This window comes from Taurulus bubalis (genome assembly GCF_910589615.1).
Source record: "Taurulus bubalis genome assembly, chromosome: 8".
In the NCBI taxonomy this organism is placed as follows: domain Eukaryota; kingdom Metazoa; phylum Chordata; class Actinopteri; order Perciformes; family Cottidae; genus Taurulus; species Taurulus bubalis.
This window is the reverse complement of record NC_136596.1, coordinates 10,454,405-10,598,583: the sequence shown is the minus strand read 5'-3', so window position 1 is coordinate 10,598,583 and position 144,179 is coordinate 10,454,405. Positions and strand designations below refer to the sequence as shown.

General features: G+C 42.5%; 10 protein-coding genes and 2 pseudogenes across 12 annotated transcripts; 6 read left to right on the top strand and 6 right to left on the bottom strand.

Annotated features, from left to right (window-relative positions):
- Positions 1 to 10,798: 10,798 nt before the first annotated feature.
- On the bottom strand, positions 10,799 to 24,286 carry LOC306740240 (mitogen-activated protein kinase 4-like; annotated as a pseudogene). Its single transcript has 7 exons — positions 24,223 to 24,286; positions 23,411 to 23,524; positions 21,250 to 21,332; positions 20,863 to 20,941; positions 20,390 to 20,603; positions 20,049 to 20,214; positions 10,799 to 11,640 (listed from the first exon to the last, which is right to left on the bottom strand). The product of its transcript is annotated as a mitogen-activated protein kinase 4-like (transcript).
- A 15,816-nt stretch (positions 24,287 to 40,102) lies between these two features.
- LOC306740239 (mitogen-activated protein kinase 4-like) lies at positions 40,103 to 45,723 on the bottom strand (annotated as a pseudogene). Its single transcript has 5 exons — positions 45,682 to 45,723; positions 42,768 to 42,846; positions 42,292 to 42,505; positions 41,957 to 42,122; positions 40,103 to 41,091 (listed from the first exon to the last, which is right to left on the bottom strand). The product of its transcript is annotated as a mitogen-activated protein kinase 4-like (transcript).
- Positions 45,724 to 64,671: 18,948 nt separating this feature from the next.
- On the top strand, positions 64,672 to 67,069 carry LOC306740252 (glutamyl-tRNA(Gln) amidotransferase subunit C, mitochondrial-like; the record flags this gene model as incomplete). Its single annotated transcript, XM_079222351.1, has 5 exons — positions 64,672 to 64,869; positions 64,964 to 65,014; positions 66,017 to 66,186; positions 66,321 to 66,424; positions 66,837 to 67,069. The coding sequence occupies 5 exons, from the start codon at positions 64,672 to 64,674 to the stop codon at positions 66,905 to 66,907; spliced, it is 594 nt and encodes a 197-aa protein (XP_079078477.1). The 3' UTR covers positions 66,908 to 67,069.
- A 366-nt stretch (positions 67,070 to 67,435) lies between these two features.
- Positions 67,436 to 68,297, top strand: LOC306740260 (polyubiquitin-like). The gene is made up of 2 exons (XM_079222363.1): positions 67,436 to 67,475; positions 67,577 to 68,297. Exon 2 carries the CDS (start codon positions 67,589 to 67,591, stop codon positions 68,060 to 68,062), a length of 474 nt encoding a protein of 157 aa, XP_079078489.1. The 5' UTR covers positions 67,436 to 67,475; positions 67,577 to 67,588; the 3' UTR covers positions 68,063 to 68,297.
- Positions 68,298 to 89,619: 21,322 nt separating this feature from the next.
- LOC306740261 (polyubiquitin-like) lies at positions 89,620 to 90,287 on the top strand. Its single transcript, XM_079222364.1, has 2 exons — positions 89,620 to 89,670; positions 89,772 to 90,287. The coding sequence occupies exon 2, from the start codon at positions 89,784 to 89,786 to the stop codon at positions 90,252 to 90,254; it is 471 nt and encodes a 156-aa protein (XP_079078490.1). The 5' UTR covers positions 89,620 to 89,670; positions 89,772 to 89,783; the 3' UTR covers positions 90,255 to 90,287.
- A 37-nt stretch (positions 90,288 to 90,324) lies between these two features.
- On the bottom strand, positions 90,325 to 92,632 carry pxmp2 (peroxisomal membrane protein 2). Its single transcript, XM_079222359.1, has 5 exons — positions 92,493 to 92,632; positions 91,993 to 92,112; positions 91,370 to 91,532; positions 91,074 to 91,193; positions 90,325 to 90,969 (listed from the first exon to the last, which is right to left on the bottom strand). Exons 1-5 carry the CDS (start codon positions 92,600 to 92,602, stop codon positions 90,901 to 90,903), a joined length of 582 nt encoding a protein of 193 aa, XP_079078485.1. The 5' UTR covers positions 92,603 to 92,632; the 3' UTR covers positions 90,325 to 90,900.
- Positions 92,633 to 93,952: 1,320 nt separating this feature from the next.
- unga (uracil DNA glycosylase a) lies at positions 93,953 to 96,159 on the bottom strand (the record flags this gene model as incomplete). The annotated part of the gene is made up of 6 exons (XM_079222337.1): positions 93,953 to 94,371; positions 94,451 to 94,629; positions 94,732 to 94,820; positions 94,933 to 95,030; positions 95,684 to 95,779; positions 95,860 to 96,159. 6 exons carry the CDS (start codon positions 96,157 to 96,159, stop codon positions 94,231 to 94,233), a joined length of 903 nt encoding a protein of 300 aa, XP_079078463.1. The 3' UTR covers positions 93,953 to 94,230.
- A 1,221-nt stretch (positions 96,160 to 97,380) lies between these two features.
- Positions 97,381 to 98,921, top strand: alkbh2 (alkB homolog 2, alpha-ketoglutarate dependent dioxygenase; the record flags this gene model as incomplete). Its single annotated transcript, XM_079222336.1, has 3 exons — positions 97,381 to 97,636; positions 97,718 to 97,916; positions 97,997 to 98,921. The coding sequence occupies 3 exons, from the start codon at positions 97,381 to 97,383 to the stop codon at positions 98,304 to 98,306; spliced, it is 765 nt and encodes a 254-aa protein (XP_079078462.1). The 3' UTR covers positions 98,307 to 98,921.
- A 235-nt stretch (positions 98,922 to 99,156) lies between these two features.
- Positions 99,157 to 104,198, bottom strand: usp30 (ubiquitin specific peptidase 30; the record flags this gene model as incomplete). The annotated part of the gene is made up of 13 exons (XM_079222343.1): positions 99,157 to 100,454; positions 100,623 to 100,734; positions 100,822 to 101,044; positions 101,273 to 101,353; positions 101,581 to 101,667; positions 101,748 to 101,807; positions 101,922 to 102,016; positions 102,099 to 102,144; positions 102,440 to 102,538; positions 102,650 to 102,753; positions 102,838 to 103,011; positions 103,103 to 103,212; positions 104,128 to 104,198. 13 exons carry the CDS (start codon positions 104,196 to 104,198, stop codon positions 100,202 to 100,204), a joined length of 1,515 nt encoding a protein of 504 aa, XP_079078469.1. The 3' UTR covers positions 99,157 to 100,201.
- Positions 104,199 to 104,941: 743 nt separating this feature from the next.
- On the top strand, positions 104,942 to 111,963 carry svopa (SV2 related protein a; the record flags this gene model as incomplete). Its single annotated transcript, XM_079222350.1, has 16 exons — positions 104,942 to 104,979; positions 107,743 to 107,900; positions 108,192 to 108,277; positions 108,443 to 108,541; positions 109,068 to 109,139; positions 109,317 to 109,441; positions 109,533 to 109,596; positions 109,726 to 109,851; positions 109,956 to 110,084; positions 110,176 to 110,249; positions 110,427 to 110,503; positions 110,638 to 110,742; positions 111,189 to 111,300; positions 111,374 to 111,455; positions 111,584 to 111,673; positions 111,751 to 111,963. The coding sequence occupies exons 1-16, from the start codon at positions 104,945 to 104,947 to the stop codon at positions 111,961 to 111,963; spliced, it is 1,647 nt and encodes a 548-aa protein (XP_079078476.1). The 5' UTR covers positions 104,942 to 104,944.
- Positions 111,964 to 112,523: 560 nt separating this feature from the next.
- On the bottom strand, positions 112,524 to 117,343 carry LOC306740248 (D-amino-acid oxidase-like; the record flags this gene model as incomplete). The annotated part of the gene is made up of 10 exons (XM_079222347.1): positions 112,524 to 113,893; positions 113,974 to 114,072; positions 114,299 to 114,416; positions 114,666 to 114,748; positions 114,825 to 114,929; positions 115,117 to 115,171; positions 116,107 to 116,172; positions 116,550 to 116,626; positions 116,935 to 117,049; positions 117,150 to 117,343. 10 exons carry the CDS (start codon positions 117,341 to 117,343, stop codon positions 113,768 to 113,770), a joined length of 1,038 nt encoding a protein of 345 aa, XP_079078473.1. The 3' UTR covers positions 112,524 to 113,767.
- A 5,077-nt stretch (positions 117,344 to 122,420) lies between these two features.
- On the top strand, positions 122,421 to 140,151 carry ssh1a (slingshot protein phosphatase 1a; the record flags this gene model as incomplete). Its single annotated transcript, XM_079222341.1, has 15 exons — positions 122,421 to 122,501; positions 125,125 to 125,162; positions 130,949 to 131,049; positions 132,798 to 132,862; positions 133,525 to 133,646; positions 133,985 to 134,053; positions 134,226 to 134,291; positions 134,554 to 134,748; positions 134,867 to 134,960; positions 135,423 to 135,551; positions 135,714 to 135,760; positions 135,877 to 136,023; positions 136,424 to 136,624; positions 136,755 to 137,451; positions 137,579 to 140,151. 15 exons carry the CDS (start codon positions 122,421 to 122,423, stop codon positions 138,689 to 138,691), a joined length of 3,165 nt encoding a protein of 1,054 aa, XP_079078467.1. The 3' UTR covers positions 138,692 to 140,151.
- Between the last annotated feature and the right edge of the window lie 4,028 nt (positions 140,152 to 144,179).

Genomic DNA, 144,179 nt, shown 5'->3' with positions numbered 1-144,179 from the left:
TTACTTGGATATGCTCACTATAAATGGTTTTCAATTTAAACTAGAAATAACCACTCTAAGACCCATTATAACAGCAATTTACATTTTAATTCCAGTGCTTGAAATCACATAAATAGTCCCCTCTGGCATCTTATTTTTTCCCTCCTCCCTTTGATCATTGATCTGTTGAAGAGGTAATCCTCCCTGATTAAAATACTTGTAGAATATCAAAGGTTGAAATTTCAGAATTTTTGCTCCGGCCCTGGTTTTAAAGGACTTCTATTGTCCAGCCCAAACAGCTTTTGGCCTTCCTTAAAGTCAAGACCTGACCCAGAGGAAATGCAACTGAACCTGTAAGCAAGTTATGTGGGGAACAGCAACGTGACCGTTGTCACATGCAGTTTCTAATTTAGATTTTTGTAGTTTAGTGGCCGAATCATGCCACAGCTAATAGTGCTTGTAGCCACCATTATTTGTTTACGTCAATCTCTGTGTTGAATCACGATGCGCAACGAAGATAGTTTATAAATTATCACTGACCTTAAAGAGTTCCTAGCAAACCATGAATGTGATTTTTACATTCGCCTGAACTTGGAAAACAACAGTTTAAGAGGTCACACTGTGGTGTGATCATGCACCGACTTTCTTTGACCAGAATATCTGATGAAAGAAAGTACAAGCAGAGCCAGCTGAGTCTTGGCTTACAACGACATGTCCAGGAAACACTGCCTTCAAAGCCGCATCAAAGCTGTACCAAAGTGTAAGACCTTATGAACAGCGCCAACAATCAACACATTTGAATGCTCTGTTGATTTGATAATTTTTTTTTTGTCATATTAACGTCTACTTCTGCTTCCATCTCGTTTCTAGAACACATGGAGCCTGAGGGAATGAATTAGAAATAAAAGCATGTCTCAAACGAATATTAGGTACTAGTAAATGTTTTAATACTCATGAGGAAAACAGGGATACAAAGTATTGCATTACTGTTTCTGGAAGTACTCTTAATATAGAAATAATGTGTGCAAACAGTGTCTGCATTTAAAGAAGTGGAAAGACAGAAAGCCATTGCTCTTGTACTACTACAGTCTAACAAGCAACCAATCACACCAACACACACAGATTCATGTGCAAGCTTTCTATGGTCTATGAGGGGAAGTTTACCAGTAGAGTATACTGGTGTGAAGCAACAGCTTCAGTACTGGAGTACAAGTAGTTATGTTCCCTCAAGGTGACTGTGGGTGCAGCTTCACTCGCAGTTGTTTCAAGGACTTGTCCATCTATTTGTTTCTCTCATTATTAACATTGTTGAGTATCAACGCCCATTTGCAGCAGTTAGATTCAGGCAACACCTGACACTGCTGCGTACTAACATCCGGACAGAAAACCCGTTGGTCTTATCAGTTATGTCTCATGTCCATGTTCTCATTGCGCTTACTGCACAACTCAAAGGGATTAAATACATATTTACATCTTCAGTTTGGAGATGCTGGTAGGAGGGAATGTTACTGCTAACTGTGAGCACAACAACTCAATACGTATGTACGACAACAACAACAACAACTGTAAGCTAGCCTGATTAATATTAGCCTCCAGCACCTGCTAAAAGACGCTAGCTTACAACTAAAACGGACCGAGCCGTGTCGTTATCCGAGCACCGGTTCAGGTTCACCGTTTGTTAAACGGAGACAGTAACGTTACACCGGATGATAGCCTGATGATTTGCATGCTGTCATTCATCCGGACCTCCCCTAACCCACTCACGCTCATTGCCCGCTCAGAAACGGAAAGTTTCTTAAGTGTTTTAAGAGAACAGCGACTCGGCTTACCTGCTTCTTAAGTAATATGATACTGCAGTCACTCCCGTGGCATAGGTTTCTGTTAATAAAGCATATTTCTCCAGGGGGCTTGCTGAATAAATGCTGTCGTCTGACCGCTTGGTTTGTCCTTTAACGGCTGCCAGAGACGCAGCAGGGTGAGTGAGGAGGCGCATAACGCCGTGTCGAGGAACTTGGCCGCTCGTCCAATCACAGGCTGGGATTCTCTTTCTGGTTACCGTAAAGACGGAAACAAGAGCACGCCGTCGTAACTACTGTAAACGACAGTCATTTCATTTTTTAAGGACATGAGCGTTTTTAGGATTTATTCTTGATATAAATCATGTTTTGTCTTTTTGCATGTTTTTCTTTGCACCTGTCTGTCTGAAGTGTTTTATTCAGCGGTATTGTTTATATAGTTGAGATAGAATATGGGTTGAAATCCACACAGCCCGAGGATACAGAGAGATCTCTCGTGGCGATGGCACCCAACACAGCACTGTGTTGTTGTTGTTTTTACGATATCCGATATGCTCAGTTGATATATATATTTCTTTTATTTAGATATAAAAAATGTTGTTGTGCTATGGACTGAATTCTCTGCAGGCTTAATAAAGTTGCATATAATGTGTGCTCAATTAATTAGTGAATTATAATAAAGGATTGTTCAACTTCATTATCAAACTAGTGAATTATAGTATCAACTTTATCTCCAAATCTTATGAACCTCTCTTAATTGCATGCATTATGACAATTGTTTCTCCTTAACTGAGCAACCGGATATGAAAGAAAGGAAGGAAAAAAAAAAAAAAAAAAATTCTAGCTGGAGTACAGTTAACCTGCACTCCAACACGGCCTAACACAGCTGTAGTGCAGCCACCAGGACCACTGATCGCACTTGCATCCCGCGCACATGTCTGATTTTGCAGGACCTCCGATATACCGGACAGGTACCTGGGTTTCGAACCCGGAGCTCTCGTGGGTCAAGCGGACCATGTATCCATTTAACCACCGTGTTAGACAAATATATATACGTAGATGTTTATATTTATCTTAGTTTTAGTGGTTTTGTTAAAACCCCTTGTTGACGGTTGTCGCGAATTTGCATCAAACCTCTTCCGGTCTTAATGCAACCAAGGTGACGTGCGTATCCCTCTATCGCCTGTTGCTGCATTGTTTACACATACCAAGGATCGTATTGGATGAATTTTGCCGGCATTTTGTGGGCGGAGCGGAAACTACATCCGGTTGACGAAACCGGAAGTCAAGTCCTCAGACCTCATGGATTTTCGCGACAGAATCCGGTGTCATCCTCAAAATATATATATATATAAATGCAATGTCTGCCCTTTATTTTTTGGCAGAACAAAATGGACACAACCACTTTCTATGGGAAGCGAGCTGGTGGACTTCAAATCAGGCTTCCACTGAGTTTTGTTTTGTATTTACATATTCACATATTAAAAATGTAATACAAAGTGCAATGTTAAAAATTCAATGTTTCAAACTGCTTTTGATAAATAATCTACATACCTGACATTGGAAAATGTGTTCATTTACTATTATGCCCAATTATACCTAATGTGCTTAATGTCGCTAATTTGCATCATACCTAAATTTTCATCTATTCTATGTGCTATATTAAAATTTACAATCTCCACTTAATTTAGCATCTGTATGAAAGCAACAAACACAAATAATTGCAAATAAATTCAGTCAATAAGGGGTTAAAGGATTGTTCAACTTATATTTTATTGTGTACTATTTAAATTATAACTTTTACAAATGATAAATTAACATTCATTATCCTCCTATCTGTCAACAATTTGGACTTTTTCTCCCCTCACAACCTATATTAAGATATTTTGCCTTTTTGTTGTTTTGTTTGTGCAAAACAAACAAAAAGAAAAACAGTGCACCAGAGAAGAGTGACGCAAGATTATATCATTGTTTGCTATACAGGAGAAGGCATTGGAGGTCTGGTTTGAATTGGTCCTCACCTCAGATTTCACAATGCATTGGTGTAACTTTGCCGCAAATTGGCTACATGACAAGGGTCGGGGTTGGATTGCCAACCTGGCGAAGTGTGCAAACTGCTTAAGGTTTACAGACCTATTCTGCGTTTCAGTTGGTTTTGTGGTAATTTGGTTTATTACTTTTGTTTAGGAATATACCACTAAAGTACAATATCATGCATGATGTGTTGTGGATCATTTCAAACTCAAGCTTAAACAGTTTTTATAGAGGGATCAATCATGTGGGCATTCATGAGTCATTTTCATTGAGTTATTGCACTTTTATTGTATTTCTCTTTGTGCACTGTGCTGTTTTGTATGTGTATATGAATATTTACATTCATCAATTACAACATATCCTTGAATAAATAATTACAGCAATATGTCTTATCTGAATTGAGAAATACACCAGCAATAGAGAATGTGAAGTCAAATAATAGCTGGCGCCACATCTGGATGACATGGCCATCAGGGAACGTGCGAGTTCCTCTCTTTGTGTTGATGACACAGTCCAAAGCCCCGAGAATATCCAGTCCCAGTGTACAGTCCTCCAGGTTAGCAACCCACACCGGGCAGCGGATAGACTTTTCCCCCAGCCCCAGAGTCACTATTGCTTCCCCAACCATGGGAGTTTGCTCCCCGGTGACTAGGGTTGGGTACCGAGAACCGGTGCCAGTCTGGCACCGGTTCCAACACGTCCGGTACCTACCGGACCGAAAAGCAACGCAGATTTCGGTGCCTGAGCCGATTTAAATACTTTTTTTTTTTTACACTATTCTGTAAAGTTGCACGGTATATAGATACTAAAAAGGTAGCAAGGTGCCCGCACGCTAAAAACGATCATTAAAATAGCGCGGATCAGAGCACACTTGCTGCTCTGCTCTCTGTCCGCCTGCATGCAGAGCGGGGCTCGAGGGGGCGGGGCTTCCAGCGCTCACACACACACAGTGCGCGCACACAGAGATCGCTGGAGACACGAGCACGAGCTTTTGAACGTCCGTCCTCGGCTTGATGGAACAAATCTCTCCAGTTGATATTACTGATGACGTGTAGTCCAGTAAAGCAACAGTTTGTAGAATCCAACAGTTTCTGAGTTCTGTTGCACCAGTCCCATCAGGCCACGTTAAGTTAAAAGGTTTGAAGACGTAGTTTGAAGTGTGTTTTGTATGTACTTATTTATTTATATCTATAGTATACTTTAAACAGTTAATAATATTGTTCAATTTGAAGAAAAAAAATAAATAAATAAAAGCATCGGTTCAGGCACCGGTATCGTTTTAAAAGTATCGGTTTAGCACCGGTATCGTAAAAAACCCAAACGATACCCATCCCTACCGGTGACTGACTGCAGTTTCACTATAGTGGGAAAAATATCAGTTCCATTTGTCACCACATGGGGCCTCACCAGGGTTGCTGATGAACCTGTGTCTACCAGTGCAGAGCAGCATGTCCCTCCAAGGTGAGCGGTGCATACCAACAGTCTCCTATCCAGGATCGACCCAGCACCACAAGTCGCTCTAGTTGACCATCAAAATCCTCCGGTGGTCTGGTTGCCCCTATTTGGTCAGACGGCTGCGTAGCTTCGTTAATTAGAGGGGGCTGGGACAGCGTTCCCGGCTCGTTGCCCTTGTTCGCGGTGGAACGGGGGCAGTGTCGGACCAGGTGGCCAGGCTGGCCACACCCCCAGCAGACTCTTGGTCTTGGCTTGTCTTGCCTCTCATCTCTCAAAGTGGCAGCCCTCACCAGCTGGGTTCGCTCCCCCACCCAGGCAGGCTGCGCCAACTCCCTTTCCGTCTCACAAGCAGCGCTCCCCTTTGGTGCTTTTTCAACCACTTTACCCATGGCGCCAGCACACAGCATCTCTCTCTCCGTTGCTGACTCCAAAGCCTCCTGGAGAGACCCAGGGTGAGCAAGTAGTGTCTGGATGTGCAGGTCAGCTGGCAGCAGGGCCTGGAGGAAATGGTCTCTAGCTAGCTCGCTCTGAATGGACGGGGGCATGTGGGCGTAGGTGCGGTGAACAAGCCCCTCAATGTCATTAGCGAGCTCCCTTAGCGGCTCCTCTGGCCGTCGCTGTCTGCTGCATAGTTCAGAGCGGAGCAGGCTAGTGGCAGAGCATTGTCCAAATCGTCGCTTTAGAGCCCCAATTAGTGCATCATAATCACTCCTATCATCGGGACTCGGCAGCAGCAGGCTTGATAAAGCGTCACCCGTGAGGCACATCGCTAACTAGAGAGCTTTTACTTCAGTGGACCATCTACTGGCATGGGCTAATAGTTCAAATTGTGCATGAAAAGCTTCCCAGTTGGATTTACAGTCATATCTGGGGGTCTTGATTGTGGACGGAATAGTTTCTCTGCGTGTCTCAGTGTGCTCAGTCATGTACATTTCTGCGGCCGCAGTCATTCCTCTACGGCCGCCATTTCCCTCACCGGCGCGGCCCGAGTGGCCAAAGCCAGCCTCCACAGCCATCCTTGTGGTAATTTATTTTACCCGATATCGGTGCTCCGTCGTCTGCCAACTCGCGTGGCGATGTTGATGATGGCGAAAGTTTTACTTCTGACACCAAATGTAGCGACCCTGGATCAGGAAAGCTACGAGGCGTATAGGGTGTTTAGGGGAACATAGAACAGGCTACTGTTGGCCGTAGCCTACGCCAAAACAACAGCAAAACCCCGTGAAAGCCTCTCAACCAGCTTCACGTCTCCTCCGGGTCATAGACTCTGCTCCGAACGGCTCGTAACACAACACCACACAACACAACAACATCCTCGCTCTCCAATCACAGACACGCTTCACAGCTACCAGCTCATGAGACGTTCACTGACATCCTGAACATAACATTTATAACACAACATTTCCCTCAGTCCGTTACAATATAATGTGTGCTCAATGAATTAGTGAATTATAATAAAGGATTGTTCAACTTTATTGTTCAACTTTATTTTTGAACTAGTGAATTGTAATATCAACTTTATCTCACAATCTTATGACAGTCTTATGTGGCAGTCACATTTTGAGAATCATTTCTCCTCAACTGAGTAACCGGATATGAAAGAAAGGAGGAAGGAAAAAAAAAGGAAAAAAAACTAGCTGGAGTACAGTTAACCTGCACTCCAACACGGCCTAACACAGCTGTAGTGCAGCCACCAGGACCACTGATCGCACTTGCATCCCGCGCACATGTCTGATTTTGCAGGACCTCCGATATACCGGACAGGTACCTGGGTTTCGAACCCGGAGCTCTCGTGGGTCAAGCGGACCATGTATCCATTTAACCACCGTGTTAGACAAATATATATACGTAGATGTTCATATTTATCTTAGTTTTAGTGGTTTTGTTAAAACCCCTTGTTGACGGTTGTCGCGAATTTGCATCAAACCTCTTTCGGTCTTAATGCAGCCAAGGTGACGTGCGTATCCCTCTATCGCCTGTTGCTGCATTGTTTACACATACCAAGGATCGTATTGGATGAATTTTGCCGGCATTTTGTGGGCGGAGCGGAAACTACATCCGGTTGACGAAACCGGAAGTCAAGTCCTCAGACCTCATGGATTTTCGCGACAGAATCCGGTGTCATCCTCAAAATATATATATATATATATATATATATATATATATATATATATATATATATATATATATATATATATATATATATATATATATATGTATATATATATATATATATATATATGTATATATATATATATATATATATATATGTATATATATATATATATATATTATATATATATATATATTATATATATATATATATATATATATATTATATATATATATATACATATATATTATATATATATATTATATATACATATATATATTATATATATATATATACATACATATATATATATATACATACATATATATATATATATATATATATATATATATATATATATATATATATATATATATATATATATATATATATATATATATAAATGCCCTTTATTTTTTGGCAGAACAAAATGGACACAACCACTTTCTATGGGAAGCGAGCTGGTGGACTTCAAATCAGGCTTCCACTGAGTTTTGTTTTGTATTTACTGTATTCACATATTCAAATTGTAATACAAAGTGCAATGTTAAAAATGCAATGTTTCAAACTGCTTTTGATAAATAATCTACATACCTGACATTGGAAAATGTGTTAATTTACTATTATGCCCAATTATACCTAATGTGCCTAATGTCGCTAATTTGCATCATACCTAAATTTTCATCTATTCCATGTGCTATATTAAAATTTACAATCTCCACTTAATTTAGCATCTGTATGAAAGCAAAAAACACAAATAATTGTTTTATATAATTGCAAATAAATTCAGTCAATAAGGGGTTAAAGGATTGTTCAACTTTAATTATAACTTTTTATATTTTATTGTATACTATTTATATTTAAATTAGAACTTTTCCAAATGATAAATTAACATTCATTATCTTCCTATCTGTCAACCATTTGGACTTTTTCTTCCCTCACAACCTATATTAAAATGTTTTGCCTTTTTGTTGTTTTGTTTGTGCAAAACAAACAAAAAGAAAAACAGTGCACCAGAGAAGAGTGACGCAAGATTATATCATTGTTTGCTATACAGGAGAAGGCATTGGAGGTCTGGTTTGAATTGGTCCTCACCTCAGATTTCACAATGCATTGGTGTAACTTTGCCGCAAATTGGCTACATGACAAGGGTCGGGGTGGATTGCCAACCTGGAGAAGTGTGCAAACTGCTTAAGGTTTACAGACCTATTCTGCGTTTCAGTTGGTTTTGTGGTAATTTGGTTTATTACTTTTGTTTAGGAATATACCACTAAAGTACAATATCATGCATGATGTGGATCATTTCAAACTCAAGCTTAAACAGTTTTTATAGAGGGATCAATCATGTGGGCATTCATGAGTCATTTTCATTGGGTTATTGCACTTTTATTGTATTTCTCTTTGTGCACTGTGCTGTTTTGTATGTGTTTATGAATATTTACATTCATCAATTACAACATATCCTTGAATAAATAATTACAGCAATATGTCTTATTGGGCCTCGTGGGTACAAAATAGACAAGAGCCCACAGAAATATGAATCCATAAAGGTGACACATAACAAAAACAACAAAGTGTAAGCTATTTGGATAGTTGTGAAAGCCATGCAGAGGGGGGGAGGATCTGTTACATTCAGCAAGCTGGAAGCAGGTGAACTGAGGCACATTTTATACATTTCTTCGAATACTTCAAAAAAAATGAACTTAGGCTCAGTAACCACATGTGTTACAGTATGCTTGTTTTTTTTGTCAATGATGTTATTGCTGGCTTAGGTTACCTGGAGAGGAAACTGTATGAAGCAAAAAGGGATAATTAAACATGTGCAGGTCAAATCTAGACTCGTGTTTTATTAGTTTGACTGCAGCACAGCTTCTATCCATTTCTATAAAGAGATAAATGCTCTGGATCAGAACATGGACGGTTTTGCACTTCACTTGAACACTTTTATCAGTTAGTCCAGCAGTCCAGCATAAGTATGATTAGTACCTTAGAAACCTGGACATTACTGTATTTCTTTATTACTGCATCATTTAAATGCCGTTTCCATATCCTCACTAGCAGCTTTTTAGTTTGAGGAGTGAAGTGAATGTCAGATGCGCTTGACTGAGAAAGCCTGATGCACACGCCTACAGCCTACATCTGCTCATAACTCTGACTGTATCTTCTCCCTGGTTCCGTTACCTTGACGGGGAGACTTCGCATGTCAGAATAAATACCATTCTGAGGGTCTGCTGTCTTCCACGCTGGATAGAAAAGTAATTCAAAATACATGTTTTGGTTATTTGGTTAGCATTGAGGAGTTTTGAGTACAAATCACTTCCTATAAAGGTTTTGAAGCATCCACTTTCTCCAAAATATAGGCTACTGTTGTTAGCATTATAGCTTTCTGTGGCTAACAATTAAGTGAGCAAAATTGTGACAGATATCTGACTCTCTACTACGGAGAGGATAGTATCTTTTCGCCAAATGTAAAGCAGATGATGACCTTGGTATCAGGATAGGAAACCATTTGAAGTAAACAAGAGCATAAACTGTTCTGATAGAGCATTCCACATTTAAACGAAATACAACCCACTCCAAATAAACAGAAATTGTATCCGAACATTCAGCAAAGAATACTTAAACACAATACCATTATCAATGTATACATATATACTATATCATTAAATATAACAACAGTTGTATACAAGTTTACAAGGCATGTAGCCGTGATGGAGCTCATAAGTCACTGCAGGACTGATATAAAATCCTCATGGTTCACCAGCTCGCATAATTGTACTGATTGTTTTCGGTTTATACATTGAGAGAAATTTGGAAAAAGCATTGTCCGTGTCATTATCATTATTCGGTAAACATCACCATTGGAAGACTGTCTGACATTTTGAAAGATTTGCTGACTGACTGACAGCAAGGGATCTTTAGAAACACAAATCTAACGCACACTTAAAACCAGCTAAGTGATCTCTCCCCATGTGTTACTGTTATGCAGTCTAACATAGCCTTTATAACTCTTGTTATAGTCAGATAGGCAGATGTTTGTGTCACAGAATGAGTAGCTATCGAGTCAAGGTCTGACCCACCTTTAAGGTGCCAAATGACCGCAAACCACTAATACCATAATCATCAATTAGAAAAGTATTTCTAAATATTCTCACGTCGAACAAATCCTAGATATTTGCAATGCTAAGCATGGTTAATTATGTTGAATCCAAATGCTTTCTGAGCTCGTATTGCAAAGCTACAGGATTGTTGGATTAGTCGCCGTGTGTAGCGTGTCATTGCAATAGTGACATAACGACTGCTAACACTGAGGTCTAATGCTGAAGCAGCATATTCAACCACGAAAACCCCTAAAGCACTATAGCATTTGGAAGTGCTACCCATCATGAGCGCCACACTGTGGTGGACTTGAAGTTGAACATCAAGAGTTGGGAGTCTGTGGTGGTGGAGTCCTGTGCTCTGGAAGCCTGGGCACCATTCGGTTAATATTCGGCTGTTTGCTTTCTTCTCTCCATCCTCCCTCCTTTCCTCTCTTCCCTTCTGCTTTCTCCTTATTCTGCCTGGACAGTTTCAGCGCTCGGGATATGAACACGTCCAGGTCGAACAGCCGCTCTTTTTGCTTGACAGGAAGTGACTCCACCAAGGAGTCGTCATTTACTGGCTGAGAAATGGAGGAAGTCGAGGAAAGGGGTTGAGACTTACAGGGACACATGACAGGCTGAAGTGGGCTCAGTCTGTCTTCGTCATATTCATCTGACGGTTGCCGCACAACTTCCGTGTAGTGGAAGACTGGAGTTGGGAGGTCAGTTGGGGAGAGAGGGAGAGGAGGTGAAGCAGGAGAGGGAACGCGGCTCCAAAGAAGGACTGGGACTGGGTGAGTGCAGGCGAGACTGGGTGCTCTCAACCCAGCGAGAGATCTCCTGGAATAAATTCCCCGTCTCTTCCTCTTCTATTTCCTCCTCCTTCATCTCTCCCAGGTCGTCCACGCTGCTACCAATGGACTCAGCAGGCACAGGGAGGCTGCCAGTGTTACGCTTCCACTGAGAAAGATCCACGATCAGCTTAGGCTCCGAGTAGTGTTGAGGCTTGCCCTCCCTCCAGGCAATTTTGTCTTAGATACGAAGGAGAGCCCACTTTGTAGTCACAGGAGTGGCCACAGTCTAGTTCCCCGTACGCCAAACCACAGGCGCGTTCCAGAGAGGAGTGAGAGTTTTCCAGGAAGCGTTCAGCTGAGCTGCTGTGGGAATACTTACGTGGGTCGACCTGTAGTGGGGATGGAGAAGGTGAAAAAAAAGGTGAGGAGGACATATGCATGTTGTGTGTTTAAGTGCTTTGACTCGTTCTAGTTTGTTACTAGTATAGAATAAGTATTCTTTATGTAACCCAGTGGTAAGGGTGTTGTCATCGCTGGGGCCACTAGAGGGCACTGTGTTTCTCAGGGAGCCAGCGAGACGTCAGGAACAAACAGGAAGTGAAATCATTTACTTCCGGTGTAGCGCTCGTGGCTTTCCAGGTCGGTGAATATGTTTAAGATTATATTTCTGTACAAAATGTTCACAATATGATGGTATGAATGTCCGGAAATGTATTTTAGTGTTGCTAAATGCGCCGATGGACTCAAATTGGTCCGATGTTTCCAGATTTGATCTACATGTGCTGTACGGGATGAATGCCTATAGCGCCACTGTGCACGTGAGCTAGGCCGAGATAGTATTTAGTGAGTATATTGTCATGTACGGCATCATTTCTGTTTGTTAATGGACCAACTGTTTCCTTGTGTTTGAGTTAACTGTGTGGTATTGTTTTTGTATTTTATTTGGTTTACAGAGGAGTTGCCACTGCAGTTATTTTTGTACGTTATTCTTGCACTTTATTTTATACACGTGATGTATGCACATTGAGTTAGTGGAAGTTGCCACGTATCAGGAACTCTAATACCAATTGAACATACCAAATGAATTTAATACTGCTCTATTCTTCCAAGAGCCGTCGAGAAATAAAGAACCCCAAATATAACTCTGTTTATGGTGTTATTCCAAATTTCACCTGCCTACACATTTTGGTACCAGGAGTGGGGTCTCTAATTTGGAGAGTTGATTAGGTTTATAAAGTGCATAAATAACTGTAGCGGTAACGACGGTCCCGGGTGCAACAGGACGTGGAGTCCTGCCTGGAGTTGCTGTGGAGAACCCGTGACCAGACGACTGAGACCCGGAGTTCACCGAGGACGTAGAAGGAGAAGGTCGCCCCCGGAGGAGAAGACGCATCCATCAGCCCCACCTCAGCCTGCAGGCTTTTAAGTGACTGGAGTGGAGCTAAGTTTGCACAGAGACAGTTCACCATGTCGGAGAGAGACGGGGAGGACGAGCAGGAAGTCGGCGAAGAGACTTCTGCTTTGTAACAATTACAAGCACAGTTTTACGAACTGAGCGAGAAACATGACGAGGCCATGGAAGCTATTGACACAATAAATAAGGGTTCGAATAGGTCATGTGTTTATGTACCGAGAGAGCGCCAGATCCAGCCCTTTAGTGGCGATGCAGCCAAAGATGGTCGTTCTGTTGATGAGTTTATTGAGGAGGTAGACCATATAGTCAAGGCCAGGGGTCAGAGTCCAGAAGACGGGGTGGATCTCATTCTATCTCTTCTAAGAGGCTCTGCATTAGAGGAGGTCAGACTATGCACGGAGGGAGTATCAAAAGAGCCCAAGGAGTTGTTCACTTTGCTACAGGAGGCTTACGCAGAGAAACGTAGCGTAGCGCAGCTGTTACACACCATTTTTGGTCGCCAACAAAGGGAGGGTGAAGATTTTCAGGAGTACTCTCATGCGCTTTCCCAAATTCTACGATTAGCCCTGAGACAGAGACCAGATGCTGTGCCCAATGCTAAAATAGCTGTTTTCGAGACCAATTCATTGAGGGTGTGCGAGATTCTTCTCTTAGAAGAGAGTTACGTAAAATGGTCAGAGAGAAGCCTGAAGTAGTTAATTGAATGTCTATTTTGCCGATGATCGGCCTCACCGGGCCGGTGGGCGTCCCGCCAATGGATAACGCTCTCGACTTGTTACTGAGTACTACTCAACCTCAGTCCGACGGGTCACTCAGGAAATCCACATGACTTTACAGATGCACAGAGACAGAATGATGATGTGATTCACGTCAATTTATTCACAAACAGCAAGTTTATGAACAAAGCGATTGGTTCCGGCTGGCAACAGAATAGAAGAGTACAGGTTCACCCTTAATTCCTACGCCCCAATTTTCGATGTTCTCACAAACACCTAGTTTATACTCAATTGCACGTCACCAAACCCTCCTTCCTTCTTGTGCCAGAACCAACGGCTTTCCTTCTGTCAACCTTAACCAATGCCTGATCACTTACTAACGGTTTTTCCCGGCAATGTGATCGGCGGCTCACTCCCCCCAGTTCGTGGAAACACGCTGTTATTGTGACTCTGCAACCCCTTATCCTGTTGTTTAACCATTGTACAATTTTCAGATGCTACGGACGTCACAGAGGCCTGCATTTTTCTCCCGCTAAGTCCCTAAAGGTTTCTAACGCACTAAGTCACCATGACCTGGCAGGCTCAGCTATTTGCCTCCTGCCAAAACTCTTTGGGTAAACAGACTCTCACCAGGCCTGTCTGGGGGTGGGGAGGGCCTGAGTTGCTAGTGTGACCCTCTGTTTCTCTGATATTTAACCCTTCTCTTACACACCAGTGGATATAGCTTGTGGATTAATGGATCTTCCTATAACTACTGTATAACCCTTGATTACATAAACAATTTCCTCCAACAAGCCCCAGTCATCTCTGTTAGAGGTACGTGAGGAGGCCATTGCCTGGTCCTTTGAAGACAAACCCTGTGACACCAAGATTACTAAGAGCAGGCAGGTAGTGTGTGACAGTATCAGGGGAGAGGGCCAGGGCTCTAGAAATTCGCAGGAGAAGAATACCACTCTAGAGGACATTGTTAAGGTTGTAGCCGAACAGAGCAGGGTTATAGGGGAGCTGACTATTGCCTTAAAAGAGGATCTCGCTACCAGGGAGAAATATAACATCAGGGAGAAATACAACAGGGTGGGAAACCCAGACTAAAGCCCCAGTTTACAGAGGATGGGAAGCCCATTTGCTTCAAATGTAAAGGGGAGGGACACATCGCCAGGGAGTGTACACGGCGCAGACCAGAAAACCATCCCACCACCAACTATGCTTCTATTCAGGAAAAGCAGCCACCTCGGACACCAAGAGCCAGGCAATCCGAGGTGAGACTAAAGGCTCTAAGACTTTTAGCCGTGAACAGTTTCTTGAGCGCGCGGTGGGTGAGTGTCGGGAAGTTACAGTCCAGATTAGTGGTGTCCCAGTGAAGTGCCTGTTGGATACAGGGAGTCAGGTCAGCACTATTTCAGAGTCTTTCTTCAGGCAGCACCTACTAGGGAAAGATGAGGACGTGTTCCCCGCAGCCAAGTGGCTCAGGTTAACTGCAGCAAACTCTTTGCCCATTCCTTACATGGGTTATGTTGAACTAGATATGGGGGCTATGGGGTTAAATATACCAGAGTGTGGTTTTCTAATTGTCAAAGATCCAGTCCCAGAAGAGTCAGTTACCGAGAACAAAAAGTTGAAACAACCACGGAAGAGTTTTCAGGATTTAGTGCCAGGTCTCATTGGAATGAACATAATTAAGAGATGCAAGCAGTTGGTTACGGCAGAGTATGACACTACCCTTAAAGGGAAGCTTGATTCAGACAGGAGGGAAGTATTTCAGCGCGTCCAGATGTGTGTGGTAACAGAGAAAATATCTGCAGCTAGGATAGCAGGCAGAGATACAGTACGCATACCAGCTGGTTCTGTTGCCACGGTATATGCAAAAGGAATGAAAACAGCATCTGATGATGGCACCTATATGGTGTTGGAGCCAGCAAAGACACCCTTACCAGGTGGTCTTGTGGTAGTGCCCATTTTGATAGAGGCTACTAGGTCGGTGTTCCCAGTACAGGTAGTGAATTTTTCACAGGAGGATGTATGGTTGCAACCCAGGACCAGGTTGGGCATGATGTCCCCCGCGGAGTGTGTTGAAAATGACCAGACAGAGGTGCGCTTCCAGCGTATCTCAGCGGAGCAGGAAGAGGTGACCGTTGATCAGGAAGAGAAACCAAGAACCAATAATGACTTTCAGTCGGTACTGGACCGGCTGCACATAGGTGGTACAGAGGAGGAGCAGGCAAAGCTAGTTGTGCTTCTATCTCAGTATGCAGATGTGTTTGCTTCCCAGGAGGAGGACCTAGGTTACACAGACCGGGTTAAACATGAGATCCATCTGGTAGATGACATACCCGTAACACAGCCCTACCGCCGTATACCCCCTACACAGTATAGCGAGGTCAGGGAGCACATCACTCAGCTTCTAAAGAAGGGTGTTATTCATGAAAGCACGAGCGCATATGCTTCACCGGTGGTCCTTGTCAGAAAATTGGACGGTAGTCTACGGCTATGCGTGGACTACAGGAAATTAAACTCAAAAACTCAACGAGACGCTTTTCCTCGCATTGATGAGTGTTTTGATGCCCTGCATGGTACAAAGTTCTTTTCAACCATTGACCTTGCTAGCGGGTATCATCAGGTTGCAGTACATGAGGATGACAGGCATAAAACGGCCTTTACAACACCCTTTGGCTTGTACGAGTACTCTCGGTTGCCGTTCGGAGTGTGTAATGGGCCAGCAACATTTCAGCGACTGATGCAGGTAACGATGAATGACTTGGTGTTGCAAATCATGATGGTGTATCTGGACGACATTTTGGTGTACTCACAGTCTTTTGAAGACCACCTAGTGAGGCTTGAGAAGGTCCTGCAGAGGCTGAAGGAGACAGGGCTCAAAGTCAAGGTAGAGAAGTGTAATTTTCTGCAGTCAGAGGTACGTTTCCTTGGTCACCAGATATCAGCCGAGGGCATTGGGACTGACCCAGATAAGATAGCTGCAGTGCAGGAGTGGAAAAGCCCCAACACTGTAAAGCATTTAAGATCATTCTTGGGTTTCTGTAGTTATTATAGGAAGTTCATAGAGGGGTTTTCTCAGCTGGCAGGCCCACTACATGATGTGGTTAACACGTGTCTCAGGAACAACAGTTCATCCAGGTCTAAACAGCTGTTTGGAAGTTTATGGACTACAGAGTGTCAGGAAGCTTTTGGGTTGTTGAAGAAGAAACTCACCACTGCTCCTTTGTTAGGCTATGCAGATTTTTCTCTTCCCTTCACTGTGGAGACAGATGCCAGTAGTTTGGGATTAGGTGCTATCCTGTATCAGCAGCAGGGTAAGAGGAAAAGAGTGATCGCGTATGCCAGTCGGAAGCTGCGTAATGCAGAGAGAAATGATCGTAACTACAGCAGTATGAAACTTGAACTGCTTGCCCTTAAGTGGGCGGTTTCAGAGAAATTTAGAGGTTACCTCCTAGGTGCTAAATTCACCGTCATCACTGATAGCAACCCCTTGTGCCACCTTAATACAGCTAGATTGGGTGCCATTGAACAGCGCTGGGTAGCTCAGTTAGCAGTGTTTGATTTTGAGGTCAAGTATGAGGTCAAGTTTGGGATTAGGTGCTATCCTGTATCAGCAGCAGGGTAAGAGGAAAAGAGTGATCGCGTATGCCAGTCGGAAGCTGCGTAATGCAGAGAGAAATGATCGTAACTACAGCAGTATGAAACTTGAACTGCTTGCCCTTAAGTGGGCGGTTTCAGAGAAATTTAGAGGTTACCTCCTAGGTGCTAAATTCACCGTCATCACTGATAGCAACCCCTTGTGCCACCTTAATACAGCTAGATTGGGTGCCATTGAACAGCGCTGGGTAGCTCAGTTAGCAGTGTTTGATTTTGAGGTCAAGTACCGGCCAGGTCGCTGTAACACCGCGGCAGATGCCCTCTCCAGGCAGCCGTTAACAGGGGAGCCCCAGCCGCACCCAGATGACCTAGATTTTAATGGATGTGTAGCCATCTGCAATGCAAGGAAGGGAACAGCTTTAGGGCCAAAAGTAGGAGCTGCAGCGATCAAGTGCTGTAAAGTGAGACAGGTACGTGCCTCGGAGGCTGTGCAGGGTACTGACGGGAGTGACTGGCAGGGTAACACTCCCACCTTGCCTGGGTACTCTGAGGAAGAGCTTCGCAAATTTCAAAACACAGACCCCATACTCGGTGCATTCAGGCAGTTTCGGGAAAAGAAACAAAAACCCACCTTTAAGGAGAGGACAAAGTTAGCCAAGCCGGTGGTCTCTTTATTTAGGCAGTGGGGGCGAATCAAGGAGATGGATGATTTACTCTATCGTGTGATTGATGATGTTCATGTGGGTGAATGTCACCAACTCCTGTTACCCACCTGTTTGAGGGAACCAGTCCTTGAGAGTGTGCATGATCAGATGGGGCATCAGGGGATAGAAAGAACACAAAATCTTCTGAAACAGGTGTTTCTGGGTGGGCATGTATGACGACGTCGAACAGTGGGTTAAAAAAATGTCAGAGATGTGTCCTTACCAAAATGCCCCAGCCCAAGATACATGCTTCTATGAAGGCATTTTTGGCCACACGACCACTGGAGGTGGTTGCTGTAGACTTTACCATCCTAGAGCCTGCTTCAGATGGCAGAGAGAGTGTTTTGGTTGCTACAGATGTGTTCACAAAGTTCACCCAAGCTTTCCCTACCCGGGATCAGAAAGCTAACACTACTGCAAAGATTCTCCTCCAGGAGTGGTTTATGAAGTATGGTGTGCCTGAGAGGCTTCATTCAGACCAGGGCCGAAACTTTGAGAGCGAAATAGTTGCAGAGTTATGCAAACTACATGGGGTAAAGAAAACCCGAACCACACCTCATCATCCCCAGGGAAATGCACAATGTGAGAGATTCAATAGGACACTTCATGATCTCTTGCGTACCCTTCCCCCTGAGAAGAAGCAACGTTGGCCTCAGCACTTAGCAGAGTTAGTCCATGCCTACAATGTGACGCCTCATGCTACTACTGGTTACTCACCGTACTACCTACTTTTCAGGGTGCATCCACACCTCCCTGTGGATGCTCTGCTAGGGCAGGAGCAAGTGCAAGACAAAAAACACGATTGGCTAATCGTGCATCAGGAGCGTCTTAATGAGGCTCATGCTAGAGCTAAGGAATATGCTGAGCAGAAAACAGCGGAAAGAGTGGAGTTTGGCAAACGCAAAGTTTACTGTCCACCAGTGGATGTGGGTCAGTTGGTGTACCTTCGCAACAGGCCTCAGGGCAGGAATAAGATCCAAGACGCGTGGGGGCCTGCTGTTCATAGGGTAGTAGAGGTACAAGGTACCACTCATACTGTAGAGCCTGTGGAGGGTGGTCCCATAAAAAGGGTCCATAGGACAAATCTTAGGCCGTGTGTGGGCCCTGTCCCGGCTCTCAGGAGAGAGAGAGCAAGTGCCCCTATTTTGACACCTGTTCATGCCCTTTCTGAGTCTGTCCCAGCCTATGAGGATCCTGGGTATGTGGTGCTGGAGGAAGTTCCTTGTCCGAACCTGTGCTCAGGGGTAGCGAGAGTTGATGTTCCTGGTGATGATGATCAAGGGGACACAGAGTCTGGAGGTGACATTGAACGAGTGAATGTGGAATCTTCTGAGAGTGAAACTGAGGCACAGACGCCTGTTCCTACTACCGGAAGCAGTGCTAGCAGGGATGCAGGGACGACTGTTCCTGTTCCAGCACCTCGAAGGACGCTGAGAGAAAATGCAGGGGTTCACTCAAACCCTCACCATGTCCCAAAATCGTCCTGTAATGCGATTTCACTCAGTCCTGAGATGTTGTCCCAGTTGCTGACCAGCATGGGTGCAGCATTCTTCAGGAAGCAGTGAAAGAAGTTAGAACTATGAGTTAAGTCCCCGTGGACGTGGACTTTTTAGCAGGGGAGTATGTAACCCAGTGGTAAGGGTGTTGTCATCGCTGGGGCCACTAGAGGGCACTGTGTTTCTCAGGGAGCCAGCGAGACGTCAGGAACAAACAGGAAGTGAAATCATTTACTTCCGGTGTAGCGCTCGTGGCTTTCCAGGTCGGTGAATATGTTTAAGATTATATTTCTGTACAAAATGTTCACAATATGATGGTATGGATGTCCGGAAATGTATTTTAGTGTCGCTAAATGCGCCGATGGACTCAAATTGGTCCAATGTTTCCAGATTTGTTCTACATGTGCTGTACGGGATGAATGCCTATAGCGCCACTGTGCACGTGAGCTAGGCCGAGATAGTATTTAGTGAGTATATTGTCATGTACTGCATCATTTCTGTTTGTTAATGGACCAACTGTTTCCTTGTGTTTGAGTTAACTTTGTGGTATTGTTTTTGTATTTTATTTGGTTTACAGAGGAGTTGCCACTGCAGTTATTTTTGTACGTTATTCATGCACTTTATTTTATACACGTGATGTATGCACTTTGAGTTAGTGGAAGTTGCCACGTATCAGGAACTCTAATACCAATTGAACATACCAAATTAATTTAATACTGCTCTATTCTTCCAAGAGCTGTCGGGAAATAAAGAACCCCAAATATAACTGTGTATGGTGTTATTCCAAATTTCACCTGCCTACGTTTATATTAAAAAAAGATAATGATTAGGTAAATCAATCGGTATGGGGGGAAATAACAAAGCTTATTATCCAACCTGTGCCTCCTCTAACAGTGCGGTGGAACTGGCCCGGGCGTCTCTCTGCACCTCCTCATCCTATGTCGTGTCTCCCAGGTCAGAAGTCATGTGGCCAGGGGGCATGCAGTGACACCTCCCGCCTGACTGCTGCCAGGACACATCTGTTGAGGAGCTGTTCTCGTACCTGCAGATGGGCAGAAATTAAGTATTAATAATAATAATAATAATAATAATAATAATCTTATAATAACTTGGATGTGCAGTTTATTCAATCGAATATGATTATTTACTGTATAATAGGTGTCTCATTGTGCTTTGCGAGACTTTTCTGTTCCAGCAAACAACAACAATCTACACACCTCTCCCAGTGGATGCTGGAGGCCTGACTGTTGCTGAGGCACTGCTCGGTGACGAGGCTGTCCTCCAGTTCGTCCTCGATGCGGAAGGGATGCGATGAGGTGGGTTCGTCCTCCGGACAGGAGTACTGCTGGAGGAACGGGTGGGATAGCGCCGCTTCAGCTGTCAGCCGATCCATGGGGTTAAAGGTCAAGATGCGCTCAAGGAAGACCACAGCTGAGAGGAGAAGGAAAAGGGGATCAGTGGGGGAGAAAGAGGAGGAGACAAAATGTGTGTCCATGAAGTAATAATGCACCATCTTCTCTCAGTGCTAAATTACATGTGTTAGACCTCCAAACCTCTCCAGCGTACCCTATCATCTCTTTATCGTTCACAGCTAAAAGAAGCTGCTGTCTTCTGTATCTTTTTCACTCTTATTGTTCTATTTCATACTGCTTGAAATTACTCTTTTTACCACTCAATTCCCTCTGCTCACCCTGAGCATCCACTTCAGGAAGCAATTCAGAAAAGGGCTTCTTGACTTTCCATCCATGACTGACATATGAAGGCATCACCTGGAAAAAGGATGACAGCGTGGGTTGAAATATGTGCAGAATTCTGCTGTCTTTTTTTCTTTTTTTGTACATTTCAAGACACTCCACTTTAGTTAACTTGAATATGCTCACTATAAAGCATATTCTAGTTGAAAGCAAAACACAGAAAGCCCCCTGATGGAAAAGACTTAGCGCACATTTAATCTTATCTGTCGACTGAATCTTTTTCAGTCTGACGCTGAAAAATATTACATGACAATGACACCCTGCTCCATATTTAAATGATCAGTTTGCAGACATAGGACAAGCAGCAGCCGCTGAGGCGTCACCTGTAGCAGGTCCTGCCTGTCCTCTTCTCTCAACACCGGCACTGTATCGAGAATCAGCTGCATCTGCTCCAGCTCGTGAGCTCCTGGGAGAGGGAACCGGCCAATCAGAAGCAAGTAGAGAGCAGACAGAGGATCAGTTACATAAGAAAGACGAAATTAGACCAATTAGAGTCTAACACAGGTATAACTAGAAAGTGTGAGCTGTCGAGTGAAAGACATGGATTAGGTATGAGGTTCAATCAGATAGGATGGAATACTCTGCAGTCCACTATTTGAATGGTTTTCAATTCAAACTAGAAATAACCACTCTAAAACCCATTATAACAGCAATTTACATTTTAATTCCAGTGCTTGAAATCACATAAATAGTCCCCCTCTGGCATCTTATTTTTTCCCTCATCCCTTTGATCATTGATCTGTTGAAGAGGTAATCCTCCCTGATTAAAATACTTGTAGAATATCAAAGGTTGAAATTTCAGAATTTTTGCTCTGGCTCTGGTTTTAAAGGACTTCTATTGTCCAGCCCAAACAGCTTTTGGCCTTCCTTGAAGTTAAGACCTGACCCAGAGGAAATGCAACTGAACCTGTAAGCAAGTTGTGTGGGGAACAGCAACGTGACCGTTGTCACATGCAGTTTCTAATTTAGATTTTTGTAGTTTAGTGGCCGAATCATGCCACAGCTAATAGTGCTTGTAGCCACCATTATTTGTTTACGTCAATCTCTGTGTTGAATCACGATGCGCAACGAAGATAGTTTATAAATTATCACTGACCTTAAAGAGTTCCTAGCAAACCATGGATGTGATTTTTACATTCGCCTGAACTTGGAAAACAACAGTTTAAGAGGTCACACTGTGGTGTGATCATGCACCGACTTTCTTTGACCAGAATATCTGATGAAAGAAAGTACAAGCAGAGCCAGCTGAGTCTTGGCTTACAACGACATGTCCAGGAAACACTGCCTAGAAAGCCGCATCAAAGCTGTACCAAAGTGTAAGACCTTATGAACAGCGCCAACAATCAACACATTTGAATGCTCTGTTGATTTGATATTTTTTGTTGTCATATTAACGTCTACTTCTGCTTCCATCTCGTTTCTAGAACACATGGAGCCTGAGGGAATGAATTAGAAATAAAAGCACGTCTCATACGAATATTAGGTACTAGTAAATGTTTTAATACTCATGAGGAAAACAGGATACAAAGTATTGCATTACTGTTTCTGGAAGTACTCTTAATTTAGAAATAATGTGTGCAAACAGTGTCTGCATTTAAAGAAGTGGAAAGACAGAAAGCCATTGCTCTTGTACTACTACAGTCTAACAAGCAACCAATCACACCAACACACACAGATTCATGTGCAAGCTTTCTATGGTCTATGAGGGGAAGTTTACCAGTAGAGTATACTGGTGTGAAGCAACAGCTTCAGTACTGGAGTACAAGTAGTTATGTTCCCTCAAGGTGACTGTGGGTGCAGCTTCACTCGCAGTTGTTTCAAGGACTTGTCCATCTATTTGTTTCTCTCATTATTAACATTGTTGAGTATCAACGCCCATTTGCAGCAGTTAGATTCAGGCAACACCTGACACTGCTGCGTACTAACATCCGGACAGAAAACCCGTTGGTCTTATCAGTTATGTCTCATGTCCATGTTCTCATTGCGCTTACTGCACAACTCAAAGGGATTAAATACATATTTACATCTTCAGTTTGGAGATGCTGGTAGGAGGGAATGTTACTGCTAACTGTGAGCACAACAACTCAATACGTATGTACGACAACAACAACAACTGTAAGCTAGCCTGATTAATATTAGCCTCCAGCACCTGCTAAAAGACGCTAGCTTACAACTAAAACGGACCGAGCCGTGTCGTTATCCGAGCACCGGTTCAGGTTCACCGTTTGTTAAACGGAGACAGTAACGTTACACCGGATGATAGCCTGATGATTTGCATGCTGTCATTCATCCGGACCTCCCCTAACCCACTCACGCTCATTGCCCGCTCAGAAACGGAAAGTTTCTTAAGTGTTTTAAGAGAACAGCGACTCGGCTTACCTGCTTCTTAAGTAATATGATACTGCAGTCACTCCCGTGGCATAGGTTTCTGTTAATAAAGCATATTTCTCCAGGGGGCTTGCTGAATAAATGCTGTCGTCTGACCGCTTGGTTTGTCCTTTAACGGCTGCCAGAGACGCAGCAGGGTGAGTGAGGAGGCGCATAACGCCGTGTCGAGGAACTTGGCCGCTCGTCCAATCACAGGCTGGGATTCTCTTTCTGGTTACCGTAAAGACGGAAACAAGAGCACGCTGTCGTAACTACTGTAAACGACAGTCATTTAATTTTTTAAGGACATGAGCGTTTTTAGGATTTATTCTTGATATAAATCATGTTTTGTCTTTTTGCATGTTTTTCTTTGCACCTGTCTGTCTGAAGTGTTTTATTCAGCGGTATTGTTTATATAGTTGAGATAGAATATGGGTTGAAATCCACACAGCCCGAGGATACAGAGAGATCTCTCGTGGCGATGGCACCCAACACAGCACTGTGTTGTTGTTGTTTTTACGATATCCGATATGCTCAGTTGATATATATTTCTTTTATTTAGATATAAAACATGTTGTTGTTCTATGGACTGAATTCTCTGCAGGCTTAATAAAGTTGCATATAATGTGTGCTCAATTAATTAGTGAATTATAATAAAGGATTGTTCAACTTCATTATCAAACTAGTGAATTATAGTATCAACTTTATCTCCAAATCTTATGAACCTCTCTTAATTGCATGCATTATGACAATTGTTTCTCCTTAACTGAGCAACCGGATATGAAAGAAAGGAAGGAAAAAAAAAAAAAAAAAATTCTAGCTGGAGTACAGTTAACCTGCACTCCAACACGGCCTAACACAGCTGTAGTGCAGCCACCAGGACCACTGATCGCACTTGCATCCCGCGCACATGTCTGATTTTGCAGGACCTCCGATATACCGGACAGGTACCTGGGTTTCGAACCCGGAGCTCTCGTGGGTCAAGCGGACCATGTATCCATTTAACCACCGTGTTAGACAAATATATATACGTAGATGTTTATATTTATCTTAGTTTTAGTGGTCTTGTTAAAACCCCTTGTTGACGGTTGTCGCGAATTTGCATCAAACCTCTTCCGGTCTTAATGCAGCCAAGGTGACGTGCGTATCCCTCTATCGCCTGTTGCTGCATTGTTTACACATACCAAGGATCGTATTGGATGAATTTTGCCGGCATTTTGTGGGCGGAGCGGAAACTACATCCGGTTGACGAAACCGGAAGTCAAGTCCTCATGGATTTTCGCGACAGAATCCGGTGTCATCCTCAAAATATATATATATATAAATGCAATGTCTGCCCTTTATTTTTTGGCAGAACAAAATGGACACAACCACTTTCTATGGGAAGCGAGCTGGTGGACTTCAAATCAGGCTTCCACTGAGTTTTGTTTTGTATTTACTGTATTCACATATTAAAAATGTAATACAAAGTGCAATGTTAAAAATTCAATGTTTCAAACTGCTTTTGATATATAATCTACATACCTGACATTGGAAAATGTGTTCATTTACTATTATGCCCAATTATACCTATTGTGCTTAATGTCGCTAATTTGCATCATACCTAAATTTTCATCTATTCTATGTGCTATATTAAAATTTACAATCTCCACTTAATTTAGCATCTGTATGAAAGCAACAGACACAAATAATTGCAAATAAATTCAGTCAATAAGGGGTTAAAGGATTGTTCAACTTTAATTATAACTTTTTATATTTTATTGTATACTATTTAAATTAGAACTTTTACAAATGATAAATTAACATTCATTATCCTCCTATCTGTCAACAATTTGGACTTTTTCTCCCCTCACAACCTATATTAAGATATTTTGCCTTTTGTTGTTTTGTTTGTGCAAAACAAACAAAAAGAAAAACAGTGCACCAGAGAAGAGTGACGCAAGATTATATCATTGTTTGCTATACAGGAGAAGGCATTGGAGGTCTGGTTTGAATTGGTCCTCACCTCAGATTTCACAATGCATTGGTGTATCTTTGCCGCAAATTGGCTACATGACAAGGGTCGGGGTGGATTGCCAACCTGGCGAAGTGTGCAAACTGCTTAAGGTTTACAGACCTATTCTGCGTTTCAGTTGGTTTTGTGGTAATTTGGTTTATTACTTTTGTTTAGAAATATACCACTAAAGTACAATATCATGCATGATGTGTTGTGGATCATTTCAAACTCAAGCTTAAACAGTTTTTATAGAGGGATCAATCATGTGGGCATTCATGAGTCATTTTCATTGAGTTATTGCACTTTTATTGTATTTCTCTTTGTGCACTGTGCTGTTTTGTATGTGTATATGAATATTTACATTCATCAATTACAACATATCCTTGAATAAATAATTACAGCAATATGTCTTATCTGAATTGAGAAATACACCAGCAATAGAGAATGTGAAGTCAAATAATAGTTTAAGTAATGTTTTATTAATTCTTCAGCAAAAACAGAAACTGCAAAAAGAGATATTATCAATCAATATATTGTATACCTTAGAGGTATACAATATTAATACAAATCAGTAGGGCTGCAACTAACGATTATTTTAATAATCGATTAATCGGTTGATTATTTTTTCGATTAATCGATGAATCGGATAAAAAAATGTTTTTATCAAAAAAGCGTTCATTTCCAACCCTTTATTCAAAAACAGAAGTAACATTGCAAAACATGTTCAGAAAGTGCACAAACAGGTTGCTCCTTGAACATCCCTGAGCTGTTAATTAAAACAACAAAATGGACTAACACTAAAAACATACACATCTATGCTTTACATCCGCCAAATGTGAGCCCTTTTTACTGTAATTGATCCCTCCAGAGGCTGCATTTAGCATACCCTGCTTTATCAATATGTATGAAATACTGGGACAGTAGGAAGCTGTACTGCTACGTATAGAGCGTCCTCTTCCTTAAACTCTTTCATTCTGGGTCTCTTATGACCACGACGTCACGTTGTTGGCTAAGCCCAACTACGTGATTTGCTTCATTCTACTTTGAGTAAAAAAAAAAAAAAACCTGCAGCCAGATCCGCCGGTGTGCCGGTTTAACGTTAACGAGTGACAGCGTGAACTGAACCAGACCGGAGAGTGACGGCATGTTTCATCACGTTACGTTTTTTTACAAGCAAGACTGAACTGTAACGGAACATAACAGAACTTTAACGACAATACACAACCCAAACACGTTAGCAAACGCGATAGCAAGCTGACTAGCTTCCATTAAAAACAAGTTTGAGGAACATGAAGACGCTGATTGGCCAAGACTCGACTTGTCAAAGATCTTCTATTTTTGAGAACATCACGACCTCAGCTTTTCTCGTGTCTCACTCCAATCTCAGAAACGCTGGCCGGCCAGTTGCTCTGCTCCGCGCCTTATTACCCGGCGTAATAATCGCGCGACACAACGAATCGATAATGAAATTCGTTGCCAACACTTTTGATAATCAATTTTTATCGATTTTATCGATTCGTTGTTGCAGCCCTACAAATCAGCATTGACAACATTGGAGTTTCATTTGTCACTGAGAAAAAAACTGTATTTCTGAATGTGCTAGTAACTCTAATGCGCTTCATGTCTATTGTGAATATAAAAGAATATACCTGGCTTTGCTATCGTAGCAAATATGGCTCATCCTATGTTGTGATGATCTGCTCACAACCGGTGTATGTTACCTACACGGATGGTGCAAATATTGTGGGTGTCAAGCGTTTGAGAGCAACTTCAAATGAACCAAACAGCTTGTAGTGACAAGAGAAAGAGGCGTCAGGAGGTTCCCCCATCATCATCTCCCCTGGCGTCCGAGCATGAGAAGGGCAGGAGAGCAGGAAGTGGAGTCCTGCACAGCAGACCTGTAAGCCATCAGTACAAGAGGCACGTGGTCGTCCCAGTCGCGTTGATGTTTAGCTGCCACTATGGCCAGCTGCTGTGCCAGCGTGCGGTTGAATCTCTCGACCAGCCCATCGCTCTGTGGATGGAGGGGTGTAGTGCGGGTCTTGTGGGATCCCAGTTTGTCACACATGGCGGCGAAGACACGGGACTCAAAGTTTCTGCCCTGATCTGTGTGGATGACTTCAGGGGCCCCAAATCTGCTGAACATTCCCCCCACCAGAGCATCCACAATCGTCTCCGCATCCTGGTTCAGCATGCAGTAAGCTTCGAGCCACTTAGTAAAATAGTCCATGGCAGTGAGGATGTAACGGTTGCCCCTCTCTGAGTGAGGAAACGGTCCAAGAACATCAATCCCCACCCTCTCCATGGGACACCCAGCCGGAAACTGCTGGAGCTGGGCATGAGATCTGTCTGCAGGGCCTTTCTTCGCTGTGAAGCTGTCGCAGCGGCGGCAGTAGTCCTCCGCATGCCACAACAGTAAATATTTACTTTTATTTATTATATTTCTATAAGTTATTTTTTTAATTGGTCTTTCTTTTTAATCTTCTTAAGCATTACTACCAATGGGCTTCTAATGGGGCTCAGTGTCTTCCTCCAACACTCTCAACAGTACAGCGTACAGTAGGTGTGGATGGAATCACAACCTTGAGTTGCCCTGGTGAAAGAAATTGCCCGTACATAATATAACATCGCCTTGCTATGAATCATCTGATACAGTCTAAGTGTATAGAGAGCTTGAATTATATGACCATATGTCCATGAGCTACGTTTTATGACAAACATCATTTACATCATCAATATTTAAATGGCTACCAGATTTGTGTTTTCCAAGTTTTGATAATTGAATGCCCCAATTACAAATGCCGTCCATTGTTTTATCGATTTAAGCCTTTTCAAACATGTTTATTATGGGGAGGCGCAACACTTATGATATACTATTACTTAAATTACAGCATTTAAAAGATCACAAAAGCAGGCAATATGTTTGGCTCTATAGTCGTAAATGTATTGATTTGAGGCATTATTACCTACAAACCTGGCAACCCCACAGTGCGTCAACAGGGTCGTGAAAAGTTCAACACTGCGACCACCAGAGCCTGTTCCTAACGACTGGAGAGACTGTGCAGGTAATCGGATCAAATCTACCAATATGTTTTGAATGCATATGTAAACTTTGTAAATTAGAATTGGAAAAATCTGCTCCTAACATGGACTGTGTTGTAATACCTGATATTGTTGTGCTATAGGTCTCAGACAAAATGTTTCTCCCGAGGGTTGTGGGTCATGCCACTCCAGAGACGGGGAATCATTTTATTCTTTGGGTGAGCTTTGTAAACTCTGTTTTCAATAGGTGCTGTATAAATCAAGTTAATATTATTACATTCATTTATGCAGAAACGGCAAAATCCAACTTAGACAGTTAACTTCTTTTAAGTTATTTGTCAGGCGAGCTAAAACTTTGTCATATGTTTTGGAATGTAGTTATGACAGATTTATTTTCCTTGTAGGTGTTTGACTTCAAAGCCAAACAAATCAGAATCTATGATTCCCTGATGCTTTACACCACGATTAGTGATCCTGACATGGACCTCCTCAGGTAAAAAAAAGAGTCATATAACATGCAGCATGTGACAATATGATCATAAAAAAAATATTGTCACTTTTTTCTTTTGTAGAAATGCCTTGAGACATTCGGGTGGCCTTCAAGGTTGGACTGTGACATGTCCTCCACAGTGGAAGCAGCAGGACTCTGTTAATTGTGGAGTTTTTGTGTGTTCTGTGAGTTGCCTGTTCTGTGAGCTACTTGTCTTCTTGTTCAGTGCATGTATGGTCTGTGGGGTTGATTAAAGTAAATTGTTTCCAACTAGGCTGCTGAAAATGAAGTGAAAACATTGAGGTCACTAGGGAGGCTCTCACTCTGAACCAATGCAGGACTCTTCGTCTGCACCATGCAACCAACATGCTAAAACATGTGAATACTGAGGTTAGACTAATCAATCCCTTAATATCTTAAAATATATAATGGTAATAAGTGAAATGATATGATTACACCAGAGGTCTTTGTTACACAGGACCTACCACCTACTGCAGAAGCAATTAGACTGCAGGAATCCAAAGCTAAAAAGACCAACCAATGTTTGTTCAAGCAAGCAACTGAGACAACCAGGTATGTACAACATGAGTGGCAACCCAACTCTACATTAATTATATAACACTTCACACACACATCACAGTTGAAAAGTTCTGTTTTAATCAAGTAACTTATGATTCAAGGGAAAATACTTTTTGAAATATTTACAATTGACAAGCCTGATAGTAAAAACTACATTACGTGTGTTTGAATTGTGGGTGAGCATGTGCAACGTCATTAAATCCATTACTGGCTAAGAGTGGTTTTGCATGTCAAGTTGACATCACTGTAATGACTGAATGTGGCAGTGGTTTATTTACAGATTATATTTTGTATTTCAGTGCTCCAGAGATGTCAACAATTGACACAGACAGCACAGAAGAGGTAAGAAATGTTAAAATCTCTGCAGACATAAATGCTGGTACGTAGTTTGATTTACGGTGACTTTATTTCTGCATTAAACAACATAGCAGAGTATATTTGATTATATCATATATATTATATTTGATAATCAAAAAGATAAAGTAAATTAGTGCTGAAAGAACTTTTTATGTATTTATATGCTCAAGGGCGACACCTGATGGCGGAAACCATGCAATACATTCACATACTGCCATTCAATGTGGAAGGCTCTCGATGGAACCATCCAGCGTTACTGTCTGTTGCTTATTTCTCGAAATAGAGATTTTACTTTTAGGTGTTAAATGACTCATGGTTACAAAATAACTATTTGTTGATGAGGTACTGTAAATGCTGTAATAGTTTGAAGGATAAGTTGGTTGCCACACCAATATACAATAAATACATTGAGCGCACTTTATTCTTTACTGCAGGGAACTGGTCTCATTAGAGACAGCCTGATTGCGGCTGACTGGTGTCGCAAGACAACATTTCTTGGCGGGCTGCAACTTCCCGCGGTCCTCTCCATGGATGAAGAGGAACACAAACAAACCCCGAAGGAGCTGCACGAATGGGAAGGAGATCAGAATGAGGAGTCTCCAGCAGAGCTTTTCACTTTTGTTTTCAGTGAAAAAAAGGATTATGACAGTTTCAACTCTGAAATGGTTGACAAGAGAAATTTAAAAGTGTTTGCCAGATTTGTCGTCGAACATTGACGTGTATATCTTCTAAAGCGTAGATGCTCTTAATTTTCCCTTTCTGTTACAAACTGTATTTATTTTCTTTTTATTTGTTCAAGAGGGACAATGTACAATGTACGTGTATTGGATGCCTTGTTAAAAATAATGATAAAGAACCTTGCAAATGAATGCAAAACGACTGACATCCTTAAACTGTGCACTGTGCATCTCACCAGAAGCCACAAATAGTGGCAGGCAGTTGCCAAAACATCTTCTGAATCTATTCTGCAGCGATGACAGCTGTGGCCACAAATACCTGCCACAGCGGCCTTCTAGACTTGAGCTAAACATTCAACCAGAAAACTATTGTTGTGCCTCAATGACTGTCTATGTACCACAATATAGCCTAATTAATAGACCTGTGTTTAAGATTTGACCAAGGTAGGTTGATTGACATTTTGATTACAATGGTATTCAACTAATTCTTAACTGAAACCTAACCTATATTGTCAATACTTGTATTCTTAAGAGCACTTCATGATTTATGTTCAGCAAAAAATGACAAAAATATTTTTCATTATCAAACAAAAAAGTGCAAACAAATAAAGTGCTTAAACAGTAGCCTTTTAAAGCAAAACAATAGATTAACACAAATAAAATAACAAAAAATTAGGTATTAGAAGGAGATCAAAAGCTGGGTAGAACGCGCGCCTGGAACGAACGCGTCTGGAACGAACGCGTCTGGAACGAACGCGTCTGGAATGAACGCGTCTGGAACGAACGTGCGTCTGGAACGAACGCGCCTGGAACGAACGCGCGTCTGCAACGAACTCGTGCTGGAAGGAACGCGCCTCGGTCCAAAATCAGACATTTTTTTTGTCGTGAGAAATTGGTTGTGTGGCGTGAGCACCGCTCTCTCTAACACAGGCAGATGCCTCAAAAACTAGTGGCAACTCGTAAGTGCCCCGCCACCTGAGACGTGCCATCAGAAATGCTGCCTCTAAAGTAGTGGCAGCTTCCGGAACAGTGGCATCTCCCTCTGGCACCGCGGCAGGTGCTGGAGGCACCGCGGCAGGTGCCTCCAGCACTGTGGCAACTGCGGCAGGTGCCTCCAGCACCGCGGCAGGTGCCTCCAGCACCGCGGCAGGTGCCTCCAGCACCGCGGCAGGTGCCTCCAGCACCGCGGCAGGTGCCTCCAGCACCGCGGCAGGTGCCTCCAGCACCGCGGCAGGTGCCTCCAGCACCGCGGCAGGTGCCTCCAGCACCGCGGCAGGTGCCTCCAGCACCGCGGCAGGTGCCTCCAGCACCGCGGCAGGAGCCTCCAGCACCGCGGCAGGTGCCTCCAGCACCGCGGCAGGTGCCTCCAGCACCGCGGCAGGTGCCTCCAGCACTGTGGCAACTGCGGCAGGTGCCTCCAGCACTGCGGCAGGTGCCTCCAGCACTGCGGCAGGTGCCTCCAGCACTGTGGCAACTGCGGCAGGTGCCTCCAGCACCGCGGCAGGTGCCTCCAGCTCTGCGGCAGGTGCCTCCAGCACTGTGGCAACTGAGCGGTGCCACAGGAAGTGCCTGTACAAGATGCCGGTGCCGCAATTTGAGCTTGCCCTCTCTCCAGTAGTTGCAGCCATCAGCGCTGCAAGGCCGGCGTGAAAGCGCGTCAGCATTTCCGTGGCATGCCCCCGGTCTGTGGACCACAGTGAAATCATGTAGCTCCTCAATCCAGCGTGCCAGCTGGCCTTCTGGCTCCTTAAAAGACATGAGCCACTTTAAGGCAGAGTGGTCGGTCCGGACTGTGAAGTGGAGGGCCCCAAGGTAATATCTGAAATGTCGGATGGCACAGACCATAGCAAGCAGCTCCCGTCTCGTGACACAGTAGCTGCGTTCAGCCTTGTTAAACTGTCTGCTGTGATACGCCACCACTCTCTCTCCTTCAGGAGTTACTTGGGCCAGCACAGCACCTGCGCCTGCATTACTGGCGTCCGTGTTGAGGATAAAAGGCAGGGTGGGGTCAGGCGGTGAGAGGACTGGGGCCTCCACGAGGGCTCTCTGCAGTGAAGTGAAAGCTGCATGGCACTCCTCTGTCCAATCAAACACCACCCCTTTTTGCAGCAGGCGGAACAGTGGTACAGCTATGCAGGAAAAACCCCTCACAAACTTTCTATAGGAGGAGGCCAGGCCCAGGAAGCTTTTCAGGTCCTGCACAGTGCTGGGGGTAGGCCAATCCTTCACCGTCTGCACTTTATCATCCATGGTGCCGACACCGCCACCCCCAAGCTTGTGCCCCAGAAATGTGACCTCCCGTTGCATGAAGGAGCATTTCTGTGGGTGCAGCTTTAGACCTGCTGCTGCCACTCTCTCCAGCACCCGCCTCAGGGCCTCGAGAGCCGCCTGGAAGGAGTCACCATGCACCAGTATGTCGTCCAGGTACACAACACACTCCTGCCGAGGGATACCCGCGAGTACCCTGTCCATTAGTCTCTCGAACGTGGCAGGAGCATTGCAGAGGCCAAACGGAAGGACTTTAAACTGCCACAAGCCCCCATTAGTGATGAAGGCAGTTTTGGCTCTAGCTTCAGGGCTGAGAGGGACCTGCCAATACCCGCTCCACAGGTCCAAAGAGGAGCACCAGGCTGACCCTACCACCGTGTCGAGGGCCTCGTCGATGCGTGGAAGGGGGCAGGAGTCCTTTTTTGTCACTTTGTTGAGGGCCCTGAAGTCCACACAGAAACGCCACGCCTCCTTCTGCTTTTTGGGGACCATGACGATCGCTGAGGCCCAGGGGCTGGTGGAAGGCTCGATGATTCCCGCTCGCTGCATCTCTTGCAGGGCTTTGTCCTGCCTGGCCAGTGGGTGGCGTCGAGGTCTCATCCTAATCGGCCGTGCATCTCCTGTTTCGATGTAATGCTGGATGAGATCTGTGCGGCCCACATTGTCCTCCGACATTGAAAAACAGTCCTTGAACTCAAGAAGCAGCTGCCACAACAGATCTTGTTCGCTAGGAGTCAGACCACCACAGATTGTCTGCCAGACCTCCCTCACTGCCAAGACTCTTTCACGGTCGTCACATGGAGAGGCGTTTGCTACCTGTGTGTGTGGACTTGCAGCTGGCTGGACAGAGGCTGGGGATGGGTGCAACTCAGCAGCTGGCAGGGTGGAGGGCAGTGTGGGTAGCTCATTTGAAGGGATGCAGCTAGGGGCAGCATAATTTGTTGTCTCAGCCGTCAGTGTGGCAACCGTGTGGGTCGCAACACAGCCAGACTGGGGTGGCTGGCGCCACATCTGGATGACATGGCCATCAGGGAACGTGAGAGTTCCTCTCTTTGTGTTGATGACACAGTCCAAAGCCCCGAGAATATCCAGTCCCAGTGTACAGTCCTCCAGGTTAGCAACCCACACCGGGCAGCGGATAGACTTTTCCCCCAGCCCCAGAGTCACTATTGCTTCCCCAACCATGGGAGTTTGCTCCCCGGTGACTAGGGTTGGGTACCGAGAACCGGTGCCAGTCTGGCACCGGTTCCAACACGTCCGGTACCTACCGGACCGAAAAGCAACGCAGATTTCGGTGCCTGAGCCGATTTAAATACTTTTTTTTTTTTACACTATTCTGTAAAGTTGCACGGTATATAGATACTAAAAAGGTAGCAAGGTGCCCGCACGCTAAAAACGATCATTAAAATAGCGCGGATCGGAGCACACTTGCTGCTCTGCTCTCTGTCCGCCTGCATGCAGAGCGGGGCTCGAGGGGGCGGGGCTTCCAGCGCTCACACACACACAGTGCGCGCACACAGAGATCGCTGGAGACACGAGCACGAGCTTTTGAACGTCCGTCCTCGGCTTGATGGAACAAATCTCTCCAGTTGACATTACTGATGACGTGTAGTCCAGTAAAGCAACAGTTTGTAGAATCCAACAGTTTCTGAGTTCTGTTGCACCAGTCCCATCAGGCCACGTTAAGTTAAAAGGTTTGAAGCTGTAGTTTGAAGTGTGTTTTGTATGTACTTATTTATTTATATCTATAGTATACTTTAAACAGTTAATAATATTGTTCAATTTGAAGAAAAAAAAAAAAAATAAAAATAAAAATATCAAAGTATCGGTTTAGCACCGGTATCGGAAAAAAAACAAACGATACCCATCCCTAACGGTGACTGACTACAGTTTCACTATAGTGGGAAAAATATCAGTTCCATTTGTCACCACATGGGGCCTCACCAGGGTTGCTGATGAACCTGTGTCTACCAGTGCAGAGCAGCATGTCCCTCCAAGGTGAGCGGTGCATACCAACAGTCTCCTATCCAGGATCGACCCAGCACCACAAGTCGCTCTAGTTGATCATCAAAATCCTCCGGTGGTCTGGTTGCCCCTATTTGGTCAGACGGCTGCGTAGCTTCGTTAATTAGAGGGGGCTGGGACAGCGTTCCCGGCTCGTTGCCCTTGTTCGCGGTGGAACGGGGGCAGTGTCGGACCAGGTGGCCAGGCTGGCCACACCCCCAGCAGACTCTTGGTCTTGGCTTGTCTTGCCTCTCATCTCTCAAAGTGGCAGCCCTCACCAGCTGGGTTCGCTCCCCCACCCAGGCAGGCTGCGCCAACTCCCTTTCCGTCTCACAAGCAGCGCTCCCCTTTGGTGCTTTTTCAACCACTTTACCCATGGCGCCAGCACACAGCATCTCTCTCTCCGTTGCTGACTCCAAAGCCTCCTGGAGAGACCCAGGGTGAGCAAGTAGTGTCTGGATGTGCAGGTCAGCTGGCAGCAGGGCCTGGAGGAAATGGTCTCTAGCTAGCTCGCTCTGAATGGACGGGGGCATGTGGGCGTAGGTGCGGTGAACAAGCCCCTCAATGTCATTAGCGAGCTCCCTTAGCGGCTCCTCTGGCCGTCGCTGTCTGCTGCATAGTTCAGAGCGGAGCAGGCTAGTGGCAGAGCATTGTCCAAATCGTCGCTTTAGAGCCCCAATTAGTGCATCATAATCACTCCTATCATCGGGACTCGGCAGCAGCAGGCTTGATAAAGCGTCACCCGTGAGGCACATCGCTAACTGGAGAGCTTTTACTTGGACCATCTACTGGCATGGGCTAATAGTTCAAATTGTGCATGAAAAGCTTCCCAGTTGGATTTACAGTCATATCTGGGGGTCTTGATTGTGGACGGAATAGTTTCTCTGCGTGTCTCAGTGTGCTCAGTCATGTACATTTCTGCGGCTGCAGTCATTCCTCTACGGCCGCCATTTCCCTCACCAGCGCGGCCCGAGTGGCCAAAGCCAGCCTCCACAGCCATCCTTGTGGTAATTTATTTTACCCGATATCGGTGCTCCGTCGTCTGCCAACTCGCGTGGCGATGTTGATGATGGCGAAAGTTTTACTTCTGACACCAAATGTAGCGACCCTGGATCAGGAAAGCTACGAGGCGTATAGGGTGTTTAGGGGAACATAGAACAGGCTACTGTTGGCCGTAGCCTACGCCAAAACAACAGCAAAACCCCGTGAAAGCCTCTCAACCAGCTTCACGTCTCCTCCGGGTCATAGACTCTGCTCCGAACGGCTCGTAACACAACACCACACAACACAACAACATCCTCGCTCTCCAATCACAGACACGCTTCACAGCTACCAGCTCATGAGACGTTCACTGACATCCTGAACATAACATTTATAACACAACATTTCCCTCAGTCCGTTACAATATAATGTGTGCTCAATGAATTAGTGAATTATAATAAAGGATTGTTCAACTTTATTGTTCAACTTTATTTTTGAACTAGTGAATTGTAATATCAACTTTATCTCACAATCTTATGACAGTCTTATGTGGCAGTCACATTTTGAGAATCATTTCTCCCCAACTGAGTAACCGGATATGAAAGAAAGGAGGAAGGAAAAAAAAAGAAAAAAAAACTAGCTGGAGTACAGTTAACCTGCACTCCAACACGGCCTAACACAGCTGTAGTGCAGCCACCAGGACCACTGATCGCACTTGCATCCCGCGCACATGTCTGATTTTGCAGGACCTCCGATATACCGGACAGGTACCTGGGTTTCGAACCCGGAGCTCTCGTGGGTCAAGCGGACCATGTATCCATTTAACCACCGTGTTAGACAAATATATATGCGTAGATGTTCATATTTATCTTAGTTTTAGTGGTTTTGTTAAAACCCCTTGTTGACGGTTGTCGCGAATTTGCATCAAACCTCTTCCGGTCTTAATGCAGCCAAGGTGACGTGCGTATCCCTCTATCGCCTGTTGCTGCATTGTTTACACATACCAAAGATCGTATTGGATGAATTTTGCCGGCATTTTGTGGGCGGAGCGGAAACTACATCCGGTTGACGAAACCGGAAGTCAAGTCCTCAGACCTCATGGATTTTCGCGACAGAATCCGGTGTCATCCTCAAAATATATATATATATATATATATATATATATATATATATATATATATATATATATATATATATATATATATATATATTATATTATTATTATTTGATATATATATATATATATATATATATATATATATATATATATAAATGCAATGTCTGCCCTTTATTTTTTGGCAGAACAAAATGGACACAACCACTTTCTATGGGAAGCGAGCTGGTGGACTTCAAATCAGGCTTCCACTGAGTTTTGTTTTGTATTTACTGTATTCACATATTAAAAATGTAATACAAAGTGCAATGTTAAAAATTCAATGTTTCAAACTGCTTTTGATAAATAATCTACATACCTGACATTGGAAAATGTGTTCATTTACTATTATGCCCAATTATACCTAATGTGCCTAATGTCGCTAATTTGCATCATACCTAAATTTTCATCTATTCTATGTGCTATATTAAAATTTACAATCTCCACTTAATTTAGCATCTGTATGAAAGCAAAAAAACACAAATAATTGTTTTATATAATTGCAAATAAATTCAGTCAATAAGGGGTTAAAGGATTGTTCAACTTTAATTATAACTTTTTATATTTTATTGTATACTATTTATATTTAAATTAGAACTTTTCCAAATGATAAATTAACATTCATTATCTTCCTATCTGTCAACCATTTGGACTTTTTCTCCCCTCACAACCTATATTAAGATGTTTTGCCTTTTTGTTGTTTTGTTTGTGCAAAACAAACAAAAAGAAAAACAGTGCACCAGAGAAGAGTGACGCAAGATTATATCATTGTTTGCTATACAGGAGAAGGCATTGGAGGTCTGGTTTGAATTGGTCCTCACCTCAGATTTCACAATGCATTGGTGTAACTTTGCCGCAAATTGGCTACATGACAAGGGTCGGGGTGGATTACCAACCTGGTGAAGTGTGCAAACTGCTTAAGGTTTACAGACCTATTCTGCGTTTCAGTTGGTTTTGTGGTAATTTGGTTTATTACTTTTGTTTAGGAATATACCACTAAAGTACAACATCATGCATGATGTGTTGTGGATCATTTCAAACTCAAGCTTAAACAGTTTTTATAGAGGGATCAATCATGTGGGCATTCATGAGTCATTTTCATTAGGTTATTGCACTTTTATTGTATTTCTCTTTGTGCACTGTGCTGTTTTGTATGTGTTTATGAATATTTACATTCATCAATTACAACATATCCTTGAATAAATAATTACAGCAATATGTTTTATCTGAATTGAGAAATACACCAGCAATAGAAAATGTCAAGTCAAATAATAGTTTAAGTAATGTTTTATTAATTCAGCAAAAACAGAAACTGCAAAAAGAGATATTATCAATCAATATTGAGCATCTAAAAACCTCAAAGCTTTTCTCAAGTAAAAAGCAGAGGGGCCTCGTGGGTACAAAATAGACAAGAGCCCACAGAAATATGAATCCATAAAGGTGACACATAACAAAAACAACAAAGTGTAAGCTATTTGGATAGTTGTGAAAGCCATGCAGAGGGGGGGGATCTGTTACATTCAGCAAGCTGGAAGCAGGTGAACTGAGGCACATTTTATACATTTCTTCGAATACTTCAAAAAAATGAACTTAGGCTCAGTAACCACATGTGTTACAGTATGCTTGTTTTTTTTGTCAATGATGTTATTGCTGGCTTAGGTTACCTGGAGAGGAAACTGTATGAAGCAAAAAGGGATAATTAAACATGTGCAGGTCAAATCTAGACTCGTGTTTTATTAGTTTGACTGCAGCGCAGCTTCTATCCATTTCTATAAAGAGATAAATGCTCTGGATCAGAACATGGACGGTTTTGCACTTCACTTGAACACTTTTATCAGTTAGTCCAGCAGTCCAGCTTAAGTATGATTAGTACCTTAGAAACCTGGACATTACTGTATTTCTTTATTACTGCATCATTTAAATGCCGTTTCCATATCCTCACTAGCAGCTTTTTAGTTTGAGGAGTGAAGTGAATGTCAGATGCGCTTGACTGAGAAAGCCTGATGCACACGCCTACAGCCTACATCTGCTCATAACTCTGACTGTATCTTCTCCCTGGTTCCGTTACCTTGACAGGGAGACTTAGCATGTCAGAATAAATACCATTCTGAGGGTCTGCTGTCTTCCACGCTGGATAGAAAAGTAATTCAAAATACATGTTTTGGTTATTTGGTTAGCATTGAGGAGTTTTGAGTACAAATCACTTCCTATAAAGGTTGTGAAGCATCCACTTTCTCCAAAATATAGGCTACTGTTGTTAGCATTATAGCTTTCTGTGGCTAACAATTAAGTGAGCAAAATTGTGACAGATATCTGACTGTCTACTACGGAGAGGATAGTATCTTTTCGCCAAATGTAAAGCAGATGATGACCTTGGTATCAGGATAGGAAACCATTTGAAGTAAACAAGAGCATAAACTATTCTGATAGAGCATTCCACATTTAAACGAAATACAACCCACTCCAAATAAACAGAAATTGTATCCGAACATTCAGCAAAGAATACTTAAACACAATACCATTATCAATGTATACATATATACTATATCAATAAATATAACAACAGTTGTATACAAGTTTACAAGGCATGTAGCGGTGATGGAGCTCATAAGTCACTTCAGGACTGATATAAAATCCTCATGGTTCACCAGCTCGCATAATTGTACTGATTGTTTTCGGTTTATACATTGAGAGAAATTTGGAAAAAGCATTGTCCGTGTCATTATCATTATTCGGTAAACATCACCATTGGAAGACTGTCTGACATTTTGAAAGATTTGCTGACTGACTGACAGCAAGGGATCTTTAGAAACACAAATCTAACGCACACTTAAAACCAGCTAAGTGATCTCTCCCCATGTGTTACTGTTATGCAGTCTAACATAGCCTTTATAACTCTTGTTATAGTCAGATAGGCAGATGTTTGTGTCACAGAATGAGTAGCTATCGAGTCAAGGTCTGACCCACCTTTGAGGTGCCAAATGACCGCAAACCACTAATACCATAATCATCAATTAGAAAAGTATTTCTAAATATTCTCACGTCGAACAAATCCTAGATATTTGCAATGCTAAGCATAGTTAATTATGTTAAATCCAAATGCTTTCTGACCTCGTATTGCAAAGCTACAGGATTGTTGGATTAGTCGCCGTGTGTAGCGTGTCATTGCAATAGTGACATAACGACTGCTAACACTGAGGTCTAATGCTGAAGCAGCATATTCAACCACGAAAACCCCTAAAGCACTATAGCATTTGGAAGTGCTACCCATCATGAGCGCCACACTGTGGTGGACTTGAAGTTGAACATCAAGAGTTGGGAGTCTGTGGTGGTGGAGTCCTGTGCTCTGGAAGCCTGGGCACCATTCGGTTAATATTCGGCTGTTTGCTTTCTTCTCTCCATCCTCCCTCCTTTCCTCTCTTCCCTTCTGCTTTCTCCTTATTCTGCCTGGACAGTTTCAGCGCTCGGGATATGAACACGTCCAGGTCGAACAGCCGCTCTTTTTGCTTGACAGGAAGTGACTCCACCAAGGAGTCGTCATTTACTGGCTGAGAAATGGAGGAAGTCGAGGAAAGGGGTTGAGACTCTGAGGAAGGAAAAAGTGGCGAGTTGGGGGGTGACGCTGTTTGAGGTGACGGAGGAGGAAGCGGAGAGGTGGGAGATGAGGGGAGAAGCGAGGGAAGGGAATTACAGGGACACATGACAGACTGAAGTGGGCTCAGTCTGTCTTCGTCATATTCATCTGACGGTTGCCGCACAACTTCCGTGTAGTGGAAGACTGGAGTTGGGAGGTCAGTTGGGGAGAGAGGGAGAGGAGGTGAAGCAGGAGAGGGAACGCGGCTCCAAAGAAGGACTGGGACTGGGTGAGTGCAGGCGAGACTGGGTGCTCTCAACCCAGCGAGAGATCTCCTGGAATAAATCCCCCGTCTCTTCCTCTTCTATTTCCTCCTCCTTCATCTCTCCCAGGTCGTCCACGCTGCTACCAATGGACTCAGCAGGCACAGGGAGGCTGCCAGTGTTACGCTTCCACTGAGAGAGATCCAGGATCAGCTTAGGCTCTGAGTAGTGTTGAGGCTTGCCTTCCCTCCAGGCAAATTTGTCCAGATACGAAGGAGAGCCCACTTTGTAGACACAGGAGTGGCCACAGTCCAGTTCCCCGTACGCCAAACCACAGGCGCGTTCCAGAGAGGAGTGAGAGTTTTCCAGGAAGCGTTCAGCTGAGCTGCTGTGGGAATACTTACGTGGGTCGACCTGTAGTGGGGATGGAGAAAGTGAAAAAAAGGGTGAGGAGGACATATGCATGTTGTGTGTTTAAGTGCTTTGACTCGTTCTAGTTTGTTACTAGTATAGAATAAGTATTCTTTATGTAACCCAGTGGTAAGGGTGTTGTCATCGCTGGGGCCACTAGAGGGCACTGTGTTTCTCAGGGAGCCAGCGAGACGTCAGGAACAAACAGGAAGTGAAATCATTTACTTCCGGTGTAGCGCTCGTGGCTTTCCAGGTCGGTGAATATGTTTAAGATTATATTTCTGTACAAAATGTTCACAATATGATGGTATGGATGTCCGGAAATGTATTTTAGTGTCGCTAAATGCGCCGATGGACTCAAATTGGTCCGATGTTTCCAGATTTGATCTACATGTGCTGTACGGGATGAATGCCTATAGCGCCACTGTGCACGTGAGCTAGGCCGAGATAGTATTTAGTGAGTATATTGTCATGTACTGCATCATTTCTGATTGTTAATGGACCAACTGTTTCCTTGTGTTTGAGTTAACTGTGTGGTATTGTTTTTGTATTTTATTTGGTTTACAGAGGAGTTGCCACTGCAGTTATTTTTGTACGTTATTCATGCACTTTATTTTATACACGTGATGTATGCACTTTGAGTTAGTGGAAGTTGCCACGTATCAGGAACTCTAATACCAATTGAACATACCAAATGAATGTAATACTGGTCTATTCTTCCAAGAGCCGTCGAGAAATAAAGAACCCCAAATATAACTCTGTGTATGGTGTTATTCCAAATTTCACCTGCCTACATTTATATTAAAAAAAGATAATGATTAGGTAAATCAATCGGTATGGGGGGAAATAACAAAGCTTATCATCCAACCTGCGCCTCCTCTAACAGTGCGGTGGAACTGGCCCGGGCGTCTCTCTGCACCTCCTCATGCTATGTCGTGTCTCCCAGGTCAGAAGTCACGTGGCCAGGGGGCATGCAGTGACACCTCCCGCCTGACTGCTGCCAGGACACATCTGTTGATGAGCTGTTCTCGTACCTGCAGACGGGCAGAAATTAAGTATTAATAATAATAATAATAATAATAATCTTATAATAACTTGGATGTGCAGTTTATTCAATCGAATATGATTATTTACTGTATAATAGGTGTCTCATTGTGCTTTGCGAGACTTTTCTGTTCCAGCAAACAACAACAATCTACACACCTCTCCCAGTGGATGCTGGAGGCCTGACTGTTGCTGAGGCACTGCTCGGTGACGAGGCTGTCCTCCAGTTCGTCCTCGATGCGGAAGGGATGCGATGAGGTGGGTTCGTCCTCCGGACAGGAGTACTGCCGGAGGAACGGGTGGGATAGCGCCGCTTCAGCTGTCAGCCGATCCATGGGGTTAAAAGTCAAGATGCGCTCAAGGAAGACCACAGCTGAGAGGAGAAGGAAAAGGGGATCAGTGGGGGAGAAAGAGGAGGAGGAGACAAAATGTGTGTCCATGAAGTAATAATGCACCATCTTCTCTCAGTGCTAAATTATATGTGTTAGACCTCCAAACCTCTCCAGCGTAGCCTATCATCTCTTTATCGTTCACAGCTAAAAGAAGCTGCTGTCTTCTGTATCTTTTTCACTCTTATTGTTCTATTTCATACTGCTTGAAATGACTCTTTTTACCACTCAAGTCCCTCTGCTCACCCTGAGCATCCACTTCAGGAAGCAATTCAGAAAAGGGCTTCTTGACTTTCCATCCATGACTGACATATGAAGGCATCACCTGGAAAAAGGATGACAGCGTGGGTTGAAATATGTGCAGAATTCTGCTGTCTTTTTTTCTTTTTTGTACATTTCAAGACACTCCACTTTAGTTTACTTGAATATGCTCACTATAAATGGTTTTCAATTTAAACTAGAAATAACCACTCTAAGACCCATTATAACAGCAATTTACATTTTAATTCCAGTGCTTGAAATCACATAAATAGTCCCCTCTGGCATCTTATTTTTTTCCCTCCTCCATTTGATCATTGATCTGTTGAAGAGGTAATCCTCCCTGATTAAAATACTTGTAGAATATCAAAGGTTGAAATTTCAGAATTTTTGCTTTGGCCCTGGTTTTAAAGGACTTCTATTGTCCAGCCCAAACAGCTTTTGGCCTTCCTTAAAGTCAAGACCTGACCCAGAGGAAATGCAACTGAACCTGTAAGCAAGTTATGTGGGGAACAGCAACGTGACCGTTGTCACATGCAGTTTCTAATTTAGATTTTTGTAGTTTAGTGGCCGAATCATGCCACAGCTAATAGTGCTTGTAACCACCATTATTTGTTTACGTCAATCTCTGTGTTGAATCACGATGCGCAACGAAGATAGTTTATAAATTATCACTGACCTTAAAGAGTTCCTAGCAAACCATGGATGTGATTTTTACATTCGCCTGAACTTGGAAAACAACAGTTTAAGAGGTCACACTGTGGTGTGATCATGCACCGACTTTCTTTGACCAGAATATCTGATGAAAGAAAGTACAAGCAGAGCCAGCTGAGTCTTGGCTTACAACGACATGTCCAGGAAACACTGCCTTGAAAGCCGCATCAAAGCTGTACCAAAGTGTAAGACCTTATGAACAGCGCCAACAATCAACACATTTGAATGCTCTGTTGATTTGATAATTTTTTTTTGTCATATTAACGTCTACTTCTGCTTCCATCTCGTTTCTAGAACACATGGAGCCTGAGGGAATGAATTAGAAATAAAAGCACGTCTCATACGAATATTAGGTACTAGTAAATGTTTTAATACTCATGAGGAAAACAGGATACAAAGTATTGCATTACTGTTTCTGGAAGTACTCTTAATATAGAAATAATGTGTGCAAACAGTGTCTGCATTTAAAGAAGTGGAAAGACAGAAAGCCATTGCTCTTGTACTACTACAGTCTAACAAGCAACCAATCACACCAACACACACAGATTCATGTGCAAGCTTTCTATGGTCTATGAGGGGAAGTTTACCAGTAGAGTATACTGGTGTGAAGCAACAGCTTCAGTACTGGAGTACAAGTAGTTATGTTCCCTCAAGGTGACTGTGGGTGCAGCTTCACTCGCAGTTGTTTCAAGGACTTGTCCATCTATTTGTTTCTCTCATTATTAACATTGTTGAGTATCAACGCCCATTTGCAGCAGTTAGATTCAGGCAACACCTGACACTGCTGCGTACTAACATCCGGACAGAAAACCCGTTGGTCTTATCAGTTATGTCTCATGTCCATGTTCTCATTGCGCTTACTGCACAACTCAAAGGGATTAAATACATATTTACATCTTCAGTTTGGAGATGCTGGTAGGAGGGAATGTTACTGCTAACTGTGAGCACAACAACTCAATACGTATGTACGACAACAACAACAACTGTAAGCTAGCCTGATTAATATTAGCCTCCAGTACCTGTTAAAAGACGCTACCTTACAACTAAAACGGACCGAGCCGTGTCGTTATCCGAGCACCGGTTCAGGTTCACCGTTTGTTAAACGCAGACAGTAACGTTACACCGGATGATAGCCTGATGATTTGCATGCTGTCATTCATCCGGACCTCCCCTAACCCACTCACGCTCATTGCCCGCTCAGAAACGGAAAGTTTCTTAAGTGTTTTAAGAGAACAGCGACTCGGCTTACCTGCTTCTTAAGTAATATGATACTGCAGTCACTCCCGTGGCATAGGTTTCTGTTAATAAAGCATATTTCTCCAGGGGGCTTGCTGAATAAATGCTGTCGTCTGACCGCTTGGTTTGTCCTTTAACGGCTGCCAGAGACGCAGCAGGGTGAGTGAGGAGGCGCATAACGCCGTGTCGAGGAACTTGGCCGCTCGTCCAATCACAGGCTGGGATTCTCTTTCTGGTTACCGTAAAGACGGAAACAAGAGCACGCCGTCGTAACTACTGTAAACGACAGTCATTTAATTTTTTAAGGACATGAGCGTTTTTAGGATTTATTCTTGATATAAATCATGTTTTGTCTTTTTGCATGTTTTTCTTTGCACCTGTCTGTCTGAAGTGTTTTATTCAGCGGTATTGTTTATATAGTTGAGATAGAATATGGGTTGAAATCCACACAGCCCGAGGATACAGAGAGATCTCTCGTGGCGATGGCACCCAACACAGCACTGTGTTGTTGTTGTTTTTACGATATCCGATATGCTCAGTTGATATATATATTTCTTTTATTTAGATATAAAAAATGTTGTTGTGCTATGGACTGAATTCTCTGCAGGCTTAATAAAGTTGCATATAATGTGTGCTCAATTAATTAGTGAATTATAATAAAGGATTGTTCAACTTCATTATCAAACTAGTGAATTATAGTATCAACTTTATCTCCAAATCTTATGAACCTCTCTTAATTGCATGCATTATGACAATTGTTTCTCCTTAACTGAGCAACCGATATGAAAGAAAGGAAGGAAAAAAAAAATAAAAAATTCTAGCTGGAGTACAGTTAACCTGCACTCCAACACGGCCTAACACAGCTGTAGTGCAGCCACCAGGACCACTGATCGCACTTGCATCCCGCGCACATGTCTGATTTTGCAGGACCTCCGATATACCGGACAGGTACCTGGGTTTCGAACCCGGAGCTCTCGTGGGTCAAGCGGACCATGTATCCATTTAACCACCGTGTTAGACAAATATATATACGTAGATGTTCATATTTATCTTAGTTTTAGTGGTTTTGTTAAAACCCCTTGTTGACGGTTGTCGCGAATTTGCATCAAACCTCTTCCGGTCTTAATGCAGCCAAGGTGACGTGCGTATCCCTCTATCGCCTGTTGCTGCATTGTTTACACATACCAAGGATCGTATTGGATGAATTTTGCCGGCATTTTGTGGGCGGAGCGGAAACTACATCCGGTTGACGAAACCGGAAGTCAAGTCCTCAGACCTCATGGATTTTCGCGACAGAATCCGGTGTCATCCTTTAAAATATATATATATATATATATATATATATATATATATATATATATATATATATATATATATATATATATATATATATATATATATAAATGCAATGTCTGCCCTTTATTTTTTGGCAGAACAAAATGGACACAACCACTTTCTATGGGAAGCGAGCTGGTGGACTTCAAATCAGGCTTCCACTGAGTTTTGTTTTGTATTTACTGTATTCACATATTAAAAATGTAATACAAAGTGCAATGTTAAAAATTCAATGTTTCAAACTGCGTTTGATAAATAATCTACATACCTGACATTGGAAAATGTGTTCATTTACTATTATGCCCAATTATACCTAATGTGCTTAATGTCGCTAATTTGCATCATACCTAAATTTTCATCTATTCTATGTGCTATATTAAAATTTACAATCTCCACTTAATTTAGCATCTGTATGAAAGCAACAAACACAAATAATTGCAAATAAATTCAGTCAATAAGGGGTTAAAGGATTGTTCAACTTTAATTATAACTTTTTATATTTTATTGTATACTATTTAAATTATAACTTTTACAAATGATAAATTAACATTCATTATCCTCCTATCTGTCAACAATTTGGACTTTTTCTCCCCTCACAAGCTATATTAAGATATTTTGCCTTTTTGTTCTTTTATTTGTGCAAAACAAACAAAAAGAAAAACAGTGCACCAAAGAAGAGTGACGCAAGATTATATCATTGTTTGCTATACAGGAGAAGGCATTGGAGGTCTGGTTTGAATTGGTCCTCACCTCAGATTTCACAATGCATTGGTGTAACTTTGCCGCAAATTGGCTACATGACAAGGGTCGGGGTGGATTGCCAACCTGGCGAAGTGTGCAAACTGCTTAAGGTTTACAGACCTATTCTGCGTTTCAGTTGGTTTTGTGGTAATTTGGTTTATTACTTTTGTTTAGAAATATACCACTAAAGTACAATATCATGCATGATGTGTTGTGGATCATTTCAAACTCAAGCTTAAACAGTTTTTATAGAGGGATCAATCATGTGGGCATTCATGAGTCATTTTCATTGAGTTATTGCACTTTTATTGTATTTCTCTTTGTGCACTGTGCTGTTTTGTATGTGTATATGAATATTTACATTTATCAATTACAACATATCCTTGAATAAATAATTACAGCAATATGTCTTATCTGAATTGAGAAATACACCAGCAATAGAGAATGTGAAGTCAAATAATAGTTTAAGTAATGTTTTATTAATTCTTCAGCAAAAACAGAAACTGCAAAAAGAGATATTATCAATCAATATATTGTATACCTTAGAGGTATACAATATTAATACAAATCAGTAGGGCTGCAACTAACGATTATTTTAATAATCGATTAATCGGTTGATTATTTTTTCAATTAATTGATGAATCGGATAAAAAAATGTTTTTATCAAAAAAGCGTTCATTTCCAACCCTTTATTCAAAAACAGAAGTAACATTGCAAAACATGTTCAGAAAGTGCACAAACAGGTTGCTCCTTGAACATCCCTGAGCTGTTAATTAAAACAACAAAATGGACTAACACTAAAAACATACACATCTATGCTTTACATCTGCCAAATGTGAGCCCTTTTTACTGTAATTGATCCCTCCAGAGGCTGCATTTAGCATACCCTGCTTTATCAATATGTATGAAATACTGGGACAGTAGGAAGCTGTACTGCTACGTATAGAGCGTCCTCTTCCTTAAACTCTTTCATTCTGGGTCTCTTATGACCACGACGTCACGTTGTTGGCTAAGCCCAACTACGTGATTTGCTTCATTCTACTTTGAGTAAAAAAAAAAAAAAACCTGCAGCCAGATCCGCCGGTGTGCCGGTTTAACGTTAACGAGTGACAGCGTGAACTGAACCAGACCGGAGAGTGACGGCATGTTTCATCACGTTACGTTTTTTTACAAGCAAGACTGAACTGTAACGGAACATAACAGAACTTTAACGACAATACACAACCCAAACACGTTAGCAAACGCGATAGCAAGCTGACTAGCTTCCATTAAAAACAAGTTTGAGGAACATGAAGACGCTGATTGGCCAAGACTCGACTTGTCAAAGATCTTCTATTTTTGAGAACATCACGACCTCAGCTTTTCTCGTGTCTCACTCCAATCTCAGAAACGCTGGCCGGCCAGTTGCTCTGCTCCGCGCCTTATTACCCGGCGTAATAATCGCGCGACACAACGAATCGATAATGAAATTCGTTGCCAACACTTTTGATAATCAATTTTTATCGATTTTATCGATTCGTTGTTGCAGCCCTACAAATCAGCATTGACAACATTGGAGTTTCATTTGTCACTGAGAAAAAAACTGTATTTCTGAATGTGCTAGTAACTCTAATGCGCTTCATGTCTATTGTGAATATAAAAGAATATACCTGGCTTTGCTATCGTAGCAAATATGGCTCATCCTATGTTGTGATGATCTGCTCACAACCGGTGTATGTTACCTACACGGATGGTGCAAATATTGTGGGTGTCAAGCGTTTGAGAGCAACTTCAAATGAACCAAACAGCTTGTAGTGACAAGAGAAAGAGGCGTCAGGAGGTTCCCCCATCATCATCTCCCCTGGCGTCCGAGCATGAGAAGGGCAGGAGAGCAGGAAGTGGAGTCCTGCACAGCAGACCTGTAAGCCATCAGTACAAGAGGCACGTGGTCGTCCCAGTCGCGTTGATGTTTAGCTGCCACTATGGCCAGCTGCTGTGCCAGCGTGCGGTTGAATCTCTCGACCAGCCCATCGCTCTGTGGATGGAGGGGTGTAGTGCGGGTCTTGTGGGATCCCAGTTTGTCACACATGGCGGCAAAGAAACGGGACTCAAAGTTTCTGCCCTGATCTGTGTGGATGACTTCAGGGGCCCCAAATCTGCTGAACATTCCCCCCACCAGAGCATCCACAATCGTCTCCGCATCCTGGTTCAGCATGCAGTAAGCTTCGAGCCACTTAGTAAAATAGTCCATGGCAGTGAGGATGTAACGGTTGCCCCTCTCTGAGTGAGGAAACGGTCCAAGAACATCAATCCCCACCCTCTCCATGGGACACCCAGCCGGAAACTGCTGGAGCTGGGCATGAGATCTGTCTGCAGGGCCTTTCTTCGCTGTGAAGCTGTCGCAGCGGCGGCAGTAGTCCTCCACATGCCGCCTATGTTGGCCCCAGTAGAACCCCTGGCGGAGGCGATGGAGGGTCTTCGTAACGCCGAAGTGACCAGATCCCGGAGCTCCATGCATTGCCCGGAGCACTGTCTCTCTCAGAGCCCTGGGCACCACCACTTGCAACTGTGTCTCTCCAGTCGCCGGCTCTTTCCACCCCCCTGCAGTACACCATCACGCAGTCGCAGGGCTTGAAAAATTGACCAGAGTCCCTTTGTGGCTCGAGAACACATGGTAACCTCTCCCCAAGGTGGTCGCTGTTGGGATCCCACCCAAGCGAGCACTGGCCTTATGTTGACATCCTCTTCCTGTTTGCACCCCCACTCTGCTGCGTCCACAGCTGTCAGTCCATGGCCTGCTGGCGTGCCCACCGGTCCCACGGCAGCACATTTCACATCAGGTTGCAGCCGCTCTTCTTCCTGCGCCTCTCTTTTCTCACAGTAGTTCAGTAAGAGCAAGCTCAAATCGTGGCACCGGCACCTCGTATAGGCACTTCCTGTGGCACCTCTAGTTGCCACTAGTTGTTGTGGCAGCTGCCACGTTTTTGTGGCAGCTGCCACAACAACTAGTGGCAACTAGAGGTGCCACTAGTTGTTGTGGCAGTTTTTGTGGCAGCTGCCACAACAACTAGTGGCAACTAGAGGTGCCACTAGTTGTTGTGGCAGTTTTTGTGGCAAGCTGCCACAACAACTGCCACAAAAACTAATTTAACTCATATTTCTCCAACCAAATCTAATATTTATTATGTAGGACTATTAATTTTTTGGTTAGACTTAAGTATTGTAATGTGAATAATGTCATACAGCCTTCATAATAATTGATATTCTTTTTTCAATTTTAATCAAGCCATTCATGTTTTAACTCCTTACTAAATCAGACCAAAAAAATTAATTGACTGCACTGTAATTGAGAAATAAGACTGGTATGCATTTACAAGTTATGTACAAAGTCTTTATCGGTCTTTAAATAATGCATTTATTAATTTAATCTCTCTTTTTAATTTAATCTCTCTGGATCAGAAGAAATAAACGTTTTAGGTAGGTTTTTATTGATTGGTTTAAACTCAACAGACAAAGACTTTCAAGCTTGTTTTTATTATTATGATTAATACAATCCATAATATCCTACTGTAACAGAACTAATAATAATTAGTAGTCGTAATATTAATGATATATGCACTGCCACCCTGTATATTATATGAAATCAAACATTATTAGTTCATGTTCCACATTTGAATATGCTTATTTGTCATTGTCTTTTATGACTGTATGTACTGATAATGACATTTGTTTACAACAACATTTTTTAAATATTTACTGTAACAACAGTAAATATTTACTTTTATTTATTACATTTCTATAAGTTATTTTTTTAATTGGTCTTTCTTTTTAATCTTCTTAAGCATTACTACCAATGGGCTTCTAATGGGGCTCAGTGTCTTCCTCCAACACTCTCAACAGTACAGCGTACAGTAGGTGTGGATGGAATCACAACCTTGAGTTGCCCTGGTGAAAGAAATTGCCCGTACATAATATAACATCGCCTTGCTATGAATCATCTGATACAGTCTAAGTGTATAGAGAGCTTGAATTATATGACCATATGTCCATGAGCTACGTTTTATGACAAACATCATTTACATCATCAATATTTAAATGGCTACCAGATTTGTGTTTTCCAAGTTTTGATAATTGAATGCCCCAATTACAAATGCCGTCCATTGTTTTATCGATTTAAGCCTTTTCAAACATGTTTATTATGGGGAGGCGCAACACTTATGATATACTATTACTTAAATTACAGCATTTAAAAGATCACAAAAGCAGGCAATATGTTTGGCTCTATAGTCGTAAATGTATTGATTTGAGGCATTATTACCTACAAACCTGGCAACCCCACAGTGCGTCAACAGGGTCGTGAAAAGTTCAACACTGCGACCACCAGAGCCTGTTCCTAACGACTGGAGAGACTGTGCAGGTAATCGGATCAAATTTACCAATATGTTTTGAATGCATATGTAAACTTTGTAAATTAGAATTGGAAAAATCTGCTCCTAACATGGACTGTGTTGTAATACCTGATATTGTTGTGCTATAGGTCTCAGACAAAATGTTTCTCCCGAGGGTTGTGGGTCATGCCACTCCAGAGACGGGGAATCATTTTATTCTTTGGGTGAGCTTTGTAAACTCTGTTTTCAATAGGTGCTGTATAAATCAAGTTAATATTATTAATATTATTACATTCATTTATGCAGAAACGGCAATATCCAACTTAGACAGTTAACTTCTTTTAAGTTATTTGTCAGGCGAGCTAAAACTTTGTCATATGTTTTGGAATGTAGTTATGACAGATTTATTTTCCTTGTAGGTGTTTGACTTCAAAGCCAAACAAATCAGAATCTATGATTCCCTGATGCTTTACACCACGATTAGTGATCCTGACATGGACCTCCTCAGGTAAAAAAAGAGTCATATAACATGCAGCATGTGACAATATGATCATAAAAAAAATATTGTCACTTTTTTCTTTTGTAGAAATGCCTTGAGACATTCGGGTGGCCTTCAAGGTTGGACTGTGACATGTCCTCCACAGTGGAAGCAGCAGGACTCTGTTAATTGTGGAGTTTTTGTGTGTTCTGTGAGTTGCCTGTTCTGTGAGCTACTTGTCTTCTTGTTCAGTGCATGTATGGTCTGTGGGGTTGATTAAAGTAAATTGTTTCCAACTAGGCTGCTGAAAATGAAGTGGAAAACATTGAGGTCACTAGGGAGGCTCTCACTCTGAACCAATGCAGGACTCTTCGTCTGCACCATGCAACCAACATGCTAAAACATGTGAATACTGAGGTTAGACTAATCAATCCCTTAATATCTTAAAATATATAATGGTAATAAGTGAAATGATATGATTACACCAGAGGTCTTTGTTACACAGGACCTACCACCTACTGCAGAAGCAATTAGACTGCAGGAATCCAAAGCTAAAAAGACCAGCCAATGTTTGTTCAAGCAAGCAACTGAGACAACCAGGTATGTACAACATGAGTGGCAACCCAACTCTACATTAATTATATAACACTTCACACACACATCACAGTTGAAAAGTTCTGTTTTAATCAAGTAACTTATGATTCAAGGGAAAATACTTTTTGAAATATTTACAATTGACGAGCCTGATAGTAAAAACTACATTACGTGTGTTTGAATTGTGGGTGAGCATGTGCAACGTCATTAAATCCATTACTGGCTAAGAGTGGTTTTGCATGTCAAGTTGACATCACTGTAATGACTGAATGTGGCAGTGGTTTATTTACAGATTATATTTTGTATTTCAGTGCTCCAGAGATGTCAACAATTGACACAGACAGCACAGAAGAGGTAAGAAATGTTAAAATCTCTGCAGACATAAATGCTGGTACGTAGTTTGATTTACGGTGACTTTATTTCTGCATTAAACAACATAGCAGAGTATATCCCAGTGTACAGTCCTACAGGTTAGCAACCCACACCGGGCAGCGGATAGACTTTTCCCCCAGCCCCAGAGTCACTATTGCTTCCCCAACCATGGGAGTTCGCTCCCCGGTGACGAGGGTTGGGTACCGAGAACCGGTGCCAATCTGGCACCGGTTCCAACACGTACCAACCGGACCGAAAAGCAACGCAGATTTTGGTGCCTGAGCCGATTTAAATACTTTTTTTTTTTACACTACTCTGTAAAGTTGCACGGTATATAGATACTAAAAAGGTAGCAAGGTGCCCGCACGCTAAAAACGATCATTAAAATAGCGCGGATCAGAGATATGATTATATCATATATATTATATTTGATAATCAAAAAGATAAAGTAAATTAGTGCTGAAAGAACTTTTTATGTATTTATGTGCTCAAGGGCGACACCTGATGGCGGAAACCATGCAATACATTCACATACTGCCATTCAATGTGGAAGGCTCTCGATGGAACCATCCAGCGTTACTGTCTGTTGCTTATTTCTCGAAATAGAGATTTTACTTTTAGGTGTTAAATGACTCATGGTTACAAAATAACTATTTGTTGATGAGGTACTGTAAATGCTGTAATAGTTTGAAGGATAAGTTGGTTGCCACACCAATATACAATAAATACATTGAGCGCACTTTATTCTTTACTGCAGGGAACTGGTCTCATTAGAGACAGCCTGATTGCGGCTGACTGGTGTCGCAAGACAACATTTCTTGGCGGGCTGCAACTTCCCGCGGTCCTCTCCATGGATGAAGAGGAACATAAACAAACCCCGAAGGAGCTGCACGAATGGGAAGGAGATCAGAATGAGGAGTCTCCAGCAGAGCTTTTCACTTTTGTTTTCAGTGAAAAAAAGGATTATGACAGTTTAAACTCTGAAATGGTTGACAAGAGAAATTTAAAAGTGTTTGCCAGATTTGTCGTCGAACATTGACGTGTATATCTTCTAAAGCGTAGATGCTCTTAATTTTCCCTTTCTGTTACAAACTGTATTTATTTTCTTTTTATTTGTTCAAGAGGGACAATGTACAATGTACGTGTATTGGATGCCTTGTTAAAAATAATGATAAAGAACCTTGCAAATGAATGCAAAACGACTGACATCCTTAAACTGTGCACTGTGCATCTCACCAGAAGCCACAAATAGTGGCAGGCAGTTGCCAAAACATCTTCTGAATCTATTCTGCAGCGATGACAGCTGTGGCCACAAATACCTGCCACAGCGGCCTTCTAGACTTGAGCTAAACATTCAACCAGAAAACTATTGTTGTGCCTCAATGACTGTCTATGTACCACAATATAGCCTAATTAATAGACCTGTGTTTAAGATTTGACCAAGGTAGGTTGATTGACATTTTGATTACAATGGTATTCAACTAATTCTTAACTGAAACCTAACCTATATTGTCAATACTTGTATTCTTAAGAGCACTTCATGATTTATGTTCAGCAAAAAATGACACAAAATGACAAAAATATTTTTCATTATCAAACAAAAAAGTGCAAACAAATAAAGTGCTTAAACAGTAGCCTTTTAAAGCAAAACAATAGATTAACACAAATAAAATAACAAAAAATTAGGTATTAGAAGGAGATCAAAAGCTGGGTAGAACGCGCGCCTGGAACGAACGCGTCTGGAACGAACGCGTCTGGAACGAACGCGTCTGGAATGAACGCGTCTGGAACGAACGTGCGTCTGGAACGAACGCGCCTGGAACGAACGCGCGTCTGCAACGAACTCGTGCTGGAAGGAACGCGCCTCGGTCCAAAATCAGACATTTTTTTTGCCGTGAGAAATTGGTTGTGTGGCGTGAGCACCGCTCTCTCTAACACAGGCAGATGCCTCAAAAACTAGTGGCAACTCGTAAGTGCCCCGCCACCTGAGACGTGCCATCAGAAATGCTGCCTCTAAAGTAGTGGCAGCTTCCGGAACAGTGGCATCTCCCTCTGGCACCGCGGCAGGTGCCTCCAGCACCGCGGCAGGTGCCTCCAGCACTGCGGCAACTGCGGCAGGTGCCTCCAGCACTGCGGCAGGTGCCTCCAGCACTGTGGCAACTGCGGCAGGTGCCTCCAGCACCGCGGCAGGTGCCTCCAGCTCTGCGGCAGGTGCCTCCAGCACTGTGGCAACTGAGCGGTGCCACAGGAAGTGCCTGTACAAGATGCCGGTGCCGCAATTTGAGCTTGCCCTCTCTCCAGTAGTTGCAGCCATCAGCGCTGCAAGGCCGGCGTGAAAGCGCGTCAGCATTTCCGTGGCATGCCGGTCTGTGGACCACAGTGAAATCATACGCCTGTAGCTCCTCAATCCAGCGTGCCAGCTGGCCTTCTGGCTCCTTAAAAGACATGAGCCACTTTAAGGCAGAGTGGTCGGTCCGGACTGTGAAGTGGAGGGCCCCAAGGTAATATCTGAAATGTCGGATGGCACAGACCATAGCAAGCAGCTCCCGTCTTGTGACACAGTAGCTGCGTTCAGCCTTGTTAAACTGTCTGCTGTGATACGCCACCACTCTCTCTCCTTCAGGAGTTACTTGGGCCAGCACAGCACCTGCGCCTGCATTACTGGCGTCCGTGTCGAGGATAAAAGGCAGGGTGGGGTCAGGCGGTGAGAGGACTGGGGCCTCCACGAGGGCTCTCTGCAGTGAAGTGAAAGCTGCATGGCACTCCTCTGTCCAATCAAACACCACCCCTTTTTGCAGCAGGCGGAACAGTGGTACAGCTATGCAGGAAAAACCCCTCACAAACTTTCTATAGTAGGAGGCCAGGCCCAGGAAGCTTTTCAGGTCCTGCACAGTGCTGGGGGTAGGCCAATCCTTCACCGTCTTTATCATCCATGGGGCCGACACCGCCACCCCCAAGCTTGTGCCCCAGAAATGTGACCTCCCGTTGCATGAAGGAGCATTTCTGTGGGTGCAGCTTTAGACCTGCTTCTGCCACTCTCTCCAGCACCCGCCTCAGGGCCTCGAGAGCCGCCTGGAAGGAGTCACCATGCACCAGTATGTCGTCCAGGTAAACAACACACTCCTGCCGAGGGATACCCGCGAGTACCCTGTCCATTAGTCTCTCGAACGTGGCAGGAGCATTGCAGAGGCCAAACGGAAGGACTTTAAACTGCCACAAGCCCCCATTAGTGATGAAGGCAGTTTTGGCCCTAGCTTCAGGGCTGAGAGGGACCTGCCAATACCCGCTCCACAGGTCCAAAGAGGAGCACCAGGCTGACCCTACCACCGTGTCGAGGGCCTCGTCGATGCGTGGAAGGGGGCAGGAGTCCTTTTTTGTCACTTTGTTGAGGGCCCTGAAGTCCACACAGAAACGCCACGCCTCCTTCTGCTTTTTGGGGACCATGACGATCGCCGAGGCCCAGGGGCTGGTGGAAGGCTCGATGATTCCCGCTCGCTGCATCTCTTGCAGGGCTTTGTCCTGCCTGGCCAGTGGGTGGCGTCGAGGTCTCATCCTAATCGGCCGTGCATCTCCTGTTTCGATGTAATGCTGGATGAGATCTGTGCGGCCCACATCGTCCTCCGACATTGAAAAACAGTTCTTGAACTCAAGAAGCAGCTGCCACAACAGATCTTGTTCGCTAGGAGTCAGACCACCACAGATTGTCTGCCAGACCTCCCTCACTGCCAAGACTCTTTCACGGTCGTCACATGGAGAGGCGTTTGTTACCTGTGTGTGTGGACTTGCAGCTGGCTGGACAGAGGCTGGGGATGGGTGCAACTCAGCAGCTGGCAGGGTGGAGGGCAGTGTGGGTAGCTCATTTGAAGGGATGCAGCTAGGGGCAGCATAATTTGTTGTCTCAGCCGTCAGTGTGGCAACCGTGTGGGTCGCAACACAGCCAGACTGGGGTGGCTGGCGCCACATCTGGATGACATGGCCATCAGGGAACGTGAGAGTTCCTCTCTTTGTGTTGATGACACAGTCCAAAGCCCCGAGAATATCCAGTCCCAGTGTACAGTCCTACAGGTTAGCAACCCACACCGGGCAGCGGATAGACTTTTCCCCCAGCCCCAGAGTCACTATTGCTTCCCCAACCATGGGAGTTTGCTCCCCGGTGACTAGGGTTGGGTACCGAGAACCGGTGCCAATCTGGCACCGGTTCCAACACGTACCTACCGGACCGAAAAACAACGCAGATTTTGGTGCCTGAGCCGATTTAAATACTTTTTTTTTTTTTACACTACTCTGTAAAGTTGCACGGTATATAGATACTAAAAAGGTAGCAAGGTGCCCGCACGCTAAAAACGATCATTAAAATAGCGCGGATCAGAGCACACTTGCTGCTCTGCTCTCTGTCCGCCTGCATGCAGAGCGGGGCTCGAGGGGGCGGGGCTTCCAGCGCTCACACACACACAGTGCGCGCACACAGAGATCGCTGGAGACACGAGCACGAGCTTTTGAACGTCCGTCCTCGGCTTGATGGAACAAATCTCTCCAGTTGATATTACTGATGACGTGTAGTCCAGTAAAGCAACAGTTTGTAGAATCCAACAGTTTCTGAGTTCTGTTGCACCAGTCCCATCAGGCCACGTTAAGTTAAAAGGTTTGAAGACGTAGTTTGAAGTGTGTTTTGTATGTACTTATTTATTTATATCTATAGTATACTTTAAACAGTTAATAATATTGTTCAATTTGAAGAAAAAAAATGAATAAATAAATAAATGAAAGTATCGGTTCAGGCACCGGTATCGTTTTAAAAGTATCGGTTTAGCACCGGTATCGGAAAAAACCCAAACGATACCCATCCCTACCGGTGACTGACTGCAGTTTCACTATAGTGGGAAAAATATCAGTTCCATTTGTCACCACATGGGGCCTCACCAGGGTTGCTGATGAACCTGTGTCTACCAGTGCAGAGCAGCATGTCCCTCCAAGGTGAGTGGTGCATACCAACAGTCTCCTATCCAGGATCGACCCAGCACCACAAGTCGCTCTAGTTGACCATCAAAATCCTCCGGTGGTCTGGTTGCCCCTATTTGGTCAGACGGCTGCGTAGCTTCGTTAATTAGAGGGGGCTGGGACAGCGTTCCCGGCTCGTTGCCCTTGTTCGCGGTGGAACGGGGGCAGTGTCGGACCAGGTGGCCAGGCTGGCCACACCCCCAGCAGACTCTTGGTCTTGGCTTGTCTTGCCTCTCATCTCTCAAAGTGGCAGCCCTCACCAGCTGGGTTCGCTCCCCCACCCAGGCAGGCTGCGCCAACTCCCTTTCCGTCTCACAAGCAGCGCTCCCCTTTGGTGCTTTTTCAACCACTTTACCCATGGCGCCAGCACACAGCATCTCTCTCTCCGTTGCTGACTCCAAAGCCTCCTGGAGAGACCCAGGGTGAGCAAGTAGTGTCTGGATGTGCAGGTCAGCTGGCAGCAGGGCCTGGAGGAAATGGTCTCTAGCTAGCTCGCTCTGAATGGACGGGGGCATGTGGGCGTAGGTGCGGTGAACCCTCAATGTCATTAGCGAGCTCCCTTAGCGGCTCCTCTGGCCGTCGCTGTCTGCTGCATAGTTCAGAGCGGAGCAGGCTAGTGGCAGAGCATTGTCCAAATCGTCGCTTTAGAGCCCCAATTAGTGCATCATAATCACTCCTATCATCGGGACTCGGCAGCAGCAGGCTTGATAAAGCGTCACCCGTGAGGCACATCGCTAACTAGAGAGCTTTTACTTCAGTGGACCATCTACTGGCATGGGCTAATAGTTCAAATTGTGCATGAAAAGCATCCCAGTTGGATTTACAGTCATATCTGGGGGTCTTGATTGTGGACGGAATAGTTTCTCTGCGTGTCTCAGTGTGCTCAGTCATGTACATTTCTGCGGCCGCAGTCATTCCTCTACGGCCGCCATTTCCCTCAGCGGCGCGGCCCGAGTGGCCAAAGCCAGCCTCCACAGCCATCCTTGTGGTAATTTATTTTACCCGCTATAGGTGCTCCGTAGTCTGCCAAGCCCCGGCTGCGCCGTCCCATTCTCGTTCGTCACTTTCTCCTTCCCGTTTAATCTTGAGACGACTCCCCGACGTCATGTTTCTCACCGTTGACGAGCGTTAGCCACTTAGCTTCTCTGCTGCTAACTCGCGTGGCGATGTTGATGATGGCGAAAGTTTTACTTCTGACACCAAATGTAGCGACCCTGGATCAGGAAAGCTACGAGGCGTATAGGGTATTTAGGGGAACATAGAACAGGCTACTGTTGGCCGTAGCCTACGCCAAAACAACAGCAAAACCCCGTGAAAGCCTCTCAACCAGCTTCTCGTCTGCTCCGGGTCATAGACTCTGCTCCGAACGGCTCGTAACACAACACCACACAACACAACAACATCCTCGCTCTCCAATCACAGACACGCTTCACAGCTACCAGCTCATGAGACGTTCACTGACATCCTGAACATAACATTTATAACACAACATTTCCCTCAGTCCGTTACAATATAATGTGTGCTCAATGAATTAGTGAATTATAATAAAGGATTGTTCAACTTTATTGTTCAACTTTATTTTTGAACTAGTGAATTGTAATATCAACTTTATCTCACAATCTTATGACAGTCTTATGTGGCAGTCACATTTTGAGAATCATTTCTCCCCAACTGAGTAACCTGATATGAAAGAAAGGAGGAAGGGAAAAAAAAGAAAAAAAACTAGCTGGAGTACAGTTAACCTGCACTCCAACACGGCCTAACACAGCTGTAGTGCAGCCACCAGGACCACTGATCGCACTTGCATCCCGCGCACATGTCTGATTTTGCAGGACCTCCGATATACCGGACAGGTACCTGGGTTTCGAACCCGGAGCTCTCGTGGGTCAAGCGGACCATGTATCCATTTAACCACCGTGTTAGACAAATATATATACGTAGATGTTCATATTTATCTTAGTTTTAGTGGTTTTGTTAAAACCCCTTGTTGACGGTTGTCGCGAATTTGCATCAAACCTCTTCCGGTCTTAATGCAGCCAAGGTGACGTGCGTATCCCTCTATCGCCTGTTGCTGCATTGTTTACACATACCAAGGATCGTATTGGATGAATTTTGCCGGCATTTTGTGGGCGGAGCGGAAACTACATCCGGTTGACGAAACCGGAAGTCAAGTCCTCAGACCTCATGGATTTTCGCGACAGAATCCGGTGTCATCCTTTAAAATATATATATATATATATATATATATATATATATATATATATATATATATATATATATATATATATATATATATATATATATATATATATATATATATATATAAATGCAATGTCTGCCCTTTATTTTTTGGCAGAACAAAATGGACACAACCACTTTCTATGGGAAGCGAGCTGGTGGACTTCAAATCAGGCTTCCACTGAGTTTTGTTTTGTATTTACTGTATTCACATATTAAAAATGTAATACAAAGTGCAATGTTAAAAATTCAATGTTTCAAACTGCTTTTGATAAATAATCTACATACCTGACATTGGAAAATGTGTTCATTTACTATTATGCCCAATTATACCTAATGTGCCTAATGTCGCTAATTTGCATCATACCTACATTTTCATCTATTCTATGTGCTATATTAAAATTTACAATCTCCACTTAATTTAGCATCTGTATGAAAGCAAAAAACACAAATAATTGTTTTATATAATTGCAAATAAATTCAGTCAATAAGGGGTTAAAGGATTGTTCAACTTTAATTATAACTTTTTATATTTTATTGTATACTATTTATATTTAAATTAGAACTTTTCCAAATGATAAATTAACATTCATTATCTTCCTATCTGTCAACCATTTGGACTTTTTCTCCCCTCACAACCTATATTAAGATGTTTTGCCTTTTTGTTGTTTTGTTTGTGCAAAACAAACAAAAAGAAAAACAGTGCACCAGAGAAGAGTGACGCAAGATTATATCATTGTTTGCTATACAGGAGAAGGCATTGGAGGTCTGGTTTGAATTGGTCCTCACCTCAGATTTCACAATGCATTGGTGTAACTTTGCCGCAAATTGGCTACATGACAAGGGTCGGGGTGGATTACCAACCTGGCGAAGTGTGCAAACTGCTTCAGGTTTACAGACCTATTCTGCGTTTCAGTTGGTTTTGTGGTAATTTGGTTTATTACTTTTGTTTAGGAATATACCACTAAAGTACAATATCATGCATGATGTGTTGTGGATCATTTCAAACTCAAGCTTAAACAGTTTTTATAGAGGGATCAATCATGTGGGCATTCATGAGTCATTTTCATTGGGTTATTGCACTTTTATTGTATTTCTCTTTGTGCACTGTGCTGTTTTGTATGTGTTTATGAATATTTACATTCATCAATTACAACATATCCTTGAATAAATAATTACAGCAATATGTCTTATCTGAATTGAGAAATACACCAGCAATAGAAAATGTCAAGTCAAATAATAGTTTAAGTAATGTTTTATTAATTCAGCAAAAACAGAAACTGCAAAAAGAGATATTATCAATCAATATTGAGCATCTAAAAACCTCAAAGCTTTTCTCAAGTAAAAAGCAGAGGGGCCTCGTGGGTACAAAATAGACAAGAGCCCACAGAAATATGAATCCATAAAGGTGACACATAACAAAAACAACAAAGTGTAAGCTATTTGGATAGTTGTGAAAGCCATGCAGAGGGGGGGGATCTGTTACATTCAGCAAGCTGGAAGCAGGTGAACTGAGGCACATTTTATACATTTCTTCGAATACTTAAAAAAAAATGAACTTAGGCTCAGTAACCACATGTGTTACAGTATGCTTGTTTTTTTTGTCAATGATGTTATTGCTGGCTTAGGTTACCTGGAGAGGAAACTGTATGAAGCAAAAAGGGATAATTAAACATGTGCAGGTCAAATCTAGACTCGTGTTTCATTAGTTTGACTGCAGCACAGCTTCTATCCATTTCTATAAAGAGATAAATGCTCTGGATCAGAACATGGACGGTTTTGCACTTCACTTGAACACTTTTATCAGTTAGTCCAGCAGTCCAGCTTAAGTATGATTAGTACCTTAGAAACCTGGACATTACTGTATTTCTTTATTACTGCATCATTTAAATGCCGTTTCCATATCCTCACTAGCAGCTTTTTAGTTTGAGGAGTGAAGTGAATGTCAGATGCGCTTGACTGAGAAAGCCTGATGCACACGCCTACAGCCTACATCTGCTCATAACTCTGACTGTATCTTCTCCCTGGTTCCGTTACCTTGACAGGGAGACTTCGCATGTCAGAATAAATACCATTCTGAGGGTCTGCTGTCTTCCACGCTGGATAGAAAAGTAATTCAAAATACATGTTTTGGTTATTTGGTTAGCATTGAGGAGTTTTGAGTACAAATCACTTCCTATAAAGGTTGTGAAGCATCCACTTTCTCCAAAATATAGGCTACTGTTGTTAGCATTATAGCTTTCTGTGGCTAACAATTAAGTGAGCAAAATTGTGACAGATATCTGACTGTCTACTACGGAGAGGATAGTATCTTTTCGCCAAATGTAAAGCAGATGATGACCTTGGTATCAGGATAGGAAACCATTTGAAGTAAACAAGAGCATAAACTATTCTGATAGAGCATTCCACATTTAAACGAAATACAACCCACTCCAAATAAACAGAAATTGTATCCGAACATTCAGCAAAGAATACTTAAACACAATACCATTATCAATGTATACATATATACTATATCAATAAATATAACAACAGTTGTATACAAGTTTACAAGGCATGTAGCGGTGATGGAGCTCATAAGTCACTTCAGGACTGATATAAAATCCTCATGGTTCACCAGCTCGCATAATTGTACTGATTGTTTTCGGTTTATACATTGAGAGAAATTTGGAAAAAGCATTGTCCGTGTCATTATCATTATTCGGTAAACATCACCATTGGAAGACTGTCTGACATTTTGAAAGATTTGCTGACTGACTGACAGCAAGGGATCTTTAGAAACACAAATCTAACGCACACTTAAAACCAGCTAAGTGATCTCTCCCCATGTGTTACTGTTATGCAGTCTAACATAGCCTTTATAACTCTTGTTTTAGTCAGATAGGCAGATGTTTGTGTCACAGAATGAGTAGCTATCGAGTCAAGGTCTGACCCACCTTTAAGGTGCCAAATGACCGCAAACCACTAATACCATAATCATCAATTAGAAAAGTATTTCTAAATATTCTCACGTCGAACAAATCCTAGATATTTGCAATGCTAAGCATGGTTAATTATGTTAAATCCAAATGCTTTCTGACCTCGTATTGCAAAGCTACAGGATTGTTGGATTAGTCGCCGTGTGTAGCGTGTCATTGCAATAGTGACATAACGACTGCTAACACTGAGGTCTAATGCTGAAGCAGCATATTCAACCACGAAAACCCCTAAAGCACTATAGCATTTGGAAGTGCTACCCATCATGAGCGCCACATTGTGGTGGACTTGAAGTTGAACATCAAGAGTTGGGAGTCTGTGGTGGTGGAGTCCTGTGCTCTGGAAGCCTGGGCACCATTCGGTTAATATTCGGCTGTTTGCTTTCTTCTCTCCATCCTCCCTCCTTTCCTCTCTTCCCTTCTGCTTTCTCCTTATTCTGCCTGGACAGTTTCAGCGCTCGGGATATGAACACGTCCAGGTCGAACAGCCGCTCTTTTTGCTTGACAGGAAGTGACTCCACCAAGGAGTCGTCATTTACTGGCTGAGAAATGGAGGAAGTCGAGGAAAGGGGTTGAGACTCTGAGGAAGGAAAAAGTGGCGAGTTGGGGGGTGACGCTGTTTGAGGTGACGGAGGAGGAAGCGGAGAGGTGGGAGATGAGGGGAGAAGCGAGGGAAGGGAATTACAGGGACACATGACAGGCTGAAGTGGGCTCAGTCTGTCTTCGTCATATTCATCTGACGGTTGCCGCACAACTTCCGTGTAGTGGAAGACTGGAGTTGGGAGGTCAGTTGGGGAGAGAGGGAGAGGAGGTGAAGCAGGAGAGGGAACACGGCTCCAAAGAAGGACTGGGACTGGGTGAGTGCAGGCGAGACTGGGTGCTCTCAACCCAGCGAGAGATCTCCTGGAATAAATTCCCCGTCTCTTCCTCTTCTATTTCCTCCTCCTTCATCTCTCAGGAACAAACAGGAAGTGAAATCATTTACTTCCGGTGAAGCGCTCGTGGCTTTCCAGGTCGGTGAATATGTTTAAGATTATATTTCTGTACAAAATGTTCACAATATGATGGCATGGATGTCCGTAAATGTATTTTAGTGTCGCTAAATGCGCCGATGGACTCAAATTGGTCCGATGTTTCCAGATTTGATCGACATGTGCTGTACGGGATGAATGCCTATAGCCCCACTGTGCACGTGAGCTAGGCCGAGATAGTATTTAGTGAGTATATTGTCATGTACTGCATCATTTCTGATTGTTAATGGACCAACTGTTTCCTTGTGTTTGAGTTAACTGTGTGGTATTGTTTTTGTATTTTATTTGGTTTACAGAGGAGTTGCCACTGCAGTTATTTTTGTACGTTATTCATGCACTTTATTTTATACACGTGATGTATGCACTTTGAGTTAGTGGAAGTTACCACGTATCAGGAACTCTAATACCAATTGAACATACCAAATTAATTTAATACTGCTCTATTCTTCCAAGAGCCGTCGAGAAATAAAGAACCCCAAATATAACTCTGTTTATGGTGTTATTCCAAATTTCACCTGCCTACACATTTTGGTACCAGGAGTGGGGTCTGTAATTTGGAGAGTTGTTTAGGTTTATAAAGTGCATAAATAACTGTAGCGGTAACGACGGTCCCGGGTGCGGAAAGAAGTGGGAGTTAAACCTCTCGGTTTACCCGGAGCTTTGTACCTCCCCTGTCCTCGCTACGGGAAGTCGTTAGCTATGTTCGTGCTCGTTTAGACCGATATACAGTCTATGATTTAGACCCCAGCATTGATCCGCCGGGTGAGTTATGCAATACATCCGAGCGTAGCTTGTTACCTAATTGTCGTGAAAATGTCCTTGTTTAGTCTCGCTGCTAAATGCACATGCCGTGCGGTGTCACTGAAAATCCCGCAGCCTTCATTTAGCCTGTTAACAAACGATGGATACTCAGTAACAAAGGTGGAGAACCTCCACACAAGAAGCAGCTGCCTGCAGAGCCACATCACAAATGTAACGCGTCTGTTGAGCTCTGAACCACATCACCCCAAGGTGAATTAAAGGTCAATGATTATTATTTGATTTGCAGTCGGTTTGTTCTGTAGCCAATGCAGAACATTGACTTGTCCTGTGTCTCCTCTCATAGGTACCCGAGGTTGCTACATGGGAACTAATACCAGAGGACCAGCTTCCCCCGGTAATATCCTCATGAATGTGAACACCATGCAGTTATTATTGTTTCTGTACGGCTTGGTGACCTTATCAGAATCAGAATCAGTTTTATTGGCTCTTACACGCTCTTACACACAATATCCAATAAACAAGATAAATATTAAAAAAAGACATTAAAGACAACAGTAGTCAAAAAAGTGCAAGTAGTGCAGATGGAAGAGTCTGGTTAATTGTTTATCAGAGTGACGGCTAGTGGAAAGAAGCTGTTCCTGTGTCTGGTGGTTTTGAGTACGGTGCTCTGTAGCGCCTCCCAGAGGGGAGGAGTGTGAACAGCTTGTGTCCAGGGTGTTCGAGGTCTGCAGTGATCTTTCCAGCCTGCTTCCTGACTCTGGAGATGTACAAGTCCAGGATGGAGGGCAGGCTGGAACCAATAGTTCTCTCTGCAGACCTGACGATCCGTTGTAGTCTGTCTCTTATAACACCTTGAAGTTCATAAACCAAGACTTTAAATATTGGTTGACATTTTGGTTCATACCGGCAAATAGAAAAGTCCTTCCTAATTCCTTTCAATGTAATTGTACGAAGGGCAAAATCCACATTCTTTGTTGTTTACCAAAATGTATTCAGAGGTTTATCTGTAGCTGAAGAGGCTTCAACAGTTTGACAAATAGAGTCTGGTACTGAATTCCCTCTTTGTGTGTCCGCAGACAGCATTTCACTGTTGAGCTGCGGCAGAGCATTAGTAAAACACAAAGGGACTTTCTTACTATAAACGCTGTAACTTTTTTCTTTTTCACTGTTTTGTTTTGAGGAACATCAAGACAAAGTCAAACAATTATGTCAACAAATCAAAATGATAGCGATGACCAAAGACCAGAGGTCAATTTATGGGGCATGAAGACAGTGTTTGCTGATTAGATGTTATAAATGGATGTAATAACTGTATTCAAAGTTTACTGACAGTTAAAGACTGCAACAGGGAAAAGACACTATCACGCTTCTAAGCAGCACACTATTGACTTTACAGCCTACTCGTCTCTCTGCTGATCTGGTGGACCAACTGGAGCGACTGGCCTTGGTGGATTTCCGCACCAAACAGGGACTGGCCTGTTTGGAGAAAGCTATACGATTTGCAGATCAGCTTCATGTTCTGGACACGTCAGGGGTTGAACCAATGGATTCAGTTCTGGAGGACATGTATGTGTCAGTTAGTGTAAAACACTGTATCTTACATGTTATAACCAAATAGCATAACAAATGAGCAACAACTGGAGCTCAACTCTTCTGAAGCCTTTTGTATTAATGTGATTATGTTTTGTCTGCACATTCAGGGCATTAAAACTGAGGGACGACGCCGTGATGGACGGGGACTGCGCTGAAGAACTGCTTCAGCTCTCCAAAAACACAGTCGAAGAATATTTTGTGGCACCACCAGGTAAGGGAAAAAACTGAATACATTCATATGTATGTGTGTGTGTGTGTGTGTGTGTGTGTATATATATATATATATATATATATATATATATATATATATATATATATATATGCCCCTCCCATAAATATGTATACTACCGTCCTCACTGTATATGTCACCTTTAGTTTATTTATATGTATACTGCTGTTTGCAGTTTTTAATAATCGACAACTCCAGTCCATGTTCATAATACTGTACCTATCTTAGTGTTTTCATATCTACACATAATATTTATTATATATATATATATATATACAGTATATTACTCTGCAGTGACCAAGTTGAATCTAATGTCACATTAAATGATGGTGTACCTTTTTCATCCAGTTTTATTTTGTAAATGTGTCTACACTACTGTTCTTTCTCATTGCAGGAAATATCCCTCTACCAAAGAGGGAGGAGAGGGCCACCATGCTGAGACACTCTGAATTAGGACATTTATAACTCATTTGTTCTCCTCTGTTGTGTAAAATAAATACATGCTGGACATGCATTTATATTTGTTATGCAATGACAGTACTTTGTTATATTTTGTGATTTACATTATGATCTGGAGACTGTGTCCTGTTTTCATTCTAGCGTTGGTTCACATTAATAAAAAATAAAATCAGCAATACTATATTCCTACTGCTGCCTCTCTGTTTTGTTTCCAGAGAAAATGTGATATCATGTGACATTTGTGGCTTAAAATAGACTATGACGTGTGTGTCAGGTAATCATCAGAAATGATTTGGCCTCACCTTAAACTAGACTGCCATGAAATGACCTCATGAACATACCACACGTCTTTGTTGTGATCAAAACGGGGAGTAGCGGAGTCATGTTTGGAGAATAGAAACCGAAAGTGTTTGGGGCAGGGAAGGGAAAACGAAACTTAAGAAAAGGGGAGGGTGTCGATCAGCTGAGGCAGACTGTATATAAACTGTGGTGAGACCAAACCTCTCACAGCTGATCCTAAGCATCGTCTGAAGACTTGAAGCTGTCTGGAACAATTTGCCAAAGTGATCATAAGGTGAGAATCTGTCATTGAACTCTGTACTGAAACCCACCGTGGTACTGCAGTGGAAATAGCGTTTTCTACTCGACTTATTTATGTATTGAATGATGTTTCAGGTCTCTTCCATCATGGATATAATCATCATTACGCTGGACGGGACTTCCCACCACCTGAGCGTGCAGCCCCAGGACACAGTGGGCTCTCTGAAGATGAAGATCCAGCAGCAGCTGGGAGTTCCCTCTGAGACGCAGAAGCTGGTTTTTACAAACGGCTCGAGCATTCATCTCAGTAACGACTCACAGACCATCAGCCACTACGGCCTGCAGCCCGGCGCCACGGTGTCCCTGCTGGTCACCCAGCCTGCGACCATGCAGGTGTTCCTCAGAACCGAAAAGGGGGAGACGAAAACCTACGACATCAAGCCCGACGAGACCGTGGGCCACTTCAAGAGCCGGGTCCAGAGCAGAGAGGGGGTCCCGGAGAGCCAGCAGAGGCTCATCCACCAGAGCCGAGAGATGACGGAGGCGCAACGTAAACTCTCGGATTACAACGTCAAAGCGATGAGCACCATCGACCTGAATCTGCGCCTGAGAGGAGGCTGAGGACACTTCTGATACTGTATTAGAGTTGATTTTCTTAACATTCCTTTATTTTATTCAATCACACGTTTCAAATGCCTTTTTTCTTAATTTATTTTGTATTTTCATCTGGAACAAGTATTACATTCCTAGGCTATTGTATTTAATAACATCCTAAACATGTGTTTAGTCTTAATTTGTTATTTGACAGTAAAAATGTGTTATACACACGACACGGGATTATGTTAACTGTACCCTGTTAAAAACAAATAAAAAACTTTACATAGTAAATTTGCCTGTCTCCTCACATTTCCTGTTGACCTACATTTCCTCTGGTAAGAGGTGGAGCTGTACCCTGTAGAGACCACAACAGAAGGTTCCAGAAGGAACCAGAAGAGCACAGTGAAGCATTGTTTTAATTTAAACATTAACATTATTCCAGTTTTTAAGAGACTTTCTCAATCATAGAATTCCATGTTTACCATTACATCTTACACAATTTTGTGTTACTTTTGAAAAAAAGTATGTATTATTCTCTGTCCAAACACACTCATGTATCCAACAGAGCATATTCTAATGGCTTAAAATGTAATTAATTAATTATACTGTATGTGATCATTATTGTCCAGTATATAAACAGTAGTACAGTAAACAGCCAGATGCTGTGAAGTGAAGTTTCCTCCAGATTAATTGTCGGTGAGGAAATCAAGGGAAGTTTCATTTCCTCACAGATGCAAGGTAGGCGTACCAAAAGAAGGTGACCGAGTTGGCAAACAGCACTCTGAACTGTCAGCAAAAACAGATACAGGAAGAGAGAGGGTTAATCATTAAGTAGCGTCACTATGTGACTCATCATTTGTTCAATGGCGGGATGCCAGGGAAATGCATAGCTGAACAGGCACAAAGTTGATATTGATGAACTGGAAGGGAGTCCACACTTTCCAATTCATCTTTAAAGCAGTCCAGTAACTTCCTCTCATCTTCTTTTCAAAGTCTCTCCACCCTTTAGCCCGAATACAGATTGGCAGGCACGTGCACAGACATTTTGGGGGGCAGGTGCTCAAACCAAAAAAAAGGGCACCCATCGCCAAAATTATTTATGACATTAAAAATAATAATAATAAATAAATAAATGAAAAACACAGTAGGATATTTTTAACTTATATTATTTGTGTTAACAAACTAACTCAGATTATCAAATTGAATAAATAAATGAATAACAGGGACCTTTTCTCCTTACCAGGCACACCAGTAGGTAAAGGAATGTTGAGAGCCTCTGCCTTCTCTGACGCACCTTGACATATGTCGGCAAATTTCTCCTCAGACCGCAATGCTTGTGTTGTGTGAATTAGACCATCAATTAGCTTGTAGGCTGTGGAGTGATCCAGGCTTTCTTCTTGCAGAGTGTTTGATGCAAGAGCAGTGACTTCAAATGCTGGGATGCTGATTTCCATGCAGAGGATGAATGCGAAGTTAATCGCATTTTTGTAAAAATGTTCTAGCTGTGAATTCTCGTGACATTTATAAACATAAATTCAACATACTTTCGAAATTGTCTAAACGGCATTTATACAACAACCAGGGTAGGAAATTTACATATTTTTTAGGGGGCAATTTTTGCCCCCACCGACTGAAATCCAGGGGTATTTCACTAAACATTGGGGGCACTTTTTGAAACTTGTGAATTAACATTGAACCTTTGTTCAAAATAATAAATATACTTATTTAGGCTTACAGTATATGAGCAATTGTCATCAAATGGCAACAATCTGACTATTAGGCAGTAGTCTACAGATTCAAAGTGTTTTAATTAGATTTTTTGAACAAAAGAGCAAACAGAAAACATAAATCAGACAATCATATTCAATTTTATTCTTATTTCTTTGTGGTAATTTATTGTTATTGCATTTTTTAAACGACTATTAAAATTATAACTTTTCTTTCTTTTTTAATAATTTTTTTGTTACCTTAATCACGTTGTACCTACTAGGGCTGGGAATCACCATAGGTCCCACGATTCTATTTTATACTGCGATATATTGAGTATTGCGATGTATTCCCTTTTTTCCAGCACAAATTGTCCCCAAAGGAAAACTTCGTCAACATATTGTATCTAAGAAGATTAAGTTTCATCTCACTTCAATCATTTTTATTGCAGCAAAATGTGATTGTCAAGCAGACAAACTGACCAATACTCAGTAAGGCCGAGCACCTCCTTGTGGCACCGGCACCCAGTGGCAAGCGTGCGGCAGGCGTCGGCCAGCCGCCGAGTCTGCGGCGTGTCTGCGACGACTCGCCGACGACTGCGACGTGTCTGCGGCATGTTTGCGGCGTGTCTGCGCAGGCGTGACGAGTTTGCGACGTGTCTGCGGCGTGTCGCCGTTCAACAGCGGCAAGCGAGCGTCACTCGCCGGGAAGCTGACAATCTATCTAATCTATCTATCTATCTATTACATAGATAGATAGATAGATAGATAGATAGATAGATAGATAGATAGATAGATAGATAATGTGAGTTTTTTTTATGTGTGTTAAATAAATAATAATCATTTCATAATATATCACACTTATATACCATAATATGTATAATTTACCCACCTTTTTTTAATAAAAATAAAAAAATATATATTTTACCATGTCATGTCATACTGTTATACAACCATTATGAGACTACTTTGAAGAGACGGCACTCTTGGTCTAAGCTAAACACTGGAATAATCTTTCCACCAGGTAAACCTGAACATGCACACCTCTCTTGGAGTGACAGCGCTCAGAGAAGTGCCAGTAGTTGTCAGACAACTGCAGCCATGGTTTACATGGACCGTGGCTATATCTGGATCCTGGTCCGGGCCAACACCTACTGCTATTAATATTGTTATAATTACTTGTTATTTATTACTATTAGCATTGGAAATACACGTACTGTTTCTATTATCATTATTATTCTACTATATCCACTGCTGCTGGTATTTTTGGTAGTTGTAACTTTTTCATCATGCCTACTAGTCATTATATTAATCATTTCTGTCATATTCACTGAATGAACAGAATTGTTCATTCTGTACACATGACATCTATTGTACCCTACATAAATAGTCTGCGTGCCAAATGTCATTTCCTACTTAATTGTGTTACATAAAAGTAGGTGTCCTGTTATGCAAGTCATCACTGAAGATCGTGTGATTATGACATAGTTAGTAGAACAACATATAAAAAAGTGTGTGGACGGGAAGCAAACAGGTTTTGACCGTGGTCGTGTCGATGGTTCGTGTCAAGGCTTCGTCTTGTCTTATCCTGTCATGTGGTATCCTGTGTTGTACTGTCACTAAGCATGCAAGATGAATTGGATACAAGTGGATTCAACATTGCTGATTTGAGACGCAGATCGAAAGAGACACCAGAGAACGGAACAGGGATTTGTTGAACACGTGTCCGAACAAGTTCTCCCCCGTTCGCCCCCAGTGGCTGTAAGATAGCATTGGAATTGTGTTAAAGTCACTACTATGTATTGATTGTTTTATAGCCTACGATGTATATGTTGCTACACAAATACTACTACACAAATACACAGCAGGCTACAATATTTTGTGTGTTTTTATTATCATCACACTATTACTATACAGCGATTGTAAGCTATTATATTGTGTACGGAATTCTATTCTTCTCTCCTCTTCACTCCAACCTCCTCCACACTTCTTCCGTTTTTCCCTTCACAATAAAAGCCCGTACACAATATGTTAACACGCTAAATGCGTGTTATCATATGTAGTGACCCGTTGCCTATCAAAAAAAGGCCACTACATTGCTGTTTGCTCAGTTTAGAGATGCGTACAATTAACGATGTGGAGACGTTCTCTGTCATAATCCATTTTACTAAACCGTAGACTAAAATAAATCATAATGTTTATTATCACAGGTTATCATGAGTTATCACACATTCAAAAACTGTTTGCTCTTGCCATTACAGCAATACCTGTCCTACTGATCCTCCTGATTATATTTACCTTTTGCCTAATTGACAACAGCCCTACGCCCCAAGTGGTGTAAGGTTAAACAAAATGAAATAATAACAAAATGGCTCTTACACCATAGAAAGGGGCTCTTTCAGCAAAAAATAAACTACATGAGGCAACAAAATACAAGAAAAGAACATGATGCAAAGTCATGAGCAACTCCAAAATATTCAATATAGAAATGAAACATAGTTTAAAACTTGACAGGACATTTATTGGAAATTCCTATTACATTTATCTCATCACATGCCCTCTCAATGAACAAAGTTTCTGACAACTGCAGGAATTTGCACTGATAATTGCCTACCACTGAAAAATATATTGTGTCTTTATAAATATGTTATAATCGCACAAGACAGAAAAGTGTCTCTCAATGTTTTATTGAATTATTTTTTTATTTCACAAGACACTTAGGTATTGACAATGCATTTAGTAGTAGTAGTAGTAGTAGTAGTAGTAGTAGTAGTATTAGAGTTTTAAATATTAAGTATTACATCTGTAATTATGACAGTCCGTCTGGTCCTTTTTGTCTTCTTTTTTTATCAATAAATGTTTCAGAAATCAAAATGCCCTTTGGCTAAATTATTACAGTAATCTACTACTGCATACCATTAGCAAGCTCAGCTTCTTAGCGTTCAGAATACATAGGAAGTACATTGATAGCCAAATTCATCAGTTATGGTCATTTCAAATCTGCATGTCACTTCCTGTTGCTGGGGGCAGGGTCCATACCAGAAGAGTTTTAACAGAGACATTTGTAAACCACCTTTGTGATAACCATTATCCCTCATTGGAATAATAAAGCTGTCGTAAATCCACCCTGTCACTACTGATAGCCTGTCACCAGTGTTGGGGTAGTTACTCAGAAAAAGTAACTAGTTACAAGTTACTAGTTACTACATTTGAAAAGTAACTTCACTACTAGTTACTTTACTTTCCATTTTTTTAAGCAAATGTCCAAATTAACCACAAAGATACATGGACAAACATCATGGCCCTTTCATCACTTTATTTTCAATGTTCAATAAAGCGCATCTCTTAGCCTTTCCACATAGTGTATTGTAATTGTAAACATGTAAAACAAAATGGCATATAAAACTCAGCCATTAACTTGAACGAACATTAACCCTGTTCACACTGTCTGACCAAAGAAATATGCCTCACTTTAAAATCCACAAACAACAGGATACAAGAGGCTGTGTATGGTGGGGACATTCAGGTCAAACAGCATAACACATTGAAAACAGGCTTTTGGAAACATGAGACCCCACTAAACCAAATGGGGGCCGACTCCTAAGAACAAAACCAGCTTGTTATAGGAATCATTGTAGTGGTTTAAGAAAAATAGAAAAATTAATGGCACTTTTTCCCATAAAATAGAAACAGAAATGCACTTAACCCAAAAAATAGAAACAGAAAATGGAATTAAATAAACAGAAAATCCACTTCATCATTGCCTAAATAAACAGAAAGTGCACTATATCCTATGAAGTTTATCATTTTTCTCTATTCCCTAACCCTTCAAAATAGCGATTGTATCGCATGAGTAAAAGTCACTGCAATCTTTTACCCGACAGCCTGTTTCTCCTTGGGGTCAGAACAATACTGCCCAGGCTGAAAAGCCTTTCCACAGTGTTGTAACTTGTTTTATTACATGATTTACTCTTATTGTGAAGAGCATGTAAACAGGAAGTGCTTTTACTTTGAAGGCATAAAGTACAGTGATACTTGCTTGTTGACGCTAACTAATGTTGATGTTACCTGTGGAAAATATATACATGTCTGGTGCAAGAGCGCGTTCTCAATCGCTTTAACAGTTGTAATGCTGCAGTTCACCAGTAAAGTGATTCCGTTCATACCAGACGTGTCTTGGTCCTCATTAGAAGCTCCACGTCATTACAGACAGGTGCACTTGATGTTATTGGAGTGTTGTATTGCTTCGCAATATCCTTAATCCTAGGGAACCTGGAGAGAACCTCCCAGTTGGATCCGGGCTCTCCGTCTCCGTCTCATCCATTCCCCGCTTCCCTCCTCCTACGCACCAGCAGCTACGTCACTCAAATCACTCAGATCGGAGTTCTGTGATAGGTTGTTCATGCAGGAAGTGTCGTGTGACTCGCGCGCCGCTAAAAGAGAACTTTTCGGACTGGTAAAAATGTCTTGAGTAACGCAGGAACGCGCGTTACTGAGGTCTAGTAAAGTAGTGTAGTTACCAATATTTTGAGTGTAATGCGTTACTTTGTAACTCGTTACCCCCAACACTGGTTACCAAACATGTTCGTGGAAACTTTGATATTGTAACGTCCGCAGTAACGACTCGCAGACGTTGGTTTCCTTAACTTGCAGGTGTATTGCTTGAGTGTTCACAGTATTGCAACGGGACTCTTCGCTAACAGTAACGTTAGCTCAAACGGAACAGGAGCGGCCACAGTCCAGTTCCCCGTACGCCAAACCACAGGAGAGGAGTGAGAGTTTTCCAGGAAGCGTTCAGCTGAGCTGCTGTGGGAATACTTACGTGGGTCGACCTGTAGTGGGGATGGAGAAGGTGAAAAAAAAAGGTGAGGAGGACATATGCATGTTGTGTGTTTAAGTGCTTTGACTCATTCTAGTTTGTTACTAGTATAGAATAAGTATTCTTTATATTAAAAAAAGATAATGATTAGGTAAATCAATCGGTATGGGGGGAAATAACAAAGCTTATTATCCAACCTGTGCCTCCTCTAACAGTGCGGTGGAACTGGCCCGGGCGTCTCTCTGCACCTCCTCATCCTATGTCGTGTCTCCCAGGTCAGAAGTCATGTGGCCAGGGGGCATGCAGTGACACCTCCCGCCTGACTGCTGCCAGGACACATCTGTTGAGGAGCTGTTCTCGTACCTGCAGACGGGCAGAAATTAAGTATTAATAATAATCTTATAATAACTTGGATGTGCAGTTTATTCAATCGAATATGATTATTTACTGTATAATAGGTGTCTCATTGTGCTTTGCGAGACTTTTCTGTTCCAGCAAACAACAACAATCTACACACCTCTCCCAGTGCATGCTGGAGGCCTGACTGTTGCTGAGGCACTGCTCGGTGACGAGGCTGTCCTCCAGTTCGTCCTCGATGCGGAAGGGATGCGATGAGGTGGGTTCGTCCTCCGGACAGGAGTACTGCCGGAGGAACGGGTGGGATAGCGCCGCTTCAGCTGTCAGCCGATCCATGGGGTTAAAGGTCAAGATGCGCTCAAGGAAGACCACAGCTGAGAGGAGAAGGAAAAGGGGATCAGTGGGGGAGAAAGAGGAGGAGGAGACAAAATGTGTGTCCATGAAGTAATAATGCACCATCTTCTCTCAGTGCTAAATTATATGTGTTAGACCTCCAAACCTATCCAGCGTACCCTATCATCTCTTTATCGTTCACAGCTAAAAGAAGCTGCTGTCTTCTGTATCTTTTTCACTCTTATTGTTCTATTTCATACTGCTTGAAATTACTCTTTTTACCACTCAATTCCCTCTGCTCACCCTGAGCATCCACTTCAGGAAGCAATTCAGAAAAGGGCTTCTTGACTTTCCATCCATGACTGACATATGAAGGCATCACCTGGAAAAAGGATGACAGCGTGGGTTGAAATATGTGCAGAATTCTGCTGTCTTTTTTTCTTTTTTTGTACATTTCAAAACACTCCACTTTAGTTTACTTGAATATACTCACTATAAATGGTTTTCAAATTAAACTAGAAATAACCACTCTAAGACCCATTATAACAGCAATTTACATTTTAATTCCAGTGCAATCTTATTTTTTCCCTCCTCCCTTTGATCATTGATCTGTTGAAGAGGATTAAAATACTTGTAGAATATCAAAGGTTGAAATTTCAGAATTTTTGCTCTGGCCCTGGTTTTAAAGGACTTCTATTGTCCAGCCCAAACAGCTTTTGGCCTTCCTTAAAGTCAAGACCTGACCCAGAGGAAATGCAACTGAACCTGAAAGCAAGTTATGTGGGGAACAGCAACGTGACCGTTGTCACATGCAGTTTCTAATTTAGATTTTTGTAGTTTAGTGGCCGAATCATGCCACAGCTAATAGTGCTTGTAGCCACCATTATTTGTTTACGTCAATCTCTGTGTTGAATCACGATGCGCAACGAAGATAGTTTATAAATTATCACTGACCTTAAAGAGTTCCTAGCAAACCATGGATGTGATTTTTACATTCGCCTGAACTTGGAAAACAACAGTTTAAGAGGTCACACTGTGGTGTGATCATGCACCGACTTTCTTTGACCAGAATATCTGATGAAAGAAAGTACAAGCAGAGCCAGCTGAGTCTTGGCTTACAACGACATGTCCAGGAAACACTGCCTAGAAAGCCGCATCAAAGCTGTACCAAAGTGTAAGACCTTATGAACAGCGCCAACAATCAACACATTTGAATGCTCTGTTGATTTGATTTTTTTTTTTTTGTCATATTAACGTCTACTTCTGCTTCCATCTCGTTTCTAGAACACATGGAGCCTGAGGGAATGAATTAGAAATAAAAGCACGTCTCATACGAATATTAGGTACTAGTAAATGTTTTAATACTCATGAGGAAAACAGGATATAAAGTATTGCATTACTGTTTCTGGAAGTACTCTTAATATAGAAATAATGTGTGCAAACAGTGTCTGCATTTAAAGAAGTGGAAAGACAGAAAGCCATTGCTCTTGTACTACTACAGTCTAACAAGCAACCAATCACACCAACACACACAGATTCATGTGCAAGCTTTCTATGGTCTATGAGGGGAAGTTTACCAGTAGAATATACTGGTGTGAAGCAACAGCTTCAGTACTGGAGTACAAGTAGTTATGTTCCCTCAAGGTGACTGTGGGTGCAGCTTCACTCGCAGTTGTTTCAAGGACTTGTCCATCTATTTGTTTCTCTCATTATTAACATTGTTGAGTATCAACGCCCATTTGCAGCAGTTAGATTCAGGCAACACCTGACACTGCTGCGTACTAACATCCGGACAGAAAACCCGTTGGTCTTATCAATTATGTCTCATGTCCATGTTCTCATTGCGCTTACTGCACAACTCAAAGGGATTAAATACATATTTACATCTTCAGTTTGGAGATGCTGGTAGGAGGGAATGTTACTGCTAACTGTAAACACAACAACTCAATACGTATGTACGACAACAACAACAACTGTAAGCTAGCCTGATTAATATTAGCCTCCAGCACCTGCTAAAAGACGCTAGCTTACAACTAAAACGGACCGAGCCGTGTCGTTATCCGAGCACCGGTTCAGGTTCACCGTTTGTTAAACGCAGACAGTAACGTTACACCGGATGATAGCCTGATGATTTGCATGCTGTCATTCATCCGGACCTCCCCTAACCCACTCACGCTCATTGCCCGCTCAGAAACGGAAAGTTTCTTAAGTGTTTTAAGAGAACAGCGACTCGGCTTACCTGCTTCCTAAGTAATATGATACTGCAGTCACTCCCGTGGCATAGGTTTCTGGTAATAAAGCATATTTCTCCAGGGGGCTTGCTGAATAAATGCTGTCGTCTGACCGCTTGGTTTGTCCTTTAACGGCTGCCAGAGACGCAGCAGGGTGAGTGAGGAGGCGCACAACGCCGTGTCGAGGAACTTGGCCGCTCGTCCAATCACAGGCTGGGATTCTCTTTCTGGTTACCGTAAAGACGGAAACAAGAGCACGCTGTCGTAACTACTGTAAACGACAGTCATTTCATTTTTTAAGGACATGAGCGTTTTTAGGATTTATTCTTGATATAAATCATGTTTTGTCTTTTTGCATGTTTTTCTTTGCACCTGTCTGTCTGAAGTGTTTTATTCAGCGGTATTGTTTATATAGTTGAGATAGAATATGGGTTGAAATCCACACAGCCCGAGGATACAGAGAGATCTCTCGTGGCGATGGCACCCAACACAGCACTGTGTTGTTGTTGTTTTTACGATATCCGATATGCTCAGTTGATATATATATTTCTTTTATTTAGATATAAAAAATGTTGTTGTTAAATGTAAATGTTATGGACTGAATTCTCTGCAGGCTTAATAAAGTTGCATATAATGTGTGCTCAATTAATTAGTGAATTATAATAAAGGATTGTTCAACTTCATTATCAAACTAGTGAATTATAGTATCAACTTTATCTCCAAATCTTATGAACCTCTCTTAATTGCATGCATTATGACAATTGTTTCTCCTTAACTGAGCAACCGGATATGAAAGAAAGGAAGGAAAAAAAAAAAAAAAAAAATTCTAGCTGGAGTACAGTTAACCTGCACTCCAACACGGCCTAACACAGCTGTAGTGCAGCCACCAGGACCACTGATCGCACTTGCATCCCGCGCACATGTCTGATTTTGCAGGACCTCCGATATACCGGACAGGTACCTGGGTTTCGAACCCGGAGCTCTCGTGGGTCAAGCGGACCATGTATCCATTTAACCACCGTGTTAGACAAATATATATACGTAGATGTTTATATTTATCTTAGTTTTAGTGGTTTTGTTAAAACCCCTTGTTGACGGTTGTCGCGAATTTGCATCAAACCTCTTCCGGTCTTAATGCAGCCAAGGTGACGTGCGTATCCCTCTATCGCCTGTTGCTGCATTGTTTACACATACCAAGGATCGTATTGGATGAATTTTGCCGGCATTTTGTGGGCGGAGCGGAAACTACATCCGGTTGACGAACCCGGAAGTCAAGTCCTCAGACCTCATGGATTTTCGCGACAGAATCCGGTGTCATCCTCAAAATATATATATATATAAATGCAATGTCTGCCCTTTATTTTTTGGCAGAACAAAATGGACACAACCACTTTCTATGGGAAGCGAGCTGGGGGACTTCAAATCAGGCTTCCACTGAGTTTTGTTTTGTATTTACTGTATTCACATATTAAAAATGTAATACAAAGTGCAATGTTAAAAATTCAATGTTTCAAACTGCTTTTGATAAATAATCTACATACCTGACATTGGAAAATGTGTTCATTTACTATTATGCCCAATTATACCTAATGTGCTTAATGTCGCTAATTTGCATCATACCTAAATTTTCATCTATTCTATGTGCTATATTAAAATTTACAATCTCCACTTAATTTAGCATCTGTATGAAAGCAACAAACACAAATAATTGCAAATAAATTCAGTCAATAAGGGGTTAAAGGATTGTTCAACTTATATTTTATTGTGTACTATTTAAATTATAACTTTTACAAATGATAAATTAACATTCATTATCCTCCTATCTGTCAACAATTTGGACTTTTTCTCCCCTCACAAGCTATATTAAGATATTTTGCCTTTTTGTTGTTTTGTTTGTGCAAAACAAACAAAAAGAAAAACAGTGCACCAGAGAAGAGTGACGCAAGATTATATCATTGTTTGCTATACAGGAGAAGGCATTGGAGGTCTGGTTTGAATTGGTCCTCACCTCAGATTTCACAATGCATTGGTGTAACTTTGCCGCAAATTGGCTACATGACAAGGGTCGGGGTGGATTGCCAACCTGGCGAAGTGTGCAAACTGCTTAAGGTTTACAGACCTATTCTGCGTTTCAGTTGGTTTTGTGGTAATTTGGTTTATTACTTTTGTTTAGAAATATACCACTAAAGTACAATATCATGCATGATGTGTTGTGGATCATTTCAAACTCAAGCTTAAACAGTTTTTATAGAGGGATCAATCATGTGGCCATTCATGAGTCATTTTCATTGAGTTATTGCACTTTTACTGTATTTCTCTTTGTGCACTGTGCTGTTTTGTATGTGTATATGAATATTTACATTCATCAATTACAACATATCCTTGAATAAATAATTACAGCAATATGTCTTATCTGAATTGAGAAATACACCAGCAATAGAGAATGTGAAGTCAAATAATAGTTTAAGTAATGTTTTATTAATTCTTCAGCAAAAACAGAAACTGCAAAAAGAGATATTATCAATCAATATATTGTATACCTTAAAGGTATACAATATTAATACAAATCAGTAGGGCTGCAACTAACGATTATTTTAATAATCGATTAATCGGTTGATTATTTTTTCGATTAATCGATGAATCGGATAAAAAAATGTTTTTATCAAAAAAGCGTTCATTTCCAACCCTTTATTCAAAAACAGAAGTAACATTGCAAAACATCTTCAGAAAGTGCACAAACAGGTTGCTCCTTGAACATCCCTGAGCTGTTAATTAAAACAACAAAATGGACTAACACTAAAAACATACACATCTATGCTTTACATCCACCAAAGGTGAGCCCTTTTTACTGTAATTGATCAGAACGACCTCAGCTTTTCTCGTGTCTCACTCCAATCTCAGAAACGCTGGCCGGCCAGTTGCTCTGCTCCGCGACTTATTACCCGGCGTAATAATCGCGCGACACAACGAATCGATAATGAAATTCGTTGCCAACACTTTTGATAATCAATTTTTATCGATTTTATCGATTCGTTGTTGCAGCCCTACAAATCAGCATTGACAACATTGGAGTTTCATTTGTCACTGAGGAAAAAACTGTATTTCTGAATGTGCTAGTAACTCTAATGCGCTTCATGTCTATTGTGAATATAAAAGAATATACCTGGCTTTGCTATCGTAGCAAATATGGCTCATCCTATGTTGTGATGATCTGCTCACAACCGGTGAATGTTACCTACACGGACGGTGCAAATATTGTGGGTGTCAAGCGTTTGAGAGCAACTTCAAATGAACCAAACAGCTTGTAGTGACAAGAGAAAGAGGCGTCAGGAGGTTCCCCCATCATCATCTCCCCTGGCGTCCGGATTTCTCTGCCGAGCATGAGAAGGGCAGGAGAGCAGGAAGTGGAGTCCTGCACAGCAGACCTGTAAGCCATCAGTACAAGAGGCATGTGGTCGTCCCAGTCGCGTTGATGTTTAGCTGCCACTATGGCCAGCTGCTGTGCCAGCGTGCGGTTGAATCTCTCGACCAGCCCATCGCTCTGTGGATGGAGGGGTGTAGTGCGGGTCTTGTGGGATCCCAGTTTGTCACACATGGCGGCGAAGAAACGGGACTCAAAGTTTCTGCCCTGATCTGTGTGGATGACTTCAGGGGCCCCAAATCTGCTGAACATTCCCCCCACCAGAGCATCCACAATCGTCTCCGCATCCTGGTTCAGCATGCAGTAAGCTTCGAGCCACTTAGTAAAATAGTCCATGGCAGTGAGGATGTAACGGTTGCCCCTCTCTGAGTGAGAAAACGGTCCAAGAACATCAATCCCCACCCTCTCCATGGGACACCCAGCCGGAAACTGCTGGAGCTGGGCATGAGATCTGTCTGCAGGGCCTTTCTTCGCTGTGAAGCTGTCGCAGCGGCGGCAGTAGTCCTCCACATGCCGCCTATGTTGGCCCCAGTAGAACCCCTGGCGGAGGCGATGGAGGGTCTTCGTAACGCCGAAGTGACCAGATCCCGGAGCTCCATGCATTGCCCGGAGCACTGTCTCTCTCAGAGCCCTGGGCACCACCACTTGCAACAGTGTCTCTCCAGTCGCCGGCTCTTTCCACCCCCCTGCAGTACACCATCACGCAGTCGCAGGGCTTGAAAAATTGACCAGAGTCCCTTTGTGGCTCGAGAACACATGGTAACCTCTCCCCAAGGTGGTCGCTGTTGGGATCCCACCCAAGCGAGCACTGGCCTTATGTTGACATCCTCTTCCTGTTTGCATCCCCACTCTGCTGCGTCCACAGCTGTCAGTCCATGGCCTGCTGGCGTGCCCACCGGTCCCACGGCAGCACATTTCACATCAGGTTGCAGCCGCTCTTCTTCCTGCGCCTCTCTTTTCTCACAGTAGTTGCAGCCATCAGCGCTGCAAGGCCGGCGTGAAAGCGCGTCAGCATTTCCGTGGCATGCCGGTCTGTGGACCACAGTGAAATCATACGCCTGTAGCTCCTCAATCCAGCGTGCCAGCTGGCCTTCTGGCTCCTTAAAAGACATGAGCCACTTTAAGGCAGAGTGGTCGGTCCGGACTGTGAAGTGGAGGGCCCCAAGGTAATATCTGAAATGTCGGATGGCACAGACCATAGCAAGCAGCTCCCGTCTCGTGACACAGTAGCTGCGTTCAGCCTTGTTAAACTGTCTGCTGTGATACGCCACCACTCTCTCTCCTTCAGGAGTTACTTGGGCCAGCACAGCACCTGCGCCTGCATTACTGGTGTCCGTGTCGAGGATAAAAGGCAGGGTGGGGTCAGGCGGTGAGAGGACTGGGGCCTCCACGAGGGCTCTCTGCAGTGAAGTGAAAGCTGCATGGCACTCCTCTGTCCAATCAAACACCACCCCTTTTTGCAGCAGGCGGAACAGTGGTACAGCTATGCAGGAAAAACCCCTCACAAACTTTCTATAGTAGGAGGCCAGGCCTAGGAAGCTTTTCAGGTCCTGCACAGTGCTGGGGGTAGGCCAATCCTTCACCGTCTGCACTTTATCATCCATGGTGCCGACACCGCCACCCCCAAGCTTGTGCCCCAGAAATGTGACCTCCCGTTGCATGAAGGAGCATTTCTGTGGGTGCAGCTTTAGACCTGCTTCTGCCACTCTCTCCAGCACCCGCCTCAGGGCCTCGAGAGCCGCCTGGAAGGAGTCACCATGCACCAGTATGTCGTCCAGGTACACAACACACTCCTGCCGAGGGATACCCGCGAGTACCCTGTCCATTAGTCTCTCGAACGTGGCAGGAGCATTGCAGAGGCCAAACGGAAGGACTTTAAACTGCCACAAGCCCCCATTAGTGATGAAGGCAGTTTTGGCCCTAGCTTCAGGGCTGAGAGGGACCTGCCAATACCCGCTCCGCAGGTCCAAAGAGGAGCACCAGGCTGACCCTACCACCGTGTCGAGGGCCTCGTCGATGCGTGGAAGGGGGCAGGAGTCCTTTTTTGTCACTTTGTTGAGGGCCCTGAAGTCCACACAGAAACGCCACGCCTCCTTCTGCTTTTTGGGGACCATGACGATCGCCGAGGCCCAGGGGCTGGTGGAAGGCTCGATGATTCCCGCTCGCTGCATCTCTTGCAGGGCTTTGTCCTGCCTGGCCAGTGGGTGGCGTCGAGGTCTCATCCTAATCGGCCGTGCATCTCCTGTTTCGATGTAATGCTGGATGAGATCTGTGCGGCCCACATTGTCCTCCGACATTGAAAAACAGTCCTTGAACTCAAGAAGCAGCTGCCACAACAGATCTTGTTCGCTAGGAGTCAGACCACCACAGATTGTCTGCCAGACCTCCCTCACTGCCAAGACTCTTTCACGGTCGTCACATGGAGAGGCGTTTGTTACCTGTGTGTGTGGACTTGCAGCTGGCTGGACAGAGGCTGGGGATGGGTGCAACTCAGCAGCTGGCAGGGTGGAGGGCAGTGTGGGTAGCTCATTTGAAGGGATGCAGCTAGGGGCAGCATAATTTGTTGTCTCAGCCGTCAGTGTGGCAACCGTGTGGGTCGCAACACAGCCAGACTGGGGTGGCTGGCGCCACATCTGGATGACATGGCCATCAGGGAACGTGAGAGTTCCTCTCTTTGTGTTGATGACACAGTCCAAAGCCCCGAGAATATCCAGTCCCAGTGTACAGTCCTACAGGTTAGCAACCCACACCGGGCAGCGGATAGACTTTTCCCCCAGCCCCAGAGTCACTATTGCTTCCCCAACCATGGGAGTTCGCTCCCCGGTGACTAGGGTTGGGTACCGAGAACCGGTGCCAGTCTGGCACCGGTTCCAACACGTACCTACCGGACCGAAAAGCAACGCAGATTTTGGTGCCTGAGCCGATTTAAATACTTTTTTTTTTTTTACACTAATCTGTAAAGTTGCACGGTATATAGATACTAAAAAGGTAGCAAGGTGCCCGCACGCTAAAAACGATCATTAAAATAGCGCGGATCAGAGCACACTTGCTGCTCTGCTCTCTGTCCGCCTGCATGCAGAGCGGGGCTCGAGGGGGCGGGGCTTCCAGCGCTCACACACACACAGTGCGCGCACACAGAGATCGCTGGAGACACGAGCACGAGCTTTTGAACGTCCGTCCTCGGCTTGATGGAACAAATCTCTCCAGTTGATATTACTGATGACGTGTAGTCCAGTAAAGCAACAGTTTGTAGAATCCAACAGTTTCTGAGTTCTGTTGCACCAGTCCCATCAGGCCACGTTAAGTTAAAAGGTTTGAAGACGTAGTTTGAAGTGTGTTTTGTATGTACTTATTTATTTATATCTATAGTATACTTTAAACAGTTAATAATATTGTTCAATTTGAAGAAAGAAAATAAATAAATAAATAAATAAAAGTATCGGTTCAGGCACCGGTATCGTTTTAAAAGTATCGGTTTAGCACCGGTATCGTAAAAAACCCAAACGATACCCATCCCTACCGGTGACTGACTGCAGTTTCACTATAGTGGGAAAAATATCAGTTCCATTTGTCACCACATGGGGCCTCACCAGGGTTGCTGATGAACCTGTGTCTACCAGTGCAGAGCAGCATGTCACTCCAATGGTGAGCGGTGCATACCAACAGTCTCCTATCCAGGATCGACCCAGCACCACAAGTCGCTCTAGTTGACCATCAAAATCCTCCGGTGGTCTGGTTGCCCCTATTTGGTCAGACGGCTGCGTAGCTTCGTTAATTAGAGGGGGCTGGGACAGCGTCCCCGGCTCGTTGCCCTTGTTCGCGGTGGAACGGGGGCAGTGTCGGACCAGGTGGCCAGGCTGGCCACACCCGCAGCAGACTCTTGGTCTTGGCTTGTCTTGCCTCTCATCTCTCAAAGTGGCAGCCCTCACCAGCTGGGTTCGCTCCCCCACCCAGGCAGGCTGCGCCAACTCCCTTTCCGTCTCACAAGCAGCGCTCCCCTTTGGTGCTTTTTCAACCACTTTACCCATGGCGCCAGCACACAGCATCTCTCTCTCCGTTGCTGACTCCAAAGCCTCCTGGAGAGACCCAGGGTGAGCAAGTAGTGTCTGGATGTGCAGGTCAGCTGGCAGCAGGGCCTGGAGGAAATGGTCTCTAGCTAGCTCGCTCTGAATGGACGGGGGCATGTGGGCGTAGGTGCGGTGAACCCTCAATGTCATTAGCGAGCTCCCTTAGCGGCTCCTCTGGCCGTCGCTGTCTGCTGCATAGTTCAGAGCGGAGCAGGCTAGTGGCAGAGCATTGTCCAAATCGTCGCTTTAGAGCCCCAATTAGTGCATCATAATCACTCCTATCATCGGGACTCGGCAGCAGCAGGCTTGATAAAGCGTCACCCGTGAGGCACATCGCTAACTAGAGAGCTTTTACTTCAGTGGACCATCTACTGGCATGGGCTAATAGTTCAAATTGTGCATGAAAAGCTTCCCAGTTGGATTTACAGTCATATCTGGGGGTCTTGATTGTGGACGGAATAGTTTCTCTGCGTGTCTCAGTGTGCTCAGTCATGTACATTTCTGCGGCCGCAGTCATTCCTCTACGGCCGCCATTTCCCTCACCGGCGCGGCCCGAGTGGCCAAAGCCAGCCTCCACAGCCATCCTTGTGGTAATTTATTTTACCCGCTATCGGTGCTCCGTCGTCTGCCAAGCCCCGGCTGCGCCGTCCCATTCTCGTTCATCACTTTCTCCTTCCCGTTTAATCTTGAGACGACTCCCCGACGTCATGTTTCTCACCGTTGGCGATGTTGATGATGGCGAAAGTTTTACTTCTGACACCAAATGTAGCGACCCTGGATCAGGAAAGCTACGAGGCGTAAAGGGTGTTTAGGGGAACATAGAACAGGCTACTGTTGGCCGTAGCCTACGCCAAAACAACAGCAAAACCCCGTGAAAGCCTCTCAACCAGCTTCACGTCTGCTCCGGGTCATAGACTCTGCTCCGAACGGCTCGTAACACAACACCACACAACACAACAACATCCTCGCTCTCCAATCACAGACACGCTTCACAGCTACCAGCTCATGAGACGTTCACTGACATCCTGAACATAACATTTATAACACAACATTTCCCTCAGTCCGTTACAATATAATGTGTGCTCAATGAATTAGTGAATTATAATAAAGGATTGTTCAACTTTATTGTTCAACTTTATTTTTGAACTAGTGAATTGTAATATCAACTTTATCTCACAATCTTATGACAGTCTTATGTGGCAGTCACATTTTGAGAATCATTTCTCCCCAACTGAGTAACCGGATATGAAAGAAAGGAGGAAGGAAAAAAAAAGAAAAAAAACTAGCTGGAGTACAGTTAACCTGCACTCCAACACGGCCTAACACAGCTGTAGTGCAGCCACCAGGACCACTGATCGCACTTGCATCCCGCGCACATGTCTGATTTTGCAGGACCTCCGATATACCGGACAGGTACCTGGGTTTCGAACCCGGAGCTCTCGTGGGTCAAGCGGACCATGTATCCATTTAACCACCGTGTTAGACAAATATATATACGTAGATGTTCATATTTATCTTAGTTTTAGTGGTTTTGTTAAAACCCCTTGTTGACGGTTGTCGCGAATTTGCATCAAACCTCTTCCGGTCTTAATGCAGCCAAGGTGACGTGCGTATCCCTCTATCGCCTGTTGCTGCATTGTTTACACATACCAAGGATCGTATTGGATGAATTTTGCCGGCATTTTGTGGGCGGAGCGGAAACTACATCCGGTTGACGAAACCGGAAGTCAAGTCCTCAGACCTCATGGATTTTCGCGACAGAATCCGGTGTCATCCTCAAAATATATATATATATATATATATATATATATATATATATATATATATATATATATATATATATATATATATATATATATATATATACTATATTATTATTATTTGATATATATATATATATATATATATAAATGCAATGTCTGCCCTTTATTTTTTGGCAGAACAAAATGGACACAACCACTTTCTATGGGAAGCGAGCTGGTGGACTTCAAATCAGGCTTCCACTGAGTTTTGTTTTGTATTTACTGTATTCACATATTAAAAATGTAATACAAAGTGCAATGTTAAAAATTCAATGTTTCAAACTGCTTTTGATAAATAATCTACATACCTGACATTGGAAAATGTGTTCATTTACTATTATGCCCAATTATACCTAATGTGCCTAATGTCGCTAATTTGCATCATACCTAAATTTTCATCTATTCTATGTGCTATATTAAAATTTACAATCTCCACTTAATTTAGCATCTGTATGAAAGCAAAAAACACAAATAATTGTTTTATATAATTGCAAATAAATTCAGTCAATAAGGGGTTAAAGGATTGTTCAACTTTAATTATAACTTTTTATATTTTATTGTATACTATTTATATTTAAATTAGAACTTTTCCAAATGATTAATTAACATTCATTATCTTCCTATCTGTCAACCATTTGGACTTTTTCTCCCCTCACAACCTATATTAAGATGTTTTGCCTTTTTGTTGTTTTGTTTGTGCAAAACAAACAAAAAGAAAAACAGTGCACCAGAGAAGAGTGACGCAAGATTATATCATTGTTTGCTATACAGGAGAAGGCATTGGAGGTCTGGTTTGAATTGGTCCTCACCTCAGATTTCACAATGCATTGGTGTAACTTTGCCGCAAATTGGCTACATGACAAGGGTCGGGGTGGATTACCAACCTGGCGAAGTGTGCAAACTGCTTAAGGTTTACAGACCTATTCTGCGTTTCAGTTGGTTTTGTGGTAATTTGGTTTATTACTTTTGTTCTCTAAAAACCTCAAAGCTTTTCTCAAGTAAAAAGCAGAGGGGCCTCGTGGGTACAAAATAGACAAGAGCCCACAGAAATATGAATCCATAAAGGTGACACATAACAAAAACAACAAAGTGTAAGCTATTTGGATAGTTGTGAAAGCCATGCAGAGGGGAGGATCTGTTACATTCAGCAAGCTGGAAGCAGGTGAACTGAGGCACATTTTATACATTTTTTTGAACACTTCAAAAAAATGAACTTAGGCTCAGTAACCACATGTGTTACAGTATGCTTGTTTTTTTTGTCAATGATGTTATTGCTGGCTTAGGTTACCTGGAGAGGAAACTGTATGAAGCAAAAAGGGATAATTAAAGCAGTCCAGTAACTTCCTCTCATCTTCTTTTCAAAGTCTCTCCATCCTTTAGCCTGAATACAGATTGGGATATATATGTCCCTTCCATAAATATGTATACTACCGTCCTCACTGTATATCTCACCTTTAGTGTATTTATATGTATGTATGTATGAATGAATATATACTTTATTAATCCCCAAGGGGAAATTTGTTGTCGGAGTAGCAATTTACAGACTAAAAACAACACATAAAAACAACAGGGATGAAAGATATATACAAAAATGAGAATAAAATAAAAATAAAAATAGCTAGGATGAAAGATATGTACAGCGCAGAGAGTATTAATTAGGAAACTAAATTAAACTTAAACAATAGAGAAGTGTCAAAATGCAAAGCATGTATGTGTAAGTATATGAAGTGTGTGAAGTGTAGATAAACATAAACGTATACAGTGATTAATCAATATACAGAGGATTTGGCAAGAGGTGACTTATTGTAAAGTCTTATTGCTGTGGGAATGTTTTCCTGTGTCCTTGTGACAGAAACCTGCTGTCTGCACTTTATAATTCGACAACTCCTATTCATGTTCATAACTGCTCATATTGTACATATCTTAGTGTTTTCGTATCACCACGATATTACTCTTTATAAATATATATATATATATATATATATATATATATATATATATATATATATATATATATATATATATATATACTCTGTGCATTACTCTGCAGTGACCAAGTTTAATCTAATCTCACATTAAATGATGGTGTACTTTTTCATCCTGTTTTATTTTGTAAATGTGAATATCCTTAACCACTGTTTATCTTTCTCACTGCAGGAAATATCCCTCTATCAAAGAGGGAGGAGAGGGCCACCATGCTGAAACACTCTGAATTATGACATTTATAACTAATTTGTCCTCCTCTGTTGTGTAAAATAAATACCACCTGGACATGCATTTATATTTGTTCTTTTTCAGTTTCATTTGACAGATGCAGTATTGATACATCTTGTTTTTGTTTCAGTATCATTGTATTAAAAGTGTGAGTGAGCAGTGTGTTGGCAGCCTGTCATATGAGGGGATTCACTGCAATGACAGTACTTTGTTTTATTTTGTGATTTACATTCTGATCTGGAGAGTGTGTCCTGTTTTCATTCTAGCATCGTTTCACTTTAATAAAAAACTAAAACAATACTATATTCCTGCTGTTGTCTCTCTGTTTTGTTTCCAGAGAAAAGGTGATATCATGTGACATTTGTGGATTTAAATAGACTATGACGTGCATGGACAGGTATCAGTAATGATTTGGCCGCACCTGGAACTAGCCATGAATTGACCTCATGAACATACCACACGTCTTTGTTGTGATCAAGACGATGCAGTCATGTTTGGAGAATAGAAAACGAAAGTGTTTGAGGCAGGGGAGGGAAAACGAATCTTAAGAAAAGGGGAGGGCGTCGTTAAGCTGAGGCAGACTGTATATAAACTGTGGCGAGACCAAACCTCTCACAGCTGATCCTGAGCATCGTCTGAAGACTTGAAGCTGTCCGGAACAATTTGCCAAAGTGATCACAAGGTGAGAATCTGTCATTGAACTCTGTAATGAAACCCACCGTGGTACTGCAGTGGAAATAGTGTTTTCTACTCGACTTATTTATGCATTGAATGATGTTTCAGGTATTTTTCATCATGGATATAATCATCATGACGGCGAACGGGATTCCCCACCAACTTAGCGTGCAGCCCCAGGACACAGTGGGCTCTCTGAAGATGAAGATCCAGCAGCAGCTGGGAGTTCCCTGTGAGACGCAGAAGCTGTGTTTAACAAACGGTTCGAGAACTCATCTCAGTAACGACTCACAGACCATCAGCCACTACGGCCTGCAGCCCGGCGCCACGGTGTCCCTGCTGGTCACCCAGCCTGCGACCATGCAGGTGTTCCTCACAAACGAAAAGGGGGAGACGAAAACCTACGACATCAAGCCCGACGAGACCGTGGGCCACTTCAAGAGCCGGGTCCAGAGCAGAGAGGGGGTCCCGGTGAGCCAGCAGTCGCTCATCCACGAAAGCAAAGTGATGGAGGACCATTGTAAACTCTCGTACTACAACGTCAGAGCGATGAGCACCATCAACCTGAGTCTCCGCCTGAGAGGAGGCTGAGGACACTTCTGGTGCATATTAGAGTAGATTTTCTTAGCATTATTCATTTTATTTAATCACATGTTTCAAATGCCTTTTTCTTAATTTATTTTGTATTTTCATCTGGAACAAGTATTACATTCCTCCATGTAGACTGTTGCATTCCATAACATCTTAAACATTTCTTTAGTCTTAATTTGTATACACACAACATGGGATTATGTTAACTGTACCCTGTTAAAAACAAATAAAAAAAAATTTACATAGTAAATTTGCCCGTCTCCTCACATTTCCTGTTGGCTTACAGGGGTGGAGCTGTACCCTACAGACCACAACAGAAGGAACCAGAAAGACACAGTGAAGCATTGTTTTAAACTGTACATTATTCCAGTTATTAAGAGACTTTTGCGATCATAGCATTTAATGTTTACCATTACATTTTACACAATTTTGTATTATTTTTGAAAAAATAAATGTATCAACTGTAATTACAAACACACTCATGTATCCAACAGAGCATGTTAGAATGGCTTAAAATTTAATTTATTAATTCTACTGTATGTGATCGTTATTGTCCAGCATATAAACAGTAGTACAGTAAACAGCCAGTTGCTGTGAAGTGAAGTTTCCTCCAGATTAATTGTCGGTCAGGAAATCGAGGGAAGTTTCATTTCCTCACAGATGCAAGGTAGGCGTACCAAAATAAGGCAACCATGTTGGCAAACAGCACTCTGAACTGTCAGCAAAAACAGATACAGGAAGAGAGAGGGTTAATCATTAAGTAGTGTCACTATGTGACTCATCATTTGTTCAATGACGGGATGCCAGGGAAATGCATACCTGAACAGGCACAAAGTTGATATTGATGAACTGGAAGGGAGTCCACACTTTCCAATTCATCTTTAAAGCAGTCCAGTAACTTCCTCTCATCTTCTTTTCAAAGTCTCTCCACCCTTTAGCCTGAATACAGATTGGAATGATTATATATTTACATTTATATGCTGCACAATTTCACAAATATTTTTTATTTTGTATGTCTCTTGCAATCACATTAACTTTATGACGTAGCATTATCACATTGCTGGAGTGCCCCTTCAATGAGATGACTTGGGCGGAGAGTTTCTATGATGACCTACCTCCAAGATGTTCATCACAAAGTAGAAAATGAGCAGAAAGCCGGGGGCAAAAACAAGCCGGTCCAGTAGCAGACGTTTCACTAGGCAGAGCGGGTCTGTGCTGGGCATCCACACTTCCATCAGCTGGTAAAAGTAATGGCTCAGCGGTCCTGTAATAACCAACCTGAAGTAGACAGCCGGGAATAATATTACTACAAAAATGTATCTATTTTACAATATCTGCCACTGTAGTCTAACAGGAACATGCCATTGCATTCATTTTCTTGTTGTACATATGTAATGGAAAAAGATACTGCACGTTATGATTGTTGCAGGTTTGAATATCATATCATATTATATATAATAATGTTGTGCTTATGCTGGTAAGAACCTTTTTGAGGCCCCTATTTCCTGAAGCTCCTTGAGCATCTCGTTAAGGAACGGTATATAACTCAGCCCAAAACCAATGTGCATTTTTACTTCAGACTTCCTGCGCAGAAATAAATACTCAGAAGCTTAAAGGTTGTTGTTGGATCTCATTATTTTAAACATCTGATCCGAAGCTTATGAACAGGACTTACAAATAATTCCACCACACATAAGCCACGACTAGCATTTCAACCCCCCAATTATGTTTGACTCACCCATAAATGGCGTAGCGTGCAGCTCCAGCTGGGTCAATCTGGCTGACCACTCCATTCTTGGCCTTTTTTTTGGCCTCCAAAATCTGAGACAGAAGATTTCCTAAAGCTGTGAGGATGCCACTGGAAACAACAAGGACACACAACACACACAACTATCAATATGCAACAGGTATATTCGTGATAAGGTGCTCCATACCAAAGCAATACGAGTCATTAAGTTGTTAGGGGAGGTTTTTCGGGCAGATGCTGATTGGCTAAAGCCAGAGCCTCGACACTAAGGGGCAGCCTCTGGTCAGTGCACATAAAGTGAACTTTGAAGTTAGAACGTATAACAAATGGCGACATTAGTTACCATGTAGAAAACAGTAAGTTAATAAACCTAATTTTGTTTTGGCAAGTCATTTCTGACCGTCAAACAGAAGAAACAACACAAATCAAGCACCAGGCTGCAGAACAACTACTGACCACCTTGCAGTCAGTGAATAAGCAAAGCTACAGACCTCGTTACAGACTTAGTTAGGATGGGGTATTTCTTCAGAAGAACCAGATATTGTTGCAGTAAACGGACATGAATGGACGCATTCCGGACCGGCAGGCTTTGCACATGCATTGTCAGTTACCTAACTGTACTAACATTACCACCACAAGACTAACTAACAGCTGACAGCGCGCAGCAGCGAAGTTGAAAAGAAGCTGCTTCTTCCTGCCTGCCACCAGCATCGCGTCACTGACGGAGCCACGCCTTCCGGTCGACGTCACAAAACAGCCGAAGAAGATTTTCGGTTGAAGAATATCATTTACTGCAAACCTGCAAGCGTGGTCACATGTGTGAAGGTATCCTTCTTACTATTGCAGTTGTTGTGGCCCCTCCTGCTTGCATCACACAGTGACTTCTAGCTAAATGACAACACTTGTTTCCGTGTTATATTGAAGGAGTTGCACTGATTAAATCAATAATCACTTAATTCACTGTCACTATCTTATGTGTGTGTGACTAGTGCTTTTATTGCGGAGCTGACCCGTTCTCGTCAAAAACATTTCATTGGAATTGACCGTGTTAACCTACTTATGTCAAATACAACGGAAACTTGACCTGCCACCCACATAGAGTGCAGACATCTTTATAAGTGAAACCTTGTGAAAGGCAATGAGAAAGAAACAATAATAACATCTTTTAGTACGTTTCTCTTTGGAATTCTTCATCCACAGTACATTTTGCACCAACTTCTTTGCTTTGAAACTCCTTGAGCCTTTAAACAAGGAACTGTTCATGCATGCTAATTATTGGATGCCTGGTGTAGCCTCCGGAAGTTCAACAACTTCTCTCGTTCTTTATATTTATTTACTAAATGATCACAAGCAAAGTAGAAAGCGCTGCAATTGCAAAAGCAGTGAGTGGTGCAGCCAACATGCAGGTTGGGCCATAAACAACTGCCCCACCAATGGAAGTGGGGCCTTTTATACACAGGTTATCGTCACAGGTTCGTCTCGGCTCGTCCTAACATCTGATTCGCTCTATGCTGTCAAGAGGAGGAGAATCCCGTGTTCTCATCTTTTCTCACAAGACTGGACCGAGCAACGACCCGTCTGCTTCCATAATGTCAATATACTGATAAACAGTTGTGGGTGTTGAAGTGTGCAGGCGTGTGACTGACTTCCCTTGAGAACTGGACATTTCATAGACACAACCAACTCCACTGCATAGCTGTGTTATACTGACCTCGCTAACCTGAACTTTAATAGACATGAAGAGTAATGGAGAATATCTGCAGAATATAAGGATTTATATGATCAGAACAAACTTTTTTTTTTTTAAACACATTTGTTAAATTCACAAAAGATGATAACAAAGTGGTCCTGACACTCTGCAGAAGAACATGGACAGCACCTACTACATCTGCAGAAATGAGCCTATTTTAGATTAGACTGCTCTGAGCATATATAGAGACAAATATTAAGCAACTTTTTTGAACCACTTTAATAATAGAACCAATATTTCAATAGAAAATATATAAAGAAATGAAAAAAACACAAATATTTACAATGTTAAACAAACAGTTTTAGAAAAGACAATCAAGAAAATTCAATGTATAGTGGAAAACATAGTAGTTGAAACTGCCAACATGAACTCTCTCATAAAGAAATCTGCACATACATGTTTGCTGAACTGTGAAAGCTTATGGGTGGGTTTTGGTTTGCAGGTGACCAACATACATGTAAGAAAACATGAAGGAAATCTTAAAGATCGTTCCAGTTTACGGGAGACTTTCCAGATTTCTTTAGCAGCTCGTTGGCCTTTGAGAAATGCTTGCATCCCAAAAATCCTCTATGACAAGACAAGGGAGAGGGATGCACAGTCTGCAGGATGTGGTGGCGTTTCTACAAACGGAGAGAACAGAAACTTAGATGCATGAAGGTTATAAAAAGGCGTTTGTTGAAAACAACAGCGTAGACCCACCCTGTCAATAGCAGCTCCCTTCTTCTGAGCGTATGCGCCCCAAAGCATGAAGACAAGGCCTTCCAGGTTGTCGCTGAGCCACTGCACCACCGCGTCAGTGAAGGTCTCCCAGCCTTTGTCTTTGTGGGAGTTGGCCTGCTGCGCTCGGACCGTCAACACAGCGTTGAGCAACAACACACCTGAAGGGCGAGGTGACAGATGGAGGCAGGTGAGGTAAAGACCAACAAGCTCTCTTGTTGGGCAACTTTACGTAAACGTTGAACAGATGCTTATTAAAATACCTTGTTTGGACCATCCGGTCAGATCTCCGTGGCTTGGTTGCTGAAAGCCTTCAATGTCCGACACCAGTTCTTTGTACATGTTCTTCAAACTAGATTAAAAAAGGATCAAGGGTGTGATAAATGTCAACAAAAGAGGGCACAATATCTATCGGATTTAAAGTTGGACAAGCTCACAGGCAGAGATACTGAAAAGGTTTTAACCTGGGCGGAGGACACACTGGTCTTTTGACGCTAAAGCACAATCCATGGGCTTGGTTAGGACCGTGATATGGATCCTGGCCAAGAATCACCACTTTGACCTGCAATTAGAGAGATTAGACAATCTAAAGTGCCAATTCTGTAGCATGAACCCTAAATTGGCACGGGATAGATAGATATGTGTGTGTTTTATTTATTTATTTATTTTCCATTTTTCAGTGAAGCCTTCAGCACCTGTTGGGTGTGTAGGCGGCTTGCTGCCTGTTTAGCACGTGGGAGGCTCTAAAATGTGTTTGTCAACGTATGTCACAATAGCTGAAGCAGAATTTAATACTTCCTGTGTGACAAGAGAGAGGATGTCTGGCAATGTTCAACAACTTAACCGAGACAAAAACAGAAATGATCTGTATTGGCCCCAATACTGTCATGCACAATTACACAAACTTAAGTGGCACCTAAGATATTTTTAAGATTACGTTTGATCCCAACATAAAATTAAGGACTTGTGTCCTCACTGCAAGGAGCCTTGGAGCATTCAGAGCAGAGGTTACTAGCTGCTTCAAAGTCAAGAAAAAAAATAAATTAAAATGCACTTCTTGATTTTATAACTTTATACAGCACTTTGCCAATTCTGTTTTGAATATTTCCACTTAGCTAAAGTGTGTTTGCCTGTTTCTTTCAATATTAAATGCTGTATGTTGTGAGTCAGAACAAGGCCACAGGTCACTGAACATGCCACCGCAGATACACTTACATCTCGGATGTCACACGCCTGAGTCCAGGTGAAGACGTCTTCAGCAGGTGGGTACACAGTGCAGCGTTTTCTCTCTTCAGAGACAAACGTCATCAACTGCGGAAGTGATATAGTTATGTAAAATGTTCACAACCACAGAGACAGCGTGTGCAGCGCGACGGCTTTCTCCCTCTCACTTGTTTAAAGTAGGGTTTTCCAAATTCTCCCGACATTCCTTCTCTCCAGCTTCCCCCAACCCCTGGAGGTGTTTGAGCAGAAGCCAGTTTCTCCAGCGCCGCTTCCTTGTTGCGAGCAATCCTGTCTCGCTGCTCCGGGGAAAGAGGAGCAGGCGTCGGCCTGCACAGCTGCGGCTCCACCGCCGAGGACTTCAGCTTCTTCTGCACAATTGAAGCATTTTCAACAACACACACAGCTGGTGAGAAGCGCGAGACTGGCGGAAGAAACCGTCGACAGTGACGTACAAACAAACATGCCATCTTTGACAACAACCGAGAACACAGCAGTGCTTGTGAACGCAGCTTGGAGGTGCTTTCGCGTGTCGCGGGAAACTACACACCCCACCGCGTCCTAAACAGTCCTACAAGTACACTGTAGGTGATGTTTAAATACCATTAACGTCATATTATACGGTCACAAGCTAGACACAAGTTTAATGTGAGCTGACAAACAGAGGAGACGCTCACCGGGTCCTTGGCGTCCTCCTCGGCTTTGTTTACATCCTTAGAAAGTCTCTTCTTAGACACAGGCAAAAAAAATGAGTTAATAGTTTTTTGTCCAATCATTTTGTTGATAAACTCCTTAGCGGCAAGCTGCTGTAAACTAATTTTATTAAAGTATTGAGGTATTAGCTAATGTGCGCACGCTGTGGTCCGCTCGCGAGGCACAAACTATCTAACTATTGAAGTGTTCGCGCCAAAAGAAATGACGAAACTGCTTTATCCTAAAGAGCTGTTCAAGACGGACTGTTGCAAAGGGAGGTTTTCTGCAGTAGTTTAAGTATCGAGCATACATTTAAGAGATATATACGGTTTATCAACTATGTTTCGATAGCTTGATACTGTGATACTGTATTGTTTAACAGGATCATGTCAACTTAGTCACTAAACAGAAATTAATCGTCGACTGCTTTGATAATAAATACATTTAGCATTTTGAAAGCAAAAAAACCCACAAATGATTTTCTTCTTTTCTTCAATGTTTCTAAATATGAGGATTTGCTACATTTTATTTGTTTTACATGATATTGCATATTATGTTGAACTGTTTTAATATCGAATACCTTGGTCTCAGGGGAACTGTGAAGGTCATTTTTGCTCGGATGACCAGACGTTCTCTTTTTCCCGGACTTTCACAAACTAGTTATTACGCCCTTACAAGTTTTGGAAATGGTATCTCCTTTGCGTTCCACCTTCTTGCGCGAGCTGTGACTGGGTAAAGCTCTCACTCGCTGCTCACCCCCCACCTTTTGTTGGAAATCAGACAGATTGTTGAAAATCAGACAGAGTCCAGCTATCTTAGAGAACCAGGGCTCCCAGATCCAACTTAGAAAATGAACTCAAAATGACAGATATGGTGCAAGATGTATTTGTCCACATTTGCAAATCATGGTTCATGTTCCACCTTTTTTGCATCATCCAGGTCTTTTAAAAATCCTAAAATTGAGGACCCTGGAGTCCCACAGACAACAGGTTACTGAAATGGAAAAGTTTCGGGAAAAACTCTTTGGCAATAACGAAGCCAGATGTCCACAGAAGAGGATCAAACTGGAGAGTGATGAGAGGATGATGAAGCAGGAGGAGGACGACGAGGAAGACGAGTTCTCTCATCCTGTTCCCTGGCAGAAAATAGAGTCAGAGTCAGAGGGACTCGACTGTGACTATGCTCTGCTGCTCTCCAAAGAGGAAGCAGACCACCTTTTTAAACAGTTGGAGGAGGAGGTGGTGTACTCAACAGGTACAGCATCAAACCTTCGTCTGTAAAGTTATGACCAGCCTTCGCAGAGTTGTTGATTGATCATGGATGTTTTTGTTCCAGGGGAAGAAGCAACAGTCCAGGTGTTTGGAAAGGTGCACAGTATACCGAGAAAGCAGGCCACTTATGGAGATGCAGGTCTAACCTACACTTATTCTGGAGTGACACGTTTAGCCCGCCCGTGGACTCCAACCTTGGAATATATTCGGGATGCCGTCACGAAAACAACTGGACAAACATTTAACTTTGTTCTGGTTAACAGGTGAGAAATCCCTGAATATAAGTTTTAGGATCACAGTTTGATATTTGTCTCCCTGCTGAAAGTGATCTTCTCTTCACCAGGTACAAAGATGGGCAGGATTACATGGGTGAGCATCGTGATGATGAGAAGGAGCTAGACCCTCTCTGTCCCATCGCCTCCGTCTCTCTGGGAGCGGCGAGAGACTTTATATTTCGGCACAGAGACGCTCGGGGAAAACATAGCCGGCGACAGATCAACCCGGTGAAGCTGGAGCTCGCTCATGGAAGCTTGCTCCTCATGAACTCCCCGACCAACACTTTCTGGTACCACAGCCTCCCTGTGCGTAAGAAGATTTCCCTGCCTCGTATCAACCTCACCTTCAGACGCATCCTACTGGCCAGAAAGAAATGACCAGGTGTGCATTATCACCCAGGCCTTTTGGGCCAGCGCTCCAGAAAGAAAGGGAGGACGAACCTGTAGCGGCCCTTTGGCACATGGATAAATATCACAAATTGAAAATGTTTTTGTTCGTGTAGCAGCTGAATATGGGCGACTAAATAACAGTACATGGTGAAATAAGTGAGGACATAGTATAGGGAACCAGTGGTTTAAATGACATGTTTACAATTACATAGGTCCAAACTTCTGACTGGCACAAATCCAAGACAATCTACCACTTCAGCTTTCATCAGGTTAAGTTTTGTGACCCAGCTGCAAAATGTCCCTGAAGAAAGAAACCATAAAGTCGAAAAATTCAACCTCTCTGAAAAAGTACAGACTCTTGTTGAGTGCAGACCATGAAGGCTCCATTTAGCATCTTGTGTTGCACTGAATGGTACTCTTTGTGTACTTGGGCAGAGCAATTGGGCACTCCACGCGGATGGAAAATCATTTATTTTTATTATGGTCAATGGCCTATAGACTGACATTGGTCAGACTCAACATGGGATGTGTTTAAAATAACTGCTGACCTATTGCCAGTTATCTGTAAATAGTAAATGAAAAATATAATTAGTGAGCTTCAGCCTCTGGCACTAAGGATCATTTTCCCCTTTAAATGATGTTTAGTATTCATTGTTATGAAAACAAAATGTACCTTTGTATCTAGAAACAATGTTTAGTTTGAAACCCTTCAGTAAAGGCTGCATGCTTCACCAGCGTACAGAGATTCAGTGTTTGGGTCAAGGACACGTCAGGAAGTCTGTGCTTTATCTTAAGCATATCTGCTGTCACCTCAAACGTACCAAATAATTACTCTTGCTCCATTTAATTTTTTAATACCTGAAAACAATCACCTTTACAGTTTTTACAAAAATACACACAATCTCACATGAATATACATTAGTGCAAATCGCAAACATTAATGAGTTTTGCAGGCCATTTCTCAATTTAGTTGGTTTGGTAGGAGCAACGGGAGCTACACAGAATTACAAATATTCAGAATAACTTGCCCGAAACCCTGCAGTCTTACTGCGGCTTTATTCACTGAGAGCTGATCATTGTTAATCTGTTGAACATCAACACCATTACAAATGGCTCTGAAGCATCATATCAGTTGTCGCACACATGGCTTTATGTGTTAATAAATCTCGAGCATTAAATACAACATGGCACTTGAACCTCAACTCTACAAATCACGGCAGTGAAATGATTATTGGCCTCTTGAAACATTCATTCCATACACTGCTGGAAATTTTTAGGCAAATTAGATTAGACAATAGAGAACCAGAGGCAGGGGGACATTTTTACCTATTTGACGTCATAATATAGAACAACTTCTAAGTAACCAAGAATCTACAAGAATTCGTAATCGGCTATAAAAGAACAGGATATAAGCATATTGCGTTGAAATTTAATACCAATCTACAGCATCATGAAAATGCCACAGAATTTAGTAAACTTGAACACACAAACAATGTATTGCAGGCTAGAGGACACAATATATCGTTAAGTATTCCTGCTTTGTTTCTTTTGTCCCACAGAAGCCAAATTGTTGCACTTGTCAAAGATATTTGACTAAACCTCTTGCAGGTCCATAATCTTTGGGATCGAGAGTCTTCTACTCTGGATCAGAGAAGTAGGCAAAGTGGATTTATTACGTAATACAATGACCTCCAACCAGTTGCAGTGACGCATAATGCAAAAAGATCTTTCCAGTAACTCTGGGATGGATTTCCTCTTTATTCTCATTGTCACAAAGTCAGAATCCACCTGTTGGTATCTGTGTTGTAAACTGGCACATTCAGCTGTGACAGTTTGACTGGAAAGGCAAAAGTCAGTCAGGCTGTGAGGTCGCGAGCTTCAGGTTAGTCCTCTGAGTGCAGAGCCAGGTTCACTCTTCGGACTCTCTCGTAGAAGAGCATGTAGGCGTTGGAAGACAGCACCTCATGCTGGCTGGCTTTCCGTACAGAGTCGTCTGACACCCAAAGCCACTGGGAGCTGATGGGCGAAGAGGTGCGAGGTGAGGAAGGGCTGCGGCGGTACGTGACGAAATGTCCTGAGTGCATGTCACCGTGATGAACCAGCACAGCTGTGAGCTGGAACAAGTACTCTGGAGAACTGGAAGGAAAGACGGGACGATTAGATGAAATGTAACAATGGTGCAGAATAAAAGAAAAAACAACACAACGTTTCAAAAACTCGAAACGGCTTTGATTATTGCCACCAAACTGAAAAGCTTGATTTACACGAGTTCCTTGTATTGTTGCACCTTTACATGAAGTTTACCTGTAGTCACATGTGAGGCCGAGCTGGGGGTTCACACCAGGAGAGTGAAGAAGTACAGACGAACATGTTCCGTTGGAAAAAGGTTTATTGTTGTTGTACCGATGCTCTGCTTCTGGAAAACCAAATTAAACAAATAAATGATGACAAAAACAAACTGAATGTGACCCAGGAATTATATTACGGAGTTTACAACACACACCAGTGCCATTAGCAGACGGCCTTTCCATGGAATCATCTGAATTTTCTGCCTTTGTGGGGATCGGAGCACATTTGAGTCGCTGACTTCTGTGTGTGGAAGCATTGTGTTTGTAGCGGTCCATCGATAGACGCTCTGTAAACAGCACGTGCTCCTGTCTTTTGATGGGGGTTCCTTCGCTGGACCACGTCAGTCTTTGTAAATGGATACAGAGGCACTGGGGGAGCTAGAAGAAGGAGGAATATATTAGACAGTGAAAGAACAAAACAGTACATAACATTTTATAACGTCATCATGAATTGAGGGGACGTTCTGATCTACCTAAGATCTACTGGTACGTTTCCTTCCCTAAATTAGACACAGACAAGCTTTAGCAGAGTACCTATTGTCTATCTATTGATTAACATCGTGGAAATTCATAATTAGTTCATAGGACATAATAGATGACACTTACCTTTCCAAGTTTTAGCTGTTTAATGAATGTTGTCCTCTGGCTTTCCAGAACTTGCCCGTTTACTGTGTTCCCTTGTTGAAGCTGAGGTGAAATTATCCCAAACAATAATGAAACAAAATCAGCCAAATATTGTCTTTGTAATAAAACATAATTGCCTTTCTGGTTTAAAATATACCAGTCATGTGAATGTAAGTAACTTGATGATAGTTTTGTCACAAGAGTTTCCTGTCTATTGGTTTCTGTGACTTACATATTTAATAAAAAATGATTACCAGAATGTGGCGATATGGATACTGCAGTGAACGTACCTTGGTGCAGTTTTCACACTCCACTTCTTTGATGGTTTCAGACGAGATGAAATGCTGAAGACACTGATCTAGAGAGATAGGTCTACCCTGAGGAAACATAAATGTAATATTCAGAAGTGATAGCATAATACTTTTGAACATTCACAGTTCTTGACCTTTTTGCTTACCCACTGAGGTAAAGGGATGGACAGGGAGAGGCTCTCAAATGAGTCGTACCGCACCGGACTCTAAACAAAAATCAAAGCAGAGGTATAAATCACCTCAAAAAAGTGCGAAGTAAAATGGCACAAGCTGGCCTTGCTAATTACTTTCCTGTCAAAAACAACAACAAACAAACTCACTTGTTGTTTACAGCGCTTGCACGACATATTGCTTGTTAAACGACCATGAAAAGGATGCTGAGACTTCCAAGGACTTGGTATCGGATGAAGAGGGACTGCAAAATAAAAAATGAATACAGATGAAACCCAATCCTCTGGTTTGATGATCTTGTCTCCATTATGTCTTTGTCGCCGTACCTCGACTTCTGCAGGTCATAGTTTTCTCAACTTGATCAGGAAGGCTCTGGTATAAAACAAACACATACAACATTAATGTGAGTACAGTAACAGATTTGTCATTTTTGACACTTCTACAACACTGGTTAAAGTTCCCATACTAAAATTTACTTGATTTTAAAGTTGGGTTAAGGCAGAGTTTGGGTTAAAAGGCAGAGGCAGAGTTTGGGTTAAAATGGTGCAAAAACGTCCCTCCAGATTGCACACAGTGCTGATCTGAACTGCAGAGCATACTGCATGTATTGTCATGCATACAATATTTGTGTGTTAGAAACAATGCAACTGGGGAGTTGATAACTTGCCTCGAGGGACTGCATGTCAAACAAGGGAGCGACTTTGGGTTGACGATCCCGCTCCTCCTCCAGAGAAGATGTAAGGACATGATAAAGTTCATGCGCATCCTGAGAGCGGATAAACCAACAGTAAGGCAACTCTTAAGACTTAACTTTAACACTGCAGCAAATATTATAGAAATAAACAAAAAATACCACTCAACAGTATTATTGACTAACCTGCTCTTCAAAGGAACTGATGTGCCACCGGTAGAGTCTGAGAACATCCAGGAGGCACCCGGCATCGAGTACATCTTCCTCCCCAGGCTGATCACTGGACAGAGCTACCAGTGCAGAAGAAGTCATCATCCTTGTCAAAAACTACACTGCACGTCCACTACGCTCTTGTGACTTATAGTTTTAAATACCATTTAGAAGCTGAAGCAGTGTCGTGGACAGCTGGTTGTCCCTGCATGACTGGATCATAGGGGAACCGGAGAACATCTCCAGCCACCTGATGAAGGACGGACATGCTGCCAAACCCTGAAGCAAAGAATTCAGGAAGCAGGTGTTGCCTAAATTCAACAGACCAGGAACCATACCTGAAAGAAAACCGGAGTCACTGTAAGTTACTGCTTTATAACCAGTGCCCAACATACATTCTGTGTATTACACTGTCATACTGATTCTTACCTCTCTTTTTCTTCTTTCTCTGTGTAATTGGGCCCCACAAAACGTAAACTCCAGCTGCAATCGCAGCAGCTACCCCACCAATGACGCCCCAGTTTTTTATCATCTTGTTTCTGAAAAGACAACCGTATGTTATTGAAGCACAGCGGATTACATTGGATGGAGAGGAGTAAAAAAGATACTCTGGGTAAAAACAACAGAAGACACAGCAAGACATGATGGTGGGAGGTAAATATACGCGTTCATACATCACTTATGTTGATTACAATACAATAATGATACCGATACGTATTTGTGTCTATTCACAGAGCCCTACACTTGTATCTGGGCACTATAATTGACAACAAATTGATTATTGGCAGTGTCTTGTTTTAAATTAGAATGTCCTGTCTTAATGTTTTTTAAATATGTTTTTACTATATTTGTTTTTGTTACTGCTGCACTGACTGATGAGTCGCCAACTTAATTTCGTTGTATGTTTTTACAATGACAATAAACTCCCTTACCTTAATAATGTGATCCACTAACCTCTGAGCTGTTTATCTTCAGCTCAAACAGAAAGTCTCTTCTAACTGAACCTCGTCTGCGAATGTCACAGTACTTCAGCTTGACATGTTATTTATTTAGCTAGTTACGTTATTTCGAGTTACGCCACTAAGCAGCCCAACTGTCCCGTTCACCAGATAACTCACTAACTCACTAACTCACGCCTCCTCATCAGAAGAGCTAGCTTTAGCGTCGAGGCTAACTTACCGACACACCGGCTCAGGCTGCCCTCGGCGTCCTATGTCGCCTCATTTGATAAATAAGACAGTTGTTCTCTTGAAATATAGATGACATTTTTCATTGCTCTGAATCTGCGTCCGCAGGTTTTGTAATCAAGACGTTAACCCGGACTCGGTCGGTCGTCCTGTCTGCGCATGTTACACTTCGGGGCCAACGTACGGCAGCGTCATGAACCGCTTTACCTCTGACCCCGTGTGCTATAAATAACATGACGTTGTCTTTTGCCAGCGGAGAAGTCTTACCTGATTATGGGTCCAGTGCCAAGGAACTCTTCAACAAGCTTATCCGAGCTTTCTGGTCTGCACCACAACATCCTGCTTTCATTGCGGAACCGTCGTCTTTGGTGGCATGTTGCAGGGGGGACGCGCTGGAGAGCGCACCGATGTGTTCACGGTTTACCTTCCGACCGACAAAATGTTTCTTGCGCACATTTCTCAAGGCATGTGAATCATTCGCAGCTACAGCCTTGTCAAGTAAATATGGGACAAAGTTAGCAAGAATTGTTACAAAATAATAGCAAGAATTGTTGCAAAAACATTTCCCCCAACAAATCATTGCAGCTATTAAACATGTTCAAAGATAATATTCTGATCATTCTAATACATAATACCAAACACACATATTTTGAGTCACAGTTTCTCGATCCTATCATAATCATACCTCATACATAATGTGGCTTTGGTTTATTATTTATTGTCTATAGCCAATTTGTATTTATTACATTATACATATCATCTTCCTTGTGATTATCCTCATCATCTGCGTCCCAGCTTTGTATAATGCTGCTTTGGGGTTTATTAAGTCCATGAGTGTTGATACGCCATGTGGAGGACCACAGTAATTATACATTCATGTAGTGTCAGATCCTCCAGAGCTCGTCCCATCCCTCTGTGTGTGTTTCGTGCTGTGACCACAGCTGTGACTCGCGCAGGGAGGTTTCTCATTGGCTGCCGGCGGACACCCGGAGCAGGTAGCTCTCCTCGGTGCTGAAATCGCTGCTCGTCGTGATAATGTAAACGGCGATGAGAACAAACAGAACACCCACCAGTAAACACCAACATGGACGATGATCTGTTCCAACTGAGACAGCTGCCGTGAGTAAACTTACAACCTGCACATTAACGCCGTTTTTTGTTTTTTATTCAGTCCATTTTCCACCGTGACAGCATGTTCGACCGCCGCGTCGTCCTCTGACAGCCTCGCATCGTGCAGCCTCTGTTTGGTTTGCTCTCTGGACCACAAATATATTGACATTCCTTAAAAGCATCAGTCAATCAATAACAACATATATCCGGGCAATACCTGGAAATGCTCACATTAAGGGAATGATACAAAATAATAATAAAAAAACACAGCTGGCGGTGCAGTTTGTTTAGAGTCAAAAGATATTGCATTTTAAGGAGACTATTTTGGTTTTATTTATTTATAGACTTGAAAGCAGGTTTGCTTATTTGCTTATAAGCTGATTCGGTTTCCCGTCTTAACTTGTAATTGTGTTTGCTGTCATGACTCAGTACCGAGCCTGATTTATTTCAACCTCTGCTGTAAATACATTAATCTAAAGGTTGGCCCATTCCAGTCTGGTCTGGCCGTCAAGAGGGACATTTCTCAAAGACATACAGTAGAACACTAATATAGCCCAGTCTTCTGACAAGAATTACATGAAAAGTAATAATACACACATTTTCTAAATTAAATAGGATGCTCATCAAATAGTAACAATTATGGATTTGGAATAAGCATTAGAAAACTGTTCCAGTTAATAAAATAAAAATTATTTTATTTTATTTTTTTACAATTTTGCTGGATATGTTTAGAAGACCGTCATTTCTGCATCTCACAGACTCGTCTGCATCACTAATACTTCCAATTGCAAGACTATGTTATGTAATTACAGTAATTAGGACATCACTCTCAGAGGTCACTCATAGTGTTTTCATCTTAATGAACCATTAATTATCTTCATGTGGGAGAAGATTATACTTTCCATCTGTAGACAACATTCATGTGTCTGGGTATTTGAATGAATGAATATAAATGAATATATACTTTATCCCCAAGGGGAACTTTTTTTGTCGTCTTCAGTAGCGCCTTACCACTTGAAATACAAACACACAAGATAAAAGATAAAACATATAAAGAAGCAACAGGGATGAGAGATATATACAAATTTAAATAAAGTAATATATATATATTTATATATATATATATATATATTTAAATATACACAATAAAATAGAATAGAATACAACTAACTGGAATGAAATATATTTATATTTACAGCTGAACAGTGTATTCATTAATTAAGTAAATAAGTCAATTAGATAAACAGATAGTGCAAAGTGCAAAATGCAAAGTATATATGGTACAGTGATGAACTAATCCACGGAGGAACTAGTAAGCGGTGACTTGTTCTAAAGCCGTATAGCTGTCGGCAGGAATGTTCTCCTGTAATGGTCCTTCTTGCAGCGGAGCGTGAGGAGTCTCTTGGAGAAAGTGCTCCTCTGGCCCTGCAGCAGGTGGTAGAGAGGGTGGTCCAGGTTGTCCAATATGGACAAAAGTTTCTTCAACGTCCTCCTCTCCACCACCTGCTCCAGAAACTCCTGCTTGCAGCCGATGATGGAGCCGGCCTTCTTAACTAGCTTGTTAAGTCTGTTGGTGTCACCGGCTCCAATGCTGCTCCCCCAGCAGACAATAGCGAAGTACAGGGCGCTGGCCACAACCGACTGGTAGAACATCTCCAGCATCTTGCTGCACACATTGAAGGATCGAAGCTTCCTCAGGAAAAAGAATTGACTCATCCCCTTCTTGTAGACAGCGTTGACGTTGGCCTTCTAGTTCAGTCGGCTGTCGATGGCAACACCCAGGTACCTGTACTCCTCCACTATGTCCACGTCCTCTCCCAGAACACTCAGAGGACTAGGAGCTGTTGTCTTTCTCCTGAAGTCGACCACCATCTCTCTGGTCTTGGCCACGTTCAGAAGCAGGTGATTCTCGCCGGCTCACTTCACAAAGTCACTCACCACTGCCCTGTACTCCTCCTCCCGTCGACTCTCACAGAGACACCGGTACCATCCAGGTGCGACTGAGCTCGTTGCAGCAGGTAGATGATGGCGTCGTCCACACCCACATGAGGCTGGTAAGCAAATTGTAGAGGGTCCAGCAACAATTTCACCTGCGGTCGGAGGTGAGCCAAGACCAGCCTCTCCAGCACCTTCATCCCATGGGAGGTGAGGGCTACCGGTCGGTAGTCGTTGAGGACGGATGGAATCGATTTCTTCGGGACAGGGACCAGGCACGATGTCTTCCACAGCACCGGGACCTCCTCCTGCCTCAGGCTGAGGTGGTAGAGGTGCTGCAGGACACCAGACAGCTGGGTGGCGCAGGTCTTTAGGACCCTGGGGCTGATGCCATCAGGTCCTTCAGCTTTGCCTTGGTGGAGTTTCTCCAGCTGTCTTCTCACCTGGTCAGTCGTCACAGAGAGAGGGGGGAGGAGCCTATTGTTGTTGAGGGCCCATTTGAAGAGCCACCAGGTGTTGAGGGCTCAGCGAAAGTGCAGCTCAACAGGGGGGGCAGATGGGGGGGAGGCTTTCTAAGCTGCCAAACAGTAAAGTGTAGGTTGCAGAGCTGTCACTTGTCTTTGCATGGTTCCCCCATTAGACAATATTCCCACCCATTCACAAAATCCCAGCCAGAAAACTATCACCTAGGCAACAGCCTCTGACTCTGATTTGTGTAGTCAGCTTTACCCTGGAACTCGTCCTTTGAAACTCCCTGCACCAAACGTAATGTGGATAAGTCGATCCTCTTGGGCTTTTAAAACACTTATTCTAATTGTTTTTTTGTTTGTTTTGTAGTATCGTCCGATTCCGTCGCACAGGTGAGAGCACGCGCTCCGAGGATGATGGTGAGAACAGAGAACAGGTTGTCAGGATGGCAGAGCAGACTGTACTGGAATCTGTGGCACTTACAGACGGAGCTCCAGTTCCTCGGGAGTTTGCCAACCCAACTGATGGTACAGTATAACAAAGCTTTATTTTACACACCCTGTCTTTCGTAATAAACTACTCACCTCTCAAAGTAGCAGGATTTCAGCCAAGCAATATCTTCTGGTATCTGTGTCCAACGTCAAGACTGAACTTCAATCTCAAAAGTAATATCTAGTATAATAAAATAGAATAGTTTCTTCAAAAAATGACAGAGGCATAGGACTGGCATCCTCACCCACACAACTTTAGTTCCTTGTAGTTGCTCTTCACTATTCAGAGAAGGTTTGCAAAGGTTGAATATTTACTCATTCCCTCAGACACATTCATGGTAGAAGATGCCGTGGAGGCCATCGGCTTTGGGACATTTCAGTGGAAACTCTCCATCCTCACTGGTCTGTCCTGGGTGAGAACTGCTCTTTGTTGAAAATACACGGTGTGTGTGTGTGTGTGTGTGTGTGTGTGTGTGTGTGTGTGTGTGTGTGTGTGTGTGTGTGTGTGTGTGTGTGTGTGTGTGTGTGTGTGTGTGCGTGCTATAGAATGTGTCTCTGAGTTGTTTTCTGTTTCTCAGATGGCTGATGCTATGGAGATGATGATCCTCAGCATCTTAGCCCCACAGCTTCACTGTGAATGGAGGCTGCCCGGCCTCCAGGTGGCACTGCTTACATCGGTAATGGCTCTCTAATGTCTGTAAAGTGCTCTTACTTGCAGTGCTAAATGGCTGTCATGTTAGTTATTGGTTAAGTGCTTAAGGGTTGTTTTAAGTGCTTGCACAGTGACCACCATGTGGGAAACATTAGGGTGTCTAATGCCATTACATATTGTGTGAGTTGCAATATTATGATTTGAATGCCCATCAAAAGCTTAATTACTTATGTGAGTACGATATAAAACAAAAAGCATACAGGGGACCTACAATATATTTGACTAAAGGCACTGAAAAGAGAGGCCTTGGATGGTGGACATTTTTAATTGAGATGTAATTAATATAATTATTTTAAGAAGATAATCATATAAAGCACAGATTCAGTGATTTCTAGTGGCTCACACTGAAACTAAAAGCTGCTCTCCTGTCTGCACTATAACAAATTGCATGACAGTATGTGCACAACATCAGCTATGTCTTGTGGAACTATAGTTTTGTGCACATTTAAACTGTTGCAATCCAATTAACAATATTTTTTCCATTGGTGCAGGCAGTGTTTATTGGGATGATGATCAGCTCTTCTCTTTGGGGAAACATAGCTGACAAATACGGCAGAAAGACAGTAAGTTCTAATCGAGCCTCTGTTGTACAAGGATGATGATTTCTATTTTGTTTCCCGTAAGACACATTTCATCTAATTTAGAGGCATTACAAGTTCAGCTTTTCTGAAAGAAGAGCCTTATCAGATCACTGTCTTTTGTCCTGCAGCTTGTTAAGTTATAATTGTATGCACACACAGGGTCTCAAGATGAGCGTGCTGTGGACGATGTTCTATGGCTTGATGAGTGCATTTGCACCGGTTTATGGTTGGATCCTCGTCCTCCGTGCACTGGTGGGCTTTGGCATTGGAGGAGCCCCACAGTCGTGAGTGTCGCTCATTCGTCTTTATAAAAGTGAAGCGTTCATAATTAATGATGTGAGTTTGGATTAACTGTGAGATATTCTTCTTTATAAGGGTGACACTGTATTCTGAGTTTCTGCCTATGAAGTCCAGAGCTACATGCATCTTGCTGATAGAGGTATGAACTATCCATCTATCTATAGTGTTAATGGTACGGACATGGCAAAACATGCAACCATAACTGCACAGCTCTGAAATGCTCTGTTTTTCTGGCAGAATTTTACGTAATTTTGACTTTGCCTTGTAGATATTTTGGGCACTGGGCACTGTGTTTGAAGTCCTCCTAGCCATCCTGGTGATGCCCACTCTAGGCTGGCGGTGGCTGCTTGGCCTTTCCACCATTCCTCTCTTCATCTTCTCTATGCTATGTTTTGTGAGTATGATGTTATCGGTCTTGAGACGTTCTGCAATATGTAAGGAGAACAAACAACAGCTTAAACAATTTACATCTCTCTTTTTATGGTGGGGCGGGAACAGTGGCTACCGGAGAGTGCTCGATACGACGTGCTGACAGGGAACCAGGAAAAAGCTCTAGCCACATTGAAGCGCATCGCTACAGAGAACGGAGCACCCATGCCACTGGGAAAACTTATTGCTGCCAGACAGGTGAAAGACAGTTTCTGCAGAATTACAATTATCTGAATCTTATTAATGTATGCCCCCTCTGATGTTTGGATTTGTCTGTTCTTTTAATTAGGAGGAACGCGGAAAGATTCAAGATTTATTTTCATCACACTTTCGCTGCACCACAGTTCTGCTGTGGTTTATTTGGTAAATAGAGTGAATGATAATGTCACCCACTAACATGCTGAGTCATGACCCACTGATTTCCTTTTTATTTTTTCTCTCCAAAACATTAATGTTCTCCAAGGGCACAGACATGTCAATCAGTGTTTTATTTGAAGTTTCTCACATCATTGTTTTGTTTTGTCCTGTTTCTCTCCTCAGGTTCGCTAATGCCTTCTCTTACTATGGGCTGGTGCTGCTAACTACACAGCTGTTTCAGGAGGAAGGCGCTTGTGGAAGTGAGTCACTGCTCCGACACCGACAGATGCCTTCACACAGTCAAGGACACGCACACACATTTGTATTTGCTACACTAATACGATATACTTTGTACGTACGATCCCACCTTTTGTTGTTTTATATCTCCCTCTAGTGTCCAAAGGTAACAAGAAGGAGCTGCAATGCAACTTGGAGTGTAAATATCTGAACTCTGACGACTACAAAGACCTGTTGTGGACCACCTTATCTGAATTCCCAGGTACACATAAGTTAATTCTCTGTGTCTTCTTTAAATTTAGTCTTTTTTAAATTATTTTTGGTGGCATGTTTTTCCACTGTTCCAAAATGACGTTATATTTATTATAACTTACAATTAAATCATCATCATAATAATGTTAATAGAGTGTTTCCACTGAGGACACTTTGGCAAGGAGTTAAAAATAACATTAATGATGGCCCCATTCCATTTAGGTGTGCCAGGCCCCTGCTGTCATGCCGGCTCACTGACTAAACTACTGGCTTAGCTAAAGAGAATGGAGCCATAATTAACATTATTAGTCACACCTCGGCTTTTCCTGCGATGACGTGTCAAAATGTCATGGTAATAATTTTACGCATAATATGCGAAATTACTGCACTGTCATTTAAAGAGCAAGTCAGCATTTTATATTTTACAAACCTTGAATTTTGCATCGTCACACATAGGACTGCTGGTGACACTGTGGGCTATTGATCGATTGGGAAGGAGGAGGACCATGGCGTTGTGTTTCTTCGTCTTCTCTATGTGCATCATTCCACTCTATGGCTGCGTTGGGAGGTGAGGTGGATACCGAGGAGAATGTTAAACATGACATTGTGATCCACCATTTATACTGGCTTCTCTGTTGCAGAACAACCATGACAGTGTTGATATTCGTCGCCAGAGCTTTCATCTCAGGAGGATTCCAAGCTGCTTATGTGTACACTCCAGAGGTAAGATATCTAATCGAGCTGCCAGCTGTTCAAAATGCAAACAGTGATGAGTAGAGCTCAGATCCAATCAATAGCTGGTTAAATGGAGCATCAGAGCAGCCTACTCAGTATTTTCTGAAAATCTGCAGGTGTACCCAACAGCGACCAGGGCTTTAGGTCTGGGAATGAGCAGTGGAATGGCCAGAGTCGGTGCCCTAATTACACCTTTTGTTGCACAGGTAACACCCCTCTGTCAGATTTGTCATTTGACCACATCACAGCACAAGAAAGTTACTCATTATTTTTCCTCCTGCAGGTGATGTTGGAGTCATCCGTTTACCTGGCTCTTTCCGTGTACTGCTGCTGCTGCCTCTTAGCTGCCATCGCCTCTTGTGCACTGCCAATTGAGACAACAGGCCGGGGCATGCAGGACTCCAGCCACCGCGAGTGGGGCCAGGAGATGATGGGCCGGTCCTCCTCCGAAAGCTCCGGGGGAATCCCTCCCTCCAGCTCTGTTTCCCAGGGCTGAGGACATGTAGGCAGGAGTGACCACAGTGAGGAAAAGACGCGAGGAGAGGCAAAAGAGAAACCTAATCCAGCTTTGGTGTCCATCTCCAGTCCCATCCTATCACTTCAGTTTAGGCACCACAGTGGCTTCAAAGAGCCAGGCAGCACACTATTATATATCATATTACGTCATCTTTAACCACCATTGCTGTCACAGTTTTGCCACTGAATAACTGCCCATGGGTCAACTGGAAAGACCAAATGACCTTTACAGGTGCAAGATTGAGAAAATAAATGGTGGACAACATGTGAAACATTCATGGACAAGTGAGAATTCAAATACTTGAAGCAAAGTATTTGAATCCTTCTTTTCGAATGCAAAAGAAGCAAAGAAGAATAAAAAGGGTTTAAGTGTTAGCTTCAGATCTTCTTTTCAAAGAGCCTTAAAATTACGTATCCAATTTGTGTATGAGAGACCTTCTCTTAACGCTTTGAAAAAGCTGTGTCTGTTAGCATAGTGGACATAGATACGAAGATAAGAAAGAACACCATCTTGTGCACACAAGTTGTATATATTGTATATTGCAGGTGTGAGAAACAGTTCCACAGTGTCAAATCAACAGATCACTAGATGAAATAAGGTCTGGGGTTACTTTATTGAAGATTCACACGTGTTCAGCCAGTGAAAGGACATACTGCACAGTGAGGCACTGAGTCAAAACCTGTGCTAAATATGTTCTTTTATTCTTGTGTCAGTATTATTTCACTTTTCAACATGGATGAGATTTTTTTTCTGCTAAAGAAACAAGGATCATTATGTAGCAGTTCTATTCACAACAACCTGACAAATCTGTTGAAGCTTTCATCAGAGCATAATAATCATACAGCCGACTATATTTCATAATTATAGCACAACTGGAACGAGTCCGCAGGTGCTGGGTTGCAATTGAAGACAAATTGATGTACATTAACATTGATGTATTAAGAAAATCAAAGCAGACTCCACCTAGTTAGCGAGTGTTAAATGATTTTTTTAAATTCCATTAACGTATTTGGTGTTACGTTCTCTACTCTACCGGACTTTGAGGCTGTGCACACACAGACCTACACGTGCATATACACACAACCTTTTAGCAGGATGTTACATTCTACCTTTCTGTAAATAATGCACCAATACCTGGTTTAGTTGTTGTCTTTGCTTATGTTTGTAACAAAGGGGATGTGGAGACTTTGCCCTGTCTGAGTGACACATAGAGCAAAGTTTTGTTAAAAAAAAGAGAGAGATTCACCAGTTCAGGTCCAGCAAACCAACTCTTTACCTGCCAGTGTTTGATATATAGTGCTGCATTAAGTGTCTGTGTGCACAGATTATTGTCAATGCACTGGATGTAAATGTGTATGATATTATCGTAAATAATCTTTTAAAAAGAGCAGTGGATTCACGTTGTTATTTGTTATAAACAGTGGGATTATGTAATTCATAATCATTATCAGGAAGTTTGTCTCTATTTTCTCCATTTACTGAGAACATTTTCAAAGATGTGTACACTTATTTTAATTACCAAAACCTCAAATACAAGTATTTAAGTAAGATTTTGTTACATGTGATAATTAATAATGGACGGGAGTCGTGTCTTCTCTTTAAAGTTATATACATGTTACAAACATTGCATAGTTTTTAAGTGATGTAAATAACCCAAAGGTATGCGATTCTGAATATATATTTGCTCTGAACGTTAGTTACAAACAAGAGCCGTTTGTGAGGTATAGGATACAAGGCACTGACATTGACTTTTTTTTTTTTAAGTGCACCAATCACTTCAAATTTACAAGCGAGCTTTTGGACCTTTGCCTTTTTGTTCCACGATCTGACCGAAGAGCCTCGCCGCCTCCTCGGCGCAGCCTCGGTGAATGGTGAGTCCAAAACCTCCATGGCCGTAGTTGTGTATCACCTGAATGAGAGCCATGATATTTTAGAAGTTGAAAGACCGCAAATCCCTTTGTAAAGTGCAGCTGGGCTGTTAATGTTTACCTCTATTGTAGTTGCACCAGACTGTATGGTCTCCCTCTCCAGTCGGACTTTGCTGCGAACAGGTCTGAGGCCGGACCAGTCCTCTACTATCCTGGCATGCTGACAACAACAAGACAAACATCTTTCTCAAGCTTGACATCTTGCTGGATAATCAAATTGTTGTTGTCATCAACATGTTTGAGGACTGAATTACACAATACTTATTCTAAAAACATAAAATTCCAATAGTTTACCACTCCAGAAGACTGGTTGTAAATCATGTAGTACAGTTGACCCAAACCGTTTTTATATGGGCTCTTAAACAAACACTTTGATATCATATCACCTTGAGACTAGGCTCGAGCTGGCAAGCGCTTTCCCAGATTTTTTTATGGTCAGTGGAGTTGTTCTGTTCACTCCAGTTTCCTAACTGGAAAATCCCTCCGACTGTCACGAGGCGACTCCTGCAGACACAGAAAACAACTTTGTCTTTCTGACAAAAAACACTGTAATCTCATTACACATCTTATGACAGAAAACTACACTGTGGACAACACAGTATAGCCACTGCAACTTTTGCTGGTAAGATGCATTATGTGTATGAAACTGTAAATCCACAACACTCCTGTCCCTCACTACCAACATTACAGTAGAAGTTTGCTCCTAAATTATATGTATCTAAATTTATGAGTGTTTTGTGTCACTAGAGCTACCCTGGAATGATGTATGGTGAATTGTAGACCCCTGCTGAAAAATTGTGGGTAAGAATCCAATGCTTCAGCCATGGAGCATCAACCTGAAAAACAAAGAATAACCAGCTACAGCCACTGTTCCCGTGGTGCCTTTATAGCTAGTTATATAGTCACTCTCACCTTTACGATCTGACCACGGCCTGGCTTGAGCTCAGGGTCCGGCTGGAGCTCTCCTGATCTCATCCCAGTGCAGTTTATAGTCACGTCTGCCCCTGTTTCTGCCAGCTAAATACAGGGAAGTATGATAAGAGATAACAAATACGACAAGTGATAACATCTGTTTGGAGGTAAGACGGAAAATACAACAACCTGACTATTATGATGTCAGATAAAAGGAATCCCAAAATAAAAAATAAAACACAACAATAAAGAATAAACTACGCAACTATAATATTGAAATGCTTTCACTAACCTCTTTGAAGGAAGCTATTTTCCTGTGATGAAATTTCACACCCCTTTTTTGCAACCTGGGAATAACACAAAAACAGACATTTATTATCAGCACTTGACAACGACTCCTGAAAAATACACTTTTTGATTTTTGTTAAACTGAACAAGTTATCCTAAACAACATACGAGAACATCTGGTGGTTATCCCATTTACATATACAAAGCATATAGGGAACTGTGTGTTGAGGAGAGTTTGTCAGATGGAAAAATCTAAATCTACTTTTGTTCCCCAGCCTGCACAATACATGGTGGTAGTTATCTCTCAGTGACCACTGGATGTACTTTTTTTCTTTGCACTGTGGGATCATTTTAGTTTACTATTGTTAATGCATGCTTATTATTGGATGCCTGGTGTAGCCCCGGAAGAACTCAGTTCAACAACTTCTCTCGTTCTCTATATTTATTTACTAAATGATCACAAGCAAAGTAGAAAGCGCTGCAATTGCAAAAGCAGTGAGTGGTGCAGCCAACACGCAGGTTGGGCCAAGAACAACTGTCCCACCAACGGAAGTGGGGCCTTTCATACACAGGTTATCGTCACAGGTTCGCCTCGCCTCGTCCTAACATCTGATTTGCTCTATCCTGTCAAGAGGAGGAGAATCCCGTGTTCTCCTCTTTTCTCACAAGACTGGAACGTGCAACGACCAGTCTGCTTCCCTAATATCAATACACTGATAAACAGTTGTGGGTGTTGAAGTGTGGAGGCGTGTGACTAACTTCCCTTGAGAACTGGACATTTCATAGACACAACCAACTCCAGCTGCATAGCTGTGTTATACTGACCTCGCTAACCTGTACTTTAATAGACATGAAGAGTAATGGAGAATATCTGCAGAATATAAGGATTTATATTTTCACTATGTAGGATATACATATCAGAAACACACTCAATAGTTAACCATTTTAGATGGACAGAGACTACATTATAAGTTCAACTCAGGACTTGACTCACCAATCCATCAGCCAAGGTAAGTATGCTTTACCTTCCAACATGAGAGCAGTGTTGAACCACCCATAACTGGACATATTAGAAGAGACAGTTAGATCATCCATCCATAAAAATGTTCATCTTTTATTGAGAACCATGCAATATTGTGCTTAGTATGATAAAAATAAAGACACTTTCTAAACCTCACTGATGTGCTTGGACTGAGTTTTAATATATGAAAACAATTTGCATAAACAGTTTCTTTCCTTCTTTCTAAGCATTTATTACCTGGAATTTTACAGATGTAGACAAAATGTTATGAATTCTGTTTTTTCTTTTGGTTTTGTGTATGTGTTATTAAAATATGTCTTGCTGTTGTCTATAACATATGTTATGTTTGGCAGTTTTTGCAGCTCTGCTTTATGTTCAGTGTTTTGCTTTCATGGCAGTTTCAGCAGGAAACCTACTTGTATCCAGGGAACATCTGCAGCTCTCGTTCTGTGAGTTGCCTGAAGCCCAGGACAATATCTTTAAATGAGGGTTCCTGCAAACAAAAACAAGTCAAGATTGTATCATTTATGTCCTAAACATGTCTTGACTGTGTTAGTTTGCTGTCACAATAGAGAATCACAATCTTTCCTGTCTTTGTGTGACTGAACAAAGTCAGGCTGAACACTAATGGACTGTGTTTATGGTAGATATTGCATTGGTATATGATACATTCATGATCGAGCGATATGAGGTTACATTTTAACTAATTGTACCTTACCTTTCCTCTTAGTAAGGCTTCTGAAACAAGGTCAGATCTTATCTTTGAGGCCAGATTGACTCCAAGAACAATACACTACTCACAGGGGCTGGTTCAGTGCAAAGGTTGTAGCCAGACTGAAGAAATACACCCATTTGTATGGACTCTGGTGAACGAAGGCAGCTTAGCAAGTAGTCAAATGTCTCTTTATTCCATTTTCTAAAAGTGAGGACAAAATACAGCACACAAATGTTGGCCTTTTTTAAAAATTTTTAGACATAGTGGAGAATCAAAAGAGAGATAAGGAGAATACACTTACGTCTCCTGGATGTTGCCCTTATCGTAGAGATACGGCTGCCATAAGCCAGCAGCTCCATCACTCGTGGTCAGTGGAGTGAAACGGTCCGCATACACCTCGATAGTCAGTGGACTAATGATGGAGTGATACTGCTCGTAGATGCTCTGAGCTGTTGACAGGCCAATGACGCCAGCTCCAATCACTGCCACCCGCATGTCTGGAAGACATTTTCATATGAGGCTCACTCATATGCATCGTATATGTGAACAGGCCAACATCTTAAAGGAAGACAAACTAGATCGCTATTGAATTGTATTGCATTCTAGTACACTAGAAAAGATGGGATGAAAAGTATTATTCAATCATCATTTCATATATCATGAAACAATGCATAATTTAAAATAATGCATTTTAAATTATGCATTGTTTCATGATATATGAAATAATAATCGAATAATATTTAGTTGTTAGTGGTAGCAGTAATATGGAAGTATTAGTTGTAGTAATAGGAGTATAGATATATTGAGTAGAAAGGTTTTGAAGTTTGCAAAGTCTTGATCACATCAAAATAAACATGTCCCACTGTGAAAACATGTTTGACAACTCATTTATGGAAAGAGGGGTTGGGGCTTCATCGGAGTGAACACGTTTTAAAACTATACAGCTGTTAGCGCGTAATAATTATTGGATGCCTGGTGTAGCCTCCGGAAGAACTTAGCGAAACAACTTCTCTCGTTCTCGGAATTTATTTACTTGATCACAAACAAAGTAACAAGTGCTGCAATCGCGATAGCAGGGAGTCGTCCAGTCTACACGCAGGTTGACCGTCCAAAACACCCCGAACAGCCGGAAATTCGGCTCTTTAATACACGTCATGAACATCTAACATTTAATTGTCTCTAACTTGTCTAAGAGGAGGAGAATCGTGTCCTCATCTTTTCTCACAAGGCTGGAACGTGCAACGACCACTCTGCACAGAATATAACGATTTATATTATCACAGCTAATAATCGGAGAGTAGAAAATCCGGTAAAGTTGGAAACAGATTCACAGATTCGGACTTCCCGGATCAATAACTCTTTCGCTAAACGGTGTTAAAACACAAACGATACCTCTCTGTAATCGTAGTGATGCAGACAACAAGCTACAACCTTCATTTTACAAAAACGGGTCGTTCTCGGAGCTGTACGGATAACGTTGGTCTCTACGTGCAGCGGCTGTGAGACGAGTGCGCGCAGGGGCGCAGGGACCGTCTGCAAAGTGCAATGCAGAAAATACATACTACAAAAATATTCAATGACTTCACGATTATGAATTGTAGCATTGCCAAAATCATGTCCTACATAATTGGGCCCCCCTTGTTGTACTACAGTTGTTATTTTGAAGAAATATAATTTCTATGATTTTCTGTTAATATTTATTAATATTGAATTAATATTAATATGCAATAGCGTCACAGTAATATTGCATATTAATTGCAATGAAATATTAATAAAACAATCATAAAAAAACAAAGAAATGATATTTCTTCAAAAGGACAACTGTATTACAACAAGGGGGAGCCCAATGATGTAGGACATGATTTGTGTCTTTTTAAACTGTATTACTGTGACCGTATTGAATATTAATTGCAATTAAATATTAATAAAAAATTATAGAAAACATATTTCTTCAAAAGAACAACTGCAGTGCAACAAGGGGGAGCCCAATGATGTATGTCATGATTTTTGTCTTTTTAAACTGTATTACTGTGACGCTATAGCATATTAATATTAATTAAATATTAATAGAAATTCAGAGAAATCATATTTCTTCAAAATAACAACTGTAATACACCAAGGGGAAGCCCATTGGTGTATGAAATTATTTTGGTAATGCTACAATTCATAATAGTGAAGTCATCGATTATTTTTGTAGTATGTATTTTCTGCATTGCACTTTGCAGACGGTCCCTGCGCCCCTGTGCGCACTCGTCTCACAGCCGCTGCACGTAGAGACCAACGTTATCCGTACAGCTCCGAGAACGACCCGTTTTTGTAAAATGAAGGTTGTAGCTTGTTGTCTGCATCACTACGATTACAGAGAGGTATTGTTTGTGTTTTAACACCGTTTAGCGAAAGAGTTATTGATTCAGGAAGTCCGAATCTGTGAATCTCTTTCCAACTTTACCGGACTAGAGTAGTCCATCATCTAACAACAATATGTCGGATAAATATATTTAGCGAAGTAACAGTCCAGAGCAAATCGCTGACATGGAAAGAGAGTTATGTAAATGATGCATAATATAACAGATCAAATGCAAATATTACAGATGATCCACTCACAATCCAATCTGTATTTCAAAAACATATTGCTTTACCTTCAGTCTAGTCTTCGGTCACCACTCACGGAGTTGTTGAAGTTTAGACTTTCACTCTGTGGAGCTGCTGTCGCGTGGGCAGGGCAGGGGGCGGAGCCAGCAACTTCTCTGCACATGACGTAGTTTAATTTTTAGGTTTCAATTTGAAAGCTCCACTATCAAGCCACGTACCAGTGCCTCTTTTACACTATTTGTTCGTGGACATGCATGTGTTCACACACTGTTTTCCGAGTACTCATGTGAATGTAAATAGGCTTACCTTTTTATATTGTAGCGTGCATGTCATTCAGTCCGTTACAATATTATAGAGGGACTGGAGTGAATTGCATCGGTTAACAAAAATGTGTATAGCCTAAATTCTATTGGAATAGATTTATCTCTATGTTTATGGAAGCCCGTTTCCGCAACAAAAATAAAATAAAGCCACAATTATGAGATAAAAAGTGCGCATGCGCTTCAGTGTGTGTTAGCGCAATACCATTTAGAGAATGAAGAACAACAGTGAGTCTCAAGCATATTGTAGCGACCCTTGTCAGGAAAGCTACGAGACGTTATCTTGCTCATTGTGTAGTTTATTCGGGGACAGTACACAGACTACTGTGGGCCGTAGGCTCAGCCAACAACAGTCAACGCTGTTAAACATTCTCTTAACGTCCTTAAACTCCGCTCCCGGTAACTCTGCACGCGCTTGCCCAGCCACCCCCATAGGTAGCTTGGATGATTCACTGCTACACAGGTCATGAGACCTTCACTGACCTTCTGAACTCAGTAATTGCAACAACCGATCTTAACTATAACTTCTTCCTGTAAACACTTCCTGCATGCAGTCCCTCAGTGTACGGAGGCAGAGATTGTTTGCACCCTGTGGACCTGGAGAAGGTTCAAGTCTGCCTTGAAGAGTGTGTGTTTAAGGATTTCCTATGTGATGAAGATGTGTTCCATATCTGTGTGGACCTAATGTCAGAGTATTAATTGAAATTAACAGAAGGTCAGTGAAGGTCTCATGGCCTGTGTAGCGGTGGAGAGTTACCGGGAGCAGAGTTTGAGGGACGTTAAGAGATCGTTTAACGGTGTTGACTGTTGTTGGCGGAGGCTGCGGCCCACAGTAGTCTGTGTACTGTCCCCAAATAAACCACACAATGAGCAAGACAACGTCTCGTAACTTTCCTGCTTTTATCGGTAGCCCCCTTTGAGAAACCCATGCAACAGCTACATTAATAGCAATGCTATTATTTGTTGGGCTAAAACGTCTACAGCGCTTGCATATCGTTTCCATATTTCTGTCACCATGGAGGAACAAATTCAGAAAATGTCTGGCATGTACTTTTTTTTTAAGCATACCACATTGCTACAACTTGGTCAGACAATGCAAAAATACTAAGTAATTACTGTAATTATTAATAATATTACCCATGTGCTTATTATTATGTTAAGACTTATCAATATGCTGGCCATGAAAAGGGCCACAACACTCACTTATGATAGTCCTTATGTTGTCCACATATATGAAACGCTTACAACCCACAACTACACAGGTGTTCCTGATATAATTAATGAATCCTTGATCCCATCTTGTGCTGCCCAATGTTCATGCTGGCTCCTCACATAAGGCCGTCTTCATGTTATTTCCAACAGGACCTATCACACAAGCTTTAAGGTAGCACAACAGAGCTAATAACATGAAGGATGCATGTAATAATGAACAATTAACCTCTATAAGAGTACACTTACAATGCTAGTGCTCATACGACTGTCTCCAATATGACTATCACTGCCTCCTGTACTACAAGTACAAGTTTGACAACTGTCACATACAGCACACAGAGTGAATGCACATATTTCATGGGACACACCTCATGCACCTCTTCTGTGGAACCAGCTTCCACTTCCAGTCCGGGGGGCAGACACGGTCACCTCATTTAAGAGTAGACTTTCCTCTTTGATAGTGCTTATAGTTAGGGCTGGCTCAGATTTGCCCGGGTCCAGTCCCATAGACTGCTGGGGGACATCTTAGGATACACTGAGCTCCTCTCTCCTCTTCTCCTCTTCTCTCTCTCCTTCTGGATAAATTAGTGTCTCTTCAATGCACATTACTAACTCTACTTCTTCCCGGGAGCCTCTGTGCTTCCTCACCTCAAGTTTCCATTGATCGTGGCTGTCTGGAGCCGGTCCTGCCTCCAACCTGCTCATTCTGTACACATGACATATATTGCTTCTGTCCATCCGTGGAGAGGGATCCTCCTCTGTTGCTCTCCCGAAGATTTCTTCCCTTTTTTCCATGTGAAAGGGTTTTTACTATCTTTATTTGGGGGAGTTTTCCCTGATCCAATGTGAGGTCCCGGGACAGGGATGTCGTATGTGTACAGATTGTAGAGCCCTCCGAGGCAAATTTGTATTTGCGATTTGGGGCTATATAAAAAAAACTGAATTGAATTGAATGCAGCAGCCACAGTTTATAATTATAATAATAAAATAAAATAAAAATATTACTGTTTTTATAATTAGTATTGGCTTGCTTTATCGGTTTGTCACTTCCTTCCTTTTGTTAAATCAAACAAATTGGGGTACTTTTTCATTTTTTGTGTTAATGTTATATCTTATCTACTGTCTTTATATCTTTAAGTTGGATATAAAGCACTTTCTATATTTATACTGTATAGCCATATTCAAATGTTGTATACAAATGGACTTGCATTTTTGTTTTGTCAAGTGCTTATTATTATTATTATTATTAATATGATTATTATTATGATATCACTATATAGTTGAAGTGCCATGAGGATGGCCAGGGCCTTGAAGGCAGCACTTCCTGCTCAGATCGCCTGCAGGACACCAACGGCTCCTCTCGCTCCATCACTTGTATGTCTCGTTAGCTCCGCAGCTAGCAGCTCACCAGGCCCAGCGGCCGGCCGGTGCGTCCACAGCTTCCAGCCATGGCGTTGGTTACCCTGCAGCGGTCACCGACCCCGAGTGCCGCATCCACCGCCAGCACAGCAACCACCACGGCGGGGGAGGTCAGTTTGGTCCCGGGCGAACATAAACGATGCTCCGGTGTCGGTGTGAAGGCTGAGGATGTGTGGGAGGATGTGTGGGAGAGGCCCGCTGGTCGAAGCGACAGTAGCCCTGTTAGGTACCGTTAGCTAGCGGCAGCGAGCTAACGTCTTCGGTACCGATGGTCAGATATCGCTGTACCGTTATGACGTGCCAACATGACGGGGGGACGTGTGCTTTTTAAAATACGATAACATTATTTAAAAAAAAAAATCCTCACACCTGTTAAATGTGGCGTTAATTTAAGAGCTAGCTGAGTTTGACAAGTGCCTTTTGAATGATATAAGCTGTAGCTGAAGTTAGCTGGGGATGATGCGAGTGGCTGACATCGAAAATGAAGTTTCCTCTTCAACATTGATATATTTAACGTAGTATCATACCGTGTGTGTATCACACCATCAGCACCACGGGGACAGGGCGCTGACGAGGCTGCTGCATCCCCGACACCGCTACACCCACACTAGTTTACTCGTGTTTAATCTGCGGTGGTTACGTTTAAATCTGGTGGCCTGATTTGAGATTATACTCTCTTTACTACACGGAATATTTCGGTCAATTCCCACTGTGCTGTCCTGTTGGTGCCTTCAGTAAATTAGATCACCAGGCTGTTAAGCAGCCATGTGGGAAAAAAAGACTCACGTTTAAGGTTTTATTATGCTCCTCTATCACAGTAGAGAGTCACAGTTCGAGCTATTAGTTGTCTGGGTACTTGCAGCAAGAACAAGTGATTGTCCTTGCCTCAAAACTATAATCATTCAAAAATAACTTCCTTTGCTACTTTCAAGTACAAGTATTTTCTCTCCACTGCCAGACGAGGGCGCTAACCACCAGCTACACAGGAAAGTTGCCCTTGTTCTGCTACGCGTGACCAGATCAGAGGCATCACAGATGATATAGCTGAGTCTATTTACAACCATCTATGTCTGAGCGAGAAATGACAACACGTTGCATGGTTTTTAACAATCTGTGAAAAATAAAGTTGAGTGTCATGCATAGTTGTTACTTATTGCAAACAGATTGCTCGTTTTAAAGGAGTTAGTTGTGTTGCTTTGACCGGTTTTCATATCTGTACCGTACCCCAGAATCTTGCTGGAGCAATTGGTGTAGTCCAGCAGTGTGGTGAGGTGTGACAGATGAAGCTGCTGCAGCTATGATGTCATCTACTCACAAGGGGTGGGTGGGGTGGTGGAGGAGCACTACTGTTTGAGGCAGTTAATGCATGAGATTATTTAAATATGTTCATGTCCCCAACAAGTGGGCTGATGGCTGATGATTGACAATTTATTCAACAGGTTGTAGTTTCAGCTGGGACATCAGCTGTTGGATCAACACTTCATTCAAACCTAACAGAAATAAATTAAAACTCACCAAAACAATCGTCTTTTCAACAATCACCAACTCTGGTTTTGTTGTATGTCTCTGTGGCCGCTGAGCAGTGGTTCGGAGGCTCTTTCTCTTCAGAGCCAGACTATTGAATTAGCAAAATAAAATGGCAAACATCGGCCATAAATTGGCCCAAAAAACACAATTGGCAATGTGCTCAGGCAATTGCAGTTGGGATATATCTGTCCAAACGCCCAACCTTATAGCTCTCCGACACGCTTGGCCAGGGAGGGGTGAGCGGAGGGGTATTCAGTTTACCGCTAGATGCCACTAAATCTCTAAAGTAAAAGTATGTTTACCTTCTCACAAAACTTTGCAATTAAACACAAATTATCTCAAAATTGGTCAAAGGGGACTTTGCTAGTTTTAGAAAATCCTAATCAAGATTAATCTAACATAAATTGGGGGTATTTGCTGTATTTGGGTGCTCTTAACATGCTCCTGCATTCTTCGTCCTCCCTCATCCTCCCTCACTGTTATTCTATACTATGCTCTAAATGATGTTAAATGAAGTATGTTTTCTTCAGGCAAAAAAGACCCGACCCAAAGCAATGCTTTTGACTTTGATTAATGAAGTGTGTGCAGGCCGCTCAGCTGAACTGTCAAAATCTTTACACAGCTTTGCTCGTCAGCCCCCATTATATCCTTGGCATGGTATTTGTTGTAGACTCTGCTTTCCTCTATACATTCATATTCTCTAATTTCTTAAATTGAGGACCTTTCAAGTGACGTCTGGGTCCCGCTGCGCTTTGTACACTCCTCTGGGTGGGGTGGATGCTATTAAATGCATATAACACACACACACACGCACACCTGCATTTGCAGTGACGTCATTGGTATTTGCTTGCAGCACCATATTTGACAGCAGTATGAGAACAGAAGACATGATTGACTTTGATTTGAATGTACTGCCAGACTTAATTTGATATTACACAATTATGCAGCTTTCTCGGATAATTTCATGACAAGAGTGTTGCTATCTGCCATAACACATATACCAACATCGTCATTTAGCATCATTGTCATTTTTACACTTGTACTATATGATTATGCATAGCATTTTAGTTGTGGGTTCTGTTTTCAATTTAATTCATCAAAGCTTGCACCCAACGTTTCTGTTTAAATGGCAATCTTGAACTGTTTGTTAATAATGCCAAAATAGGTTCGATGTGGTATTAATCCTTTCCCTTATCTGTATTGCAGGATTTTGGGAGTGAAGATGAACGGCGAATAAATCAGAGGTAAGTTTACTCTAAGTTCAGTTTGGCCCTTCTGTTGCATGGTACGTGGCAAAGCAAGTCAGATTTTATACGCAGGTGTTGTTGACTGATTGGCTGCATCTGTCTTTGAGTCATTTGGTGAAATCTATAGTGGCGGCAGACTTGCTGGCATCAACAGATGAGGACGACTAAGAGTGAGTGTAATAAAATGTCTGTCTGTCTTTGTCAAACAAAAGATGGCATGTTGCACTGTCATATTTAGACTTTGGGGGCAGACATTTTGGCAGAAACACATTATAAAGCAGCACTAGATTGTTCACACAATCAATCTGTTTGCAAGACAGCTGTTGTTTCACTGGTAAAAACCTGCAGTTGGTTTACAATTACTCTTTTGTGGGTGTTTCTCAGACAACAGTTGTTCCAAAGTCATTGCCTTTCACTGGGTTAACCTATATACACTATGAATGCTTATTGGAAGATAACATTATGAAAGAAACCTTTAAGTCTACAAAAAAGACAACTTTGCTTAGTGTATCATATTATTACAAACCCCAAATTGCCTATTCCTTCTTTTTGAAAATGGAGATAAAAATGTTGAACTGAAAAAGCTTTGATTGCAACAGCAATGGCTGTTGTGCACTGACTGGATAGTCATGGCAGTGAAGTTGTTAACTGAAGAGATTTAATTTCAGATTTGATCAGTACAATAGCTTTTGTAATAGCTTTCGGTCCCGCATATAATATTAACTTGACAAGACGGTGACACTGATGACAAAGTAGGTCTGTGAATGTGCAGTCTTCTTTTGAATTTGCGGTTTGTATTTGTGATTTTAAAATCTTTATTGCAAAAAAATGTCCTTTTGAAGTGGATACATTTTTTGATGAAGCAGAACACATGTGACCCTAAGATAAGCGAATGCGTCACTCCAAAAGTTGAGTTTATTTTCAGTTATGCAACAGCCTTTGCAATATCCCCAAGCAAAACATGTGTGTGAGAACGATCTATGCATGAAGCGAGTCCTGTCTTGCCTCAAGATTGCTTTAGAAACTGGTAAGCCGCGTTTTGCAATTATATTGCCGGTAAATTCATGTTTTAGAAAATTCTGGCATATTAAGTTGTCTGTTTTTTGACTGACATATTTCTTCTTAGATAAGGGTGTACTGATCTCGTACAAAAGATGGATAGCATCATCTGTTGATGGACAGCCACTCGACTGCCAAGTGGGAGTGTTTGCATTTGCTGTTCCCAACTGACATTCATAATGATGGCAAGCCGAAGGGGTTCATGGAGGCCAATATCAACATCGTGCAGGTGTCGCTGGCTCTGAACCAAGGAATTATTTAATCTTTCCACCTTGTACACTGCGGAGTTGGGAAAGAGGTACAATTGGAGAAACTTGTGTGTAGATGGGGGATACAGTGTTTGGAATGAGGAGGAGGGATTCAGCATGTAGGGTAACGCGAAGAATCGGCTGATTTATTAGCATCACAAATCCATCACAACCCATTTAAACTCACTGCATCACCTTCTTAGTCAAAATAACACACTTGTCAAGACTTGTCGTGATTTAATTGCCATAATAAGTAAAAATTCTGCCTCTGGATTTGCATGTACAATATGTGTGGATCGGAGAAACTGCAGCAGACGCACCATCTCTGGGTCTTTATTGTAAGTTAATCTTTCCTCAGTGACACGATGACATCATTTGTTTCCTGGTCAGGCACTCCGTGTCTCCACTGACACCTGAGGAGGTTTGTCTGTTCCTCCCTATCTCGCTCAGTGATGTAAGTGAGAGAATGGCAGCATTATGCAACTGGCAACTGTTTTAGCGTTGCTGTGCGCGCGTGTGTGTGTGTGTGTGTGTGTGTGTGTGTGTGTGTGTGTGTGTGTGTGTGTGTGTGTGTGTGTGTGTGTGTGTGCGCAAAACACTCTGAGACCATGACTAAAATAGTGTGGTTTCTGTCTCTGAGTAGCCTTTTTGTAGGTAGTCCTTATTGTGTTATCTAGCACACCTCCCTTACATACCAATACACCAAGTGCTTCAGAGCCGTGGCTTAGAGTGTTCATCTGGTCGCGTTTGGCCCTAACCCGGTCCATCTGGCTACTACTGCAAACCGTACCCTAACCCTGTGAAACGACGCCATCATTCCTACCTGCTGCTTCTAACGCTTGACCTCATATGCAGAGGAGGCTTCCACCTACATGCACTTGACACACTGAGCTGGCCAAGTTTCCACCTGGAACCCGACTGAGGCCACATCAGCTCGTAGAGTACAGTTTCTGCTAGTGACCAGGTGTTGCAGACAATGTCCTATTGTCAAGAACAATAGGAGAGCTATCTTGTTATCTGTGACGCAGGAGTATTGTTAACGTCTGTCAGCAAATCCTCCCAGATTAACAGAGTCATGTCGTGTGTGTGTGTGAGAGTGTGTGTGTGTGTGTGTGTGAGAGAGTGAGTGAGAGTGAGTGAGTGAGAGGGTATGAGAAGGAAAGCTATGGCCGATATAAGCATTCAATCCACAAACGGACAAATCTGCGGGCTAAATTTCATAATTTCATCGCATTTATTTTCAGTTCTTCCATGCATCTGAAAATAATATTTGCTGCTGTTGTAGATGCATTCAACATAAAGGACCTTCCTAGTTATTAACCTAGTTAACCTTAATCATAATACTCTCTAATAGTCTAACACGTTGTTGTTTGTCTGTGGTTCATCTGTGAGAGTGACAGCCAGTGCTGGCCACTTTAAGGTAAGAGAAAAGATAAGCCCTCCCTTATAAGCCTGTGTATAATGAGATTTGGGAGTTTGGGAGATTGCCAGTTCTCAGTGCCCTTTCCACCAATGCTTGGCCCATGTGTTAAGCTCCCTGGAGGCACTACCTTGGATTCTTTAAAGTGGCATGCACATGCAGACATCGCCTAAGGAAGTTTTGGCCAAAATTGTTTCCTCTGCTTTTTTGTCTTCCTCCAATTGAGTAACTGGTCTTGCTTTTCCCTTTTTGAAGACAAAAAGAGAATGCAGCACACTCTGTGTGTTTTGGAGAGATGCTTTTTTGTTGGACACACAAACTACTGGTAGTGACATGTTTTTCAATGGCTAAAGAGTCTTTTTTCTCATGTGTTTGTTGAAAAGTAAAAGAAAGCATCTGGTGGCCTTTGTGTCTCTTAAGTTGAGTGTACAAGAGCTTATCATGAAATGTACTCTTGGTCTTCTTTCTCAGGGTGTACATGTGTAATCTACAGTGAACTTTAAAAGAGTGACAGACTGAAGGCAGGTTATGTGTGCCCGAAGCAGCGGGTGGAGACTGCAGTGCGTTCTTCCAGGCACGAGTCTGAGTCGCACTCAAACACACGGAGACGCTCAGATGAGGGAGGAGAAGGAAGCGGAGGGAGTGGCATCTGAACAGACGTCTCTTCTTCACTGAGCAGCACAGATGAGTGCAGCCTGTCACTCAAATGCGGCAGGCCAAAACCTGAAACCGTCATTCTTCTTCTTTTGCACTTTGCTGCTTCACTGTTTCTGGAGATGCTGATGAAGAGGAAGTAGCTCCCGGAGGAGGAGAGGCGTGGATTTTCCTACCGGTCAACAGGATGCACCTGGTTGTAGAACCCATTCAGGAGGCCGTGATGAAGATGCTTCCGTATTTTGTGGAGAACGCTGTGGTGACCCAGAGTGAAATAAACCGCATGTGAGTTAAGTTTTTTTCTGAAATGGGTTTTGAACCTGTGGGAACAAGTTCCTTCACTGATGAGATTTGAGTTCAAACACTTGACTTCGGTCTGGACTTACTGTTGTTGATGTTTTTTAACGGATTGGAGTTTAAAATCATTTGCTCTTGTGTTGTAATTTTGAATATATTAGTTCAGTGTAAGAGTTTGAATGTGGGCTGGGTCATTTGGCAATGGATACTAACTATGGCCAGCAGACTGAATCAATCACTGAATGTGTCCAGCTGATATGAGATAGTCATAGCTATATTGGTCTGGCGATCTGGAAGCTTTTTTTGTCTTCGTTTTTGTTTGCTTTGATACCAGATGTATTTTTAGCCGTAGTGTTTGTGGAGATGCTGCTGGGCAAGAGACAGAAGAGCTGAGGCGGTTTAATTAGGACGTCTGACTACAGCCAGTAAAGTAGTAGGGCAGCTCTTGATTTACACATAAAGACGTCTCAGAGTGAACCTATAAATAAATATATATATATTTTTCTGTTGGCGGTTATCAGGTATCACAGGTTAACCTGAGGACCTAAAGTTAGGTTACTAGCGGAAATAGGACAAAATGAGCAGCAGGGATTTGTACACAGTAATGGCCAGTATGAAGCTGGAGTCCTCGTCTTGCTCTTGCCACTTTTGCCTCATATTATCCATCACTCCCTTCCAAAGGACCCTCCTGACAGACTCATAAATCTCAAACGGGGAACAGAGACTGAAACAGAAATCCACCAAAGTTGAGACAAAAGCTCTTGTTGAGCTGTGTCCACCCCCGTACTTTGTCACTGTGGAGCCTTTTTTCTGTGGTGTTGCTGGGGGCGGAGGGAATTTATTGTGAGGTGCGCAAAACGAAGTTCATTGTTCCCACAAAATCATCTGTTTGGCCCCCGGTCTTCTTCTGGGTTTGTGGGTTTTGAAAGTCTTATCAGAGAGAGAGAACAGTTTCAGAGCTGGATATAAACATGTGTTGGTGGAAGCTTGAGGACTTTCATAAATATTTGTTTAGACCAAAGACATTTGGTCAATGGGTTTGCCATTTTTCCAGGATATGCACTTATGTAGGTTATGCTGTTGAAGATGATTCCAATAATCAGCATTTTCTCACTTGGTCTTAGTGCAATACAGATTGTTTGTATTACAGAAATGCAAACTGCAGATGCAAAACAGATTAGGCTCTTCTGACATGTCAATGTTACGTTATCGTGAGTAAATACCATATTAGGCTGATTTACAGTATTGCTCTTTAAAGCTGACACTAGCTACTATTGATGACACTATATCAATACATTGATTTCATAATAGCTGTATTTAGAGTTTTGTCTTATCGTTTTTTCCTGTTCGGATGTTGTTTTGTTCCTGTCCTCAGTCCTGTGTTTTGCTAATGATGTTCTGGTTGGCCAGACTGCACACACAGAATATACGGTGCATGTGCTCCGCCCTGCTACCAGGTAGATTCATGAATGTGCTCACGTTGTTTTTCAGGGAAATGGAACGATTGAATTCAGCCAAGAGGAAACGCTTCACTTCATTTTATTGCAGTTCCCTACTTATGTCATCTGTTGACGGCTCAAGAAGCCAAACCTGAAAAACTCAGGGTTTTTACAGGCAGGTGTGAACAGGTAATTGCTGTTTTTCAACAGAAGTTCATCATCAAAACAACAGCAGTTGGGTCAGTTATGTATGTCTGTGTTGCTATACCTGGACCCAGCAGAGTCTTGACAAGTCAAATCTGAGTGCAGCTCTTGCAGCAGAAAAGAAGACAGATAAGCATTCAGGATCAAAGCTTGATTCATGGCGGCTGCAGACCTGAGGTCTGCTTCTGTAACGTGGCAGCTGGGCTTTTCCACTCAGCTGTTGAGGTAATTCACCGGCAGCAGTCCGCTGTGATTTATGCTCAGCTCGCTGGCTGTGTCTACTGAAATGAACGGCCCTGTTAAAACTGAATATCTCATTTGTCTTGTGTCCCACTTCTCATTCTCGCTGTCCAATGAACAAGCTGGAACAATTGTGCTGAGCTGTTTCTCTGCGGCTTGGTGTCTGATGTATAGCATCTATGTTTCAGTGCTTGTAACTCGTCTCTCCCATTTGCTTTGCAGCCTGAGCGAGAGCTTCTTCATGGTGAAGGGTGCTGCTCTCTTCTTGCAGCAGGGGAGCAGTCAGCAGGGCCAGAAAGCACATCCTCCCCACAAACATGCAGGTGAGGAAAAACAAGGCACAACACCAAAAAAGAAAACCCTGTTATAGTTTTGATCTCATTAATCTCCTCGTCAGCATCTTTAACATGACAGCAGATGTTTTTTTAGCTGAGGTGAGAAGGATGGGGGCTGCTTCGTTCATAAGCATCTTCCAGACGTATAGTTTAGGAAGATTAGTGTTCAAATCTAGCGTATGGTAGCATTGTGAGCACAACTTCTGTTGATGATTAAAGGAGGCCCTTATTGTGTGTATTACCGAAAGGGTCCTCTGTTTTTCTCACTGAGCTAACTAAAGTAAAAGGGTACATAAGGTAAATGTAAATTGCTATTCCCAGTTATTCGCAGCTTTGTTTTATAGTTTTATTTGATGGATTTGATCAAAGCAACGTCATTCCGGGATAATTTTTAAAGGGAATAGAGTTTGCTGTTTATTGTGGAGAAATTTACTTCCAGTATCCAGTCTGAGCGTCTTGATTGATGGTCGTTTTACTGTGATGGCTGGTTGAGAGCTGATAACTGCATCAACTTGAACATGGTGACATACCGCACCATTTTATTGATTAAGGGCTAAGGTTGCATGACAAGTTGGATGACAATGAACTGGTCGTTGTCATTAATCAAAGGCTGTCACTATTGAAAGCCACAATTATTGCTTGAAAGACATACGCCTTACCTGAAAGTCTACTGGCCAGAATCCTGCCAAGTCCTTTGGCATGTCATGGCTGTGGTTGGCAGCTTTGTCCAATCTACCAGCCACTTTGTCAGGAAACCCACATTTAAGCTGGTTCTTAAAAAACATTTGGTTGGGGAAAGGATTTCCCAGCAACTCTGGCCCTCAGAAAGAAACTGACTTTGTCCAAGTGAATACCTGCTCTGTGAACTGATATCATACCACCTGGGCCTTAAACAGGAGTCATCTGCCAGTTTTGGGGGTTATAGGTAATAGATGTAGCTTAACTCTAAGCTAAAAGTCAGTTAAACTGGTTTGAATGTCTCACATCCACGTGCACATTATGTTCAGACAATGAAGCAGATATAAAATGAAGTGATCAAAGGTGTGTTGTGGAGAAGCTCATGTTCAAACAGTTCAAACATGTTTAAAGTGGCATTACTGCCACTTTAAACATGTTTGAACTGCATGTTTTTTTTTTTTTTTATTTCACTGAAGAGATAAACAACTGTGATAGAAGGACTACATGACCAAGCAGAGTCACGCACTTTCTGTTTTATTGCCAATAGCTGTCATTTAAAACCAGTCCAGATTACATGATTTGCCTACCGGTTGTGACACATTTGAACATAGTTAGCTCTGCATCAGCTTCTGCTTTGCATTGCTGTTGGCTCATCTCCACACCTTGTTTCATGATCCAGCTTCACCGACACATCTTACATGCAGAGCTGGCACAGGGAGCACTGAGGGATGTAAAATGAACAAAGACAAGCTCTTGAATTGTGCTCATAAATTTGCTCATGCGAAGATGGAAAAAATTATTGTCAATTCATTACTCTTCAATGGAAAGCTGTCATGTGAAAAAAAGACATGTTATTGTCTCTTCAGGATAAAGTGTTTAGTGTCCCTCAGGAGCAGTTTAACTTCACATACCTTCACTGAACAACTGAAATGCCTAACATTATTTGAATACATTGTGTTCCCGGCCTGCTTTATTTTTCGAGGCAGATTTATAATCACTGACATCAAGCACCCAGTCTGCTCGTCAAGGATCATTTACTTTATGATCTTCTTCAACAGGCGACTTACCTCAACACTTGCAGGTGATGATAAACATTCTTCGCTCGGAGGACAGAATCAAACTGGTGAGAGACAACAGACAACAACAGTGTACATTCATCGATCAAAACATGCACACACACACACATAAAGGAAAGTGACTAACAACCTGGCACGAGAAACTCTTCAGAATGCATTTTATTGTGCACTTAAGACGCTTATTTGTTCACTGTAATTATAATGTTATGAGAGGAGGGTTGAACACACTCAGGAGAGCATGACCACATCTTTCCATGGTGTGTGTATATGTTGGTGTGAAGTTGAGTTATTTAATTTTATGTTTACCAGCTCTGTGTTCTCCTACATCCTGAGGACTCAGTTAGCCAATTACATCACATTTTTATTACATTTTTCTTTGCAAATCCAGCTGTGACACTTTGTTCCTTCTAGATTTTAGCAGAAGGGTCAGTGCGTTTAACATTTTTGCCTCTCGAGGGCATTTGCTGTTGGCTCAAAGCACACGCTCAACCCACACGTTTTAGGTGTTACTGATATTGTCTTGTATTTAACATATTTCATACCAAAAGTACATTTCAGACTAACTGTGCCTTTTTTTAATACCACAGTACCGTAATTGAGCTTTGCTTGGAAGCTCTCAGGTACTGTGGCTAAAACAAGAAACGGGAGTTCTTACTCTCCAAAACGTTCTGGCTTTGAATTAAAAGTAAAACGTCTGTACCCTGTCCAGGCGGTGCGGCTGGAGAGTGCATGGTCAGAGCATGTGCGGTACATGGTGGTTGTGTACACCAGTGGGCGACAAGACACAGAGGAGAACATCCTACTGGGAATCGACTTTACCACCAAAGACTGGTGAGAGTAAACTCTTCTTCTGCGTAAGGTTTTATGATTGTTGTTTGCCAGACAGATAGCCGTCGGTTGAAAGCAACCAGAGCTCCATTTATGAATTGGTATCTTCATTTGCTTTGTATTTTCTATTAGACATAAATATGAACACATATCTAACACATTTATGAATGTGATCCAACATTCTGCCTCCAACGGGAGCTGCTATACGTGGACTCAGTCAGAACATATTACAGTAGTTTGTGTTTACTTTTCCCAGTGAGCAAATGAGAAAGTGAGAAAGTGAGAAAATATTTGCTTGTTTCCTGTAAATCAGACATTATTTCTACCCTCTCCTCTGCCAGCAAAAGCTGTTCGATTGGCCTGGCGCTACCTCTGTGGAGTGACACAAAGATCCATCTGGATGGAGATGGGTGAGTTGTCTCTGTCAGTGTGACCCCTACTGTACGGCTGCAGCATGATCCCAGTGATATTTCCCTCCTTTACCCAACACCGCAGCTCCACCTGACTCTTGGTGTGAACATGGTACACACATAGCTACACTGTGCTCGGAGGAATGACCATCTGTTTGTGCTTCCTCCTCAGGGGCTTTACTGTGAACACGGCAAGTCGGACTCATGTCTTCAAACCCGTATCAGTGCAGGCTATGTGGTGAGTAATAAACAACCTCTGGAGCCACAGTCGCTGTCGAAAGAAATGTAGCTTCATGACACACCACAATAAATCTCCTCATGAACAGATGTGCCATTCTGCTGCAGTGAGGCCGCTTGAGGCAATGCTGATTTATTCTGCCACCTGCTGACATGAAGATGCATCTGCAAAGAAATGCATAGAACCTTTTAACAGATTAAGATTCCTAATCATCTACACTTATATCCTTTATCTTTAAAAAAAAAAAAAAAACTCAATGTAGGTCAGCCCTGCAGGTGCTGCACAAGGCATGCGAGGTATCACGCAGGTATAACTACTTCCCTGGAGGCATGGCTCTCACCTGGATGGGCTACTATGAGAGCTGCATCGCTTCAGACCAGAGCTGCATCAACGAGTGGAACGCCATGAAGGACTTGGAGACCACACGGCCGGACTCCCCCACCATGTTTGTGGACAAGTCAGTAAACAACTTAAATTGCATTCTTTCTGTTACGGCATCAACACCTGTTGTTGACATTCCACACAACTGGAATTGTGTGAGTCCTGAAATTTCAACGCGACTTAATCTTTGGTAGGCCTTCAGAGAGAGAGAGGACAGGGTGCCTTATTAAAACCAAACTCAGAAGCATCATGACGTGCCAGGACCTCGAGAATGTCACCTGCAAACAGGTAAAAAGTTAGTAGTAGTAGTACACACACACTGAAATAAACCACTGCTTTGCATTTTTTTATCCTAGTTTCATTTTCAGTGGCTGCATTTACAGTTTGCTCTCTAAAGATGGAGACACAACTCGGTTGTTTTACTAGTTTTCAACCCTGGGAGTTGACTTGTTTGGAAGATACTCTGTTGATGTCCTGTGGATAGAAGACTGATAATTATTAATAATCTCACATTAGTGATTTTAAAATGCGGTATAGCTTGATACCATGCTAAAGAAGTGATAAATGGAGAAAACAAAATTATCGGAATTATCGTGTTAGAAAGTTCTTTGACAAACAATTGTAAACTTTTTAGGAAAATAATTTAAAGTAAACTTATCCAGGTGATTATGATGGAGTACCTTACGACGACACAAGAAGAAAAAAACTCCACGCATGAATCAACATGTACTGTCAAATTCTCTTTTTCAGATCCGTACAGAGCTGGAACAACACATGAATTGTAACCTGAAGGAGTACAAAGAGTATATCGACAATGAGATGCTGCTGATCCTGGGCCAGATGGACAAAGCCACACTAATCTTTGACCACGTCTACCTGGTGGGACAACCGATACCATCTCTTACAATCACCAACATATCTGTTTCATCTGTTCTTTCCTGTAAATTACTGAGATAAAAAAAGGAAGATTGTTTTTGGACAAACTTACAAAGATTTGAAAATATTCTCAGTCAAACAGTACTTTCCTTCATTTGTTTGTAGGGATCGGAATGGAATGCATCTAATTTGGAGGAGCTGCAAGAGTCGGGGTGATTTATTTTATATATAAGAGATAAGATAATCAGACAAAAAAAAAACACATTTCCACTATGATTTGAGCAAGAAAGAATGTTGTTGAGGAGTTAACATTGTATTTCCTCCCCAGGGTAAGCTACATCCTCAACGTTACCAGGGAGATAGACAACTTCTTTCCAGGCACATTCAGCTATCACAACATACGCGTCCTCGATGAAGACGCCACGGACCTGCTGGCTCACTGGAATGAGACGTACAACTTCATTGTGAAAGCAAAGTGAGTCCTGAGTGGAACAGAAAACATGTTGCTCATGTATGTGTCAGTTTATAAAGACATCTCATCCTCAATGGTACTAAGGTCACTTCACACATTTACTTTATTTGAGGGATCAGATTACTTTTCTACCTCTATTTGCAAGAATTATGATCACTTCTTTATCTTTAATGCTTTTTTTGTAATGTGCTATAGTTTTTTTGATTAAACTTTATTGTCACGCTAATATATTATGGGTATGTTTTAACTGTTTTTATTGAGCATGAAAGTTCATTCTTGATCTTGGAAGCAGTAGTTTGTCAAAATACATCCAAATTCCTAGAGCTATTTAATGGACCTTGAGTTAAGATTTATTTTGTCAAAATATGTTTTTTTGATTGTTTCTTTTAATTCTCCACCATAGGAAGAACCGCTCCAAGTGTCTCGTTCACTGCAAAATGGGTGTCAGTCGGTCTGCCTCCACTGTCATCGCTTACGCCATGAAGGAGTTCGGCTGGTCGCTAGAGAAGGCTTACAACTTTGTCAAGCAAAAGAGGAGCATCACAAGACCCAACGCAGGCTTCATGAGGCAGCTGGGCGAGTACGAGGGCATCTTGGATGCTAGGTACAGCACTTGTGTGTGTGTGTGTGTGTGTGTGTGTGTGTGTGTGTGTTGATTTCTAGTTGTCTTCTCTCAGTGGACCTATTTTTTTACTTCTGCTCTTCTTCTGCACACTGTATTTGTATATTTCCAGTAAACAGCGTCACAACAAGCTTTGGCATCCAGACGTAGACTGTGAGATGGCAGAGGGGCAGCAAGGGTTGGCCCGGTGTTGTGGCGGTGAGGAGGGCAGCCACCTGACTCCAGAGCCAGGGATGTCTCCCTGCTGTGAGGAGGCGCTGTCTGATAAGGGGGCTGCATGTCCCTCCCCGCGCATGACTGTTGCACTGGAGATCGACCCCGCCTACAACAACTACTATTTTCGCCGACTCTCTGACTCAGCACTGGACAGCGAACCATCGACACCTGTACGTGGCCCTCCCCTTCTCGGGATGGAAAAGGTCTTTATAGAAATCGAAGATGTGGAGCGTGACGCTCTACTGGATGATGTGGTCTGTGAAGGCGTGCCTCTCTCCCAAGTTGGACCTTCAGCAGAGGGGACTGTAGCCCAGACAAGTTCTCGGGGGCCTGAACCCCTAGAGGAGTTGCGTCTGAGGCTGGAGTTCAGCACAGTGGAGGAGGAGGATGAGGAGGAGGTGCAAAAGGAAGAGGCAGAGATGGAGGTGCTCATGCAACCAGATGATGGAGGGGGTGGGGAAGGAGGCGGAGGAGAGGAAACTCAAGATGTGGAGGTAGAAGGCGATACGGAGGGTAATGGGATGGACCTGGCAACCCTAAATGAAAACTCCAACAATAACAACAACCATTTGAGCACACCACGTAACCTCAATGTAAGTTTGATTTATACGATTAACCTACGTTTTAGAATAAAAATGCTGTTGTTAATTTCATGAATCAAGTTTGAGAAAAATATCAATTCCCTTAGACATTAATTTTTTTTCCCCTTTCTTTATTTAGGAAAACGCTTCCCCCTTCCCTCCTTCAGTTGATGCTTCGGCACTGTCCTGCTGGGATTCTAAGTCTAAACTGAAAGAAGACTTTCCACCCCTGGTTTCTAAGCTTTGCCTTAACCCCAGTCCACCTGAAGTTCCAAGTGCTTCATTCCCACTGTCCCATACCTCTTCTAAAGGCCTCACATCTTCAGTGGTACTGCTGTGCCACGGTGGGCCTCTGTGTGACTGTGCCAACTGTGCTGATTCCCCACTCACAGCTTTACTGGACAGACAGGAGCAGCCAGGAGACTCGCCGCATTTACCGGAGCTGAAAAACGATGGGGGTTTATTGGAAGTCAAGACTCAGAGTGAGAAAAGCACATCTGCAGCTGCCTCAGAAGCTCTCCCTGAGCTGATGGGAATGGACATGGAGGAAGATAAGCTTGCCGTGGCTTGCTACATTGGCCAACAACAGGAACCCCTGTTGCAACTGCAGATATCTGGACTGGTCCGCCGGCGTGCAGAGAGACTAGAAAGACTTTCAGGTTTATCCCAGGAGAGCTTGATCTCTCTGAAGCCTTTGCACGCATGCCAAAGTTCCACACTTCCACAAGAGAGCCCTTTTCACACAGAGGAGGAAGAGAAGTGCTCCAGCTTCACCGGAGAGCTCCCTAAAACTTCTACACCACGCCAAGTGTGGTTAGAGCCACTGGTGGTGCCACTGACCAATGAAGCCTTGTTAGGGGTGGTGGGTTCTGGTTTGCTCACGCCCACCTCTTCGCCTCATGGCTCCACACTGACACGCAGCTCCAGCAGTGACAGTCTGCGCAGCGTGAGGGGGAAACCTGGCCTCGTGCGTCAGAGGGCGCAGGAGATCGAGACCCGCATGCGGCTGGCCGGCCTAACTGTGTCCTCGAAGCTGAAGCGGTCCAACTCGCTGGCCAAGTTGGACAGCCTCAACTTCTCCTCGGAGGATCTGTGTTCAGCCTGTTCCTCAGACGCAGGGACACTACTGCTCCTCTCTCCAGAGCCAGACCCGGGCCTGGAGTGGGACTCCCCCACCATATCTGCTCTGCTCCGGCCCTGCAAGGACCTGCACACTCCAGAGAGAGCACTACCAGGTGAGCCCAGAAGCTGACATATCAAGTGGAGGATATATACACTCCACCCATCTCCTCATCTGTCACCTGGATAGTTCAGTCAAAGGAAACTAATGAATAAAAAAAACAACAATGCCAACTGTTGTTATAGTGCACACTCTCCTTTGCCACATTGTTTCTCAAACTGCTGTTCACAGTGATACAAGTCATATTGCTGTATCTGACAAGTGTGTAAAGTCATCAGTTCACCTCTAACTTTGTTTGATTCATGGACAAACAGTGCCTTACCTATGAGAACAGAGGCACAGAGACTGCAGGATGAGACGGTACAAGACGCTCTATAACCTTTAACTTCACAGCTGTTAGTACCTGATATTTACCAAAATATGGTATCCATTGGCACTAAGATTATTTTGACCTGTCTGGTACAAGTGGTAGCCCACGTGGCCAAAACTTTCCTCAATGATAGTTGACAGAAAGCAAAGTGTTAATAAATGTAGAGTTGTTTACCACACACTTTATGTTTTAGATGCTAGAGGGTTTTAAAATGAATGGTTACCTCATGTTGTATTCATGGAGCCCTTTCTGGGGCAAGAGTTTAAACTCTGTTCATTTGCCGATGTCGAATTAAAGTGAGGAAATCTGTTTTGAGGTGTATGATAATGCATTAATGTGTGACTATGTGAGTCTGTGAGTGAATGGGATCAAAGTGAAGAGAGAAGGTCGTGACTTTGTTTTGCCAGAGGCACGCTCACTGTTTTCAACAAGCCGAACAGAAACATTTCTGAGTTTGTTGTTCCTTTGCACTGCTTTTTTTATATTGAGTGGACACAAGCTAGCTATCTTCCAAAATAACATCAGAGTAATGTTATTGACCTCATCATTCCCTACAATGTTGTTGGCAAAGCAGAGTGAGGAGTCATGTTGCATGGCTTGAAATTGCTAGTGTGACAGGAACTGAAGATTTAAAGCAGTCAAATCATATAATGTATGGGAGGATTAAGTTATCTGAATATTTCTGACGAAATATGACATCCATTTAACATCCAAAACTTTCCTTACCTTAAATTAGCTCATCGCCAACATTCTAAACTCATTTGTGCTTTTGTGAAATGTGAAAGACCAAAGTTTTTTGGCTGTCTCAACAAATTGAAAACACCATTGAAGCTGTACAAAATATGTGAACCATACACATATCATACACACACATACACATATTTTTGCACCTTTTTGGGAGAATTGAAAGAGACTCGGTGTAGTCATTAGGCTCATAGCTGTTATGTTTCTATGCTCAAATCATCAGTGAGTCTGAAAGCTTGTGTTACCCAGACTCAACGATCACAATCGGTTACTTCAGTTTTGTAACCATTTTCTTTTTATATTTAAGTATGCAGTAACTTTTGTACTGTACAATGCTGTAGTTTGAATGCATATTGCACTTTTTATGTTGGTCAAAATAATGTACTGTATTTGTTAATTATGGAAATAAACATTTCTTTTGCATAATAAACTATGGATCTGTGTTTTTTTTCTCATACAATTCATTACAAACTAATAATATAGGTGATCTGACACAAATAATAATAAAAAAAGATTTAGGATGATATACTCATCACCCTGCATGTTTTGTTTAAGACCTTCCTGAACTATCGCAAGCATAACTAAATATCTGCTCTGTGACTCGACCTTGATGGTGTATCCTGAAATTACATCATCGTGCCCCCATTTGTATGCTTTGGCAGTAGAGTCGCTTTCTAACAGCCAAGTTATATAACATTTGGCTTCCTGTCACTGTTTGCATGACTTCAGTGAATTACTTAAGTTATACACTCTTGCTCCTCCTGTCCTATGTGACGTGCGTGTCTGTATAATGAATGGAAGGCCCTGTGTAAAGTAGAGCATGCACTGGGTCTTTGAGGCAGCAACAATGTTACTTTGTGTTGTTTTTGTGTGAACGGATGCTGTGTTTAAGCTCCTGTTTTTTTTGTGCATATACCAGAAACCTATTTCCAAAAATGAAAAAAAACAACTAATATGTCTGGCTCCTGTAAACGTGTAAAACATATAAATGACAGATGGGCTAAATAAGAAGCTTCGTAAAATGTATTAATGATGTGCCAAAAAGCCTTTGGCGTCTGTTTTTAATTAATGATGATCCTAAATTAGAGACAGATTGCCTTTTGTCTAGACAAGACTGAGAGTGACCTGTAACACTTTTCAAGCACGAGGGCTGCTTGTCTGTCAACACACCCGCCTTCAGTCCACAGTCTCTGGGTATGTGCCGGCCCCTCTTTCCCTTCTGCTGGTGAATTCTTGGATGACGTACCTCCACTTTTGTTTTATTATCTGAGGACGTATCCTGTTTTGGACGTCACTATAGAGACCACGAGAAACAAAAGAATAAGGCCTGAGCTATTTTTCAGGCAATTTCCTTCACTCCTGGACGTACCCATGTTGACTACCATTACTCACCATTTATCCTAGACACGAGCATCCTTTTGCCATTTCCTACTTATTTTTATTAGGTTGCTGGAGCGGAGCAACATGAACTGTGCAGGCAGAACACGACACCAGCATGCAAACAGTGTTTGGTAAGAGACAGGAAACATAGAAATAGGACATTCTTCATATTTTCTCATGGTATCATAATCTGCACTGGTCATTGACTAAATCCTCTTGTTTCAGTCCCCTGTCTTCTTCTTGGCTAAAAGTAAAAACGGTAACGGCTATCTAATAAAATCTCCACTTGGGATCAAACTTAAAACACCTTCTCCATGGACCTGAATCCCACAAGCAAAACAAAGAGATGGAGCTAAGAAAGATAACTTCTTCAAGGTTTCTTAAAGCAGCAAAAAGTAAAGCTACAAATCTGAGTTTCCCCTGATTGTATTAGTCAAATGTGCTGTGACATCACATGGATGTATTATAAGGCTCTCATTGCTTGGGCATATGAGGGAGGACTGAACAGCTCCAAACAACCAACAAAGAGCACTCTGTCGGTCCTGAGAGAGAGCAAGCAACTCTTCTACGACGTCGAACTGGTAAGTGTCGGCCACAACATATGATGAGATCAATACTATATGAATCTTCATTGTCAGAATAGGGACCTGTGTGGAGGCATGTGCCCAGCTTGTTGTATTAATCGAAGCGCAAAAGAAATTAGAAGTTGTCTATTTTCAAGATGCTAAAACTTGTGAGAAATTCTTAGTTTTTTTGTTTTTAATTCCCTTTATGTCTGAGTATGTTGAGGCAGCAGAGCACATGGTGATCAACTGATCAGCTTCAGGCATTCAAAGGGATGAGACAGGATAACAGAGCAGTTGTTAACCGTTAACAGTGGTTGGTTTTAAGGGAAGGATTAGGTGGTTGATAATCAATGATGGCAAATTCCACTGAATGTAACTAATGAGCTCTGTAACTTGTATTATGTTCTGTCTTGTCCTGTATTTCTGCTCTCTCAATATCGCAGCATGAAAAACAACATGTTTTGTATTTTCCCACACAGCTGTGCCACCATTGTAGGGTGATAACATTAGCTCCCTGAGCATGTGTCTGGCCAGTGTGCAGGCCTGTCAGATGATAAGACAACAGCAGTCATATGTTGTCACACAGGAGCATGAGGCTGCAGACAGGAAACAGACTCTTGGTCCAGATCATTGTTCATTGTGCAGCACCATTTTCTCTGCTTACTGCTGCAGTTCAGTCAGTGGGTGAAAACGTATTTAAACAATTAGAAAATCTCGTGGAAAACATGGTGGTTTAGGTTTGGCCCTGTGTTTGGCTTTAAAGTGAACAACAGCTGCTCTCATTCCACTTCCTCCTACTGCTTTACTAATACAAGAGCAATAACTGCAATCAATCAGCACGGGATATTTTCCTCTGAGCAGCCTGAATGAAAACAAAACATGTACAACGATACGTTAACATAATGCAGGGCTTTATTAAATTCAAAATGGAATACTTGCATTAACATATGTTTTTTTAAATTCTAACATCATGTCTACCTCATACATGCGGGAAGATTAAAAAAAGAGCTAACTTTTGTTAATTGAAACCAAATCACCGGTTTGGACAACAAGTTGACTTTTACAAAACACACTGTGGGCTAAGTCGTAAGACTTTGTGAACCTTCAATACTAACAGAGTGTTTAATCAATTGGTCAGACTCAGTGTTCCTGTTATCCCTATCTGCTGTGATACAGATAAGCACAGAACATTGATCACAGACTTTACATGAACACTGTTATTCGGAGGATAAAGCATTTATATCTTAAATATTGATACAGCTGTATCACTTATCAGTCCAAAGTGAGATTGCTGCAAAATGTTGTGACTGACTTGAGCTACTGTGGACAACGAAAGTGCATGTATTACCCAACAGAGGATATACTATTGCAGTTAAAGTTATGAGATAATCTAATTCACCACTCTGTGTGACTGAGTTGTTTTCTTCATGGCCTCTTCCCAAGACTGGAACCCTTTCTAACATGTAGACAGCGATGTGAATTCCAGGTAGCGGCTCATTCCTCTTACTCTTCTGTTTCAGATGCTTTTTTTGTGTGTAATATACAAAGAGGAAATATGAGTGGGGATCAGCAGACACAATAAACAACTCCTGGGCTGGTGTTCCTAACACAGGGCATTATTTGGGAGGATTGGTCTTTTAGTTAACAACATGCCTTTCTCCACAGACAAGTATGGGACAGAACCAGGATAAACTAGAAGGAGATGAAGAGGCCCTCGATGAAGGGTCGGAGGAGACGAGGCCAAGCCCTGACTCTGGATCAGCAGGCAGACATACAGCTGATGTCATGGAGGGAGGAAGCTCCTGTGAGGAGGAGGCCGCTAAAACCAGGGAAAATTCAGGGGAGCCAGACGCTCAGGATCTGGACGGGGGCCCCGGCGAGGAGCCAACAACACCTTCTAGTGAGAAGCACATTAATTTGTGGGTTAGTCCTTTCGCTGCAAGGGAGGTAATACAGGGAGGGGCTGCAGGAAAGGAGGGAGGAGGAGAAGGAGAAGGAGGCAGGACCGCTCCGCTGGTTCCACAGAAGACGGACAAGAACCAAAAGAGCAGTGTGAAGATTGAGGAAAAAGCTGGAGCACACAAGCTGTTCAATCAAATCAAGACAGCGGAGAAGAAGACTGAGGAGGAGCTTTACACATCCTCAAAGATCAAGATGGAGTATCAGGATGAGGGAAAAGTCCAACATGAGGAGATCCAGGATGAAAACTTCTCAGCTGGTGTTTCATATAAGAAGTCTGGCCCGGCTGATACCTCAGAGGATGCATCCTCACTGGAAAACGCAGCAGAGGACTCTGTGATGATAGCGAAGATGAGCAGGTGTGGAGTTCATGCAGGAAGTGAGCTGTTACTGTCTGTTCAGCAAGATCAGCATGGCACCATCATGGCTGAAGTTGAAAATATTAAACTCCGCACAGGAACAGTGGGCCACTTGAGTGAGAGGAAGGAACCGCCTACAGCTCAACCCCAACATCCTTTGAAAAACAGTCTACAGAGAGAGT

Excerpts from the sequence above, each read along its gene's own strand:
- pxmp2 (XM_079222359.1), bottom strand. The coding sequence starts at position 92,602 with ATGCATGTGCAAAGCCTGCCGGTCCGGAATGCGTCCATTCATGTCCGT. Across the intron at positions 92,113-92,492 it reads CTAACTAAGTCTGTAACGAG|TGGCATCCTCACAGCTTTAG; the intron begins GTCTGTAGCTTT and ends TGTTGTTTCCAG. Across the intron at positions 91,194-91,369 it reads TTGTGATGAACATCTTGGAG|GCTAAAGGGTGGAGAGACTT; the intron begins GTAGGTCATCAT and ends ATCTGTATTCAG.
- LOC306740261 (XM_079222364.1), top strand. The coding sequence starts at position 89,784 with ATGGATATAATCATCATGACGGCGAACGGGATTCCCCACCAACTTAGC.
- LOC306740260 (XM_079222363.1), top strand. The coding sequence starts at position 67,589 with ATGGATATAATCATCATTACGCTGGACGGGACTTCCCACCACCTGAGC.